The following is a 127,820-nucleotide window of genomic DNA, read 5'->3' as shown; positions in this document are numbered from 1 at the left end:
CTAAAAGGAGTTGTAGAGAAGGTTGAGGAATCACTTGATACCCAAAGTTTTACCGAAATGAAAAATGAAAATTCAACTCAAGAAGTTGTGACACACCAAGAGCTATCTAAGAAACTCAATGTCATTCCAAGAAACTCAGAAAATGAAAGTGATCAAGACAGTCGTGCAAAACAAATGACTAAAGAGGAAGCCAATCTTGAAAACAATGAAAATAAGTTTGAAAAGCCCAACTCAACAAATGAGCAAGAAAATGATGACAGTCAGAAGAAGGTTGTTGCAAGAACGAATTCTTTCAAAGGTTTTGTAAAACAGGTTGACAAGCCAAAGGCTAGACTGGGATCCTGGTCCAAAGGAAAGAGTCCTTTGTCAAAGCTCTTCACATCGAGTGGAAATGAAAAAACAAACAAGGCTGAACCAAAAGATACCAAAAAACCTGAAGTAAAACCTAGTGGTGGACTCCTAGGAAGACTGTTTCAGTCATCCCCAGAGAAGACTGAGGACACCATGCAATCAACAGCACATGTTGAAAGAAATGACAAAGTACATGGTGGTGACAAGAGCACGGAGGAGGCAAAGGAAGCCTTTACAAAAGAGAAGCAAATGGAATATGACATGCCTGAAGTCCCACCTCTGGAACAAGAAGCTTGGGACCATATGAAGGACAAGTTAAACTCTTCTGAACCCAATACATTGGAAAGTAACAAAGATGAGACTATAATCACATCCTCAGGTTCATCTGACCTGCACCACACATCAATTAATGAAACAGGTGATGACCTGATGGCTCCAACGCAAACTAATATGAATCCAACTGATGATCAGAGTATGAAGGCTATAGGCCCGTCTGTCACTGATCCTGGACTAGCTGACCCCAACACATTGGAAAGTAACAAAGATGAGGCTATAAACACATCTGCAGGGCCATCTGACCTGCACCACACATCAATTAATGAAACAGGTGATGACCTGATGGCTCCAACGCAAACTAATATGCATCCAACTGATGATCAGAGTAGGAAGGCTACAGGCCTGTCTGTGACTGATCCTGGACTAGCTGACTCCAACACATTGGAAAGTAACAAAAATGAGGCTATATTCACATCTGCAGGGCAATCTGACCTGCACCAGACATCGACTAATGAAACAGATGATGACCTGACAGCTCCAACGCAAACTGATATAAATCCAACTGATGATCAGAGTAGGAAGGCTATAGGCCTGTCTGTCACTGATCCTGGACTAGCTGACCCCAACATATTGCAAATTAACAAAGATGAGGCTATAAACACATCTGCAGGGCCATCTGACATGCACCACACATCAATTAATGAAACAGGTGATGATGACCTGACGGCTCCAACGCAAACTAATATGAATCCAACTGATGATCAGAGTAGGAAGGCTACAGGCCTGTCTGTGACTGATCCTGGACTAGCTGACTCCAACACATTGGAAAGTAACAAAGATGAGGCTATAATCACATCTGCAGGGCAATCCTACGTGCACCAGACATCAACTAATGAAACAGGTGATGACCTGACAGCTCCAATGCAAACTGATAAAAATCCAACTGATGATCAGAGTAGGAAGACTATAGGCCCGTCTGTCACCGATCCTGGACTAGCTGACTCCAAAGATCTTCCTTCTGCCATGCAGTCAGAGAACCAAGTGTCTGAGGAGTCTGTTAGTCAGTTAATAGCTGAGGAAATTGTTGATGCAAGTTTGAGCAACCCATTTAATGATAGTATTTTAGTAGACAGCATCAGTTCTGTCTCTGTTGACCCACAAGTCATTCAAAGAGATACAGATGAATGCATTCAAAAGTCACAAGAATTGCTTGATGCACCTGACCTAGGAGGAAGAAACCTTAACAATGGAGCACTTTTTGATTTCAGCCAAGAACCTCCACAAGATTCCTCTGATCCTTTTGGTCCATCCGATTCTCAGGAGATTTTTGTGGGTGATTTAGCATTTTCAGCCACTGTTAGTGACACAGCTTTGCCTGCTGATGCCTCTGCTGTAAGTCTTAGCCTGCTTGACTCGCAACCTGAAATAGTCAAAAATGAAGGGATGTTTGGTATGGCAGATCAGCTGATTGACCCCGACTCAGCACTTGTCAACCAAGATGAGATTCAAACCCCAAGTCCATTCAATGCAAATAGCCAGCCAAAAGAGCAGGACACTGATTTTGATATATTCAGCTCAAATGACAATCTGTTCACTCAGACACCTGTTGTTAGCATTTCTGATCAAGGAGGAGCTGATGCTTCCACAAACCAGATGTCCGTCTTTCCCGATGATATCTTTGGGTTTAGCGAAATCTCAAACAGTGCAGATGCCTTTACAGGGATGCCGTGCACTCCAGCCACTCCTAATTCACTGAATGATTTTCTTGGTTCAGATACAATTTCTACTGCTGCTCCTTCAGCTCAGGTAGATCTTTTTGCTGCGGATATCTTTGCATCGGAACCACAATTGCTGCCACTGTCCGAGCCAAGTGACGCAAATCCCTTTGTAGGCAATCTATTAGTGTCTGGAGACAACAATACTCAGCAGGCAGCAGAAAATACTGTCACAGACAGTAGCTGGATGGATGATTTGCTTGGGTGAAAGCAGCACTGTGTTTTCATGACTTAATACACAATATTGGACTGTACAAAACAATAGAGAAAGACGTCCATGAGTAAATGAGTAAACAAAAACACAGCTAATGCTTTAATTTACCATTAAATTTAGAAAACTGAAAAGGATCAAACTCAACAAATGTTTGCAGTTAAGATGTGACTTTACATACAAGCTGCAAAATCAATGTATTTTATGACACAAACATGATTTTCTTTCAAAGTTAACAGAACAAGCAGTCAGTGTAACTTGTTAAATAACTGCATATTTTAAAGAGATTTTGCACAAATAGGTAATAAATAAAAAGATAAGAGTAAGACTAGCTGTAATTTGCAAATGAAATTTCTGTATTCAAATACATTTGTAAATATGATGATTTAAAAATAAATTCTTTCTCATGAATGTACTGACTAATATCTGTTATGAAATTAAAACTTTATCCATTACACATTTGAAATTTCCTTCTGTAATTGAGACTTTTTTTTACTGACACATTGAGGTTTTGGCTCATAAAACATTGTAAATGCCAGGTAGCATTTTGGTAACTGTACTGTAGTTCAGACCTGGGTCCTCGGTAACCCGTTATTTTACAGTTCCCTTACAGCAAGAGTTAGAAAATGTGAGCAATACACTTGTTTGTTGTCTTGTCGAGAGTGAGATGAGACAATCAATAACACTCTCTCACACTCACAGTCTTTGCGCCAAACTGATTTGTGGCTGTACAGTAGCTTGATATTCACTGAATCAGTGTATTTCTCTATAAATGTCAAACTCTTTCTTTAATCTCCTGGAAATCTTCCAAATAATTTTCTGGTGTGTAACTGCACATTCCTGGAAAAATTGTATTCATGTATATTGGTACTATAAAGGAGAAATTGTTCACTTGGTAAAGTTGAAAAGTAGCCTACTTGCTCATCGTGCCATACTCAGAATACAATGCCCTAAAAAACAAGTCTAAAAACCATATTGTTTATTATTGACAACATCATGGCCACTTCAGCAACATAAGAAGGTAAAAAGCACATTATAAAAATTGTGTATACTCTACTCTATATTCTGAATTTCTACAGCCAATTTTGGTCTATCATTGTGTTGTTGTCTTGCATTTGATCACATCTCAGAAACATGTCTATAACTTGGATTTGTGGAGGTCCCGTTTCTGAGAGACAAAGGACAGATCAGAGATATTTACAAGAAATAAGGACATCTAAGAGATATAACCTTGTCTAATGACACATGTATAATGATGAACATATTGGCCATAGGTACCTTTTATTCTCAGTCTCATCAGTAAGTCAGGAAGCTCTTTTCTGTTCGTCTCAGGAAGCAGGAAACCAAACCTCCGACCAGTGTAAGGCTGCTGGACAATGTGATTTCTAGCATGCAAGGACATTCTGCTGAGAAATGTTAATTAATGCTGCTGCCAAGTTGTTAAATGGTATATTGAAATTAAAGCTCTAGCTGAAAAGCAATCATTTTTATGTTAATGTAGGTGAAATAACTCCTTGAAGGGTAACGTAAAAGGGTTTCTAATATGACTGATCCAACTGACAATCTACACATAGATTTTTGTGGATAAACAATAATGCAAACAATTTAAGTTTCACGTTCTGCTTTATAAATTGTCTGCCCTATATAATATGCTCATATACTGTAAATGACTTTGTAACATAATGAAAATGCCATGAGAGCTATAATGTTAGATAGATAGATAGATAGATAGATAGATAGATAGATAGATAGATAGATAGATAGATAGATAGATAGATAGATAGATAGATAGATAGATAGATAGATAGATAGATAGATAGATAGATAGATAGATAGAAAAACAGCAAGGTCTGAGGCTGAGGCTGTGTGACAAAAAAAAAAAAAAAAATAGTGCAATATACAATTTAAAGTGAATTTAGTGAATTTAGTCCAGGCTGTGGATGTGGGGGGGTCATTTTATATCCAGATTGTAAAGTTGTACGGCCCTGGGGACAAATGAATTACTCAGTCTGTCAGTTATGCGTGACAGCTGATCATGCTCTTCTGCTGGATGAAGAAGAGCATGTTTATGAATGTCCCCTGACGGCTCTGAAGTATAATCCTGAATGAGGCCAGTCAGAGGCTAAATGTAATTAGTTTGGAAATCATTTAAAAACTCAAGCTTTATTACGTTATTTTGCTGAATTGCACTTGCAAGCGTACAACATGTACCTCATAAACTCAGCTTGGTTTTAAGTATTTTATGCAGAGTTATCAGAGTAGAGTGCATGCTGTTCAAGAATATATACATTCATCAGAAAGCTCACCTTTTTTTAAGTTTACTTTTAGTTTTTAACATTATTGTTTTGACCTTTTAAAAAAAAAATCAGTAATAAGGAGGAGATGATTGTTTTATAATCTCTTTTTTTATATTTTATTTGTTTATTTGTCAGGGACAGTGCATATTAATAAACATTTCTGTAAATATGCCAGAATTAGCCCAAAGGCTAGTTGGCAGCCTAAAATCATGCATCAAGTCTGCTGGTAAAGATTCTTATAGACTGGAAGTCCTCGTGGTTCATTGTGCAGCTAAAATTTTTGTAGGATAAAGGCTTAAATCAACATTTTGTTGAGTTGTGCAGATACAAAATAGTGGACAGCAGAGCAACAGCTTACAATGTATCACCACTACATCTCAAAACATGAGGCAATCTCTCATCCATCCTCCAGAAGTGGTTATTAATACAGATTAGATGGAATGCAGTCAATGTATGCTGAATGTCCACACAAAATTCACACTAATATAAATTTCCTGACGTTTCTGTCCACAAGTAAACTGATTTTTTTAAAGAAAAAAAATCTTCTTTTTGTTGCCTGTACAAAATTAGAATAATTTTTGCATTGCAGGATGAGTATGATGATTAAAAATCTATACTGGGTTTGTGAGGTACACTTAGTTCAATCTATTGCAGTAATAAATCCTACTTTAATGAAGCATATAATTATAGTTGTGTTACGCTGTGAGTATGAAACATACATTTCAAATAATGCTGGCCACAAACTGTTGGGAGGGGATTCATTCCAGGTTTTCATTGTATCCATGTCATCTTTTAGCTTTACCTTGTGCCTGTCATGCAATAATCATTTAAAAAGTAAATATCACCATCATCACAAGCACATTTGAAATGATACTTTCTGTTTAATTTGCTTCTGCCACCAGCCCTACACAATGGAGGTAACAGCATTTGGTTTGTGTTTTTTAATAATCAAACACAGTATGTTTTTCAAGAGACAATGTCCATGTCTGTCATGATATTTCAGTTAAAAGTTCATCTCAGATAACTATTAACAGTTCATAATTTATGTATCACACTACTGTGTTAGTTCAAGGTAAAACAAAAAAATAAGCATGACATAACATAACTACTTGAAACAATAAAAACTGTTCTATGTCAGTACATTACATGGTATAAATAAGAAAATGAGGAGGTCATTCATGTGAGATGTCCCAGCCATTTCTCACCAATAAAATGTTATTTAAAAAAACAAAAACAAACAGTGCACATGTTGAATGTACGTCAGCCAAGAGCGCCACTGCATAATGACTGTGGAAGCAATACAATCAGTACAAGATTAGTCAATTAGTCAATCGTTTAAACAAATTAACAATTTTGACAAAATTATCATTGGACAAACAAAAACATAATATATAGAAGTATAGAAGAACTGGTTTTACTAATAACATTAACAATGGCTCTGCTCTATTCAAGTGACCATATGAGTCATGCTAATGTGACAGTGAGCCAGCATGCAACAGGGTGTTTCAACTATTTGCTGTGTTTAACATGCTCTCTTCCCATGTGAATACACAATGGCAATAATAATGATACTGGTTACTGTTTGTCAGTCACAGTGACAGCATATGCATACCCATCAACAGGCTGATTATGACTGCTATTCTTAACATTTTCCTGATGGTGGCAGAAGAGTCATGGAGGGTTTGTCCTCATGAGAACACAGATGAGGTCAGTAATTTTAACGGCTGTACTCATTAGATCTTGAAATAGATGTCGAGCTATTTTGTCGCTTTGGTATGAGGGCTGTAGTACAATAAAACTCACTGATTGTCTAAAGTGGTTATTTGAATTTACTTAGTAAGTTTTATGGTAGTCTTCCAATTACAATGTTAAATATTTTAAGCATGTGGAAATTTCAGCCTAAAGCTAGAGGAGAGCTCACGGGGAGTGTCCAAATTATTCTCAGCAAATTTCAAATATGGATAGTAGTTTTTTAGTATCTTTTCCTGGAAAGTGGGCACACAGACCAACTGATCAATCTACAATACCATCCTGAATCACTGCTGATAGTGGAGCAGAAAAATCAGTAATAGGATTAGTCGGACTACAGTTTGGTTGATTTGCTGTGTGGATGGAGTTTTGATCCTCTTTGTTTCTTCATGGTGCTCTTATTTCTGTAGGATAAAGGAAATACAAAAAAAGCATACATTAGTTAAATTGGTTAGGGACAGTGAGTGTGTCACAGTGTTGGACAAATTGTCCAATGGTACATTGTGGTATATTTCATTTATATATCAACCCCAAAACTACAGAAACAAATTTAGTTCTGGTTGGGCAGCCCTATAAAAATACTCAATTTCTAAAGAAAGAAGCTGTGATTATGGATGATGCACACAAATTAGTAAAGAGCACTGAACACATGAAGTAATACATCTTTAGTAGCTGTTACTATACACTTAACTGATAAGGATGTATTGATTGGTCAAGGTTGTGGTCTTGATGAAGGTGCTATCAGGAGAAGCCCCCGAGTTGCAGCTTGCTTACCTGATGCTCTCGGCCTCATCGGTTGAATCAGGGAGCTCTCTTCTCCTGGTTTCGGGAAGCAGGAAGCCAAGACCTCCACTAATCAGTGTAAGGCTGCTGAAGACTACGACGGGTATGGACCAGTGGTACACGGCCAACATGTTGAGCAGTGGAGACAGCAACCCACCAGCTCTGCTCGCAATGGAGCCCAAACCAGAGGCAGTTTGTCTGAAACAAAAAAGTATATAACTCATATGAGCACAGTTTGCAAACTCTAACTATTTCTAAGTATGGTCTTAGCAACCACTGTATGAAGTCAGAGAATAGACCATTCTTTCAAAATGTATAATCTCTGTTAAAAAGTTACAATTATGAAGCAAATGTGTATTCAGTGCTTTCAGCTTCCATGAAGTGATGGAATATTGAATAAGAAAACATTAATCCTTCTAAATTTAGTGAAATCTCACAAAGCTTTCTCAGTTGTAAAATAAGTTGCAGCAAAATTAGTACAACAGAACAAGAGTGATTTAATTACCCTTGATTAGAATTGATTTGAATTAATATTTAAATGAACATGTCAGATAACACTGGTGCCGATGTCAGGTATGATCTGGTCAAAAAAGAATGTCTGACCCACATATCATGACATTTGGCTTCTCCTCACACTAAACCAGTTCAAAGTGGTTACCAAGTCTAATATTTAACCTTGGACTGAATAGTTTATCCTTTAAGATGACAAAATGAACATAAAGCAGACCAGCAGCAGACAGGCTGATGTCATAACAAATCAAAAACAAGTACTACATTACTATGTACTGACTTGCAGTTTTTCACCTGTAATTGTAAATGTTAAGACTTCTCAGACCTAAACTAACATTATAGTTAGTGTAACTTGAGGTGAAGTATATCGTTCATTTCACTGAGACTCAGCTTACCGGAAAGATGTCGGGAACAGCTCCTGAATATACACACTACATATGGATCCTGCCCAGTTAGCGAAAAAACGTCCTGAGGTTGCCAGTACGGTAATAGCAACAGCATTATCTTAAAAAGAATAACACAATGTCAGTCGAAGGAAAGACCACAGACTGTAGAAAATGATTGCTGTTATTGCTGCCAATAATAAGATTTGAAGATGTATAGTAGATTTGATGTCTGCTGTGTGGTTGGTGTTTGACAACTGTGATTGACAGTTGGCTCACTTCCTGCCTGGGCTCACTGAGTTGGACTATTGTGGCAGTACTTTGGTAAGTTTAATGTTACTTGATAACAACACTGTCGTGTTAGTTAGCTAGTGTTAGCCCGGGTGTGCAGTGCCCAGTGTTAGGGGTAAACTAGCTTTCAACACCTCACACTCCTAATCTGGAATGTCCTGGCTCCAAATGGAAAGGTAGTGCTGACTGCAGCTGTCTGGGCTTCAAGCTGGCTCCACTGGTTACACCTTGCTATGTCCATCCATATTCAATGCATACAACTTAAAAGACATGGGCAGACAGTTTATTGTTAGCATTCGTATTGAAGAGAATGGACCACACTAGCATCTAAACAGACTGAAATAAAGTCTGCAAAGTGATGTCAACAGTGCACTTTTCTTCCGTGAATATTCAAAATGATCACAAAACTAAGGTACAGGACAAGATGCGTTGTATCTAACTTATAAGGAGGAGCAGGAGGGGTTTTGTTCAGATTCAGTGGGTCTTGAGGTGTGTAGCAGGATGCTATCAGGCTCAGTGTGACCATCTACTCTGTCCATGATAGAATGGTGACATTACAGCTTTATGGAAATATGGTTTAAAATGAAGAACACAGGACACGTGAGCAGATATGTATCCTGTAGCAGAGAAAACAAACACAATTTCATTTCAATGAGACATCTGCTTTACCTTGAGGAAAAGCTAGGATTAAGATGCACAAGAATCCTCCACTTAGAAGTGTTGCCATGAGGGATATTTTTCTCCCTACTGCTTCTAACAACCAGATGCAAAGTATATGAGCTGGTAGTTCAGTCAGACCAAACATGAGCTGTGTCAGGAAGATGTCCAAGCCAAAATTTCCCACATTGAATGAAAGGCAGTAGTAGGTAACATTCAGTGAGAACCTGAAGAAAAAGAAGGTATTACTTTAGTATCTCATTTAGATAGTGATTCATGGGTTTACAGAAATATTATTTACATATGTTGTAAAATGTAACTTACCATGCGAATATTATGGTAAAGAAATACTTCCTAAGCAGAGGTGATTGGATAAGAATTATTATGCCTCCCTTTTTCTCAGTTTCTTTGACAACGATCTGTAATGCACAGGGATTGGACACAACATCATGCTAACTTTGCTAATGTTAGCAAGTCATAATCCAATACAACAGCCTTGAAAAAAATACTCAATGTTTGTTTACTGTGTCAGAGAGGTGATAAGCTCTGTCTGTTATATTATTAACTCTTCAGTAAGGTGTTCTGACAATTTTTCCTAAATAATTTGTGCATTTTACAGTTCATGTTTGCAATGGATTGTACTGTTTCCAAATATACAGCCAATTCAGTTAAATCAACATCACTCTGACACAAACTAAATAGTTGCAGTTGAACAGTTATGTTCAGTGTTTTCTTATGTAATAGTTTTTTCCCCTCTAGAAATACACAACAAGTATTTGCTATCACTGGTAAAACAGTCCAATTAAATGTTGATACATTGGTAAAATGGTTATTTATTGTAAGGTATCTGTACCTCTTCCAGCAGGTGGTCTGGAACAGTACGTTTGTTAATGGCTGCCACCTTTACAAGCAGCTGTTTAGCCTCTTCTGTCCTCCCTCTGTCCAATAACCACCTGGCCGACTCTGGAATAAACCTGATGGAAACAAGAACAGTGAAATGTAATAATAATACCTCGTAATTTCCCATTAAAGTACAAGAGGACAATAAAAAGATTTCATACAAACCATATGTAAATAGCAATCACTGCAATTGGAGCTGCTGTGATTAGCTGAGCCAGTCTCCAGTCCCTGACAAAGTAAATCATACCAGCAAGGATGCACTGTCCAACTGCACCAAACATGTGAGTCACACATGCTCCCCATGATCTTTTGGACACCCCAATCCATTCAGTGGCTACAAACAGAAAATCAATATCAGTTAATTCTAAATGTATTACTGATGAGATGTAGTGAAAGGTTTTCAAACATGTCAAAAATTAAAACTTGAAGCATTAATGATAATATATTTTTTAATGAATTGAAGTGTAAAAAGAAATACTGTTAAAAGCCTTTCCCTTTTAGTCTGCAATACCATTTGGGGGACAGCAGAAACATTGACACAACCTTTTAATCTGATATAGCAAACGTGCTCACTAACAGTTACTTTTTTACACATCCAGAAGTTGTGGAACAACATTATCGCTCATTTGGAGTCTGGCCAACCTATCAATGCAAAGACATATGACAATATAAAGGAAAATTCGGTACAGGACTGAAATCTTGACCCCTACAGTGACAGGGTCCAGTGGCTCTGCTATGCTGTGGGGAGCACATTGCTGCCATGGTCTGGGTCCACTTTTTCCCCTTAGAGGGAATGTATCCTATGATGAAACATTTCTATCCTGATGGGAGTGGTATTTCCCAGGATGACAATGTCCCCATCCATAGGGCACGAGGGGTCACTGAGTGGTTTGATGAATATGAAAATGATGTAAATCATAAGTTATGGCCTTTGCAGTCATCACTCCATTTAATTACAATAAAATGTATTGATGTATTGAGTTACCTTTTGGACTTGTCTGATAACAGTTTACTACATTTTGTCAGTTTCAGGGCTCCATAAAGAATGTCTCTGTTGCAGGTATAAAAGTTAATTACTAAATGATCCTCCAGTCCTGGCATGTATGAATGAAAACCACAGCTTGCAAATTTACATCATAAATAAATAGCAAAATTTACCAAGGTTTTTTTGTGTTTTTTTGTTTGTTTTGTTTTTAACTTTGGCAAATGTTTCTTGCGTTAAAATGCAATTTAATACAATATACTTTACCTAATATAACGCTATTAAGTCGATAACCTCCATAGCCAATGCCCAATATAAACTGGGATACCAAGTACAAGGGGAAGTTTGGACATATTCCAGTTGTTACAGTAAATATGAGCATTACAATGACTGGCATCTGAGTTGCCCGTTTACGACCAAACCTGGAGAAGGTAAAACATCTCTGATCAGAATACATACAACATACATCACAATATAACACTCTTTTAATGTTTGTGTGATGTATTTTAACTGAAAAAGATAATATAGTGTAGTTCATATATTCTTTACAATTTCAAGTACACTTACGATTCAGCAAAAGGTCCAAATACGAGACACCCAACAAGAATGCCAGCCATCAACACTGCTTGCGCCACTTCTACCATATTAGCCTGGTCACAAACTAGATCAAACTTTAGACAAATTAAACCAAATTGTAAGTGAAGACAAATTTTGTCAAAAAATGTTGTAATATTTGTATCACATATGTCTAAAAATCACTTACATCAGTTACTACAGTGGCCTCATATATCATGTTGCCGTACACCCATCCATTCTGGCACCCTGTGGTTTCATTGAGTCCATACTCCCTGATGTCACTGATGTTCCAATCCACAGGCACAAACATCCGACACCTGCTGAAGGTCCCATCCTCCTCCCGAGGCAGAGTCAGGTTCAGCTGCTCATGTGAGGTTAGGTTAGGATCAGCCTTGAGGACCCAGTTTGTGTTACAGTGCCGTTCAGGATCTGACTGGATGAAAAATAGGTTGGCAAAGTGAAAAGGCAGAATGAGATTTGGGAAGCAAAGAGCAAAAAGGGTGATTTTCTGAAATTTTCCAAATTCTCCGATGTTACGCAGGATCTCTCCAAATTCAGCCATGTTGAGGGAGCTAGCTGTCAGTGTAGAGATGCTGCCAGAAGGTGACCTTTAAACGCTACCTATTAATGTTTAAACCGTAGACAGTATATTTTAGGACAGATGATACTGCATTAAAATGGCTCTATTGTTTTGCAGAAAGAGTTCCACTCATGATTATCTAACCAGATATTTCACTCTTGTACCTTTTGTCATCATGACATGCTGTGCTTTGGTCTGAGTTAAATTTACATCAGCATTCGTTGATCGATATCTTTCAAAGACCTTTCTTTCAAATTGCACATACCAAAACATTGTGGTAATCTTCCAAAATACAAATAAAATATTTTTATGTTAGGATTTCACACCTTAGAGGAATCTTTAAGAGCACAACTACTAATAAAAGTACAACAAGACTGTGTTACTTAACCGATTATTATTATTGACAGTGTGCTATAACTTTTGCTTATCTCTCACAGGAAGTGCGGTTGATCTTTCACTTACTTTTGTAATCTTCTCTACCACCATTCTTATAGTATATGAAAGGTAAAACTGATTGCATAATAGATTCATTGCAACATTAGTGAAGCAGTTACTTAAAGGGTCTTACTACAGTATATGCTGCAACACCAAAGTAATCTTATCATGCTTACTGCAGGTCTGCAGAAAACAGGATCATCTTAAAGGAAAATGCAACCAGCTTTTTGAGTTCTGCAAGATGATTACCACCATGGTAAAAAACAAAATACCCAAATTCGGCTGAACAAACTTAATTTACTTTTTTCTAATCTTAATATAGTTTTGGGGTTTTTTGTTTTAAAAAAAAAAACTCTTTTCAATTTAAACTGGGTGATAAAGTGTGCAAAGTATAAACTGCTTTGCGTTATGGGATCATAAGCAGAGAAGTAGTCAGTCCATCATAAAGCAAACTGATAAAAAAGTAGTCAAAGAGCAGCTACAGGTCACAACTCATATTTTTGAACACTATAACTTTTATTATGTGCATGACTGCATTTTTTATTATTTCCTTGCAAACTTCCTTGTCACACATTTGAATCAAGAAGAAGGTGAAAACTCAACTGAATGTGCAACTAAACCAAAATAAGACACATTAGAACTGCTTGCATTTGATCAAGCTGATTGCTATGTATATTGTGTCTCATTCCTTCTTAGGAGCAGTTATTGTTATTAGATGCTGGATTTTGTTTAGCTCTGGATAATGGTTCTACACTCACCTGGGTGTTTCATCATCTCAGGTCAACGAAGGCGTGCCGGCCTGACGAGACTACATCACTGGCAGGGCTTATCAATTCAAGAGGTTTATTGCAGGAAATCAATCTGTCTCAGTGTTTTATTCTGTTGTTCTGACAGTGGTAATTACAGCAATACAAAGAGACAACTCAGTCAGACACACTGGATGACACAGCAATATAACAACGTAAAACACAACAATATAAGGTACAAGACAAGCTAAAAATATTCTACTCAGGAATGTACAGATATTGTACTGTAACACACAACAAAAACATCTGTAAAAAAGAAAATAAAAAGAAATACAATTCTAACTACAGTTTAGTTGAATTTGAAAATGTGCTTAACTTACCAGGCAAAACATAGGATGAATAAATATTTCATCAGGACTACTGAGGAAAAAAACTTCCCCCACTCTGGACAGAACTTTCCTCAGTTACCTGAAGGTGAAATGTTACACAGGGGAAAACAATTACCCAAATATAGCTGCTGGCAGAGATTTTTCAATTAATACTGTGGTAATAGGGATGTGACGTGAGATTAAAATGTGACAAAATATGTCTCGCCAAGGTGAATGCTGTGTCGCGAAGCAGTATTCAGGGGGCGCCACGCCAAATAAACAACAACAACAAAAAGACGACCGGTTTTCTGTTTTTTTTATAATGTAACCGTGTGGATCATTAAACCTGTTAGAGTGGCAGCTTCTACCTGCTGAGAAGATCTCACAGTCAGCAGTAGGAAATGGGGAGAGGTGCAGGGGTAGGTTGACCTCAGGTCTCTACACTGAAAGCATGATGGAGAAGGAGCTGGGAAATCTAGCACGGCTATGGTAGCCTAATGATGCAAAAAGTAAAATCAGTCACACTACCAAATTAAAACCTAATTTATAAGTATGTTGTTGTTGTATTTGTGTGACATGGGATTTGTGTAATTTACTTTAATTTCTGTGTTTTTTAAATTGGCAATATGTTATAATTTGATTCTTTATTTAATCTATATTTATATACTAGAATTGTATCTATTCTTCATACTTCATTTTAGGTATTTGTGATTGTATATCATTTTGGTATTTATGGTTGTTATTTCCATAAATACCAAAATTATCTACCTATAAAATATCTATCTAACCTTTTACAGTGCTTGCATATGATGATTCATACATTCCAAAATGGACTTACATTGTTTTGCATTTTGTGACTTTCAGTTAAATAAAGGACTATTATTCTAGTCATATATTTAGTCATTGAAGTTTTCTTAAAAATAGTGTTAAAATCGAATCTCGTCTCGTTCTCATGAACCCAATGTTGTGTATCGTCTCGTGAGCTGAGTGTATCGTCACACCCCTATGTAGTAAGGAACTATTCTATGAATGAAACAGGAAACTCTAAAAAAGTACAGATAAGAGCTAAAAGATTAAGGTCAATATCAGAATTTCTCTTGAATCATAAACAGTCAACTCAATAAAACACTTACCAGCAGGACCAGAATTGATTTGTAAAACCTCATATAATCTCAAATAGTTTACATATTATATGGTGACGTTAAGGCCACATCACCTCAGTAGCAGCACTGACTTTAGATGCTGAGAAAGCCAATGATCAAGAGTTACCTCTTCTATGCTTTGAATACACTTGGAGTCGGGTCCTGCTTTCAAAACAGGATCATGATAATAATAAAAAAGCAATTTATATCAGTGGTGATGACTATTAACACAAGATCAACGTCATCTCAAAAAGGTAGAGGCATAAAACAAGGGTGGCCTATATTACAGCAACTCTTACTTCATGTGTACATTTTTGCACTTGCAGTTTTAACACTCTTTCACAGTTTTCAGCATGAATTGGAAAAGTATAAGCATGATAATGAAAGTCTCATATGATATAATCAAATTAAATTGAATCCGATTTACCTTGTTAAGCATATTCTCTTGGATTTTCTGTTTATTGATTGCTGCGACTTTACGTATCAACTTGTTTGCTTCTTCTATTCTTCCTTGCCCCAGCAACCACCTCGCAGATTCAGGGATGAATCACAATCCAAATGTCGCAGTAACCCACAAACTGTCAGTGTGTCCTAGTTTTAATTAGAAACTGAGCTACCACCAAGGATTAAGTGGAGAACACACTGTAAGCAAAAACCAGCGGGTAGGTGGGTTTCTTGTTATGTGAGGTAACACGATAGCTATACACCACTAAACTGGATTTGGTTGGAAAGGTATAGCCACAAAGTGTGTTAATAACACAAAATTGTTAATAGGGCTGGGTGTCATTAAAAGAAATATGATACCATTACCAATCCAAGTAGGGGAGAACAGGGTTGGTAGTCACACTTCTTACTTTCCTTTGAGTTCCTCATAAACCATAAACTGAATAAATTCCCTTTTAATTTGTAATGAAAGCCTAAAGTGTCAGGTAGCAATAGAGTGGTCTTACTCTCCTTCAGCTGATTCTGTTCAAAATATATGGGCCGTCAAATATGTCTTGTGCACTTGTGACAACCAACCCCACGATGGGGATGGTTGTCACACACTATGGGGTTGGTTGTCCCTGTGTTGTTTTAATGGGGGAAAATAAAAAATGTATACAGTCTTAAAAAAAATTTAAAATGTTTAGTTTAATTAAAATACAACAACCGAATACATCCCCTGCACCAAGAGAACATAAACAGAAATAATCATTCTGTTAAGTGCCTTTTTTTTCCTTATATGACAATATTGTTCATTTTCACCTCTCTGACTGCTCTGAGCTTTACATCTGGAGGAGTCCGACCCTTGTATGTCTTCCTGACAAAGTTCCGGGTCATTTTGTTATCTTAAAAGAAAGAAAGAACTAGATATATCACACTTTATATGTATATACCAACATGTGACAACCAACCCCGAAGAGAATGTGACAAGCATCCCAAACTGGTATTTTTTGCTACCAGTAAAGCTACCAACCACATGTTTTGGCGTACCTAAGAAAAAAACCTACCTAACTATCGCTCTATCTTCATACTTTTTAATGGTAATAATTGTTTTATTATAAACTCATTTTGTAAAAGCCCAGAAGAGAAACAATGAAGAGTTGGATATTTACATTTTCACATGAAAAACACTAAACGTCCTCTCACCTCAATGTCAGTTTACTCCAGAAATGACCTCTGAAGTAACATCTCACCTAAATTCTGAAATGTTCAGTACCAAAACTTTTTAACAGCGCCCTCTAGGGCCCGAGATCTGATGAATGTGACAACCAATCCGTGTGACAACCAACCCCGTTCTCCCTTACCCTTAAAGTGATACTGATAACAATTGGGTACTTCATTGGATACCCATCAGGTGAATAGAAGCATTAAATCGCGACTTCACCACCACAGATGGGTTGTAGCTACTGTGGCATTGGGCCAATCACAGGTTGCATTAAATTGAAGAATGGTTGTGTTGATTGGCTGTGAGCATGTCCATACAAATAGTCATATTTTCTATCTCTGGGTACAAAAAAGATCGATTGCAGTTATCGTGTGGGAGACATTTAGAAACAACTTGTTATCAATTTATTTCGGTTGATACCTTATTATAGCCCTAATTGTCAATACTTTATCATGCAAAGAAAGGCAGTTTCATTTACATTACATACCATATGTATATGCATACAACCGCCTGTAATCCTGCCATGACAAACTGTGCTATTCTCCAGTCACGAATAAGATATACCAGACCAGCCATGGCAGTCTGTCCAAGACCTCCAACCATCTGGCCCATGCAAGTGGCAAAGGACCTTTTAGTGACCCCAATCCATTCAGTAGCTAAGAGAATTTTAAATACCAAAATTACTGCAGAACAAGAACACAAAAAGTTGTGTCTTTCTTTCAATAGAGCATACAGATAAATGCAGGTTATGAACAGGACAATCATTGCTTGTGGTAATGCCCTTAAAGATCAAATAAAGTAAATGTAGATAGGAATCATACCAAATACAACGGAATTCATCCTATATCCAGCAAGCGCAGATCCAACTATGAACTGTGACACTATGTACACATAGAAATTTTGAGACACACCAGCAACTATAGTGAATATTAGGGGGAGGACAGCTGGTATCTGAGTGGTTCTCTTGCGGCCGAACCTAAAGTTTAGAGAGTAGGTGACAGTCAGATGAAGGCTTTAAAAGTTTATAGTACCCAATATTTCACATTTTACACTCACGATTCAGCTGTAGGTCCAAAGAAGACTGAGCCAGCAAGTAAAAAAGTCATGAAAGCTGTCTGTGCAACTCCAGCCATGTTTGACTTGTCACAGACGAGATCAAACTGCAAAATAAGAACTCACAAGATTAGTCAGGATGTCAAAGAAAGAAGAAAGAAATCATACATTATACTTAACCTACATCAGTGACTATGGTGGACTCATACATGGTGTTGCCATACACCCATCCGTTCTGGCACCCTGTGGTCTCATTGAGTCCATATTTCCTGATGTCACTGATGTTCCAAACAACAGGCACAAACATCCGACACCTGCTGAAGGTCCCATCCTCCTCCCGAGGCAGAGTCAGGTTCAGCTGCTCATGTGAGGTTAGGTTAGGATCAACCTTGAGGACCCAGTTTGTGTTACAGTGCCGCTCAGGATATGACTGGATAAAAAGAAAACTACAGAAAAAAACAGGCAGTAAAAAATGTGGAACAGTTAACTCAATGAGGAGAAGCTTCTGGAACAATCCGAAGTCTCCGATAGTCCTCAAAATCGTTCCAAAATCCATTTCCACACAGCTCGTGTGTGAAACAAACACTCAGACAGACTGATTTATTAAGCTTCAAGTGATAGAGTATATAAATGTTTAACATTAATAATGTTACCAGGTCAGCCTACTTCCATCTTCGCAATATCAACCGCCTCCGTCCGTCCCTCACTTCCAGCAGCGCTGCCATCCTGGTCCACACTCTAGTTACATCCCGCCTAGACTATTGCAACTCCCTCCTCTTCGGTCTCCCCCACAAGTCCCTCCGTAAGCTCCAACTGGTCCAGAATTCAGCTGCTCGTATTGTCTCCAGAACTCCATCCATACATCATATCACTCCTATTCTTCAACAACTTCACTGGCTTCCTGTCAAATTTCGCATAGACTTCAAAATCCTGCTTCACACTTTGAAGGCCATCCACAACCTCGCCCCCCCATACCTCTCAGACTTCCTCCACATCAACACTTCCTCCCTGGCACTCAGATCAGCCTCCTCCATCAGCCTCACTGTTCCCTCTGCCCGTCTGTCCACCATGGGGTCCAGAGCCTTCAGCTGCTCTGCCCCCCGCCTCTGGAACTCCCTCCCCCCCGACATCAGGAACATTCACTCTCTATCCATCTTCAAATCCTGTCTAAAAACCCACCTCTTCAAACTTTCATACTCACTTTAATTTGTCATCCACCCTGCAGTTTTCTGATTTTATTTGTTTTTATTGCACTTACATGTGTCCCTTTTTGCTCTTTTAATTGTTGTTTATGTGTATTGTAAGGCGACCTTGAGTGCCCTGAAAGGCGTCTTAAATAAAATGTATTATTATTATTATTATGATTATTATTAAGTCAGTAACCAAATGTCATTTCAGGGCCACATATAAACCTTGGTTGACCTGGTTGTAATGGTTGACCTGCAAAAGAAAACAAATGTGGAAAATGGTATTAAAGGGTGCAGTGGGTGGGATTTAGTGCCATCTAGTGGTGATAATTTAGATTGTAACCAAATGAGAAAAAAAGTGCAGCGATTCCTCCAAATGCAAAACAAAGCAATCAGTTTCCTACAGTTAAACTACAAGAAAACACAACACATGGCAAAATCAATAAAGACACCTCACCTCATACAACATATCACCAAAAATGTTCCAGTGAAGCTGTGCAAGACTCAAATCAAACAAATGAATGTCTAACACTAGCCTCAAAGCCTCATGAAATTAAGAAAAAGAACACAGCACCACCTACAGGAAACAAATCAAACAGCCAAGTAATGACATCAAACAATACTGAATTGGAAATGGAGAGAAATGTAATACAGAAAATCAATGCAGCTTAGGAGATACAGATGTGTATGAAGAATTATGCAGAAGACCCTAAATATGAAATAAACATGAGCTTACAAGCTGCCCTTTAAAAGAAAGGACAGTGAGCCTCTGGATAAAATAGTTCCTTTGTTGTCCAAGAAGGTTAAAAGTAACAAATGATAACACTGGAGACAAAAAACAGACTGACAAAACCGAAAAACAACACAGCAAGATTGATGAGCAAATGTCAGAGACCAACAATACAGTTGAAGCATGCCATGTACGGCAAAATGACCTCAATGGAAACAATGGAAAGCAACAAAAATATGAGGATAAAGTTGTTTTAAGAGAGAAGAAAGTAAAGGAGACAGAGGATGAGCGACGACAGAGGCTCTCTGTCCACAAAGAGGAGATCATGAAAGGAAATGTGAAGGCAGCCATGGAAATCTTTGAAAATTTAAGGAAACGAGAGGAACTTAAGGGAATCCTGTCTCAGGTGCAAGAGATGGAGGGAGAAACCAGTGATGTAGATGTAAGCTCCTTGAAGACATTATATGAGAATGTCCCTGCTTGGATAGCTACACCAAGTAGAAATGCAAAGCAAAGTAAAACGGAGGAAAAGAAAGTTGAAGTAGAGACACAGGATGATGATCTAGAAAGCATATCCTCGGTTGAGACTGCGTTTGAGTCTTGATATTGAAGAGGCAATTAAAAAAGCTCTGTACTCTGTCTCCAATCTGAAATCTGAGGCTGACATCGCAGGCTTGTCAGGACTATTTAATGAGTTATAAATGAGCTTAAAAGAAATGGTTTCTATTCTCAAAGTCTTGTTCCTCACAATTATTTCACAGTTTGTAAAACATAAAAGGAATTTTACCATTGATGTTACCTGTAATTTAGCCTAGATTCAAAACCTTAAATCACATCTTAGATGTCATCAATATAAATGTCAATGCATTCTGAGCACTACAGTGATTGATTCAGGATGTGTTTAGCCTAGCTTAGCTCAAAGACCTAAGGAAGGATGGTAAAACAATTACTCTTTGTCAAAAAAGAAAAAACAATGTCTTAGTTTTTTTTAGTGAGCAAGCTAGCCACCAGCCCAGCACTCACCAGTCAAACATAAATCAAAACAGAACAGGGATTCTGAGGTACAGCAAGCAGTCACCGGGCTAAGCTGTTGGTCAGGATTCAGGAAATGTGCAGGTAAATTACTCCTAAAAAACCACTGCAATGTCTGCATTTCTACTTTTAGACAATGAATGGGCAAATTACATAATACATAAGCTTTTGAGTAACTTGAAGGAACCTTAGCAGGAACTAAGCTGATTGTTTCCCCAGTCTTTGCTCTAAGCTAGGTTTAAGATGTTCTGGATCACAGAAGTGGGCTTCCCAAAAGATGGGGTACCCGAAAAGTTGTACGGCCCACGATTTTAACTGGAGACTGAAATGGAATAACACACATGCCTCAAACATTTCCACATTTCTTTATTTTCGTTGTACTTTTGGTCACATCCTCTCTTGTTTCCCAGCTTCAATGTAGCTAACATTATTTGAAAAATCCTTTCTTTTCTACTCACATTAATTTGAATGTCGAGATTCATGCATATATCAAGTACATTTATAATAACATTTGCCTGGTTTTTACTGGAAACCAAAGTCTCACTATTAACAGCCTACAGGTGCAAATGCTGACATCATAGGTGTATGGTTATATTGTATGGTTTCTAAAAGTTAATCCACATCTTTCTAAAAGTTCATCGACATCTGCCAGCCAATCAGACTCAAAGAATTCTAATAAGGCACACAGTATGATGGTAAAGATAGCAGTGAAAATTTAGTTGCTGTAATGTCTCAGAAGTGATATTTAAAGCATTTTATTGCTGATATTAGTATGTATATCAAATATTGTATTGCAAAAAACTAAAGGCTTAAATTATTAAAATACACACATATGGTTGGAGAAATACAAAGATGGCAGATAGGTCTTGTCGAATCAAACTGTTGCTATGTCAAGCTGTGTCAAACATACTGTAAAATCCCAGGTACCTTAAATGTATTTAATATTTGCTTTCATCATCATAGTTCCTGTCACCTGCCAAGGAAATGTGTTCTGCCTGTTTGACACCTGTGTATCCAATGGAAAAAATGGTGGCAAACTTATCCTGCACAACAACTGTATCTGCTGTTAAAACTGTAAGAAGAAGCTCAGGTGAGATATTTTGACAGCTTAATAAGACTGATTCAAATCAACCATTGCAAAGGAAAAAATTGCACCCTATATACCACACTATAATTGATGAGAATGAAAATTGTTTGAATGAAATCATTGTTAGGGCGAATTTAGAAATAAGTTTTAGAATGAAGTCATGATTATTTACTATGTCCGATGCACTGAAATCATTCAAAGAAACTTATCTTGTACAAATAACAAATTATTCAACAAATTACACAATATTTGATTTAAAATGTTGTTTATATCATAAAAGACTTTGCTTTGTTTTATTGCAGCATTCACAACTATTCATCTCTTTATGGAGAGTTCTACTGCATTTCTCACTACCAACAGCTTTTTAAAAGAAAAGGAAATTATGATGAGGGATTTGGGCACCAGCAACATAAAGACCGTTGGCTTCAGAAAAGTAAAGCAATAGATGAGCCAGAAGCCATGGGCACACCCAGAATAACAAAAAGCAACATAAACACTTCTGGTGGCTCCAGCGAGTCATCTGTTGGTGTGTTTGTTACAAAGTCATCTGCAAGAGAGATGGGACACGACAGTAGTGCTGATGTTAGGGGCAAACTGAAAATGAGTTGGCCACCAGAGAAGAAGAGTACAGGGGTTAATCCGACACAGCAGACATACACACCTGCTCCAAAAAATAAGATACCTGATTTTGGCAAAGCAGCTACAATTAGTATGAGCTCCTCAGAGCATCAGAAAATTACCAAACCCCAGTTAAAGATCAGTCACAGAGAGGAAATGAAAAATAAAGTGAAAACACCATCAAACACCTTCAATTCAGGGGTTAAGGAACAATATATGACAACTTTCCCGCCAGAAATGTCTTTAGAACAAACATAAGATATGAAACATTTCTAAATTCGCCCTTTTCTGTTGGTGTGGAAAATGAATGTCCGCCATGTTTTCACGTTGTTATACGTCTAGGGTGCAAATAGACACTCCGCATTTTTTATTCAAGATAGTCATGTATCTGTGTCTGCAAATTGTTTGCTCAGTAATGGTCTTCCTTGAAATTTAAAATATTTGTTTCTAAGTTGTGGTGCGTGCATATCAGTAGGTTAGGTTAGGTAGTAAGTTAAGTTTACTGGTTCGGATGACCAGTTAAAATTCATAGAACATGTGGGCTATTCTGTGACAGAAGCGCCATCTCCTTGTCATACCCTATATTACAATGAATAGGTGGGTTTACAGGAAAAGATAGACACGCCCAGGAGAAGGAGGGGGTTGCTGAGTCGGCTGGCAGTCGGCTGGGAGTCGGCTGCCATTCAGCTGGCTTTCAGCTTGAATGGGAACTTTCAAGTGGCTTCATCTGTAAACACTTCTGGTGGCTCCAGCGAGTCATCTGTTGGTGTGTTTGTTACAAAGTCATCTGCAAGAGAGATGGGACACAACAGTAGTGCTGATGTTAGGGGCAAACTGAAAATGAGTTGGCCACCAGAGAAGAAGAGTACAGGGGTTAATCCGACACAGCAGACATACACACCTGCTCCAAAAAATAAGATACCTGATTTTGGCAAAGCAGCTACAATTAGTATGAGCTCCTCAGAGCATCAGAAAAATTACCAAACCCCAGTTAAATATCAGTCACAGAGAGGAAATGAAAAATAAAGTGAAAACACCATCAAACACCTTCAATTCAGGGGTTAAGGAACAATATATGACAACAGGTTATAAAGTAGTTCAGAAATTGAACTCAGAGGAACCAAAACCAAGGAGTGATCCAATCAAAGGTGGACATTTCCAAGGCAGCATCTCTCACAGAGTGTCTCATTTTTCTTCCCCCCTCTCAGAAAAGGGTAACACTGTCACAAGCCAAAAAACAGAGCAGATTAATGTGGCACCTGCCATAAAAACAAGTAACAATCCAACAATCAACAGACGGGATTCTTTTTCAAATAAAGGTAGGAAGTCTGTACGATTTGCTCCTGATGTTGATGTTGCTCCGTATGACAAGACCTCTCAACTGACCCCAAAAACCAAACTTGAGGAGCTTGGTAAAAAGTTTTCAGACCAAACTGAACTTAACCAAGTTGATGAATCAAAAGAGTTCAAAGATGAAAAAAATGACATTGATCATTTGTCATCTGAGATCAGCAAAGAACAGCACACAAGTAAGGTGAACCTTGAACCCCTTGAACATAAATGCCACGGAGAAACAGCCATTACATTGAACACAGAGAACAGTGTTAATACTGAGAGTAGTCAAGAGATCCCACAAACCGGTGATGAAGATAGTTTTACAGATCTAAAAGGAGTTGTAGAGAAGGTTGAGGAATCACTTGATACCCAAAGTTTTACCGAAATGAAAAATGAAAATTCAACTCAAGAAGTTGTGACACACCAAGAGCTGTCTAAGAAACTGGATGTCATTCCAATAAACTCAGAAAATGAAAGGATCAAGACAGTCCTGCAAAACAAATGACTAAAGAGGAAGCCAATCTTGAAAACAATGAAAATAAGTTTGAAAAGCCCAACTCAACAAATGAGCAAGAAAATGATGACAGTCAGAAGAAGGTTGTTGCAAGAACGAATTCTTTCAAAGGTTTTGTAAAACAGGTTGACAAGCCAAAGGCTAGACTGGGATCCTGTTTCAAAGGAAAGATTCCTTTGTCAAAGCTCTTCACATCGAGTGGAAATGAAAAAACAAACAAGGCTGAACCAAAAGATACCAAAGAATCTGAAGTAAAACCTAGTGGTGGACTCATAGGAAGACTGTTTCAGTCATCCCCAGAGAAGACTGAGGACACCATGCAATCAACAGCACATGTTGAAAGAAATGACAAAATACATGGTGGTGACAAGAGCACAGAGGAGGCAAAGGAAGCCTTTACAAAAGAGAAGCAAAAGGAAGATGACATGCCTGAAGTCCCACCTCTGGAACAAGAAGCGTGGGACCATATGAAGGACAAGTTAAACTCTTCTGAACCCAATACATTGGAAAGTAACAAAAATGAGACTATAATCACATCCTCAGGTTCATCTGAATCTGCACCACACATCAATTAATGAAACAGGTGATGACCTGATGGCTCCAACGCAAAATGATATAAATCCAACTGATGATCAGAGTAGGAAGACTATAGGCCCGTCTGTCACCGATCCTGGACTAGCTGACTCCAAAGATCTTCCTTCTGCCATGCAGTCAGAGAACCAAGTGTCTGAGGAGTCTGTTAGTCAGTTAATAGCTGAGAAAAGTGTTGATGCAAGTTTGAGCGACCCATTTAATGATAGTATTTTAGTAGACAGCATCAGTTATGTCTCTGTTGAAATAGATACAGATGAATGCATTCAAAAGTCACATGAATTGCTTGATGCAAATGACCTAGGAGGAAGAAACCTTAACAATGGAGCACTTTTCGATTTCAGCCAAGAACCTCCACAAGATTCCTCTGATCCTTTTGGTCCAACCGATTCTCAGGAGATTTTTGTGGGTGATTTAGCATTTTCAGCCACTGTTAGTGACACAGCTTTGCCTGCTGATGCCTCTGCTGTAGGTCTTAGCCTGCTTGACTCGCAACCTGAATCAGTCAAAAATGAAGGGATGCTTGGTATGGCAGATCAGCTGATTGACCCCGACTCAGCACTTGTCAACCAAGATGAGATTCAAACCCCAAGTCCATTCAGTGCAAATAGCCAGCCAAAAGAGCAGGACACTGATTTTGATATATTCAGCTCAAATGACAATCTGTTCACTCAGACACCTGTTGTTAGCATGTCTGATCAAGGAGGAGCTGATGCTTCCACAAACCAGATGTCCGTCTTTCCCGATGATATCTTTGGGTTCAGCGAAATCTCAAACAGTGCAGATGCCTTTACAGGGATGCCGTGCACTCCAGCCACTCCTAATTCAGTGAATGATTTGCTTGGTTCAGATACAATTTCTACTGCTGCTCCTTCAGCTCAAGTAGATCTTTTTGCTGCGGATATCTTTGCATCAGAACCAAAATTGCTGCCACTGTCCGAGCCAAGTGACGCAAATCCCTTTGTAGGCAATCTATTAGTGTCTGGAGACAACAATACTCAGCAGGCAGCAGAAAATACTGTCACAGACAGTAGCTGGATGGATGATTTGCTTGGGTGAAAGCAGCACTGTGTTTTCATGACTTAATACACAATATTGGACTGTACAAAACAATAGAGAAAGACGTCCATGAGTAAATGAGTAAACAAAAACACAGCTAATGCTTTGATTTACCATTAAATTTAGAAAACTGAAAAGGATCAAACTCAACAAATGTTTGCAGTTAAGATGTGACTTTACATACAAGCTGCAAAATCAATGTATTTTATGACACAAACATGATTTTCTTTCAAAGTTAACAGAACAAGCAGTCAGTGTAACTTGTTAAATAACTGCATATTTTAAAGAGATTTTGCACAAATAGGTAATAAATAAAAAGATAAGAGTAAGACTAGCTGTAATTTGCAAATGAAATTTCTGTATTTAAATACATTTGTAAATATGATGATTTAAAAATAAATTCTTTCTCATGAATGTACTGACTAATATCTGTTATGAAATTAAAACTTTATCCATTACACATTTGAAATTTCCTTCTGTAATTGAGACTTTTTTTTACTGACACATTGAGGTTTTGGCTCATAAAACATTGTAAATGCCAGGTAGCATTTTGGTAACTGTACTGTAGTTCAGACCTGGGTCCTCGGTAACCCGTTATTTTACAGTTCCCTTACAGCAAGAGTTAAAAAATGTGAGCAATACACTTGTTTGTTGTCTTGTCGAGAGTGAGATGAGACAATCAATAACACTCTCTCACACTCACAGTCTTTGCGCCAAACTGATTTGTGGCTGTACAGTAGCTTGATATTCACTGAATCAGTGTATTTCTCTATAAATGTCAAACTCTTTCTTTAATCTCCTGGAAATCTTCCAAATAATTTTCTGGTGTGTAACTGCACATTCCTGGAAAAATTGTATTCATGTATATTGGTACTATAAAGGAGAAATTGTTCACTTGGTAAAGTTGAAAAGTAGCCTACTTGCTCATCGTGCCATACTCAGAATACAATGCTCTAAAAAACAAGTCTAAAAACCATATTGTTTATTATTGACAACATCATGGCCACTTCAGCAACATAAGAAGGTAAAAAGCACATGATAAAAATTGTGTGTACTCTACTCTATATTCTGAATTTCTACAGCCAATTTTGGTCTATCATTGTGTTGTTGTCTTGCATTTGATCACATCTCAGAAACATGTCTACAACTTGGATTTGTGGAGGTCCCGTTTCTGAGAGACAAAGGACAGATCAGAGATATTTGCAAGAAATACGGAAATCTAAGAGATATAACCTTGTCTAATGACACATGTATAATGATGAACATATTGGCCATAGGTACCTGTTATTCTCACTCTCATCAATAAGTCAGGAAGCTCTTTTCTGTTCGTCTCAGAAAGCAGGAAACCAAACCTCCGACCAGTGTAAGGCTGCTGGACAATGTGATTTCTAGCATGCAAGGACATTCTGCTGAGAAATGTTAATTAATGCTGCTGCCAAGTTGTTAAATGGTATATTGAAATTAAAGCTCTAGCTGAAAAGCAATCATTTTTATGTTAATGTAGGTGAAATAACTCCTTGAAGGGTAACGTAAAAGGGTTTCTAATATGACTGATCCAACTGACAATCTACACATAGATTTTTGTGGATAAACAATAATGCAAACAATTTAAGTTTCACGTTCTGCTTTATAAATTGTCTGCCCTATATAATATGCTCATATACTGTAAATGACTTTGTAACATAATGAAAATGCCATGAGAGCAATAATGTTAGATAGATAGATAGATGGATGTAAACTTTATTGATCCCCTTGGGGAAATTTAGGGTCCAGCAGCTTAATACACAAAGACATCAAAGAACAATATACGCTGTGTGTATGAAACATACATTTCAAATAATGCTGGCCACAAACTGTTGGGAGGGGATCCATTCCAGGTTTTCATTGTATCCATGTCATCTTTTAGCTTTACCTTGTGCCTGTCATGCAATAATCATTTAAAAAGTAAATATCACCATCATCACAAGCACATTTGAAATGATACTTTCTGTTTAATTTGCTTCTGCTACCAGCCCTACACAATGGAGGTAACAGCATTTGGTTTGTTTTTTAATAATCAAACACAGTATGTTTTTCAAGAGACAATGTCCATGTCTGTCATCTATTTATTGAGAACTAGATCATATTTCAGTTGAAAGTTGATCTCAGATAACTATTAACAGTTCATAATTTATGTATCACACTACTGTGTTAGTTCAAGGTAAAACAAAAAAATAAGCATGACATAACATAACTACTTAGAGTGAAACAATAAAAACTGTTCTATGTCAGTACATTACATGGTGTAAATAAGAAAATGAGGAGGTCATTCATGTGAGATGTCCAGGCCATTTCTCACCAATAAAATGTTATTTAAAAAAACAAAAACAAACAGTGCACAGGTTGAATGTACGTCAGCCAAGAGCGCCACTGCATAATGACTGTGGAAGCAATACAATCAGTACAAGATTAGTCAATTAATCAATTGTTTAAACAAATTAAACATTTTGATTACTGATTGCTTGTCATTGGACAAACAAAAACAACATATATAGAAGTATAGAAGAACTGGTTTTACTAATAAAATTAACAATGGCTCTGCTCTATTCAAGTGACCATATGAGTCATGCTAATGTGACAGTGAGACAGCATGCAACAGGGTGTTTCAACTATTTGCTGTGTTTAACATGCTCTCTTCCCATGTGAATACACAATGGCAATAATAATGATACTGGTTACTGTTTGTCAGTCACAGTGACAGCATATGCATACCCTCAACAGGCTGATTATGACTGCTATTCTTAACATTTTCCTGAGGGTGGCAGAAGCGTCATGGAGGGTTTGTCCTCATGAGAACACAGATGAAGTCAGTAATTTTAACAACTGTACTCATTAGATCTTGAAAGTTATCTTGTCGCTTTGGTATTAGGGCTGTAGTACAATAAAACTCACTGATTGTCTAAAGTGGTTATTTGAATTTACTTAGTAAGTTTTATGGTAGTCTTCCAATTACAATGTTAAATATTTTAAGCATGTGGAAATTTCAGCCTAAAGCTAGAGGAGAGCTCACGGGGAGTGTCCAAATTATTCTCAGCAAATTTCAAATATGGATAGTAGTTTTTTAGTATCTTTTCCTGGAAAGTGGGCACACAGACCAACTGATCAATCTACAATACCATCCTGAATCACTGCTGATAGTGGAGCAGAAAAATCAATAATAGGATTAGTCAGACTACAGTTTGGTTGATTTGCTGTGTGGATGGAGTTTTGATCCTCTTTGTTTCTTCATGGTGCTCTTATTTCTGTAGGATAAAGGAAATACAAAAAAGTATACATTAGTTAAATTGGACAGGGACAGTGAGTGTGTCACAATGTTGGACAAATTGTTCAATGGTACATTGTAGTATATTTCATTTATATATCAACCCCAAAACTACAGAAACAAATTTAGTTCTGGTTGGGCAGCCCTATAAAAATACTCAATTTCTAAAGAAAGAAGCTGTGATTATGGATGATGCACACAAATTAGTAAAGAGCACTGAACACATGAAGTAATACATCTTTAGGAGCTGTTACTATACACTTAACTGATAAGGATGTATTGATTGGTCAAGGTTGTGGTCTTGATGAAGGTGCTATCAGGAGAAGCCCCCGAGTTGCAGCTTGCTTACCTGATGCTCTCGGCCTCATCGGTTGAATCAGGGAGCTCTCTTCTCCTGGTTTCGGGAAGCAGGAAGCCAAGACCTCCACTAATCAGTGTAAGGCTGCTGAAGACTACGATGGGTATGGACCAGTGGTACACGGCCAACATGTTGAGCAGTGGAGACAGCAACCCACCAGCTCTGCTCGCAATGGAGCCCAAACCAGAGGCAGTTTGTCTGAAACAAGAAAGTATATAACTCATATGAGCATAGTTTGCAAACTCTAACTATTTCTAAGTATGGTCTTAGCAACCACTGTATGAAGTCAGAAAATAGACCATTCTTTCAAAATGTATAATCTCTGTTAAAAAGTTACAATTATGAAGCAAATGTGTATTCAGTGCTTTCAGCTTCCATGAAGTGATGGAATATTGAATAAGAAAACATGAATCCTTCTAAATTTAGTGAAATCTCACAAAGCTTTCTCACTTGTTAAATAAGTTGCAGCAAAATTAGTACAACAGAACAAGAGTGATTTAATTGCCCTTGATTAGAATTGATTTAAATTAATATTTAAATGAACATGTCAGATAACACTGGTGCCGATGTCAGGTATGATCTGGTCAAAAAAGAATGTCTGACCCATATATCATGACATTTGGCTTCTCCTCACACTAAACCAGTTCAAAGTGGTTACCAAGTCTAATATTTAACCTTGGACTGAATAGTTTATCCTTTAAGATGACAAAATGAACATAAAGCAAACCAGCAGCAGACAGGCTGATGTCATAACAAATCAAAAACAAGTACTACATTACTATGTACTGACTTGCAGTTTTTCACCTGTAATTGTAAATGTTAAGACTTCTCAGACCTAAACTAACATTATAGTTAGTGTAACTTGAGGTGAAGTATATCGTTCATTTCACTGAGACGCAGCTTACCGGAAAGATGTCGGGAACAGCTCCTGAACATAAACACTACATATGGATCCGGCCCAGTTAATGAAAAAACGTCCTGAGGTTGCCAGTACGGTAATAGCAACAGCATTATCTTAAAAAGAAAAACACAATGTCAGTCGAAGGAAAAACCACAGACTGTAGAAAATGATTGCTGTTATTGCTGCCAATAATAAGATTTGAAGATATATAGTAGATTTGATGTCTGCTGTGTGGTTGGTGTTTGACAACTGTGATTGACAGTTGGCTCACTTCCTGCCTGGGCTCACTGAGTTGGACTATTGTGGCAGTACTTTGGTAAGTTTAATGTTACTTGATAACAACACTGTCGTGTTAGTTAGCTAGTGTTAGCCCGGGTGTGCAGTGCCCGGTGTTAGGGGTAAACTAGCTTTCAACACCTCACACTCCTAATCTGGAATGTCCTGGCTCCAAATGGAAAGGTAGTGCTGAATGCAGCAACTTTGGGCTTCAAACTGGCTCCACTGGTTACACCTTGCTATGTCCACCCATAGTCAATGCATACAACTTAAAATACATGGGCAGACAGTCTATTGTTAGCATTCATATTGAAGAGAATGGACCACACTAGCACCTAAACAGACTGAAATAAAGTCTGCAAAGTGATGTCAACAGTGCACTTTTCTTCCGTGAATATTCAAAATGATCACAAAACTAAGGTACAGGACAAGATGTGTTGTATCTAACTTATAAGGAGGAGCAGGGAAGCTAATGTGGGGTTTTGTTCATATTCAGTGGGTCTTGAGGTGTGTAGCAGGATGCTATCAGGCTCAGTGTGACCATCTACTCTGTCCATGATAGAATGGTGACATTACAGCTTTATGGAAATATGGTTTAAAATGAAGAACATAGGACACGTGAGCAGATATGTATCCTGTAGCAGAGAAAACAAACACAATTTCATTTCGGTGAGACATTTGTTTTACCTTGAGGAAAAGCTAGGATTAAGATGCACAAGAATCCTCCACTTAGAAGTGTTGCCATGAGGGATATTTTTCTCCCTACTGCTTCTAACAACCAGATGCAAAGTATATGAGCTGGTAGTTCAGTCAGACCAAACATGAGCTGTGTCAGGAAGATGTCCAAGCCAAAATTTCCCACATTGAATGAAAGGCAGTAGTAGGTAACATTCAGTGAGAACCTGAAGAAAAAGAAGGTATTACTTTAGTATCTCATTTAGATAGTTATTCATGGGTTTACAGGAGTATTATTTACATATGTTGTAAAATGTAACTTACCATGCGAATATTATGGTAAAGAAATACTTCCTAAGCAGAGGTGATTGGATAAGAATTATTATGCCTCCCTTTTTCTCAGTTTCTTTGACAACAATCTGTAATGCACAGGGATTGGACACAACATCATGCTAACTTTGCTAATGTTAGCAAGTCATAATCCAATACAACAGCCTTGAAAAAAATACTCAATGTTTGTTTACTGTGTCAGAGAGGTGATAAGCTCTGTCTGTTATATTATTAACTCTTCAGTAAGGTGTTCTGACATTTTTTCCTAAATAATTTGTGCATTTTACAGTTCATGCTTGCAATGGATTGTACTGTTTCCAAATATACAGCCAATTCAGTTAAATCAACATCACTCTGACACAAACTACATAGTTGCAGTTGAACAGTTATGTTCAATGTTTTCTTATGTTATAGTTTTTCCCCTCTAGAAATACACACCAAGTATTTGCTATCACTGGTAAAACAGTCCAAATAAATGTTGATACATTGGTAAAATGGTTATTTATTGTAAGGTATCTGTACCTTTTCCAGCAGATGGTCTGGAACAGTACGTTTGTTAATGGCTGCCACCTTTACAAGCAGCTGTTTAGCCTCTTCTGTCCTCCCTCTGTCCAATAACCACCTGGCCGACTCTGGAATAAACCTGATGGAAACAATAACAGTGAAATGTAATAATAATACCTTGAAATTTCCCATTAAAGTACAAGAGGACAATAAAAAGAGTTCATACAAACCATATGTAAATAGCAATCACTGCAATTGGAGCTGCTGTGATTAGCTGAGCCAGTCTCCAGTCTCTGACGAAGTACATCAAACCAGCAAGGATGCACTGTCCAACTGCACCAAACAGTTGAGTCACACATGATCCCCATGATCTTTTGGACACCCCAATCCATTCAGTGGCTACAAACAGAAAATCAATAACAGTTAAATCTAAATGTATTACTCATAACATCCCTGCTCCTGCCAGAAAATATGGCGCCTGGGAACTGATGAAATGTAGTGAAAGGTTTTCAGACATGACAAAAATTAAAACTTGAAGCATTAATAATAATATTTTTTTTAAATGAAGTGTAAAAAGAAATACTGTTAAAAGCTTTTCCCTTTTAATCAGCAATACCAGTTTTTTTGCCACTTGGGGGGCAGCAGAAACATTGACACAACCTTTTAAGCTGATATAGCAAACGTGTTCGCTAACAGTTACTTTTTTACACATCCAGAAGTTGTGGAACAACATTATCGCTCATTTGGAGTCTGGCCAACCTATCAATGCAAAGACATATGACAATATAAAGGAAAAACCGGTACAGGACTGAAATCTTGACCCCTACAGTGACAGGGTCCAGTGGCTCTGCTATGCTGTGGGGAGCACATTGCTGCCATGGTCTGGGTCCACTTTTTCCCCTTAGAGGGAATGTATCCTATGATGAAACATTTCTATCCTGATGGGAGTGGTATTTCCCAAGATGACAATGTCCCCATCCATAGGGCACGAGGGGTCACTGAGTGGTTTGATGAGTATGAAAATGATGTAAATCATAAGTTATGGCCTTTGCAGTCACCACTCCATTACAATAAAATGTATTGATGTATTGAGTTAACTTTTGGACTTGTCTGATAACAGTTTACTACATTTTGTCAGTTTCAGGGCTCCATAAAGAATGTCTCTTTTGCAGGTATAAAAGTTCATTACTAAATGATCCACCAGTCCTGGCATGTATGAATGAAAACCACAGCTTGCAAATTTACATCATAAATAGTTAAATACATGCCTTGAGCAAAATTTACCAAGGTTTTTTTTGTGTTTTTTTGTTTGTTTTGTTTTTAACTTTGGCAAATGTTTCTTACGTTAAAATACAATCTAATGCAATATACTTTACCTAATATGACGCCATTAAGTCGATAACCTCCATAGCCAATGCCCAATATAAACTGGGATACCAAATACAAGGGGAAGTTTGGACATATTCCAGTTGTTACAGTAAATATGAGCATCACAATGACTGGCATCTGAGCTGCCCGTTTACGACCAAACCTGGAGAAGGTAAAACATCTCTGATCAGAATACATACAACATAAAGTACATCACACTATAACACTCTTTTAATGTTTGTTTGATTAATTTAACTGAAAAAGATAATATAGTGGAGTTCATATATTCTTTACAATTTCAAGTACACTTACGATTCAGCAAAAGGTCCAAATACGAGACACCCAACAAGAATGCCAGCCATCAACACTGCTTGCGCCACTTCTACCATATTAGCCTGGTCACAAACTAGATCAAACTTTAGACAAATTAAACCAAATTGTAAGTGAAGACAAATTTTGTCAAAAAATGTTGTAATATTTGTATCACATATGTCTAAAAATCACTTACATCAGTTACTACAGTGGCCTCATATATCATGTTGCCGTACACCCATCCATTCTGGCACCCTGTGGTTTCATTGAGTCCATACTCCCTGATGTCACTGATGTCCCAATCCACAGGCACAAACATCCGACACCTGCTGAAGGTCCCATCCTCCTCCCGAGGCAGAGTCAGGTTCAACTGCTCATGTGTGGTCAGGTTAGGATCAGCCTTGAGGATCCAGTCTGTGTTACAGTGCCGCTCTGGATCTGACTGGATGAAAAATAGGTTGGCAAAGTGAAAAGGCAGAATGAGATTTGGGAAGCAAAGAGCAAAAAGGGTGATCTTCTGAAATTTTCCAAATTCTCCGATGTTACGCAGGATCTCTCCAAATTCAGCCATGTTGAGGGAGCTAGCTGTCAGTGTAGAGATGCTGCCAGAAGATGACCTTTAAACACTACCTATTAATGTTTAAACCGTAGACAGTATATTTTAGGACAGATGAGACAGCATTAAAATGGCTCTTTTGTTTTGCAGAAAGAGTTCCACTCATGATTATCTAACCAGATATTTCACTCTTGTACCTTTTGTCATCATGACATGCTGTGCTTTGGTCTGAGTTAAATTTACATCAGCATTCGTTGATCGATATCTTTCAAAGACCTTTCTTTCAAATTGCACATACCAAAACAGTGTGGTAATCTTCCAAAATACAACAAGTACAACAAGACTGTGTTACTTAACCGATTATTATTATTGACAGTGTGCTATAACTTTTGCTTATCTCTCACAGGACGTGTGGTTGATCTTTCACTTACTTTTATAATATCCTACCTTATGTAATCTTCTCTACCACCATTCTTATAGTATATGAAAGGTAAAACTGATTGCATAATAGATTCATTGCAACATTAGTGAAGCAGTTACCTAAAGGGTCTTACTATATGCTGTAACACCAAAGTAATCTTATCATGCTTACTGCAGGTCTGCAGAAAACAGGATCATCTTAAAGGAAAATGCAACCAGCTTTTTGAGTTCTGCCTGTTTTGACTCTGACAAAGTGTAGCTTGTCAGTCTGATGAGGATGAAAACAACTGTGCAAACACCTCCATTGATAACATGAACTATAAGATTACAAGCTCATTTGAATCTCTAATTTTCACCACATATTTTTTGTAGTAAAATGTGAAAATAATAACCTCTACAGCTTTCTGCACATTTGATAAATCATTATCACAATTGCTCAGTGAGTCAACAATTATTTTCACAACCCCACAAGGTGTTACAAGATGATTACCACCATGGTAAAAACAAAAGACCCAAATTCGGCTGAACAAACTTAATTTACTTTATTTATCTTAATATAATTTTTGGCTTTTTTGTTTAAAAAAAAAAACTCTTTTCAATTTAAACTGGGTGATAAAGTGTGCAAAGTATAAACTGCTTTGCGTTATGGGATCATAAGCAGAGAAGTAGTCAGTCCATCATAAAGCAGACTGATAAAAAAGTAGTCAAAGAGCAGCTACAGGTCACAACTCATATTTTTGAACACTATATTATGTGCATGACTGCATTTTTTATTATTTCATTGCGAACTTTTGACGTCACACATTTGTATCAAGAAGTAGATGAAAATTCAACTGAAGGTGCAACTAAACCTTAATAAGACTCATTAGGACTGCATGCATTTGATCAAGCTGATTGCTATGTATATTGTGTCTCATTCCTTCTTAGGACCAGTTATTATTACTAGATGCTGGATTTTGTTTAGTTCTGGATAATGGTTCTACACTCAGCTGGGTGTTTCATCATCTCAGGTCAACGAAGGCGTGCTGGCCTGACGAGACTACATCACTGGCAGGGCTTATCAATTCAAGAGGTTTATTGCAGGAAAACAATCTGTCTCAGTGTTTTATTCTGTTGTTCTGACAGTGGTAATTACAGCAATACAAAGAGACAACTGAGTCAGACACACTGGATGACACAGCAATATTGAAGGTACAAGACAAGCTAAAAATATTCTACTCAGAAATGTACAGATATTGTACTGTAACACACAACAAAAACATCTGTAAAAAAAAAAAGAAAAAAAAGAAAACAAATTCTAACTAGAGTTTGGTTGAATTTCTGCTGATTTCAGCCATGTTGGAGTCACTCCCAGTCTTCTTTGTAGTTGCATTTCTATAATGAAAAGGAACACAGAACAATAATAATAATAATAATAATGCATTTGTTTACATGAAAAAGCCAAAAATGTGATAATATATTTTCTATTTCACTCATAAAAGCAAATATCGCAACAATTCCTCAGTAAATCATTCTCAATGAAGATTGCTTACTTCTGCCCCTCAGCCTCCATGGCTGAATCAGGGAGTTCTCTTCTCCTGGTTTCAGGAAGTAGGAAGCAGAGAGCTCCACTGATTAGTGTAAGGCTGCTGAAGACTATGATGGGTATGGACCAGTGATATATGGCCAACATGTTGAGCAGTGGAGACAGCAACCCTGCCACTCTGAAAGATATGGAGCCTAAACCAACAGCTGTTTGCCTGAAAGAGTGGAGAGTTCACTTTAAAATATATACAGCATACATAAAGTACCACTCAATAGTTGGGATACACCTACTCATTCAAGGATTTTTCTTAATTTTTTAGAACAATACTGAGGACATCAAAACTATAAAAAAAAACAAATTTGAAATTATGTAGTAATAAAAAAAGTATGGAGCCCCCGAGGGGACAAGGAGGTCAAGAAAAAAAATCTGTACTTATCTCAGGATCCCGATTTAGCTATCTCGGGATCCCGAGATAACTAAGTCGGGATCCTGATCCCGAGATAAGTACAGATTTTTTCCCCCTGCTCTCCATGTCCCCTCAGGTGCTCCGTAGTGACGTCAATGTTCCTCCGGGTCAGTTTGGTATCATGGAAGACAAGAACAACAACAATGGAGCAGTTCATAGAGTTTTATTTCGAACTTGGCCTTAAATATAAAGATATTAAATCAGTACTTGACAGAAGGCACGGGTTTCTTATCAGTGATGGTGTTATCCCGATGGCTGCTGAACTGATCCGGAAGTACATTGACCTCGAAAAGTTATCTCAGGATCCCGAGATAGGTAAGTCGGGATCCCGAGATAACTTTTTGTTATCTCGGGATCCTGACTTAGTTATCTCAGGATCCTGAGATAACTGGCCTCTTTTTTTTCCCACCTTGTTTTTTTTTTTGTCCCCTCAGGGGCTCTGTAAAAAGGTGCCAAACCAAAAATAAACTTTTAAATAAAATTCCTCAAAGTAGTTACTGTTTGCCTTGATGACAGCTTTGCACACCGTTGGTAATATCTAAACCAGCTTCATGAGGCTGTCACATATAATAGGTTTAAATGAACAGGTGTGCTTTGTCAAAAGCTAATCAGTGGAACCTATTGCAGTCTTTATGTGTTTGAGAGGATCAGTTGTGTTGTCCCCAGGTAGTGCGGATCTACAGCAAACAGCCCTATTCAATTACTGTAGTAATCCATACTATGGCAAGAACTACTAGTCCATCATTACTTCAAGACATAAAGGTCAGTCTGTCTGGAAAATGTCAAGAACTTTTAAAGTTTCTTCAAGTGCATTCACAAGAACTATCAAATGCTATGATAAAAACGGGCCCTCATGAGGACTGCCCCAGGAAACCAGGAGTTATCTCTGCTGCAGAAGTTCATTCAAGTTACCAGCTTCAGAAATTGCCAATTAACAGCAATTCAGATTAGAGCCCACATCTGCCATAAGTGGGCTATTTGACCAAGAAGGAGAATGATGGAATGCTGCCCTCCACAATCACCTGACCTTAACCCAACTGAGATGGTTCAGGATGAGTTGGGCTGCAGAATGAAGGAAAAACAGCCACCAGGTGCTCAGCATATGTGGGAACTCTTTTAAGACTGTTGAAAAAGCTAGTTGATGACCTCATAAAGCTGAAGCTGCAAAGCTATCATAAAGCGAAAGGTGACTACTTTGAGGCATGTAAAATATATATCTATATCTAAAAGATAGGAAGGTTTAATACATAACTACATGTTTTATTTTACAGTTTTGATTATTTTCAGTTTTACAATGTTTAAAATAGTAAAAATAAAGAAAAATCCTTCAGTGAGTGGATGTATCCAAACTTTTGACCGGTAGGATATATAAAATACTTATAATAATGTATTTTGTATACATAAATACCAGTACCAGTCAAACTTGTAACTGGTACTTTATATAGAATACTTATAATTATGTATTTTGTATACCTAACAGAAGTGGGAAACAACTCCTGAATGTAGACCATAGATACGGAACCAGCCCAGTTCAAAAAGAACTTTCCTGTGGTTACCAGGGCCGTGATAACAACAGCGTTGTCTGGAATTAAATTCAAGCACAGTATATTAAACACCTGCCAGTCAAACGGACGTATCCTTGTGTACTGAATGTGAAGGACAGGTAATTCACCTTGAGGGAAAGCCAGGCTTAACAGGCAAACGAACCCGGCTGTGAGGAGGGTTGATATCAGTGATTTTTTTCTCCCCAATAACTCCAGGACCCAGATACAGAGGAGATGTGCTGGCAACTCTGTGATTCCAAACAGGAACTGAACCAGGAAGATGTTCAGACCAAACTTCCCCACATTCAGAACAAGGCAGAAGTAACCTAGATTTAATGAAGACCTTTATACCACAAAAACACAATTAGCAAAAAAATTGAATTCAATTCAAAATGACATTCCAAAATGTGCTTAACTTACCAGGCAAAACATATGATGAATAAATATTTCATCAGGACTACTGAGGAAAAAAACTCTTTGATTCCCCCACTCTGGACAGAACTTTCCTCAGTTACCTGAAGTAGAAATGTTACACAGGGGAAAACAATTATCCAAATATAGCTGCTGGCAGAGATTTTTCAATTAATACTGTGGTAATAGGGATGTGACGTGAGATTAAAATGTGACAAAATATGTCTCGCCAAGGTGAATGCTGTGTCGCGAAGCAGTATTCAGGGGGCGCCACGCCAAATAAACAACAACAACAAAAAGACGACCGGTTTTCTGTTTTTTTATAATGTAACCGTGTGGATCATTAACCCTGTTAGAGTGGCAGCTTGTACCTGCTGAGAAGATCTCACAGTCAGCAGTAAGAAATGGGGAGAGGTGCAGGGGTAGGTTGACCTCAGGTCTCTACACTGAAAGCATGATGGAGAAGGAGCTGGGAAATCTAGCACGGCTATGGTAGCCTAATGATGCAAAATGTAAAATCAGTCACACTACTAAATTAAAACCTAATTTATAATTATGTTGTTGTTGTATTTGTGTGACATGGGATTTGTGTAATTTACTTTAATTTCTGTGTTTTTTAAATTGGCAATATGTTATAATTTGATTCTTTATTTAATCTATATTTATATACTAGAATTGTATCTATTCTTCATACTTCATTTTAGGTATTTGTGATTGTATATAATTTTGGAATTTATGGTTGTTATTTCCATAAATACCAAAATTATCTACCTATAAAATATCTATCTAACCTTTTACAGTGCTTGCATATGATGATTCATACATTCCAAAATGGACTTACATTGTTTTGCATTTTGTGACTTTCAGTTAAATAAAGGACTATTATTCCAGTCATATATTTAGTCATTGAAGTGTTCTTAAAAATAGTGTTAAAATCGAATCTCGTCTCGTTCTCATGAACCCAATGTTGTGTATCGTTTCGTCTCGTGAGCTGAGTGTATCGTCACACCCCTATGTAGTAAGCAACTATTCTATGAATGAAACAGCAAACTCTAAAAAAGTACAGTCTGAGGTCAATCTCAGAATTTCTCTTAAATCATAATCAACTCAATAAAACACTTACCAGCAGGACTATAATTGATTTGTAAAACCTCATATAATCTCAAATAGTTTACATATTATATGTAAACTATAATATAGTTTACATATTATATGGCGACGTTAAGGCCACATCACCTCAGTAGCAGCACTGACTTTATATGCTGAGAAAGCCAATGATCAAGAGTTACCTTTTCTATGCTTTGAATACACTTGGAGTTGGGTCCTGCTTTCAAAACAGGATCATGATAATAATAAAAAAGCAACTTATATCAGTGGTGATCACTATTAACACAAGATCAACGTCATCTCAAAAAGGTAGAGGTATAAAACAAGGGTGGCCTATATTACAGCAACTCTTACTTCATGTGTACATTTTTGCACTTGCAGTTTTAACACTCTTTCACAGTTTTCAGCATGAATTGGAAAAGTATAAGCAACGGCTCTATCAAGACCAGGCTATCGAAAGCTGGTTTGTTTCTCAGTGATGCAGGGTTTAACTATTTAAACTGTAATTACTTTACATCATTGTGTTTCCCTTACATTTTTTAACAAGTATTTTCAAAACCATTGATATTATTTTTAAGGGCAAGAATTAAGCAGTTAACAACAAAAATGCGCTTGTGCAAAAGTCCACTTAGATTTATGGTAGGCAGATGCCTTCTACAGTATCCATTTACAGGGAGAGTAAATTCCTCTTATCACCTGCACTGGGCCTCTGGAAGATCCCTCAGCCTGGAATCTAGCACAAAGGCCTGTAACATCAAATCCTGCTTACATACTGATTAAAGAATAATTTGCTACGTTAGACAACAGACAGATAATGAAAGTCTCACCTGATCTAATCAAATTAAATTGAATCCGATTTACCTTGTTAAGCATATTCTCTTGGATTTTCTGTTTATTGATTGCTGCGACTTTACGTATCAACTTGTTTGCTTCTTCTATTCTTCCTTGCCCCAGCAACCACCTCGCAGATTCAGGAATCCACCTTCAGAGATGAATCACAATCCAAATGTCACAGTAACCCACAAACTGTCAGTGTGTCCTAGTTTTAATTAGAAACTGAGCTACCACCAAGGATTAAGTGGAGAACACACTGTAAGCAAACTGATGCAAAACCAGCGGGTAGGTGGGTTTCTTGTTATGTGAGGTAACACAATAGCTACATACCACTAAACTGGATTTGGTTGGAAAGGTATAGCCACAAAGTGTGTTAATAATACAAAATTGTTAATAGGGCTGGGTGTCATTTAAAAAAATATGATACCATTACCAATCCAAGTAGGGGAGAACAGGGTTGGTAGTCACACTTCTTACTTTCCTTTGAATTCCTCATAAACCATAAACTGAATAAATTCCCTTTTTTTTATTCTTTATTTTTTATTTCTTTATTTTCTGATTCTGTTCAAAAGATATGGGCCGTCAAATATGTCTTGTGCACTTGTGACAACCAACCCCACGATGGGGTTGGTAGTCACACACTATGGGGTTGGTTGTCCCTGTGTTATTTTAATGGGGAAAAATAAAATATGTATACAGTCTTAAAAAAAATTTAAAATGTTTAGTTTAATTAAAATACAACAACCGAATACATCCCCTGCACCAAGAGAACATAAACAGAAATAATCATTCTGTTAAGTGCCTTTTTTTTCCTTATATGACAATATTGTTCATTTTCACCTCTCTGACTGCTCTGAGCTTTACATCTGGAGGAGTCCGACCCTTGTATGTCTTCCTGACAAAGTTCCGGGTCATTTTGTTATCTTAAAAGAAAGAAAGAACTAGATATATCACACTTTATATGTATATACCAACATGTGACAACCAACCCCGAAGAGAATGTGACAAGCATCCCAAACTGGTATTTTTTGCTACCAGTAAAGCTACCAACCACATGTTTTGGCGTACCTAAGAAAAAAACCTACCTAACTATCGCTCTATCTTCATACTTTTTAATGGTAATAATTGTTTTATTATAAACTCATTTTGTAAAAGCCCAGAAGAGAAACAATGAAGAGTTGGATATTTACATTTTCACATGAAAAACACTAAACGTCCTCTCACCTCAATGTCAGTTTACTCCAGAAATGACCTCTGAAGTAACATCTCACCTAAATTCTGAAATGTTCAGTACCAAAACTTTTTAACAGCGCCCTCTAGGGCCCGAGATCTGATGAATGTGACAACCAACCCGTGTGACAACCAACCCCGTTCTCCCCTACCCTTAAAGTGATACTGATAACAATTGGGTACTTCATTGGATACCCATCAGGTGAATAGAAGCATTAAATTGCGACTTCACCACCACAGATGGGTTGTAGCTACTGTGGCATTGGGCCAATCACAGGTTGCATTAAATTGAAGAATGGTTGTGTTGATTGGCTGTGAGCATGTCCATACAAATAGTCATATTTTCTATCTCTGGGTACAAAAAAGATTGATTGCAGTTATCGTGTGGGAGACATTTAGAAACGACTTGTTATCAATTTATTTCGGTTGATACCTTAAAGGTATTGGGTACCGATACCAAGCCCTAATTGTCAATACTTTATCATGCAAAGAAAGGCAGTTTCATTTACATTACATACCATATGTATATGCATACAACCGCCTGTAATCCTGCCATGACAAACTGTGCTATTCTCCAGTCACGAATAAGATAGACCAGACCAGCCATGGCAGTCTGTCCAAGACCTCCAAACATCTGGCCCATGCAGGTGGCAAAGGACCTTTTAGTGACCCCAATCCATTCAGTAGCTACAAAGAGAATTTTAAATACCAAAATTACTGCAGAACAAGAACACAAAAAGTGTTTTCTTTCTTTCAATAGAGCATACAGATAAATGCAGGTTATGAACAGGACAATCCTTGCTTGTGGTAATGCCCTCAAAGATCAAATAAAGTAAATGTAGATAGGAATCATACCTAATACAACGGAATTCATCCTATATCCAGCAAGCGCAGATCCAACTATGAACTGTGACACTATGTACACATAGAAATTTGGAGACACACCAGCAACTACAGTGAATATTAGGAGGAGGACAGCTGGTATCTGAGTGGTTCTCTTTCGGCCGAACCTAAAGTTTAGAGAGTAGGTGACAGTCAGATGAAGGCTTTAAAGGTTTATAGTCCCTAATATTTCACATTTTACACTCACGATTCAGCTGTAGGTCCAAAGAAGACTGAACCAGCAAGTAAACCAGTCATGAAAGCTGTCTGTGCAACTCCAGCCATGTTTGACTTGTCACAGACGAGATCAAACTGCAAAACAAGAACTCACAAGATTAGTCGGGACGTCAAAGAAAGAAGAAAAAAATCATACATTATACTTAACCTACATCAGTGACTATGGTGGCCTCATACATCGTGTTGCCATACACCCATCCGTTCTGGCACCCTGTGGTCTCATTGAGTCCATATTCCCTGATGTCACTGATGTTCCAATCCACAGGCGCAAACATCCGACACCTGCTGAAGGTCCCATCCTCCTCCCGAGGCAGAGTCAGGTTCAGCTGCTCATGTGAGGTTAGGTTAGGATCAGCCTTGAGGACCCAGTTTGTGTTACAGTGCCGCTCAGGATCTGACTGGATAAAAAGAAAACTGCAGAAAAAAACAGGCAGTAAAAAATGTGGAACAGTTAACCCAACGAGGAGAAGCTTCTGGAACAATCCGAAGTCTCCGATAGTCCTCAAAATCGTTCCAAAATCCATTTTCACACAGCTCGTGTGTGAAACAAACACTCAGGCAGACTGATTTATTAAGCTTCAGGTGATAGAGTATATAAATGTTTGACCATCTGACTTAAGTCAGTAACCAAATGTCATTTCAGGGCCAAATATAAACCTTGGTTGACCTGGTTGTAATGGTTGACCTGCAAAAGAAAACAAATGTAGAAAATGGTATTAAAGGGTGCAGTGGGTGGGATTTAGAGCCATCTAGTGGTGATAATTTAGATTGTAACCAACTGAGAACTACTCCCCCCACCCTCCCTCCCCCCTTCCAAGTGTGTAGGAGAAACTAAGGGGGCTGTGAGAAACACAAAAGGCCCTCTCTAGACCCAGTGTTTGGTTTGTCCATTCTGGGCTACTGTAGAAAATTGACTATGAAACATGGCACTCCCAATGTAGATATATGGCTCATTCTAATGACAACATGATCCATATTTCCAGGTGATCATACACTAATGAAAACATGCTTGAATGAATATTATATTCCATTTCTGCCAAGTCCGTTTAGTGAGATCCCGCTAAATTCTACACACTGCACCTTTAAGACATTACATTTCAATGAAACATTGTCCTCACTGTTTAACTCCACCATGTGACTTTATTCAGCTACTAAAAATTATTTTGCATGTGTTGACATTTTCCAACAATGTATATAATTTGTAAAGGAATATCTTTTCACAAACTTTCCACTTCAAATTATGCATTTGTTGATGTATACATTTTTTGATTAAGCATATTTTAAAAATATATGTAATGATTTGTAAAAAAAAAAAAAAAAAAAAAAAAAATTAAACGAGAAATTTACTTGCCAATCATCTGATTAAATTAATGCTAATCAGTGGTGCCATAAAGAGGCAGAATGATGTGGTGTTCTAATGAGTAAACAATTAATGGAAAATAAATTTCAAAAATCTAGGTGACTCAGCACAAAACCTTTGATGATTAATCATTTACCACCAAAATCACACGCACACACACACACACACACAGTGAGAGATGTAACCTGTGCTGTCCGACTTTGCGAAATAATAAAAAGCTTTTTTTTCAATTCAAATAAACCTTGGGCAAGTTTCAGTGAGAAAAAAAACTGCATATCATGACATCAAAGCACAGAGTGTGTGATTGTGTAATTCCAAAATACGCACGTTAACACATCAATAAGGTGCCAATCGAATAAATCATTTGTGCATGATTAGTGATGCTCTGACAAAAGGCCAACAGTGGAAAAGTCTACGAAACAAATTAAATTCTGTGTACTTAAGAAGATGAGTCACCGATCAGGTTCGCCATCCATTTGCCTTAATCGCTATTTACAAGTAAAATGTTCCTTTTATCCAACATGTATACTTAAACAGTCAATGCATCTACATCATTACTTACAAACCTCATGATGTTTGTGTGACAGTGCATGGAGTTGCCATCATACGTACATTTACAACATCTTTTACATACACCATTTACATCAGTACCTGAACTAGGAGCTATATCGCAGCCCTTGCATGTGGTACAAAACAACCATACAGCTACACTGGGAGTGACGACAGTGACTTGTGGGTGAGTGTTTATAAAGCACAGAAACTACAGTAATGTCAAAACAACTTGCCTAGTCACAAAAAAATAAACTAAAGTAATAGCTGGCCTCTGGAAAATTCTAAAGGGTCAGTTCACCCAAAATACAAAAAAATAAACCCCAACTTAACTCTTGTAGTATTCAGCCATGCAGATAGTTTTGGTTTTATGTGTTGAAAATTTGAGATATCTGCTGCAATATAAGCTATCTGCAATATAAAGTGGTGAAATGAATTTCCTTTGTGCTCATAATGGCAATAAAAATTACATTTAACACGAGTACAGCAATGCTTCTTCATGCTCTTCTGCATCTTAGTAGCACAAAATACAGCTGAGGTTGATGGGAATGTTTTTGCAGGTGCGGACAAATTATATATGCATTTTTGTATTTAATTATTTTTTGAATAGTTCGGGATACCCAAATTGATTACAATTAAATCTGAGGGGAATTTGTGCATTAAATTCCACAGCAAAATTACCAAAAATGGCAACCTAATGGTGGCGCTAGAAAAAAAGTATAGAAGCATATCGAGCCACAGAATTAACGTGGCTTAAGTTTAGCAGTAATATTTCCTTCAAAACATATCGTCTCCTTTACTTTGAATATTCACAACACAGAATTTTGTGGACACAGGTTTGTAGATTATCCAGAGTAACAGAGCATCAATGCTAAAAGGAAATGTTAAGACTTCACAAATTTAATTTTCAATTAATCTGGGACCACTAAAAACAAAATTCCATTCACCTCAATTATACTAGTTTGGTTGCATGAATCTCTGACAGATGGGAATATAAAAAGCAAACCTATCAGCAACAGATTTCCTGCAATTTGGATGAACTGCCCCATTAAAGCAAATTTCACTTTGGTGGAATACTTTCAGATTTTGAGCATGCACATCTCCACAGAAGTTCATTAGCAGTCAGCCTGTGGCACGAGCTTCCCACGGGGCTCAAAACACTTCACCAGCATTAATGATAAATAGGTCTGATTACCTCTTAGAAGGTTCATCAGGACTAATTAAAAAAAAAAAAAAAGGTAATAACCAATTACCCATGTCTGTCTGTAGGTGTGTAAAGCATCACAAAGTCAACATGCTTGTGAGGAACAGTAAATTTTGAAGCTGCCTGTTTTGCTGGTCGACTCTTTATGAACTTCTTTTGAGGTACAAGCACAAAATGTAGTTTTATTCAACCCAAGAGAAATATTATAAAAACCAGAGGTCACATGCGGTCAACGGAAAAAACAACTATTGCATAGTATAAGAATATCAGGCAGGTCTCAATCTGTGAAAATAATCCTGTCTTTAAATACCTCTGACAAAGTGTCGCAACTGCAGTACTGGGACAGAGCAGTTACAGCTGATTTATGTGTATTTCTATGATTTCAGCAGTGCAATCAGAGCCTGAACTCTTTGGTTAAGTTTGGACAAAACCACCAGACACTGATACTATGGAGAAAAGAAGTCAGCGCACTGCCTCATACAAGAATCGGATAGTAAAAACCCATCTGAATTTACAAAGTTAACTAAACTATAACTATGGTTCAACTCTCTCTTGAGAGGGATTTTTCATAGATATGCGTACATAGAATATACCCAATAATCACAGATAGACTTAATTTTTCATCAATCGCACTGGTAAAATCTATAGTTAACTAACTATATAACTAAGGCTGAATTTTACACTTTTTTATTTCAGTGTAGAATAAAGTGCCATGTAAAGGTGGCACGACACTCTCGTGAGTTTTGTGGCACAGTTAATTAAAAAAAACAAGAAGAAAAAAAAGAAAAAAAAGGCAATCACTTCCAGTACTGGCAGGAGATGGTTTGGATTGTGCTTATGTATGAAGAGGAAGAAAACAATGAAGAAATAAAAGAAAAGAAAAATCAGGAGTTGATATAGTTGATTGCATCTCTTCTCCCATTTATAAGCGCACTGTAAACGTTTCAAGTGGGATTCCTGTGATGAACTGAGCCGCTTCTCGTTGTGGTCCTCGTGTGTCCTGCAGTAGTGTAGCACTCCTGCCAGCTTCCTGTGTCAGCTCCACCTCGTTCTCCTCTCGCACCTCCTCCTCCTCTCTTTGGCAGTAGTGGTTTCTTGGAATTGACTACAATGCAGCTGTGCAATACCTTTAGTTGCTGTCTATTGCTGCAAGCTCTGTTTGACTTAACTGATGCTGAGCTGCGCGAATCCAATGAGTTTAATGTCGTCAGGAATTTCAGACTCTTCCACGCCAGATGCCTAAACAAGAAAAGAAAAGACAAGAGAACAACATCATGATATGTACCATTTTATTCCAAATCTACTACAATTTTATTGTTTATTGTTTCATTTAATAAATGGTCTGTGTACTCACCAGTTTAAAGGTCACATTTTTGTTACTGTGAGGATCATCAACAATCTTTTGCAAATTGGCAGCAACTACAAAGCAGATTAAAAAAAGGAACAATGTCAGATGACAAGCTGATGTAAAAACAGATGACAAGACTTTTCCATGCTGGTGAAAACAGGAAATAACCTTAATGTATTCAGACAATGCTGCACCAGTAGTTTGTCACTATTTAGCACATTTACTACAGATCACATGTTAGGGCTGCACCCGCATCGAAATTTTCAAAGTTGGGTCGGAGTCGCCAGTTTTGGCTGAATATTCAACAATTAGGAGAAATGTGTTATTCTATCCTCTTCCCAGTTGAACATATGGTTCCAAACAAGTTTAGCCAAGCAGTCAGTTTATAGACTGTCATGATGTTATCCTGTATTGCTCTGTATACAATAACACAAAAAAAGAAACTTCTTGATTTTTGGTCATTAAACTCAAATACACATGTATAAATAAAGTAAATAATCATATGTCCTTGTTTTCTTTATCTCCCTTAGACACAGTGACAAACCAAAAATAAGTAGTTTCTGACCAAAAAGGTGTACGCTTATAACATCAACCATTTTTACAATAGTTTCAAATCATAGTTGTTTAAGGAAAAACTCTGTCAAATACAGTACCAGTCAACAGACACACGCTCCATTCACATGAATGAGAAAGTGTGTACAAACCTTTGACTGGTAATCTAAACGTAACATTTTTTTTTTAAACATTAACAGTTGTTCTATCCATTTTGTTCTGTTCCTGCTGATTTCACTGTAGAGAGGCTACAGACTCATTAGAGATGAGTAATCTATCACAGTGAACATGCAGAACTGTGTGTTTGTGAATGTTTTCACATCACAGTGAGATAAATGTAAACCAAATCAAATGATCTCAACAGCTGTGAATATCTCCTAATTCAGCGCTACAACTCTTACTTACCGATGACCAGGTCCCTCCCATCAACCAGACCAGCTGAGACCAGCTCCTGAGAAACTCCGTCAGCGGAGTCTGAGTGGGACACGTGGAGAGGAGAACATGAGATCGGCGTCTTTTTTTGCACATGAGAGAAGAGAAGGAAGCAGCTGACAGGTCTTACCTCTGCCGGGCATGAACTCAAATCTGATGTCATTGAGCTCTTTCTTGAGATTCCTCAGTCTCAGGACGAGACTGATGGGGATGCTGGCGTTGGCTGCGGCCGGATCCTGCAACAGCACAGCGTTGAAAACACCTTTTTCTCTGGTTTGCAATTTTATTTTACTGTCTTTCATATGTTGCTAACATGTTTTTTTTGTTTTTCTTACCTGAGCAGTGGGTGCATTTGAGGGGCTCACTGTCTGAGCCTGTGATGGAATGTCTTCTCCTGTTTGTCCCACATTGGCAGGGCTCTCCTGCGCCGGACCGGGTGGCTGCAGTTGACCTGATGCACCATCTGTTGGCTGGAAAATCTAAGAGGCGCGACATGCAAGTAAGTCAGCGGGTGTTTTCGTTTTTTCACGCGAATGGGTGAGAAGCAAAATACAAAGAGGACACACATAAGACAGTCATGCAGATTGCTCTGTAAGGGTATTATGATAAATCAAGATTTTCAGGTCATGTCCACCACAAATTGACTCACCTCCAGATTCTGGGACCCGTCCTTCACTCTGGGTGACTGCAGAATGGACATGACAGATTGTCAGGATTAAAAAACATGCAATTGTCCCTTTATTCCTCCCCACAATGTATGAGCTAAGACAGGAGTATGATAAGATTGAAGGAATTAGACACAAGGTAGGTACTTTAAAACACAGGACTTAACTGAAATTACAGTTAAGATGATAGGAGAGTAAAAACCGCACACCCAGACATGACGTGTAACATTAGCGTGAACACACACACTGGGAAATAATTCAAACAGGTGATCTTAGCAGATGTCCGGCTTAGGTCGGTTTTTTTTACGTCTTCTCTAAAAAGGCCAAATCAGTATCACATGTGTAGGTACCACTCTTCCTCAAACTGAGAGTGTATATTTAGACACACTGAGTCACTGTCATTTCACAATCACCTCTCATGTTTAGACACTTATTTTCTATGATAAATTGTGTGTAACACTCAAATTTACACTATTCTTGCTTAGATACTACAATATTTTTCACTATTTTTCATATTTATTTTTACTTAAGCAGCAATTTAAGATTTAATTACAACAAAGGCTATTTTTCTGAGCCAAACTGATCAAATGACTAAGAATAAGGTACTCTTTAGGAACCTGTTGTATCTGAGGTGAATCACCTTGACTAAGCTGAGTTGAAACTACACCAACACTGACTATGTTCACATGCACACTAATATTCCTCTGTTATTCTGAATATGATTCGGTAGTTATGTTAGCAGCATATTATGTTTGGATACTCTGCATTAGGCTTCATTCTGAAGGCGGTATTTTCTGATTAAGACATATTCTTCGGACGTATATACAGCGAATTCCGACTACAAGTTTCATTTTGGGGTTTTTACCTCAGTTTGTGACACACAGCTTCCTGCCTGTTTACAGTCAGCTCTACTGTGTTGTAAACAAACCAACTAGTTAACAGTCTGTAAGGCTGCGGTAGAGAAAAGCAAACATTTCTGAAGGAGGAACATAACTACTTTTAAACATTTTGTAAGACTGTGACAAACATATTTTGACGTGATTAACGAATTAGGCACAGCTGCATGTAAGCAGGAATATTAGTGGAATATGTATTTTGATTAGCCATGGAAACAGCTTAGTATAAATATTTTCTTTTTCAGAATTAAGGCAAAAGTCTGAATATTTTGTGCATATAAACATAAGTCACTAAATCAGAAGGCTTCAACAAAACCAAACTCCAGCACTGCTACAAAATGTTCAGATCAGAAATCCAACAGCACCATCTGCTGGCCGCAAGAATGCTTGAGCGTAACAATCGGCACAGAATAACGGTCTATAAACCAAACCCGATTGATAGTTCTTTGGGAGACACAGTCATGCAGAGTCTCACCCGCAGAGCTGCCACAGCGGCTCTGCCCTCCTCGCTCTCTTCATCCAGCTCATCATCGCTCCACTCCCAACCGCCGTCTTCCGTCTTGTGGAGGCGACCGCTGGAGCCCGGAACACGCCGCACCTACGAAGACAAAAAAAACCCCAACATGTTTCTTGGTTAATCCTCAGGGTTGCAGGGGGATATACTAATGTACATTCACATTGATTAATAAAGGGTGTCAAACCTTTTTTGATCGCTCTGTTATTGTTGGACCTTTCTGTAGGAGCCTCTCCTGCAAGTACTCGTTGTTCTGTAAGAGAAAGAGACAATCATTTCTTACATTACAGGGTCAACAAAAATCCTCTTTAAAACGTGTTAAATATTTTTAATATTTAATCTTTTTAATAATAGCAACAATGGCTTACCTTGGCTTTTGTGAAGAATTTGTGCTTAAGCAACTCAGCCGCAGTTGGCCTAAAAAGGAAAAAAAAAGACACAATGCTCTTCACTGTATTCATAAAAAAATCAAATCTAATGAAAAGCAAAAGCAAAAGCAATAAAAAAAAGAACACAACCTAAATCTGGCTTAAAGTAATCACGCCACCATTACAAAGAGGCTATAGGAGCTGACCTTTTTTCTGGATCTTTCTGTAAACACAGGGTGATCATCTTCCTGAAGGACTTGCCATATTTCTTCACCATTTCTTTGTCCGTGATGCCCGTCTCCAGACAGGGAGGGTCGTTCTGCAATGTCAGCATCAGCACCTAGAAAACACACGCAGATCGGCTTCAGTCAGTAAAATAACAGGAGATAGATACCTAGAAAAACCACAACTTTCAGAGAATCTGTTCCAATTACATACAGATACCGTTAAGCGCACACATAGCTACCTTCATGGGTGGGTATTTGTGATATGGTGCAGCTCCGGTGGCCAGTTCGATGGCTGTTATCCCAAAACTCCAGATGTCGGCTTTGAAGTCATAGCCGCGGACCTGCGGATTAAAAAAAAACAACACAACCAAGTGAGCAAAGTGCTAACAGAGGGAGGGAAAAGACACCATGTCTATCTCCACTGTCTACAAAACAAGCCACAAGCCTCCCACCTGCTCCATGACCTCTGGGGCCATCCAGCACGGTGTCCCCACAAACGTCTTCCGAACCTTGTTCCTCGTCATGTCTCCTCCTGCTGCTAGGAAGGCACTCACACCAAAATCTAGAGGAGCAGCGCGCGTGTGTGTGTGTGTGTGTGTGTAAGTGCAATTGTGTAAGACAGAGTGAGAGAAAACAAAGAAAAGATGATTCAATTAGCTTAAAAAAATAAATCTTCAAGCAATATCCAACTTCTGTTTTACATCTTTTGGGAATTAAAACCATCACAAGATGTTAAACCCTTCCCGTCATGTCAGAGATGTTAGAAGATGAAGAGGAAACAAAAACACTGTACCAGCAATCTGCACGGAGCCATCGTCTCCGAGAAGAATATTTCCAGCCTTTAGATCCCTGCGCGTGAAGAGAAGACCGATTAAAAAACGAGACGTAGAATTAAAACACAACAAGTCTGTGACTGCACCAACAAGAGGAGGAGTGTCTAATCTGAATGCTGGCTCTGCAAATGAACAAAACACACAAGAAACAAGTTAAGGCTGCACCTTTGATCTGCTTCATCTTAATCCGCCTGATTTCTTATTGGAGTACGAGAAAGGGAGTGATCTGCTCTCAAAATGCCCTCCTTTCGCTTTCTGATTAGGTTTAAGTGAGTTAGCCGCAGCATCTGAGTTCAATCAGCCACCGCTCTCCCCACTCACTGAAACGGTAACCCCTGATAGGATCTATTCACTCTCAAATCATGATTATTCTGTTGGACTTAAATCCTGATCATCAAAAATCAATCCATCTTTCAACCTTTTTTTTTTTTTTAAGTCAGTCATGCAACTAAAGAAACCCCTGTTTGTAAGAGATGGGCATGAATGGGAGTCTGTTAATTCTTGTCATACAACAAGGCGGAGAGGGTATAGAGAGGCCTTTCAGTGGTGGTTCACAGTGTTCTAAGGAGGGACTTTTATGTAAAACAAACCTCCTCAATTATGCATTTTCAGTGTATTAAATATTAAAGGAGCCAGGTTTGGTTCAAACTGCACGCTCATGTACAGAGATGAAAGGCTCAGTGTCAGAGTGAGCTAACACAGGAGCGGATGACGAGGCGTACTGGCGACCAGGTCTCATGCCCGGCGTGCAGTGATAACACTCGTCACAGTTACTCTATCGCCGAGTCTCACCGATGAATCTGTCCGTTTTTGTGAAGGTACTCCAGCCCCTCCAACACTTCCTTCAGGATGGAGGCGATGCTGGCCTCGTCCAACACGCCGCTCTTGTGCTCGCCGCGAGAGATGGTATGCTTGATGATGTCCAACACTGAGCCTGATAGAGAGAGAGAGAGAGAGAGAGACAGAGAGAGAGGCTTGTCACAAGACATGTTGACTACACATAGCGGGAAAGTAATTATAGGCACACATTGAGTGACATTTGGTAAAGGTTTTGTATTGTAAACAAAAGACAGCAGAGTTGTGTCCACCTCCATAAATAAACAAAACCCAGTTTGCCAGAAGTGAGCAGAGCGCAGCAGCACCAGTCCTCCCAAACCTCTGGAAGAGTGCATGAATGATATCTGGCTATATTTATACATTATGTTTTTATGTTGTTGTTTTCTGTTTGTCTATGAATGAATTCGTAGCTGTTAGTGAAAAAAAAATCCTGCCTTACCAAGTTGAGCTGACACAATAATAAAAAGTAAGAAATAAGCTTTATCAAACTGTTTTAAATCCTTCAGGAACAACTTTTCAGGGCTTCACTTTGCCTGCACTGAGGAAATGCTTCTAGACAGAGAAGGCCGGCTTTACACTCAGATTTTAAGGGATTAGTTTGAAAGTTTTTGGGAGTCCTGTTTTCCACTGTGAGGCTGCCAGGCAACCAGTGGAAACTTCAGGACGTTGCTGGGTACGGAAAAAGAAACCCATTTGTTTTCTTTTGCAGAATAAACAAAGTAGGTAATAGCGTGTTAATTAATGAGTTTTAGAGGTGGCTGGCAGCCTGATATCTTTACCGTTGGGAAGGAGCCAGGCTAGCTGGTTCCTACTGTTTCCAGTCTTCATGCTAAGTTAAACTAACCCTCTGTTGGCTGGAGTTTAAGATTAATGTAGAGACATGAGAGTGGTATGAATCATTACATTAGCACTAATTATAAACAGGTCTAATGATATAGTTCAAACTGATGCATACTGTGTAGTCAGTTCCTGTTTTTTAACCTTCTTTTTTTTAAGTGTTTGAGGGGGAACAATGCACAACCTAATATTGTGCCAGCACATGTCAGCTGGCCTCCTGAGGACTTAATCCAAACATTCAGTCAAAGTGCAAACCTGAGCTTATTTGAGATAAAAATAGAGAGCTATGAAAAAGAAAGTCAAAGTCAAAGTCGTGGTATAGATAAGCTAACCAGGAAAAAGTCGAGTCAGAAGCTAAGTTTTTTGCAGCACTTACCACCACTGAGCAGCTTCATCACCAGCCACAGTTCATCCTTCACCACAAAGGAAGTGTAATAAGACACAATGTTGGGATGGTGGCACTGGCTCATAGCTTGGATCTCTTTCTGCAAAGAAAAAAAGTTTGGAATAAAAAGGTCACAAAAGGAGCAGACACTCTGAAGCTGAGACAGTTCATGCTTTATCTTAACTGGGATTAATTATTCTTCATCTTTTGTTTTGAACTTCGTTCAATTAAATTTTGAAAGTTGGCTTGAATAACACACCCTGACATCTCTCTTCCTGCAATGTAAAAACACATCCTGTTAAAATGGCTCAATCTTAACTGAGAAGTACACAGGGCCTCTGACTAGAGACAGTGGAGTAACCTGGGTTACATCACTACTGAGCTACCAAGCCAAGACATTTTTAACTTACAAGACAGACAGGTGAATTCAGGGCACTGATGCATTACATAAGCCCTGGATAGGTGGAATCCTGGAAGATTAGGGCAATGAAGTTATATATTCACAACAATTGGCCTCCGATTGTTGATATTTGACAGCGCTTGAAAAGTAAAATAACTATCCTAGATCAGTGTCCAGCTGGTGTTTATCAAATGTGACCTGCAGTGTAGCAGTGAGTTTCATTCCTCACATAATCTGATTGTGACTAATTGAACTGTTGGTACTTTTCGTAACCTGTAAAAAAATAAATGTTTTTTTCCTCCTGGCGTTGCAAAGTGTTGCTGCAAAGTTTGCACGCCCACTGAAGAAACAGCCGGCAAAACTTTACTGGGACTTTCTGTTGCATTTGCATTTCAATGTGACTCAGAGATGAAGGGTGTGTGTGTAGGAGGCAGATTTTACACTTATCTCAACTGAGTGTGTTGCAGTTGTGTCACATTCATTCATTAACCTTAAGATATTGTGAAATATTGTTACTATATCACCTGTTCACATTTCATTTATCTTCAAGATTTGACTCAACTCTCATGGTTGTTGCAGCATCAAGATTCTGATCTTACCCGATTGATCTGACACGACCAGCCCACTCCCATCAGACACACACACACACACATACACACTAACCAAGAAAATCTGAACTGCAGATGTTGTCCAACACATTGCTACAGTCTCTTACCAGCAGCTCATCCATGCTTGTTTGACATTTTTCCAGGTTGATGCGTTTTATGGCCACCTTCTCCTTTCTGGGGTTGCAATACGCTGCCTGGACCACTGCAGTGGCTCCGCTCCCTGAGAAGAATATGACAACAAGATATATAAAGTGAAACAATTCAAGAGGTTGTATTGACACATGCACAAGACAGCAAGACAGCAGATGGCAACATTGAAGGTTGTGAAATCTGGCTTCTTCGTGCCAGAATTCAAATGAGAGTGTATGATAAAATTAGTGAGAAGAGGAAGATAGAGAGAGATGAATGAAAGTATATACAAATATACATTATAATGCACATTGGTGCACAGGTGCGGTATTGCATATACATAGCAAACAGATAAATAAGTGTATTGCACATAAGTGATGGTTGATAAATACTGATAAAAATAGAAATATTAGGTAATGGGGAAGTGTGTGTCTGTGTGTTTAATGCCAATATAAGAGAAGAGGAAGACAGCTATGACATTAGATATGACAGCTCCACTACATTACATAGACTACAATGTGAAATTGAGTAACTTGGAATAAAAACTAGTGGGTAAGACAGAGGACAGTGTTTACAATACAGTTACACACAGCATCCATTCAAAATCTCACTGAATCATAAAAAACTGCATTGAGGTGCCACAACAGACCACCTCTCCTGCTCATAATCATCTGTCACGTTATCTGGACTGGTGTGAGCAGTGTATGCAACACTACAGGCCCTATACATCCAGATAAAGAGCACCACCCACTCCAAGCATCTGACTGCTCTTCACTGCACTGTCGGCGAACTTGTGAACTAGCCGCTTAGCTTCACGCTGACTTGCTAAGAAACTGCCTCTCACTTTAGCTCACCGGCTAGCAGAAACGGTTAACTCATTTGGCCTCGTCACAAGAAACACTCCGCTGAGCTGTTCACCTTCCTGCAGTGAAGCCAATGGGTTAAAACTGGCCTTCTGCTACGCTGGTTGACTGGTGGCGGTTGGCAGCCAGGATGCTAACATTAGCACGCTAAGCTAAAGACTCACCGATCACCTCATGGAGAACATAATCGTCCCTGTCGATTGACCAAGGTAGAGAGGACTGCTCGTCTGCCATGGCGTCGTCGTTTTGAGCGTTGTTAAAACACTGCGTCTAAATAATAACAAAGACGTTGTCTGGGGATAATATCTTTGGGGTTACTCCATTCGGCTCCTGCTGCTGCTGTTCCGCTGACAACTTCTGCCGCTCCTGTCAACACACAACTTTACGCGCGACTGACGCGTCGTGTTACGTACGACCTCAGGAGGTGGAACTAACATCTCGCCATCTTGAGTGTGGCAAAGTCTGCTGAACGTCTGTGAATCAGAAACACTGGAAAACAGACAGCATACTGCGGTAGTCCATAATTATTAGTAATATATTGCCGGCCATGTCATTTAAAAAAAAAAGTATTTTAGTCTTTACAAAATGTGTATTTAATATGTTATTCTGGAAATAATAATAAAATGGTGTTCAGTATACCCAGTAGAGGGCGCTAATGTATCTACTAAGCGTTAGCTCTATGGGGGTTGTTTTTTTTTTGGTTACACACCTTTTTGCTTTCGTGTTGAATGAAAAACCTGTTCTGGAGACAACACAAGAACAGCAGCAACGCGGAAGAGACAGATCATTCCCTCAAGCCAAAGTAACAATACTATACTACACTATAAAACTAATAATAAAAGTACAATAGCAATACAAGTGAAACTACTCATGCAAAATGACCTCTGTCAGTGTTATAATAATAATAAGAGTAGTGATAATAATAATAACAACAACAATAATAATAATACATTTTATATGTACCACACTTTTCATTCATTGCGAAACTCAAAGTTCTACAGTATAAATAACAATGAATACACAACATAAAGAAAATAATAAGATGAGAAAGATGTTAAAGCCTGTCTGAACAGAAAGGTTTATTTTATGCCTTTTGAAAAGAGCCTAAGGTCTATACTGCCCTTGGATAGTTAATTATGGTTAGGCTATTGAATCATTCATATTTGTGCATTAATATGTAAGTAGTGCTTAAATATTGTAGCTGCTTAAGATGAAACTAATTTTGACTGACTTGAATACTGCTGGAGGGGGTTTTGTTTTGTTTTTTTACAGTGCATCATCTATATAAACTCATGCATGTTTTTTATGTACAATCTTAATATGAAAAGTAGTCATTAAGTCTCCAACTATTATATTAATGCACTGGAGTAAAAAGAGCAACAGTTCCCTCTAAGATGTACAAGTATAATTTAGCCTGCAAGTGGAGAACATGAGTAAAATAGCAAAGGTTACAGTATGTGAAGGAGTTTATTTGTGAGCTACTTTGAGATCTCTGGGTTATGACTCATTCTCCATGTTTGAAATGGTGAATGAAAGCCGTAAGACTATTTCACTCTCGCAAAGATGTTTGATGAAAAGCACATGAGTCCACTGTGGTAAAAACAGCAGTATTCTAAACTAAATGTATTTATTTTTTTTTTAAAATCAGCAGATACACACATTAGACAGTTGTTTACATGTTATTTTATTTATTGTACCCTGTCTAAATTCTTCTTTGGGTTATGTCCAGTATTAACTCAGGAAATTGCTAGTCTGTGTCAGTGAAACGGTGCCCTGAGATATGAGGATGTTTTGGGGAAAAGCAGCAAAACTATGGATGGTATCAGTGGTATGTGACGAAACAGCAGGGCCTGTTGTTGCTTGTTCACACAGACTCTAAGGAAAGACACAGACTAGAAAAGTCATTTGCTTTCTCTTGTTCACTGTGTGTTAAAATAAGGACAAGCTTATTTGATAAAGTCCATAACTGTCCACTTTAAACAAGTCACTGATTTAGGTAGAGTTTCTGTTAACTGGTTAATTCTGTGGCACCTTTTCAGACAGGTACAGCCTCTGATACAGATACATCTTTGCTGCAAAAGCACAGATGTATCTGAGTTACTGAAAAAATTGACATGTAACACTGACAAATGTTCAATTTGAAGGGGCAAGAAATGGCCAAAAAAATCTGATCTGATGAAGTGAATATGTGGTGCAACATTCTCGCCTGCTTTCTCAAGTTCTTCAAGATGCCCTGCAGCAAATTTCTACTCCCCAAATGGTTCACATCAAACAGGAAGGCTCCCAGATGAAGGTGTGCAAGTGCATGAAATGTGAAAGTGAAATATAGAGCATATCTTCTCGTATCTGGGAACAATAATGGTCATAAAATATACATGTGCAGTCATAGTTTCTCGTGCATTCAAGAAAACCTACATCTTGTGTTCATAAATATGCATTTGTGGTACTGCTACAAACATAAAGGCCATACTGCACTTTGTTTTCCTGCTTGTTTCCCTTGAACCTCGTGGATTTTTGGAAATGGTCAGCCCTGGCCCGGAAGCTCTCCCCTGATGCTGCATTAAAGCTCACTCATCCTGATGCTGACAGCGCGCTGAGGGTAAGCCAGGCCTGAAAGGGAAGTGCTGAGAGCCACAAGAGCCCCAACGCACCAGTGATTGCGGTGCTATTATCCTGCCAGGGCTAAGCTGCACATGAAAAGGGGAGCAAAGACTTCATCTCTTCCATTCAGTGTAACCAATATGCTCAAACTGACCGTGAACTATACAGATGGGCAGCAAGCCAACTCTGCTATTCAGCCTCCTTGGTCATGTTTACTTTTTGTTCAAAAGAGGAACAGGTGTCCACATGAAAATGCAATTACCAAAAGCTTTTCCAGTATACATATGTAGCAATAGGAAATTTCCACACAATGTAAATAAGACTTATAAAACCTGATTACAATATCTTGAGGCATGTGAGTGTTTTCCCCTGTGACAGTCTCCTCCCTGTTTATTCACATCTAGTATTTCCTCTGGATGATGAATTGGACCTCAGGAATTCAAAATGCCTTAGAGTGTTTGCAGAAAACAGGATTATAAAATGTTTCACTTTGGTTGCAGGTTTAAAAACCAACTAATAATATGCATGTCTTAAAAACACTTAAAAACACTGGAGACACTGTGATGCAGTTTATGTTAACCAGTCCCATACGCCTGATGGCAAAAGCTGGTGTTAAGGTGTAACCTGCCCTGTTGTGACATCAGCAGTGCAGTTTACATGGTAGGCTCGTCAAACCGGTGTTGGAGCCTGCTGGAGTGCTGACACCATTCAGACTGGCAGGAGAAACCCACCTGTCGCCGCCTTTGGGTGTGTTGCTCTCAAACTCGGTTGAAACAATCTCAAACGCCAGTCTTCTTATTTAGAATTGCGCACATGGAAAGAAAGAGCAACCGCAGATGAAAAGGTGCACACAGTGAAACGAAGAGAGACCAGACTGCGAAAAAAAGGAGAAAGAGAAAACTATCAAAGACGATGGGAACGAACGGGCTGGAGAAGAAACACGGTAGGACAATTAATAGTTTGAATCTCTTTTAAAATAAACTGCATGTCTTGTTTCCCCCCCCAAATTGTCCCAATTATTTTCAGGCAAAAATTAAACCAATTTATACAACATTGTAATTGTTTACGCACACCATTTAATCTCTAACTGCTATTTGCTATCTATATTGGGTTATAATCACCGGCAGGATTTAAAATACCGATTTATAATCTGCCGAAAGGTGTGGCTCCTTTCATTCAGGTGATGCAGTTTCACCTTGCTGTAAATAGAAACAAGTGTTTTCTAACCACAACACAGCCCTCATACAAACCAGAGCGAAATAGCCTATCTTTATATTGCCAACGCTGTAAAATAAACTCACTGTTATATTCCTCTGTCTTTTATAGGTTGTAATGTGTTTGTTGACTTGTAGGTTGTTTTTAATCAGTTAGTATTGTCGCTTAGTGACGAAATCACAGCACTTGACAGTACAACCATTTCACCACTAGGTGGAGCCCGTAAACAAATTAATGGACTCCAAATACAGTCACACTGTGTTCCGTTTAAACTTAATACTTTGCAAAGCTTATCATTATATTAAAAGAAACACAATCACCTGTTTACATTTTCAATTTATGTTGAATTTCCGTGTTGCAAGTCAAACTTTAGAGTCATTAAAATGTGTTGCTTTGGCTTGTTTATAATGTAAACAACACGGTACAAGAAAACTATGGTCCTTTTTCCACTTAAAATAAACTGAATACACCAACATTTAAACCGTACAGAGGGTTTAAAACATCCCCCTAGCGTTACGCACGCTTGTCAAACCGTAGTAGGTCCAATTTATTATAGTCCGTCTGATATGGATGAGAAGTGAACTTTGAGTGGGGCTGGTCCACGCCCTTCCACACACTGGTCTCTCCCGACGCCTTGTGAACACTTACACAGTTTGGTAGTGCTTCAGTACCCGAAGGCACCATGAAATGCCTACAAAGACAACCAGAAATGAGCAGATCACAGGAATTACAGCGCAATGCCCAAAGCCAGAAGGTGGTAAACATGAACGTAAAGCTTCTAGGTAGGCTGCACACTTACTTGGATTATCTTGTTGCAGATGTGACCATATGGTTGTTGGGTTGGGTTAGGTCACACTGGATGCTATGTTGTCACAGTGTAGACCTGTTTTAAGTTTAAGGCTTTGAGACTTTGCATGTTGGCTTTTAATCAGCCTGCCACTGTTGCAGTTGGCTTACAAAATCACAGTGGTTTGACATCCACTCTGAGCTAAATGCAAGTCAAAGAGGAAGCAAGAGAGTCATGTTTATGGTTTGAGCTAACTGTCATGGATTGTGTAAAATTGGTTGCAGCTGAGCAGTTTTGTAGAAGTCTAGTGTATATCCTGTTGAACTTTGCCCTCTGCTCCCATGTTTCTCAGGTATGGAGGGTGACCCGGACCTCCAGTTCCTCCTGCAGGGGGGAGACCTCCTCAAGGTCCGCTCCTCGTCCTGGAAGAAGACTCGCTATTACAGACTCCAGGAGGACTGCAAGACCATGTGGCATGAATCGAAGAAAACCTTCAGGACAAAGCAGACCTGTGAGTGCTGTCCCAGCACCCCAGCTGCATGTGTGTGAGACCCGCCAGCACCTCTGGCACACATCTGTCTGGTGTTGTGGTGGATACATGTCTCCTACCTATAACGCAACACTAATTTGCATTCTGATTCAATTAAAACCATCTGTTGGTGTTCTCAGATCTGTTCTCTCAGGCAACTTGGATTTTGCCTTCACGGATTATAAAAGTGGCGACTGATCATAGAGCTATAAAAGATTATTTGTGTATGAAAGTCCTCGGTATTATCACACATAACTGGGTTGCCCATGACAGCACTGATATGTTTTGTGGGTGTGTTTATAGAGATAGTGAATTTTTTTATAGTGCATAGAGGAGTGGTTTAAAATAGCCCTGGCCATGATTTCTGCTTGGATTACATCCATAAACTGTTCTCATGCAGTCTGATAAATGATAGTCTGATATTGCAGTCACCATGTGTGATATTAATGCACCAACAACTCATTACACAAGTGACTCAAAACTTAAACAGCTGCTGTTTGAAAATGTTAGAATTCTTAGAAACTTGTAAAGTGACGTCATTAAACTGCAAACAGCAGGCATATGTTTGCCAAGCAGGCTGGTCTGTAATGGTTCATACCTGAAAATACCAAAAGTACAACAGCACAGCTCTTGTCTTGGGTGTAACTGCAGGATATTCCTTTACCAAATAACCACAAATATGATGAACCACCTTTCCTCTGTCCTCAGTTTCCCTTGACGACATCTCTGCGCTTCGAATGGGCCGTCAGTCGGAGGGCTTGAGGAAGAACACGGAGGAGCAGGTGGATGGCCGCTGCTTCTCCATCATCTTCAAGAGCCGCCGCAAGAACCTGGACCTAATTGCCAGCTCAGAAGAGGAGGCCAAGCAGTGGGTCAACAGCTTGCAAAAAATGGTTTCCAGCATAAACAACCTCAGCAGTCAGCAGAAGGCAGAGCAGTATCCTTATCATGACAGTTGAGGTTTTTTTGTGAACCTGACTGATTTACTAAATTGGTATCAGTTCTCAGCTACCAAAAGTGCACATGTCAGGTGAATGACAAACAATTTTTACATGTATGTATCCACTCCTTAAATTAAAAACTTTTCAGCTGGATCATCAGCTGCCTGGCAAAGGCAGACAAGAACAAAGATGAAAAGCTGAGTCTGTCGGAGATGAAGAACTTCCTGCGTCTGATCAATATCGAAGTGGATGACGAATATGCAGAAATAGTCTTCAAGGTGAAGTCCTCAGAGCTTTTTGATGGTTCCTAATTATCAAAATCACTTGTAGATATCCCAAAGAGCCAGTCAAAGTCATTGCTACTGAGTCAATGAAGGGATGCCTAAACTGAAATAATCTAATCTGTGTCAAAGTGGCTTGGCAGAGCTCTCACTGAAACTAACTAGTGTTAAGTTGATATTTTAGGCCAAATGTAGTGATTATCAAGAGGTCTCTGCCAAAATAAATTGTGTGTGCGTGTGCAAGCCTTTTGCCAAGATGTATTTGCAGATAAATGTAGAGAAAAAATGACTTTAACACTTTAATTAGAAAGTAGTCACCCTAAACCCTACCCTCTTAATTCGAACAAAACAGACAATTTTATTGTAAAGTTTATGCCAAATTTAAAGTGTGGAATGACCTTCGTATTCCATTTCCATCATACAGAAATGTGACACATCAAACTCCGGATACCTGTCAGGAAAAGAGATTGAACACTTCTATGACCTGTTGACCCATCGGGAGGAAATTGACGTGATCTATGGAGAGTACGCTAAAACCACAGGCTTCATGAGCCCTGATAACCTGGTGGAGTTCCTGATGAAAGAACAGAGAGAGAAAACAACGCTGGCTGACGCACACAAGATTATTGAGAAGCATGAGCCGGATGAAAAAGGTCAGAAACGTATTTCGAAATCACGTTTGTTTTCTAGTTAGGAAGTAACGCAGGCTTTGTTTCCTTTGCATTTTGTACACATCATCCATCCATCCATTCATTTTCTGCCACTAATACTGGGTATTAGGACTGGCATTAGGCTGAGCAGGGAAACCCAGATATCCTCTTCCCTGGCAATGCCCTTAAGCTCCTCCTGGGGAATCCCAGGAGAGACATGTAATCCCTCCAGTGTGTTCTGGGTCTACCCCAATTCTCAATTCTTATACATTTAGAATCATTTGTCTCTGTGATATTTAAAAACTTTAAAATCTTCCTATTTGCATCTATAATGTGAGCTTTGCAGCATCAATCTGGTGTCCAAAATATCAAAAATATGTGATGCTCTGGTGAATAATTCTTCATTAAACATAGGTTTCTTTGACAGTAGATGGATGCTAATGTGCTGCTACAAGTTAGAAATTGACTGATGTATAATATTAGCAGTTTTCCAAGTCAAATATCATGCTGGGGAGCCAGCTAACCAGTTAGACAAGCCTTTCGGTTGGCAGCTAGAGGCTATTAATTTTAACCTTCAAGATAAACACTCTATTGAGTGATATCAGGAATAAGTAATGTATTAACTTATCTGTTTTACATTCTGGGGACATGTTAAGTCATGTTTACAGAGCCTCTTTTACTATTTCACTTTTTAATGCATACTGTCTCTTAAACAAGGATCTGTTATCTTAGACTCCAGTATGAAATAAGCACAGGGGGAAATCAGATGGCGACAGTGTTTGACATACTTTGATTCTTTGATGAACGCCTGTTTTGCCTCATTGCTATTGTTACTCCTTGTCTTCTTTCAGCCAAGGAGAAGAAGCTGCTGACCAAAGATGGCTTGCTCATGTACCTGCACCATCAAGACACCTTGGTCCTCAATCCAGACCACAAGGACGTGTACCAGGACATGAGTCATCCCCTCAACCACTACTTCATCTCATCCTCGCACAATACCTACCTCATGGAGGATCAGCTCAAAGGGCCCAGCAGCACAGAGGCTTACGTCAGGTGACAGCTTTCATCGCATCTTTTTAAGAGTCTGTCCTTGAAGTCCCCCTGGTTCTTTCAGCTGTTGTAGCTGTTATATACAGATAAAGTCACTGCAGTCTGCAGATTTTTATCAAACATTTGGGCTCTGGTTTATCACTCTATGAGAGGAGGGTGAGAGCTGCAGCATCTCATATTGAGCACAGCAACTGTCTCGAGGCAGTTTGAGGATGCTGTTTAGTTCATGCAAACAAATGTCTTTTAATGATTAGGAGTGCTCTGTTTGCTGCATTTCAGCCTGTTCACATCAAAACAGAAAATGTCAGAAACAATAACTGCGTCACCAAAGAAATTAAAGTAACCTGCACAACAGATGTGTGTTAGATAGACATGATAGAGTTGTAGAGAAACCTCTTTCTATATTTCCACCATTAGGAGCCAAGGATGAGTTGTTTTTTTAGCATTTGTATGCAGTGTTTATGTGATGTGGTAGTTAGATGAACATCTTAACATCAAGTCATTAGATTAAAAATGGTGACCGCTACATAGAACCATTTTTAATCCAGATGTTCAGTCACTAATGCTGGTTATGACTCTCTCAGGGCTCTGCTGAAGAGCTGCCGCTGTGTGGAGCTGGACTGCTGGGACGGATCAGATGACGAGCCGGTGATCTACCACGGCTACACACTCACCTCCAAGATCCTCTTCAAAGATGTGATCAAAGCCATCAAGGAGTATGCATTTAAGGTGGGTTTATGTCTATTGTGTCCTAGAGTATTCAGTATATTATCATTAAGTTTTCAGTAAATACTCTCTCTTTCTGTCCCAGACATCGGATTACCCAGTGATCCTCTCCCTGGAGAACCATTGCAGCGTGGAGCAGCAGGAAGTCATGGCCCGCCATATGAGCTCCATCCTGGGCAGTGCGCTCGTCACCTCTCCCTTAGGGGAAGGAATGCCCACAGACTTCCCGTCTCCTGAGGTTTTTATTTTTCATTTTGTTTTGTTCTTCAGTACTTGTCAAGACGGAAATATGATTGAGATGACAGCAGTTACTCACAGAGCTGCAATGTTTCTATGTGTTTGCGTACCTCCAGGACCTAAAGGGGAAGATCCTTATCAAAGGAAAAAGGTTAAACAAACTGGAGGCCAGTTTTGCTGCTGAGGCTGCCGCTGCCGATGCCACTGACGTGACGGAGGAGGAGGAGTCCAACGATGAGGATGAACAGAAGGAGGAAGAAAAGGTAGGTGTGACATCAAGGCAAAGTAAAAGTGGCTCACTTGAAACTATCAGATATTAATTTTTGTAACACCTTTATCTTCCTTCTAATGTGTCAGAAGAAGAAGCTGAAACTAGCGAAAGAGCTGTCCGACATGGTGATCTACTGTAAGAGCGTCCACTTCCACAGCTTTGAGGACGCCAGAAAGAACCAGAGCTTCTACGAGATGTCGTCCTTCAAGGAAGGAAAGGCTGAAAATCTGGCAGAAGAGTCGGGTGAGAAAAACACTGTGCTGAATTCAGTCAGGGGTTTTAGTGTCATGATTTATTTTAAGAAGATACCAGTGAGGATATTTTATAGATTTCTTTATTGGTGCTTTGTAAAATTCCTGTCTTTGTCTTTGTCTTTTGAAAGCCTCCTTTATGAAGCTCGGAGCTGGAAACAACCTTAAACACAGTTTCTTCTAACAATATCATTTTAGTCAAGAAATTGGCCTAATCCCCTAATAAACAAAATCTACAGCAAGGAAAATCAACATTTTTAAAGCCCGCCTAAATGTCTAAGAGTTTTAAGACTTTTAAATGTTTTATTTTCATTAAAAGATCTGCAGGACTATTTCGATAAATATTAAGTGTTGTTGTCAAAAAATAGATGGAATTTAACATCTACCTTTATTTGTGAAATCAAGCCATGTTTTTGTGCTTTTCTTGCAAATTTACTTCAACTCCTCGTACTCCCACTCACGTCATTAACTCTAAATATACTTAAGAAAGACACACTGATAAACCGTTTATCAATGGGATCTTTCTCAGGATCAAGTGTGGATAATCTGTATCTTGCAGAGAGACTTAGTTTCAGTTGAGTAGATAACTCTGTTCTTTGGTTCTGTTTTCTACAGCTAATGCCTACATCCATCATAATGTGGACAAACTGAGCCGCATCTACCCAGCAGGCACCAGGACTGACTCATCCAACTACAACCCAGTGCCGCTGTGGAACGCTGGCTGCCAAATCGGTACATAACACTAACACATTGAAGGGTTTACAAACTGTCACTTATCCTGTCACAGTCCTGTCTGATAATACAACAGTCAGCAGTGGAAAATGAGACAGTTCTGTGTTTCTCACTGTCGCTGCATCATCTTATGTATTCGTTTCCAGTGGCCTTAAACTTCCAGACGAGCTGCATGGACATGGATGTGAACCAGGGCAGATTCCTCATCAACGGGAAGAGCGGCTACATCCTGAAACCGGCCTACATGAGGGACACGGCCACGGAGTTCGACCCCATCACCCTGACCCGAGGAGACTGGCTGAAGCACAAGACGCTCCATGTCATGGTGAGGCTTTCACTGTGAAGAGATACACAGGCCTGATTCCCAAGCATTTGTTTCCTATTGAGTCAACTTTTCATATCCAAAAAGATCTGCATGATCTAACATGATGCATCTCCACCTGTCACCAGGTTATATCGGCCCAGCAGCTCCCCAAAGTGAACAACAAGAAATCCTCCATTGTTGACCCGGTGGTTAAGGTGGAGGTCTACGGAGTGCCGGCTGATGTCGCTGAGAAAGAGACCAAAAATATTGAAAACAATGGTGCTTACTTTTAAAACATTCTTTTTAAATGCAGCTTAGACAAGATCATTGTCAGACATGCATCTTCTGTTTCTGCATCTATTTTATATTTTTAGTGTCAGATTCTCCTAATTCTAGCTGATTATTAGCTGAAGATAACCAATGCCACATTCATTTTTAATACAGCTACAGTGAAGCTTCAATAGAACAGGATATAATGGCACACACATAACAGATGTTGCATTTTGAGTCAGGTATGTGACTGTTGCTCGCCCTCTCTAGTTGAAAGGCATTCTTGGAGATATGGGAAGCCTTCGAAGTAGTGAAGTCAGGTTAAAGGATAACAAAATAACTACTGGAATGCGCTGAACATGAAAAATTTATGACGCTTAACATCCGCTAGAGTTTATTTCTCCTTCTTTCTGTCGCAGGTTTTAACCCGACGTGGAACGAAAGCTTCCAGTTTGACGTGTACGTGCCGGAGCTGGCACTGGTGCGCTTCGTCGTGGAGGACTACGACTCCACGTCGGATAATGAGTTCGTTGGGCAGTACACGCTTCCATTCAACAGCTTAAAACTGGGTGAGTTCACGGACATTCGCAACCTTTTTCACACTGTAAAAGCATTGACAGCTCCACGTTTTCTCACTTCATATACAAACAGAGACGGGAACTATCTCCTCTATGCTCGAGCACAGAGAGCTCAGTTCACACTCTGCACAAAGAGCTCTTCATATTCTCCTCTTTCTGACGGCATCCGCTTTGTGTTCCCACACAGGATACAGACATGTGCCTCTGTTGAATAAGAACGGAGACCTTCTCCCCTCTGCTGGACTCTTCGTACACATCATGGTCGTCGATGCTGAATAAGATGTCACCGCCTGGCTCTGTCTCTCTGCGGCATCACACAACCATGTTTTAGCTGTTTTTAACTGGATTTATATCCCTTTTTTTTGTTTTTTGGAAGCACTCTTTAGCTGTAGTTCATGATTAACTTATTGGCTTAATTCCAGCAGTTTAAGCAGATAAAGATCACATTCTTCTCATGGGACTGTGTTGTCAGTTTAAACTAAAGCTCTCCACCTACAGCTGGAAATTAGTAGTGATGGTAGGCAAAAACTGTACATACACACACTCAATATTGCTGCATATGAATCACATTACAGGGACTATTATACAGACTGTTTTTAATTGGTTTGTATGAGTTGCACTAGTGTTGTACCATGTTCAGATGGTGATGGCATTGGATTTTTCATTTTTTTTGTAGACAGCACGTGTCCCTCATTTCTGGTCAGTTAATGTATTGTGTATTTAAATCTTTTTATTCATATGACCAGTTCCTGAATTCTGGATAAACATAAGCCAACGTAAAAAAACAAAACTATGTGCTTTGTTATCATCAGTTCTTTTAGTCAAGTATGATTCATCTTCCATGTAACACAATGACTTCTTGATCTTTTTTGTGAATCAAGATAAAATTTTTCAACAGGAAAGCCTGTGTGTTTATTATTATTTACTGAATCCCAGTGTTGCCAAGTAATTACATCTGAATAGTAATATATCATGTGATATGTCATATCAATAATATGACAATTCAACCTTGTTATGTCAATACAATGTCATAACAAGGTTGGATTGTCTCCAGTGCATACAATAGGATACTTAACCACTTTAAAACCACCCACACAGGCTGAGCCACTTCACTGACCAGTAGTTACTTATTAAACTTTGGATGGACACACCCTTTGTACACAGTGTCAAGTCCAACAATCAAAAAGGAGGTCAGGAAGGTGATGCACATAGATGGGTTAGTTTATGGTTAAATTGCATGATAACCCATCATATTTACCTAAAGTCAAATATGGGTTTTCCTTCTTGTTCCCTCTGCTGTTTGAGCTTCACTGTGCAGTCGGTTTATTTTGCCTTCTGCTAAAGGGGGAACATTTGAAGACGGATTTCAAGACGTGTACCTGCAAGCATGATCTATGACATCATAGCTAATTTTGTGAGCCAATGACTGTTCAATATTCAATTTAAACAAGTGTGACGTGGAAGTTTGAAGCCTCTAGTGCACAAACACGGAGAAGGGACTTTTATAGTGAAGAAGGAGATACCTTGTGTTCGCCAGTTAACATTTTTGACAATTAAAATATTTACCTATTCATAGATTGTGGATTTTTAATGAGAGAAGGAGTAGGTGCCATTTTCATGATTTTAATGTCTTTTTTATTGTGGAAAACCATGTCAGACTTTATGGTTATATTGACTATAGATTATATGTTTGCATGCTTTAAAGCAGCTATAATCAAATATATTAACAATCACATGACTGTATGTTAAAGGGTCGCTTGGCTCATTGTTTTTGTTTTACAGCCACTTTATTACATTATATTACTTTATAAGTATTTTCAGTGTAACCCAGCTATTTATGTCTCTCAAAATTTAGTGAAAACTAAGAGCAAATATTTGACAACAGGAGAGCAAATATTGGGCTTCCTTTCGGCAGCCACAAACACAACTCCAAATAAATGTTTCTCCATGTCTGCTGTAAGTGTAAATAATTAACTATTTGCCAACACGTTCACCATACTGGCTGATAATGTAAGTGTTGAGTTTACAAGTTGAGCTCACTGTGACAAAAAAAAAAAAATTAGTTACTGCATGTTTAAAGTCTCCCTCCTCTAAAAAATGTGTTTTTCCTCTTGTTTCTACACTGTGCAGAATGATGTACATGCAGAGTTCAACACTAGGAGGCTGTTTTCACATACATCTGTTGAAGAGGAAACATTTCTCTGTGCTGACCTTAAAGTTGAGTTTAAGGCATCTACATATGATCATTTGTGACACCACAACTAGTTTAGGAATAAAATAATATGTATTTTTAAGTGTTTTTAGCAAAGTAGTTAGACTTGTTGGTGGAAACATGTGATCTTTAAGTTTGTCGTATTAAGTGCAATTTTTGAAATAGCATGATACACTGTTATGAGTTGGTTGAAGTACTCTGCTAACAGAAGACAGCAACATTTTTCCATAAAAAATGTGCTTTATTGTAACATGTTTGAAGGAACTGTGGCAAAAAATAAATGATGAAGTTCACTGTAACATAGTATTAAAAGACACATGCTTCATTCATGAGCTCTGGGGTTAAGTTACCAGGTACAGACATAGTGGAAACCTCAATCACACCAGGTTAAAGTGATCATCTTTGGCCTTAATAAATGAACCACATCAGACACTAATCAGAAAAACAAACAAAACAGACGTGACAAATAGTTTTAATGAAGCTTTTTATTATGGAAAGAAAGAAAAAAACCTGATGCTCAGGATGACAACACGCTGCCAACACTCAAAGTAAGCCAACAAGAATCGACAAGTGTTTAAAAAAAAAAGTGAAGAACCTGACCCCTCATAGAACTAACCAAAGAAAAAGCACAGTGACTAAACTCAAGTGTTTTAGAACTTTGGTGTTAAATCAATACAAAAATGATGAATGTGTGATTATGAGTGAGGTGATACACAAAGAAAACCTGTAAAGGAAGCACAAACAAGACGCCTGCGCGCACACACATACACATATACACACACACACGTCCCCTGATAGGAAAAGACAAGACCTGACTGAGAATTCTTACCCGAGGCAAGGAAAGAGGGACATTACAGATCTAAAAGGAAAAGGATACAATGGGAGGGGGAAAGGGGGTAATATGCAACTTTTTCAAACCAAATACTGACAATAAAGGTAGGTAGAAAAATATCACAATGATACAAACATCTTCAGAGAAAGGTAATCATTGAGAGGTCGAGAAGAGTCGATCAAACGCTTCTTTATAAAAAGGACATTGCACTGAAACCATCATCATGAGCGGAACACTCACTACCGACACAAACGTTTTCAAAAAATGCTGATGCTAAAGAAAGAAAATATTTTAATACGCTTGAAGCAGCAGCAGCAGCAGCAACAACTGGAGAAAAAAAAATGGTGGAAATTATGAAGTAGTGTAGGTCTTTTTAATATAACATCATGACCCATAAAGTGAGCGTCAAAGCTAATGAGGTTTGTTGTACAATCCCTAGATGGCACCGCAGATTTTTTCATGCTTCATTGCTTTATTTTATTGTTTCACGATGTTAACGCACCTGACAGCGTACGCTCGACGTGAATATGGCCGAGCCGCTTTTACACTCTGTAAAAAGAAAATACTAATGAGACAATGCTAAAAAACCTGGAGTCTGTAACCTTGGAATTAATGGAGAAACATTGCTTTGTGCCCGTGCAGGCAGTAAGGCATCGATGCCATGATGAGGTTCTACATAGTCCTTTATACAGTGTCCCAGTAGTGTTTTTTTATATTTAGAGCTGGCCCCGAACGATTGGGAAGGGCCAGGGGGACTGAGCACCCATCTGTAGGTTTGGAAGGCGTCATCTTTTTTTTTCTTTTTTCTCTTATACTGTTCTCCACAACACGGGCTGAAAACTAGCAGTTATCTACACAAGGACATTTTGGCTGCTGTTGCCACAATTGAGCAACATTCAAGTTGTTTCAGTATTGTAACTTTAAAAAAAAAAAAAAATTAGTTTGACATTCTAATAATTTATATTTTACTCTATTTACTAAATTATCCAGTTTTTGTAGCAAACAATTTGAAAAATGTATGTGAAGGTTCATACACCAACACTGAAAATCACTGTGATAACTGGGCCAGCCCTACTGTGGACCACACTACTACTATACTGGCTATCCTCGTGAAGTGTTCTAGACACCAAAACCAAACACTAAGGATGGAAATCTCTCCCCAAAAAAGGTTATTGCCATGGTAGCAAAGGTTGCAGCATTCGGTTTGCGTGGCTCCTCTCGAACGTAGGCACTGAGGTGAAGAGCAGTTAAAAAGAGTCTGGGAAGGTAAACACCACACGCACGTCGTCTCCGCTGCTTTTACACCAGTGCTGGATCAGGTCGGACCACCACTGGATATAAATCAGGAGGAGCGTGGTGTGATTTTTAGACTCCATCCGACACTATTCTATGTTCTCTGAAGACACTAACCTCATGAAAAAAACAACAACAAAAAACTAAAAGCGTGGCACTCGACCCATTAACTGTGAGAACCCAGACCATCTGAAACAACAAAAGGGTAAACCTTTACAACTGTGCACAATTCTGGAGAACGATCCCCTGTGTGGGTGAAGCTGCACCACATACGTTTGCCGAACAAAACAACAAAAACTTTAAACGCAGGCTAAAAGCTTAGCCGTCTGATAAGCATGACGTGACAAAGAACCTCAAAACATTAAAAACATACACATGAATTTGACGTCTACTTGTCAAATTAATAAAAACCTATAATGCTATACTCAATATTTATGGTTTAACAGTTATAGCTGAAACCCCTGTTAAAGATATGAAGCCTGTTAAAAAATAATATCCTTATTTGGCAAATAATAAAATGAGAAAATAAAGGGGGAGTAAAGTGGGAGAGACAGAAAAATAAATGGCACATTTTATCTGAGCTTTCAGATCAAATCCATCAAATGTAAAGAATGACTTTCAGGTGGGGTGTAAGGTTCACAATTGCCAACATACTCCTGTGCCTAAAACAAATGAACTAATTCTATGTATAATGAAAGCAGAAAGAAACAAAGTCACATCTATATAATGGCACAAGCATACTGGGAAAAGAATATTATGGAGAAATTTACCCAGCGTTGGATGATCCGAAATAATAAACAAAAGTAAAATTTTTATGCAAAGATACTTCTGTGTCCACTTTAAAGCATACTGTGTGTGAAAAGACTGAAGTACTATGCCATGTACAAAATATCTCCCCATATAAACAACATTCACACAAGGCACTTCATTCAGTAAGAAAAGAGAGTCACAGTCCTTTCTACTACCAGAAACTGCCTGCATAGCAACAATACAAGGACAAAATCTTTTCAGACTTTTGTGTGGTACCCACAAAAGAACTTTCAGACGAAAAGTTGTTTGTTTTTTTTGTTGTTTTTTTGGTTTTAAAATAAGCACTTCACCAAATAGTAAAACTTTGTTGGTTTGAAAATAAAGACCAGAGTTCATTCCTCTTAGCATTTTTTGTCCCCGATACTATCAACTTAGGATGCTCTGTACACTTTCTGGTGTGATTTTTGTGAAAACACAGTGCTCCTGGGATATTAAGTGTTTGTTTTTGTTTTTTTCTGATGGCACTCAGAAGGCAGCCAGTCACCAGGAGATGAGAGCGGAGATGGTGGGGCAGTGGAGGGGGGGACAGAATGTTTCCACAGTGAGACTCCGAGGCGTCCCCTTGGGGCAGAGACAAGAGGGGCGCGCGTGGGAGGATCTGCCTGAGTCTGAGAGACGTGGTGTGGAGAAGGGGGTGGGGGTGAGGTGGGGGCAGAGATGGACAGAGAGGAGTAGTGTGGAGAGCGCAGGTGACGCCATGGTGTTGTCCTGCTACCTGCTTCTCAGATTCTGAAGTACTCCGTAAACCTCCTCTTCTTTGCTGAGTCCCTCAAAGAAAGGCAGCAGGTCCAGGAGCTCTGTGTCATTCATATCGTCAAACCAGGACTGGACTGGGACCTGAGGGCACGAGAGAACCGCCTCAAGTTAAATGTTTATTTACTAGCAAGTAAGACTGTCCCTAAAATTACTATAACCCAACATATACACATATTGCCTTGCTAGATTTTTGCAGTACTTCCTAACATGTTATTATTCAGCCAATAAAAAAATCAGGAAGAGAGAGAGAGAGAGGCTGTTGCCATGCAGATACCCTTCACTTTCAGTTCTCATAGGACTATGTTCAACTGCGTTTGTTAGTTGCATTATAAAGTAATGTTGGTAAAAGTATAGTACACATATTATTTAAGATAATGGCCTAGAGTTAAATAGCAAACTGTGGAAATATGTGACTCCTTTTATTATGGTCATGCTACTAAAGCCTCGGTTTTTTCCCCAGAGACACTCACAGCGTTTTCTGGGTGGAAAATGTAAGAGGCGGGCGAGTTGTCGACGATGATGACGTTGCTGAGCTCTCGTCCCAGCCGGCTGAGGTCTTTAACGTAGTTCCCTCTGTGAAAAACGCAGGATTCTCTGAAGAGCCGCTCTCGAAACACGCCCCACTGGTCCAGCAGGTCTGCCACGGGGTCTGCGTACTGTCCGAGCCAAACACAAACAGAAAGGTGTTAGCGAGCTGCGAAGACAAATATTAGATTTCACTGCCGCATGACTACAAACACATTGATAGGTAGAGCTGGATATCTCAATCCTACGCCTAAACTACAGTGCTAATAAAACAACCTGCAGAGACTAAATGCTGGAAGCAGAGCAGGTTATCCTTCACGGTTGTGTTTACCTGATGAGGAAAGTGCCTCAGGAAAAACTACTTGCACAACAAGCACCACTGACATCTAGCTTTTAATTCAGCAGGAAGTGTTTGACACTACGCAGACATCAGGCCTTTAACACGGTTATTTCCGTCTCGTTCTTCAAACTTACCCACTTTTTTTTTTTTTTTTTGGCAAAGATGTGAGAGACAGATGGACAGAGGAGCAGAGGAAGTGTGAGAAGTTTAGACAGCGGGAGCAGATAAAAATGACAGACCAGTACTTCAGCAGTCACTGGCTTGTGACCAAAACACGTGTCAGAGCTGGAAGTGTGTATGAGTCCTTCACGAACCTTGGCGAGACTGGCTGTAAACAGCACACATTCAAACAGCTCTCCCATCTTCTGAAGGAACTCGTCCACGTGGGGTCGTTTCAGCACATACACCTGCAGGACACATCACGGGTTAGAGAAATACAGGATATATGATGCAACGTGAGCATCACACAGATAGACTCATTCGGAGAGGAGTGAGAATTACAACCTTCATCAAGTGACTTATTGATATATAAAGACAGGGTGCTGTTCTGTGCAAGTCTTTTGAGGACTGCCACTGACAGGTTCCTGTTATTTCCTTTTTAAAAGACCACCAACTCTAAAAATCATCATTCTCACCCACAATTTAGATGTCCTCCACTCTTTTGTCCCCTCACCAGCTCAGTAGCTGCAGCCCAGTGCAAGTAATCATGAATAGGCCAACCAGGATACACACAGCCTATCCTGGATTACTTGAACTGGATCACAGCCATACTCTTCAGGATCTTCTCACAGGAAACAAAGTGGCACTATGATAAAAAGGTGAGCTTAAATGAAAAGGTTTTGTGCGTGTGTGTGCAATACCTGATGAACGGTACCATCGATCTCCACTGGAACAATAAAATCAGCATTGCTGATTGGCTGTGAGAAGAAACACATGCGTGTCATTCAAACTGTCGGTGCAGTACCACAGCTGACCAGCAGAGGTCCTGCTAGGAACACTAAAACTCAGACTGTGAAATCTCTGGCACTGTGAAGAAAATTATCAGTCCTCTTCTTTTTGCCAAAACAAATCCCTCCTCATTGCTTTCCTTTCCCTCTGAAAACTCTCTAGTAATCTAACTCAACAGACAATGAAGTGGTCGGCCTCAAAACAGGAAGTGAACAGCGGGAGGATGAGTTAAGGATAAAAAAGAAAAGAAAAGGAGAAGGATAAACAGGAAGAGGAGTGGAATGAGGTCCACACATAGATATTCTGTGGTGTAACACAAAAGCCACACGTTACTACTACTACTGTTTATAAAGCCTTTTACAGGTTATAACACTGGTTAAAGTTAAACACACTAAACTGTATTAACTGCAGTCTGCCTTCACACTTTTCTATTATCATCCTGCTCTAAAGGAACAATCAATGCTGTTTTATCGCCGTTGATCTTACTAGAGCACATTTTCCGCCACCTGCTCCCCTCCTGGCTTTATTTACACACTGATATGATGGATTTAAACAGCTTTTAAGTGCTGCAGGTTACCAACTGAGCTTTACATATAAAATAAATGATAAAGACAGATATACAGTATCTATAGGGTAGTTGAAAGTTATGATTTTTTCCAATTCACAACTGTTTTTAAGCAAAAACTTACATAGTAAGACCATATACAGACTGTATCGAGGTTTTATCCAGCTCACAACTCACTGACTGCTGACAACTGTGCAGAACATCAATAGTAATCCTCAGTTTGAGCTTTAGCCTCTGCTTACCTTGAACGAGCTGTGGACGAGCGTTTCATCCAAGTCAATCACAACACACTTTTTGCCATAGTCAGATATTTTCATCTCTGGTAGGAGGTATTTGGCTGGTGGCTGTGAAAGGGGGAAAGACGAGGCAGATAATGTCAGATATGGAGAGAAAGAGAGGGTGAGAGTGTCAGCAAAAGACAGAGAAGGAGAGAAAGACAGGCAGAGACAGCAAAAAAAGAGAGATAGAGGCTGATACAAGACATGTACTGCGCATAAATTAGTTTGTGAGGCTGAGCTGAAAAAGCCAACACCACGTCAGAAAGGAGGATTTTCTTCATGAGAAACAATGCAGCTGAGATAAAGCCATGTCTGAAATGATGCGTTTAATGGGCCCAGAGCTTCAAAACGACACCTTCTGGGAATATTGGGAGATTCCTCTGCTGCAGCCACGTACTCAGAGCAAAGTAATGCTGCCTTAAATCCCCTCAGATTTGTGGTGATTGAATAAAACTTTTCATACATTCTTGCACACATGAGGCCATGCAGAGGTTAGCAGCTGCTGTAGAGCAGTCCCAATGTCGTTGAAATCAATTCAAACAGAACCACTTAAAAAAAAAAAAGCTGATATTAGCTTTTTTTTTATAGCTGATACATTAAGTGTGAACATGATGTGATGGTGGTCTTGTGGGGAACTACGGCATCAGTGCAGGAATGGTGCTGTATTAAAAATTAATTGATGTTTGATGGATGGGGGAGTCACTTTTCTATTGCGATTTGGCTGGTTTGTTGTTCAGACCACCAGATTATAAGATCACATCGACCTCCTTCATTGCATGATGGGATCAATTAGTTGCACCCCTTCTTTACAGGAGCAAACCTAAAGACCAGTAGCTTCTGTGGAGCTTAACTCTCACTGATATTATTCACTTAACAGCAGATAAGCAGCATGAGAAGTGGATTTACTTCTCGCGTGGAAGCACCTGAGGCGATTAATCCAAACGGTTTTAGCTTTGAACTTGTTAGACGGTTAGTGTCGCAGTATTTCTGGAAGCATACAAACCACCAAAGTGTCACTCATGCAGATCAGGCATTGAGGCACCGTTTCGACCCCGCAGGTGCGTGAACACCTCCCGTACAGCTGATGCTACCATAGGCTGAAAAAAAATGAACCGCGGTACGGCAGCAGAGCTTTAAAGCTCTCTGAGGAGCGCTGGAGCCCACACAAGACAGGATGTGCCAGTGCCAGCGCCAGCCCACTCAGCCTGCATGCAGAGGAAAACAAAAACAAAAAAGGAGGCGATACATACACTAGGGACAGGGATGACCTCGACCTGGTCACACTACAACACAGGAGAGATAGACACGCACACACACACACAAAAAAAAAAACAGGGTGAGGGGCAGGAAGGAGAACCAATACAAAAAGGATCCACGAAGATAAAAAGAAAAGAAAAGATATTCACACAAAGAGACTTTACGACAGATAAAAAACCCCCACTTCCAAACATGTGCAGACTGTATATTTCCACTTTTTAAACATGATGGTGTTTGGTGCAGTGGCGGCTCACCTTGGGAGGGGATCCATTCTCCTCAACAGGTGGAGGCAGAGAGCTGGTGTTGGTGTTGGCGGGCGGCTGCTCCACATTGTAGTTGCGGAAGCAGCAGAAGAACGAGCTGAAGATGCTGCGGCTCCTCTGCTTCTTTAGGCTGCTGTTTGACTGGGACGCTGTCAAAACAACAGAGGGGAGGGAGGGGAGAGAGAAGGGAGGGGGGTGTGAATAAGTGAAGATGCATATTGAAACTGTTTTTTATATTTTCATTGTTTGCACGCTGAGCTGTGAGCGCTGCTTCGAGGACTAAACTGTGACGTGTTCGTTACATTTCTCCTGCGTGACAGCGAAGCTGCGAGCCACGCCGAAATCACCTTGAAACGTTGACGTTGTGATCGAGAGGCGTTAAAAGTGCGGGTTTGGGTTGAGAGGGCCCGGCAGAACCACTGATCAGAAAATAACTTGGCTCTTTGGGGTGACTTCATCGGTCACACATAGAGGCGGCTTCGGAGCGCACTCTGCTCTGATTGCTCATTCCAGGACTACGGAGTGGAGGGGGTGGAGGTGGAGGAGGTCTACATGAGACGCTGAGTTTTTATTAATAGTGACAAGTTGGAAGCCGTGCACTCCGCCCCTCTTCCTTTCTGCCCCCCTGCCGTGGTTGCTGTCCCTGATTGGCCTGCGAGGCTCCATTCGGAAAGCTTGCTTATGTTTCCCTCCCATGTTTCGGCTGGCAGGTGAGTGACTGAAGCAGCCCTGGACATGCACAAGAGAGGAGGGGAAGGAGGGAGGGGGAAGAGGTGGGAGGCCCCTCCAACCCCGCGGAGCCTATACAAGGCTGCATTCCTCTCCACCCATTAGTCCCCCCACCAGTCCTCCTCCCTGCTCAGCCCCCCCTTGGCTCACACAACCAGAATGCTTTTGCAACTGAAGACCAGTGAAGAGCAAATAGCATTATGTCATGTCTTTTGGCATCTTGGTATCGTGCCACTTTGTACTCCTGACCTTAAAACAAACACCCATCACACATTTCTTCAAAGGAAATACTCTGCAAGCCACTTCTCGTAAAAGGCGAGCTGCTACCACCCTCTATCAGTAAACAACTAAACTTTGACCGCTTACAAATATGAGAATTTATTTTTTTAATTTGATCCAGCTGCGTCGAGCATTTTTCCTGCAAAAAAGCGGCGTGTCTGGAGGCAGCCTGAGCTTCATATCGTGCAGCGGCCACGTTATTTTGTTTTCAGAAGACTGCTTTAATACTTAACTCTAAAAAGCTGTAAATACTAGGTATCAGACGCTGAGACACTGTGTGTGCTCCCCCCAATCTCTCTGTGGTTTCCCCTCCGTTGCTGGATTCCAGTCAAATTAATTGCGGCCTCCAGTCAAAGCAAACTGTGCCGGGTATTTAGAAAATGTCTCATCGGTGACACAAGCTCCTTCACCCCCGAGACACACGGTGGACAATATGCATCTATCAAGGAGGAAATAATATTAACAAAAAACCTAAATTATTCTTATTGACACCATTGTTACTGGTTATCTAACATTGAATGTTTTTTGCAGGGCTGATCTTTTATTTGTTGGTTATCAATTTTTACCTGCCCCTATAGAAATGTCATGTTTAATCTTAATTTAAGTAAATGAAACAGAACACAATACATAGACAATCCTCTATATTTCACTCAACACTGTCTTCTTTTCTTCAGCCCAGTTTCTTTCAGAGTCTTTAACCCAACATTTTTTTACAGTCCTGACTTCCCTCTTTAATGTTTCTCGTATTTATTTTGGTGTAAAAATTAAACACTCCGCTGATTCCTCTATTCGACAGAACTCTCATAATCCTGAGGGACGTCAGTTTCACACATCGCACTGTTAGACTGCTCAGCTTTTAGTTGGCCGAAGACGTGTGCCAATATCCTCCGTCCAATGCGTGCAGGGGGAGGAAAGGGGGGCTGTGCTGTGTGTGTCGAAACAATATGAAACTTTTTTTTTTTTTTTTAATGTATCTATTTTTTTTTTTAAATCACTCGCCTGATCAGGGAAAGTGAGTTGCTAGATTTACTACCCTAATATGAGTTTACTTGCCCCGGGAAACCAGGCAAACCTGTTGAACAGTGGGTGTATCATAGAGCTGAATGATCTACAAAATTTAGATTATTTGTGACAGATATTATCATTGTAATATGAGTCATGACGGTAGTGGGAATGTTAATTTAAGTATTTTCATTTTCACTGGAAAAATATATAACTATATAAAAATTATTGCTGTGGTCTGTATCAAACAAACAAGTTGCCTAAAATCTGGAGATTATGATTTGTAGGTCGGACATCTATGTAGCACCACAATGCGTCATTTATAATGACGTGTTGTGACACATTTACAGCTCCTGTGATTTGTATATTGCACTTGGCTTTATTTTGATCATATTCTAATTAAGTGTTCAGCCCTTGTGTATTTTACTTATTTATATTATTTAATCTTTGAATATGTGCATACATTTCAGAATATCTTTGCTTTGATGACAGCGTGCATTCGCCATGTTATCCCAGCAGGATCTGACAATGTTGCACAGAGCTTCTTGTGGTGTCACACGATGCTACATGTCCAGTGGGGTCGAAGTCTGGTGAGTATGGAGGAAAGTCCGAGACAGTCAGGACTCCTTGGTCTTCTTTGGTCTTCAAGCACTTCTTGCAGAGCTTGGAGGTGTTTGGGATCCTGATCCTGCTGCAGTATGAATCCCTCTCAATAAAGAACCAGAGAGTCCAGCAAGTCTCTGAAGAACAGAGTGCTACTTCTCCTTTTGGTCAGGGTGGAGTCAAATCCAGAGTAAACCAAACACTCTGAGACTTGATTACTGACTGACTGACTGACTGATTCACTGTCAGTCTGACACGCTGCAGTATCGTTCATTCACCCTTCTGTCACTGCTATCGATCTCAAACTTGGATTCATCGGTGAAGAAGTCTCTTCTTCAGTCATCCTCTGTGAAATGTTAATATTTCTTAGTCCGCCCTAAGAATTTGACTTTGTTTCACCTCCTGAGAAGTGGTTTAGTAACTGCTACTCATCCTCTGAGACTACCACCAGACAGACCGTACTTTTCCTGGTTTGAGTCTTGCGTTCTTTATTTAGAAAAGTCTGTATCTGAGATGAAGTTTCTTTGCTATCTCTGAGGGAACTAAACTTAATGTATTGATCTTCTGATGGTCACTTGCAATCTGCCTGAATGTGCTCTAGATAAAATTGATCCGGTTTCCCTGCAAACCCTCTTTAGAAACGTTTACTCCCGCCATGATATGACGCTGAGCTCTTAACTTAAAATAACAGTTTGACTTCAACACTTTCACTTAAATCTGAAGCCATGTTTCCAGCAATTACGATTCTTCTTAGCGAGCAATAAACTGCTGGAAACGTGAGGCACGGTCATATTTATAACAGGTGAACACCGGCTGCATGTCAAGTTACTTGACTGAGCCTCTGACGAGTCGATCTAATCCATCCGAGTATCATCTGACCACACACTTCAATAGAAGAGAACAACTCGAGAAAATCTGACCTTTTGAAAGTTGGTCAATGTTAAATTATTATTATTATTTTATTAGAAATAAGGTACACCTGTGCAATCTAATACAACACTTCTGCTATAAATTCTACATTTATGAAGCTTATACATTTTTAGCTTTTGGTGACAAGGTGATAATTCTACTTTAGGTTTATTATTGAGATCATAGTTGGTGGTGCTGGTGGTGTATCGGAGCACATTGTATTGAAAGGTGTTCCTATTATTTTGCCCCCCACATGTACGTTAATGGAGCGGAAAATTGTAACAAAAACTTTTCAATATAACTGCATTACATTACACAGGTGTAGCTAATGAAGCACACACACACACACACACACACACACACACACACACACACACACACACACACACACACACACACACACAATACCAAAGCAATAAACTGCTGTAGAGCTTTGTATTGAGATATCAGCAGAGCATTAAATTATAAAAAGCTTTTCCTCTAGTAATGCTCAAATAACCTCAGAGGAATATTAACCAAATTGCTCTCAGTGATGAACTTGCTTTAGTTAGATGATCATATCTGCCACAGTACGCCCGGTGCGGATCTAAAAATAACCCGATCAGCAGCGCCGCACAAATTCTTTTCATGAAAATGGACTTCATCTTGTCATTTCGGCTCTGTATTACAGTAAAACTAGGACAGTGAGGCAGTTGTAGACGGCTTCCTGTGACTCATCATCGCTGCGACTGACCGCAGTATTGATTCCTCGCACAAAGACCCCCTCAGAAGGCACTCAGGACTACTGAGTCACTGGGCACAGCTGGGCCTAAAACCCCTGGGGGGGCAGAGGAGGAGGATAGTAATTAATTAATGAGAGGGTAAAAAATGTATAAAGTTACAAATCAGAGTTCATCTTCCCCACAATATGTTCCACAGCTTAATCAACAAATAACATTAATCATTTGTGACACAGCAAAACAGCCCCTGCTATGATTCGCCTTATGCCTTTCAGCTACGCTCATCAGCACTACGGCGGAACACACGCGCGCGCACACACACACACACACACACACACACACACACACACACACACACACACACACACACACACACACACACACACACACACACACACACACACAGAGTAAATCATTAAATCGGTAGGTGTGACGACCACTTTCAGCAGGGGTCTGACTCTCTCTGCTGCTGAGGACTGTATGTTGTGGTTGTTGACACGTTGTGTAGCTCTAGCTGTGGGTTAGCTCCGCACAGCGAGGAGCTTCATCGCCCCCACGCCGCCCGCTGTGCAGTCTTAACACTTTCTATTTGGGCCAGGTGGTGCGACGAATGCTTATCTAAACAAAACCACAAAATCTTGAGTGGACTTGTTCTCCACATGTCGATATGTGGAGTAAATACACACAGTCAGTGGAGTAGAGCGACTTCCTTTAAACATCTCACGGGCATCACAGCGACTTCAGAAGAGCGTGTTTCATCTTTAATGTAAATAGTTTGCTTTTTAAAAGTCTGATATGGAGCAGAATACATTTACCTGCAGTCTATACAGAGTGACTGCTGTTTCCAGTATGAACAATACTAGCAAAGTCTTATTTCACCTCAAAACAAAACATGTCCGCAAGTATGAGGAGTGTTTGAGAATGAGGTCGGGCTACGACTCAAGCAGCTACCAGAGCGGGCCTCGAAGCTCTTCAAAAGACACGAATGGAGCATGTCACCATTCCCTAATTCATTGAAAGGTGTTTTATTAACCCTACACAACATCTGATTAGGGCTGGCCAATATTACCAAACTCTCCTATCCCGATAACGATGCTTATCTCGATATGCCACATGTACACCCAGAACATAAATACAAACTTTTCCGTTCCCACCTACGGGAAACTTAGAGTCACTATTTTACTTAACCTGCATGTGTTTGGGCTGCTGGAGGAAAAAAAAAACCTGAGCACCCCGAGGAAACCAACACAGTCGCATGAAGAACATGTAAACTCCACATGGGGATGCTCCTGCTGGTCTGTGAGTTTAAAACCAAAAGACTTCTTGCTGTGACATGACCATGCTAACCTGACTTTTCCTATTTAAAATAATTGTTTAAAATCATAGGTGAACATGTTATTTATGTAATTCTCTCATTTAACCCTGTTAATTTTAGTAAATCAGTGTTTTAACAGAAGTGTCACATCTTCATATTCTGACAGACGAATGTTTGAGAAATTATATAAACTGCGGTTAAAATCAGCGAACATTCTCCTTTGAATCAACCTCCACCAACTTCCAGGATTTCATGAGCGTGGAGGAGCATTAATCATGAGGGTGAAGGGATCAGTTCACCTCACAGATGCGTTGAAGTCCAAGTGAACCACTCTGAGTCGAGTGACAACTTTAAATAGTTGACTCCCTCCCAACCCCCAACCCCTAACCCTCCACCCACCCATCATCCATCTCCAAAATCCCAACAAGAAAAACAGACCCATAGCCCCCCCCTACTATCTCGCTCTGTAAAATTTGAGTTGTTTTTCCAAACTAAAGCCCGGTATATCTATGAGCATGAAGAAACTGATCATTGTCATCTTTGCGAGCGGTTATACTTGGCCTCGAGGTCAGTGGTGCCCTGGCCAGCGGGGCAGAGAGTCTATATTTAGGCCGCCGCTTGGCAGCCGGCGTGGTGCAAAAGGCAGGCACATGTCGTAAGACTTCTAGTGGAGGAACACTGAGAGCAAAGGTGGTCAATTTTTGTCCAGACAGTTTGGAGCCTGTCCAAGCTGAGGAAGACTACCTGTTAAATTCCTCTGGGACAGCTGCTGGGACGAGCTACGTGACAGGAGATTTATAACAGATAAGGACGGTCAAACTACCGGCTCCCTGTATGTTATTAAATTTAGGGAATAAAGCTGAGGATCCTGTTGTTAACCCGGGTTGTGACGAGGTTGATAGAAATATTGCACCTGTTTTAAAAATAAAATAAAATTCCTGTTCTTATCACAGCCCCTCAGAATCAAATCACTTTCATTATGTCCAGAATAAGAAAAATGGAGATGGCCACACAACCCCTGTAATGATGGTGATATCTGCCTTCGCCGTGAGGGAAGACTTCTGACTCATTCTTTAGAGAAAATGGAAGAAACAAACAGTGCACATCGCTGCCCTACTTTGTCCTCAAACTCCACAGTGTCCCCCGTAACGGAGCGCTCTCACTGGAGGCCAACATCAGGTGTCCCGCCATGAATCTGCGCTATGTGTGTGTGGTGCCACTCAAACCTCTGTTTGTAAACAATTAGAGCCGTTACTAAACACAGAGACAGGTTTGTTATTAACGTGACCTTAATGTAGAGCCATTATCTGTAGCGTGACGTGATTAAACTGTCATTACAGAATAAAAACCATTAGAAAGACTTTACTGAGCTAAAGTGCGTTCTTAACTAGCACGACTCTCATCAATTCACAACACAAAAGACTTGCTGGCCACATCAAACTATTAATCTTTGTTTTTATTTAGTCTATACACAGAAATGAAGCATATTTTACTGCCTTTGCAATTGTATTCTCCCACAAACCTGCACTGATTGTCTCTCGTGATGCCTGAATATGTTCCGGTCACACAAAATCCATACAGTTTACTTTGACCCTCGGAGGGGAAACGCTTTGTTGTGCTTGAAAGACTCAACTTCTCACATTACAAGTGGGGTTTGAGATGTGATACTGATACACATCCCGTGGGTATGTGCGACCCAGAAACTGTCACAGTAGCCCAGAGAGAGAGAGGGGTGATGGCGGGGGGTAATGAATGGACATTAGCAGCTAGTTTCTTGAAGGAGAGTTTTGACCTCCACTGTAATTTATGCTCGAGTGTGGCTGGAGACATAAAGAGCACTGACAGATGTACTCAGAGTGAAAATGAAGCCACGACGGTTTTAGATCCTGAGATCTGATGCGTGTGAAAGATTATGACTCTTAAAATCAAATGCTGATTCTCTCTGGGATAGGAGGCAAGTTATGCTGGTGCTTAAAAAAAAAAAAAAAGTAAACATAAGCCATGTAAGAATATGGCAATGTAAAGCTATGCATCCAAAAAGTCTGATCACAGTCCTGGTGCCTTTTAGCTAAACAAAGTTACAGGCCTGGAGGAGGATGCTGTGATAATCCACTTGACATTTGACACACTAGCAGCAGACACTCTTCTCCACTCGTACTTGCTTTGCCCCAAAGACATTTTTTAGTTCCTCTCAGACCAAACCACAAAGAACTTTTGCTAGCTCCTTGTGGTCATGAGTCATGAAGGCGATTGCCTGTCAAATCACATTGTCCACTTATGTAGTAAGCGCAAACAGAAAAGTGTAAAACACAATTACATCAGAGGCAAAAACTTGGTATTACTGGGTTTAAGCTCAGTGTGGACAACAAGTGTTACTGTTTGACAACAAATGTGTTGGCTGCCGTTAATTCAGCCAAGGTTAATGGGATAAAAACTTGGAGACACTTGACACCACTGTATCCACGTTTAAAACAACATTTAAACCTTTCTGTTAACTCAGGCTCATGAATAGCCTCAACGTGTGTGGTTTTAAAGCTCTATATCGTTATTATTTTTTAAATGATTATTACAATTTGTGACAAAGTATGTGTTCGATTTAGTAATTCATTTTTAGTTGTTGTGTTTCTGTATTGTTTAAACTGAGCTTTAAAACGACTTTATCGTGTTGGTCCATTGCTTTTATGCTGACGTGAAGCACCTTGAACTGCCATTGTGTATGAAAAGTGCTACACAAATACTATTGACTTGACACTGAAGCACTATTCATACCGAGCAATACACAACATGTTAAACTACTCCCGATAATTTATCGGCACAGGCCCCCTCTGATAAACGTATTGCTTATTAAAGAGCTGAACTACCGCTGGTTAGGTTTTCATCGTCTTTAAATGTGAACATCACACGCAGGCAACCAGTGTCCACAACTACCACAGCAGCGAGCTAACGGCTAACGTCAGCCGAGGAAAGTAGCTTGACTCTCCCTTACCTTTCTCCTGGTTGTAGGATATTATTTCCTCCTCCTTGGGGTTGGAAACTTGGGTTATTATGGACATGTGGTCCATTTAGACGGGTGGTTATTCCTCTTTTGTTTTGCTGGCTTGCTTCGCTTGCTAGCTACAGTTAGCTAGCGGTTTAAGATGACCAGCTAGCCCACAAAGCCCGGCAACCGTCCGAGGCGAGGCGCTGTGGCAGCGGGGGCAGCCAGCCAGCTAGCACGGGGGTGAATGGACGCCAATGAGCGGCTGTCATTTATGGCTCTCCGCAAAAAAATACCATCGCTGCAAACGAGTATTTTTTTGTGGGTAACAAAGACAAAAAAACAAAAACCAAGTGCCGTAGAGTCGCACACTAGCTGAAGTTAGCAGGTAGCCTAGGTTAGCGAGTTAGCCGTGAAGCTCCGTGAGGCCGCGTCTGGAACAACGGTGCAAACACCAGGCAGCCCCGTCGGTCGGAGGGTTGGTCCGCTTGTCCCAAAAAAAACATGAATCAGACGCAAGTGGTACAGCGGTAAAGTTAGCGTACACTTTCAGGCAAACAGTTCACATCAGCTGGCCCTACATTCCCTGTGCAACATGGAGGCTTCATGTATTTAGAGTTGCATCTGAAGCGGGGGCACCAGAGTGGGAGGGGGCGGTTTGTTTCTGTGATGGATTCTCACTACATTGCTCAACCCATGCAGCTGGCTGGACTCCGGCTCTTTCAAGCTTCCTCTCTATAATTACTCTGGGGCGCACGCAACAAATTATAGTTCTTTATTATTAACATTTTAAAAAAGCATATGTTTAAAGACAATGTACTTTATATTCATGTGGGACCAAGTAACCGTGTGTGTGCCCGGGTATTTTACAATCCAAGCAAATAGTTGACGTTAATCCAAAACACCCTTGTGTATGTGTTCTCTACTTGTGAGTGATTTTAAAGGTCGAGAGCGCCACCTAGTGTTTACATTACGAAACAAGGCTCCAATGATACCCTGCACTCATGATTAAAAAACAAACACACATGTATTTACAATGGTATGGAATTTTCTATAAATACTCTGAACAAAATCACATAACTGCTTTAAATTAAGTACTTTAAAACTATTCAGTATCTTTATAATAGGAAACATGCCTGACAACTGTGAAAAATCACCAAATTCCTCAATACTTTCATGACTTCAAAACATGGTCTCCTATTCTGGTGAGTATTAGAATAGAAGAGAATAGAACTTTATTGTCCAGCATGGTGGAAAATTGTCTTTGGCTCACCAATAACAGACATACAATAGACACAAATTACATAAAATCAATAGAATCCATAAACTCCATAAAACCATTCTTAAAATACATAAAATATGTAAGTTATAAAAATATAAGTGCATATCAGTTTCTGTGTGCGTATTGTGTATTGGTCATTTGGAAGTGTTTAAAATATTAATTGCACTTGGGATAAAATACTTCTTCCTGGTTGCCAAAGGAACTCAAAAACAAAAACCCACATTTTTAAAATGTTATTCTATTTTCTATCCATTATATGTTGGTTTTTATTGCTTGTTTTTTTCTAAATGTTGTTCAAATACATTTAAGGTACAGCGGATAATGTTCTAAAGCTGCTATAGGCCTATAGATAATAAGTAAATAACTTTAAGTAGTTGTTTTTGTCGTTGTCAAGAACACAGCAAACATATTTTTATACATATTTTTAATAATTCGAGAAGTAAAGTCATATTTCACTTGGTAAATTCTATGATATTCTTCTCAAGACTAATCCATGATGATATTTTTGACTAGAGAGGCATGCTGTCCAGGTGCAGTGTAGATGCTGCTGGATGCACCTGCTTTCCTCCTTATTTCAACCATTGTCACATAGTGTTTTTGCGCTCCAGTAAGGTCCCCACAGTGTGGACCACCCCTCACTGCGGTGCAGTAGTGGAAGGATAAATATATCCCCCCTCCTCCTCTTCCTCCTCCTCCTCCTCCTCCTCCTCCCTTCGTTGAGTCCGCAACATCCTGACTTGCCGAGGCTGGTGATCGCAGGCGGCGGCAGCGGCAAGCCCTTACAAGACGGATGAATTAGAAAAAAAACAGCTGTAACCACCGCCACCCCCCCTTCTTATTTATTTTATTTTCTATTCTGAAGAGACGGGCTGCACACACTGTTGCCCTCATCTTGACAGTTTGAGGCGGATACAAGGTTAGTAAAAAAAAACAAGTCTATTTAAATTTGTGCATAGGGTTAAATAGAAGAGTAACCATCAGATCAATGCAGGAGGCCTGTGTGTTTTTCGGCTCTGTATGCATGGAGCAGTGAAACAGTGACATTTGTATGCAGGACGCTTTGCTGGGGTCCTGCTCAGCCATGGTTACATCTTGGCATGACAGACCACAAAACTAATTAGTTCAACTCCTTTAACTTCAACTCAAAGTGCGTGACATGAGCCTCACACACACACACATACACACACGCGCAAACTCAACCAAGTGAGTCCCCGGAAAGTATCTATCATGCGACGAAATCTGCTCTCTCACTCTTTCTCTGCACCATTCTTGGTCATTCCAGCCAGTGCTAATTATTCTGTGAAGTGAGTCCCCGGCGCCCCTCAGATCACATAGCACTGCAGCTGCCCGGCTGTGCAGCAGACCAACTGCAAGAGCTATAATAGGAAGGAGAGGTAGAGTTGCGCAGCTGACGATGCTGATTCCGAGGAGCCAGGGCTCTGCAGTCCTATTTAAATCACTGTCGATCCTAAAGGCTTATTAGAAAAATGTCGCCTTGTTAAAACACCATATTTAACATGAGGAACATGTGCCGATAGATGCTGGCACAAATAAACTGTACATATAAACACCATCATGTGTTTTTATATTCATATAGCATTTCAAGCCTAGAGGAGTTAATGTGTTTTCCATTGGGTTACCTTTATTGTAAAATCAGTGTTGCCAAGGAAACTACATGAGTGATACTGATTATTAAATTGAACAATGATATACTTACATACCTTTTCAATTCCTGTTTTATTTCCATGATAGTCACATTTCCATGACAGAGCTCACACAGTATCTCAAAGTGCATGCTTACATCATACAGATGTCACAGGCCTAACTATAACTTCTGCATAATGACTGGTGGTAATTATTCCAAAAACATTGGTTCAATAAACCTCAGCAAACCCTTTAACGATATTACTCACATTTACATAACTGTCTGTATCTGCTTTCAGGCATGTTTTGTTCTCATACTTTTTGCCTTCAGTAAGGTCTAATGTTATGTGGCAGATCTCTTTTCAACCCCTTAGGCTTCCTGCGCATAGATTCACCATGGGGATCAAAGCTGCCCTCCCCAGATATGAGCTGTATCTCTACACAGCTGTACTCTCTGTGGCCTTGATATGGACAGGCAGTTGGATATTTGATGCTTCAAGTGGTGAGTGACTGTTTATCTAGTAGTGCAATCTGCTGCCAAAAAACAAGATCCCTACCTACAACACTGTTCTATCAAACCCTAAAACTGTGTAGAAAGCTAATTTAGCAGATTAAACGGATCCCCTTTTCTCTTGAGGAATTCTGCATGTTCCTATTAATATGAGGACACTTTAAAGATGGTCTAATTACTTGCTAATTATTTTCCTGATGGAGGCATGTCGGACTGAGATCCCTGCTGTACAACAGTAACACTCATCTAACTAATTTCACGCCTTTCATCTTGATGTTTGCATGTATTCAGACTGTAAAATAAAAAAACATAACAACCCTCTTCATACACTCTACTGAATGGCTTGAGTGTAAACTGGTGGATGGCACTGTCTGTCACAGTCAGTGCTGTCAGATTAGCAAAGGCAGAGTTGTCAGTCATCATTTTGTCTTACTTCTTTAGTTTCCTTTTCTTTAATACTATCTGTCTCTAGAAATTGTCATTTTGGCTGCTCAGTCTGGGGGCATTTGTCATGCTCAGGTCTGCATGCTACAGTAACACTGTATCCTGGTAGTAGAAATCTGGCTGTGTTCCCAGAAGTAAGAGGCTTTCCCTCAATGACCCTCACATTTTGATATCCTTTTTCATAGCCATTAGTGTAATCAGGTAACACTGCTGGAACTACTGTGATGCTGCATGCCAATCGCATTTGTTGCCATATACTCAAAATCTCAACATCATTGTTATGTGACTCTTCTTATTCTTATTGTTATTTTTATTTTGTGTAGTAGCATTTCATTCCGGTTATGCATTGAACTACAATAATCTCCTACATACAGATTATGATGCATGAGTGTAGCTGTTAGCCTCAAAAATAGAAAGCTTCGCAATGAGTGTATTATGTAATATATGATGTTATCAAATGAGCTTAATGTGCTCTCACACCCTCAATTCACCAAATAATCCAACATTTGTACCAAAGCTGGTTAAAATTTGCCTCCTACAGGACGTTTTTTCACAGTAAGATTATGTCAAAAATGTTCAGTGTTCACATAGAAGCTCAAAAATAAAGCCACCTAAATCCTGGACAGATTTACCACTTACTGCCATGTTGCCATGAGTTGAAATCTTAATACTTCATTTATTAATTATATTATTTATTTATAGGTGCACATTTTCTAACATAATGTTTGGTGATTTCCTTTTTTTTCCTTTTTTCTTTGTTCAGAGAATGTAGACAGAAAGGTCTTCAAAGAAAGTGTGAAACCAGGATGGCATTACTTTGGCAGGAAAATGGTGAGCCGCTCACATATAATCTCATATATGTACCTTTGTATTCCATAAGTAGACTTTATGAAGCAAGATATTGACAGAGAGAGCTTGTCAACCTGTTATTAATGCATCTTCTTTTGCCACAGGATGTCGCAGACTTCGAGTGGATGATGTGGTTCTCTACATTCCGCAATCATATCCTTTTTGCTCTCGCCGGTCACGTGATCTTTGCCAAGATATTCACCCTGGTCTCTCCAAAGGTGCGTGCATGTGTGTCCTAGAGAGGGTGTGAGTGTCCATGAGATACCACTGCATTGTGATTGTAAACAGGTATAATTGCTTGTCTCTTTTCTGTATATGCGTATGTATTGAACTTGTATGTGTGTGTGTATGTGTGTGTTTGCTCCAATCAAGGCAATACATCAGATGAATATGTGATTTAAACATGTTTAATGTAAAGCTAAATTGCACTGATCACTGACAGTAGTGCTATACAAATAATTCAACTCAATTTCAATCTATTTAATTCTTAACCAAGCAACAAACAACAAACCAAACACATGATTGACTTGATGCATGGGCATGAGTTGAATGCTGTTGGATTGGGATGGTATTGGTGTTGGGTTCTTGTCTGAATGCACAAGTAATTGTTGTGATTCTGTGAATATTTTTGACATATTTAAAACAGTTCAATATGTTTTAAACATGTTTCTATCTTGTTTCATGCTTACAATGAAGATTGGTATAGATGGATGTAAGGTAACATTAATAAACTCGTCATGTTTCATTTAAATCATTGATACCTGGACGTTTGATGTGTTTTTTTCCACACAATCTAATCTTTTTTCAATTCTAATATAAATCCATTGTTGTACATACACACGTTATTATACTTACACCACTCCCTTCATGTGTGTTGAATTTAATCATAAATAGTACAAAGATACTGACATTGCATCACGCTGAAGCTGGCTCCTCTTTACTCACAGCACAGATCCTTGATCTTTGGTGTGTACGGTGGTTTAGCAGTCCTGGTCACAATGGGCTGGACCTTCATGGCTCTGGTTCTGTCTCACTGCATCATGCTCTACAGTGTCGCCATGGTCAAGAAGAAATGGTTGTGCTTTGCAGCGGGCCTGGCCACACTGGCCTCAATCAAGCTGGAGCCCTATAACTCCTGGCAGGTGAGTAGCTCTCTTACTGCAACCTTTCAGGAATAACTTTTGGTAAACTAATTCAGGCGACAATGTTTGACGCTCAGAATAACTCTGACTCTTGCAGGAAGCCTTGGTGAGTGGTTCATTTGAACTACAAGACATCCTGTTCTACGGAGGCTGCGGCTTCAGCATCATGCGCTGTATGAGCTTTGCTTTGGAGAACTGTGAGAAGAATGATGGCAACTACTCATTCTCTGACCTGCTGAAATACAACTTCTACCTCCCCTTCTTCTTCTTTGGACCTATCATGACTTTCGACATGTATCATGCCCAGGTAAGGGTTAAAGGTCAAACTGAATGTGAAGACAAATGAGTAAAATTTAACAGCCCTCTGAGATCTGGCAGAATTTGATGGTCACTCATGATGGTTTATTGTAAAAGGCTGTAAAGGCTGTATGTAATAACCACATATAATCCCATTTTAGGAAGCCGATTCATGTATATAAGATACTGATATGTTTATATATAATGCAATTTGAAATTCATGGGCATACTATTAATCCTTAATAAGAACAATTGTCGGACATCTGAATTAATAGAGAGTGGTTGGTATGGTTTGACATGCTCAAATGGCATATCAAACCATATCAACCATGACCAATTTAATAAAACAACAAAGGCTTGCTCATAAAACTGGTTAATTTCCATAGGCCAACAACACCAAGCTGACCCGCAAGGAAAGGGAGATGTGGAACATCACCACCAAAGCCGTGTTGCACCTGGGAGTTATTCTGGTGGTGGACGTCTTCTTCCACTATCTTTACATCTTGACAATCCCCAATGACATGAAGCTGGCCACCAAGCTGTCTGACTGGTGTTTGGGTGAGCGAGATACTGTATATGTAATAATAATGTGTCATGTGCATCTGGTATTAATGCTTGTATTTTTGTTTTTTAAATTGGGACAGCTGACATCGATAACAGGCATTATTCAGCATCTTTTAGTACCAGTTCAATTTTCATACAATAAAAAACACAAATCATCATTGTTTATGGCCGATTTCTTTTCAATGTCTTTGCTGATGTGGAAATTAGTAATAAAGCATTGGGACCACAATGGGAACCTACAATTCTCCATTCTCACCCTAGAGCAATGAATTTGTTCAGCATCTTGGTTTAAAACCTCCATGTAAATAAATACATAAAATTGCAAAGAAAATAGAATGGTCTGTATTAGTCATTATGACTGACTGACATCCAATATTTACTGAAGGGCTAAAATCCAGTCTTAGCTCCATGCATCAGTTTCTATTTTCTGTGTTGCCAATTTTCACGCTTTATGTAGTTTATCAAACATTAAACTTGCTTTGTTCCCATGTATACCTGTGTAGGTGGTCTAGCTTATTCCAACCTGGTGTATGACTGGGTGAAAGCCGCTGTGATGTTTGGCGTCATCAACACTGTGGCTACACTGGATCACCTGGACCCTCCTCAGCCACCCAAGTGTATCACCATGCTCTACGTCTTTTCTGAGACGTAAGTGTGACTTGCACTTTTAAGAAATCACTGTACTGTGTAATTTCTATTCATTGGCCTCACTAAACCTTGAACTTGTGTAAAAAGACTTACATGGGACATTTCTCTCTTGTTTAGGCACTTTGATAGAGGCATCAATGACTGGCTGTGCAAGTGAGTGTTTGATTTTAAATTCACTGGTTTAACTAACAGAAGCATCAGTATAGAAAGACTTTGATTCATTGAGTTAAATCTGAGTTAATATTTTGCAGGTATGTTTATGACTACATTGGTGGCGATCACGACAAAATCTTCAAGGAGCTCCTGGCAACTATCTGCACCTTCGCCATCACCACTCTGTGGCTGGGCCCATGTGAGCTGGTTTACATCTGGTCCTTTTTCAACTGCTTCGGCCTGAACTTTGAGCTGTGGGTGGCCAAGCTCTTCTCTTTTCCGCCATTTTCTACCATAGAGGTGAGAAACATTAAGATAAAAAGCACTTTATTTCAAGTCTTTTAACCTTTTAACATATGTAATTATTCTAAGTATAATTTGTGCCACATACCTTATGTGTACCTGTGTCCTCTGTTTTTAGTATGCTATGGGTGAAGCCATGTCACGCAGGATCCGTGGTGTGTTCAATGCCGCCAACTTCTGGCTTATCATCCTCTACAACGTTCTCGCTCTCAACAGTTTGGAGTTTGCCAAACTGGTGGGAAGAAGATTGATTTACAAAGGTACTCAACAACAATGGTGTGGAGTATATAAAAACAGGCTTCTCTGTCAGTTCTAGTGGAAGCAGGCACAGACATAAAAAGAAACTGGATCCCAAAGGGCTCCATCCTCAAGAGATCACATTTTCTTCACATGAAACAAATCTTAACAACAGAGCATTTGCAAACTGAGAAGTTGTTGACAGAATTATGGTATCTGTCAAACATGTGCTTAGATCACAGTACAAAGAAACCTGCATTCCTGTAAAGTCATACTTTTTTTCTTTCTTCTTCTCCCCCTACACTTCCTCCTCCTTTACCTCTTTTCGTCTTTTTCCCTCCAGGATTTCCTCTGTCCACCCTCTCAGTGTTACTGGTGACCTACTGTGGCGTGCAGCTGGTGAAGGAAAGGGAGCGAAAACAGGCCCTGCTGGATGAACCTGAACTGGTGAAGCCAGTAGATGGTGGCAAAGAAAAAGCAGAATAAGCAACCAGTACAAAAACTCAGTTTCACAGACTTCCTGGTCAACACACTCACTTTGCTCCATCGTCGGCCCAAACCGCCTGGACTGTAAGAGCCAGTCACCACTTACATTGTTCACACGCCTGTTTGTCAGAAGCAAGGCAATGTTTTGAACTGTGAATGATCCTCAAGTGCACTTGCTGTAGATAATCGTCACGTCCTTTGGCACAAACCCACCGATGATGCATTTTGTATTTGTATATCATCTGAACAAGAGATTGTTTAGCAAATGAAGGGCCTGCCAAATATTTTATGATGTTATACCTAATAGTACATTCAATAGCATACAGTATTGTAAAGGAACAACTACTTTGCTCTGTGTGGTTGTTCCCTGTGTTCATTTTTGATTTTCCTCAAATTTGGACATTCTTCCTTTCTTTTTAAACATCATGATTTTTATCATTTTTAGTCAGGCGGTGTCTTAATTTTGCCTTAGACACCTTGGAACCTACTTGTCATAATATCTGAAAGGGTTAAAACTTGAAGTAACTTGAATCAGGGTGCAAATAATGGAGTGAGATGAAGAAAAACGAAACAAAGGGTGCTGTGGAGACTTCAGTCTACCACATTGCTTGCAGCTGATTGTGACTTGTTGTGGATTTGCTCTACTGTCACTGAGGAAAAACACAACTCACAATATATTGGATAGTCTTTTTAAGTGTTGATTAAGAATGTATTTGATCTATGATAATGTTAAAGAAAATCGAATGTAGTTCAGACAGAGAGCTGTCCACACTTGAAAAACGGAGAATGACTGCTTTACTCCACTACTACACTGTCCACAGGAGATTGCTGTAGGTGTGACATTTCAGCATATCTTTCCTCCGCCCTCTCTCACATGATCCAGACTGTGAACGTACCAAGATCAGAATGAGGCCCACAGTTGGCTATGAAAGGCAATAGGCCCAGCAGGGAATATGGGTCAATCTTATCCAGCCTGTCACCGAAACCTGCTGTGTGTCTTCGGCGCTGCAGGCATTCGGAGGATGTTTGTGCGGATTGTAATGCCTCTTCTCTCAATGTAGGGTTTTTAATCGAAAGTGTTTATTGACTTGAAATAAAGTTTTGTTTCATCCAGAAGTGAGTTTTTTTTTTTTGTTGCTGTGCGAAGAAGAGGTTAACATGGATAAGCACTCTCTACATCAAAACATTTTAATCATTTCATTGTGTTTAAATAGATTGAAATGCTTTAATAAAGTTAAATATGACCATGTTGCTTTTGCCTGATAGTGGGACAATGTCATCTATCACCACAAGATGTCCCAGTTAGACCAAAGTTCGTTGTTCAACACTATTAACATCTGCATGATTTCATTAAATGCCCAACAAGTCCATGGTTAAATCACACAGTTTTTCAGCCATTTTGCCTGCTAAATTTCCTCACTTTGTGGGAGTGTGTGGTCTGAACTTGATTGACTTCTACCCTGCTCTCTAATTAGTTTTGTTTCATCTGTTACAACCTACACCTTTACCTTTGACAGTTCCTATTTAAACATGTTGTTGGGGGACATCAAGTCATTTCCACACATAATTCCCCCAACTTCAACTTGAGCAGAGATCTCATCAGCCTGCGTGATAGGCCTTTAATGTATTCTATACTGTAATTATTTACCTGTGTCCAAATTAAACTCAATACATTTAAATACCTGTTTAAAATATTGATATATTTTTTCCTGAACTTTAACAGTTATAGTGACAAATCACAATTTAAGGTGCTGCCCCATGGAAGATATTCCCCAAACACCTCCGCTGTTAAATAACCAACTATTCGATCATGGGAACAACAATGGGATCGAAGCCTCTTGTACTTTACATTGACAGGTTTTACAGGCACAGTAAAATGTAACTTAGCTTTCATCATTGTCATTAGTTTAACCTGTAATTCTCCTTCTGCGTCAACACAAAATGCTTACTGTGAAAAACTGTTTTGGTCTGTGTTCATAACATGTAACCTGACACAGGTGTTCCTAATTACTAATCAACAGGTGACACACACTTTATACCATTATTGTTCCTTTTATATTAGGTTACCGCAGAGGTTCTATTTACAAAAGTATCTTGAAGTAGTATATTGAATAAAAGCAAAAATTGAAATATACAAAGGCAAAAAAGAAGAAATACATATTAACACATTATTATTTCACATTCATTATTTTCATATGATCTCCCTGAAGGCAAATTTTGGATTCCAGTGTATTTTCTTCACTCACAAGATGAACATGAAAGACTCATAAACCTCTATATAGAAATCATTCACTTAACTTCTAGACAGATTATTGCTACATATGAGGTCATTTCTCCTCATTTGATGGCTTAATCTGTGTACCAAATCCATATTCATACAGTAATTCTACGCAGGTTTTAAGTATGTAATGTGTTCACAATATAAAGTATGCACAAAACAGCCAGTATGGATACTAAAATGAAAAACTTGATTATTGAGGGTGTTGTTGATGGACAGTCCCAGAATGCAATTCTCAAAGGAATCAGGGGAGGTGCTCACAGCTGCAAGACATAAACCTAGTCATTTAGCTCTTTATTTATGAAGTGTAATTGATAGAAGCCTTAAGTCTTAAATCCGAGTTTGATTACATACGTCAAGTGTTTAATCATTTTCAGTTAGTATTTTAAGTTAAAATTAATCAAGGCATAAGATTTAATCCTCCACAAATTCTGATCAGGTGTTAACCCATACTTTATTAGCAAACCAAGACCTTGCTTTTATTTTAATGTCTGATGTAAACAAATTAAAATGCTTTTTTCTATGGTATGTTTCTTACTTAGACCACAGTTGCTCTTTTGAGCCAGAAGGTGGCAGTGTTGTTTATCAGTCACACTCAGGGTGTATGTCTGGATCTATAAAAGTGGTTACACATCATAATCTTCATTAATTCCATGTATAATGATAGATTACAAAAATGTAGCCTGTTTTCCTAGATAATTTGTTTGATAATTAACTGTTTTGTATGACTTGGATGGACCGAATAAAGAGTGTAAACTTATTTTCTAACTTTTTTGCCTTTAGAATTTTGTACTAATGTGTCATGATATTTGACTGCTCTCAAAAAAGTGTTTTGATGCTATTTAAACAATTATATATACACACACACACACACAATGATGGACAATAAAGGTGTATAATGTGTCACTTGAATAGTGAAGTGTGTCTCTTGCGTCAGGGGATGTTTATTATGCAACATGTTAGTCTTCCAGGAACCACTGTTGCCTATACACTGTATATACAGTATATGCTTCATTAATGTCAATGTAGCCTGGTACTCACTTCCACTATTCAAACAGTATCGGATTACATCGAGGAAAACAACTTGGTAAAAGTGAGAGAACATCAAAGTAACACAATCTTGCCAAGCTGCCTGGTGAGATGTTCTGCTGTATTTAACATGCCGTCACTGCTGTGTCACTCAGCTGTTTGTGGGGTCAGTGTGGTGCAGCAGTGCTTTCCTGTCCACCAAAATGCATTCCTCCGATTTGTGAGGGACTTGTCTATAAATACGCCTGACTTACAGAGTGACTGACAGCCACAGACAGCTGCAGCGACCAGCCAACCCGTAGAGACTATCCACAGCAATCTGAGCAGCACTGTGAATGCTGACAGTCCCTTTCTGTTGTGGAGAGTAACTAGTGTGCTCCTCTTCTACGTCTCTCCCTCCCACAAAACCCAACCAGGACAAGGGGGACAGAACAAAATGGCTGCCATGACTATAGACCCCGCGGAGCAGCCTCGCATGTACCAGCAGACCCTTCTTCAGGATGGACTGTGTGACCTTTTGGAGAATGACAAGTTTGTGGACTGTGTCCTCAAAATCCAAGACCAGGAGTTCCCTTGCCACCGCTTGGTTCTGGCAGCCAGTAGTCCCTTCTTCAAGGCCATGTTCCTGTCTAACCTGGAAGAGAGCAAGAAGCGTGAGATAGTCCTCAAAGATGTGGAGCCTGGTGTTATGGGAATGATCCTGCGCTACTTGTACACCTCTGAAATTAATTTAACAGAGCAGAACGTCCAGGATATCTTCATGGTAGCTAACATGTACCAGATCCCCTCCATCTTCTCTGTTTGTGTGTCCTACCTCCAAGAAAAGCTGGTGCTGGGAAACTGCTTGGCTATCTTCAGGCTTGGGCTGCTCCTGGATTGTCCCAGGCTCACTCTGGCTGCTCAGGAGTTCATCTGTGAACGTTTCCAGGTTGTTGTCAGGGACCAGGACTTCTTGCTGCTGGCCCCGAGCGAGCTGGGCATCATCATTACTTCAGATGCCCTCAACGTTGAAAGGGAAGAGCTGGTGTTTGAAGCCCTGATGGACTGGGTCAAACATGATGAGAAAGACCGTGTTAAGGACTTGCCAGACCTGTTGCACTGCATCCGTTTCAGGCTGATGCCTTTGGATTATTTGAAAGAAAAAGTGGAGCGTAACCAGTACATTAGGTTAAACCAGGAGATCAAGAAGGATCTGGATATGGTCAAGGATGCTCACAAAGGTCGTCTCCCAAAGCCCAGAAAGCTCAGCAGTGAAGGGGCAAAGGGGGGAGAAGGTGATGAGGAGGAGGAGGAGGATGAGGAGGGATATCTGCCGGGTATACTCAACAACAACCCTCGCTTTGGGATGTTTGAGATGGAACTGTTACTTATGATCAGTGAAACAGGGACTGTGGCATATGACCCGGTAGGAAATGAATGCTTTGTGGTCTCAGAATCCACAGAAATTCCCAAGAACCATTGCAGTCTGGTGACCAAGCAAAACCAGGTGTTTGTTGTCGGGGGGCTTCTCTACAACGAGGAGAATAAAGACGAACCATTCAGCTCTTACTTCCTACAGGTAGAGAATCAGTCATGAAGGCCATCAATAGCTCTTTATTTTGTGAAACTCAAAGAATGCTTTAATCCTGCTCCTATGAAATGCAGAATGTTTTGTGTATCTCATTCCTCACTGACCTATCATTCCTTTCATCTCCAGTTTGACCCAGTAAGTTCAGAATGGTTAGGGATGCCCTCACAACCCAACCCTCGCTGCCTGTTTGGGCTGACTGAAGCTGAGAACTCCATTTTTGTTGTTGGAGGCAAGCAACTGAAGGAGGGAGAGCATGCGCTGGCCTCAGTCATGATCTATGACAGACAGTAAGTACAAATACCGCATTTAACATGGAGCTGTACCAATGATGGTCCACACTGTCAAAATAATAATAAGAAATTAGAAAGAAGTAGCGGAGCATATTAAAAGCTAAGAGAAAATCACATAGTTCATCTCTCCTGTCTTTCGTGATGCATTAATGTAAATGCTCATTAGGCTTCACTTTATTAAGAACACTTTCTTTTTTTTAAATGCATTTTTTTTATCAATGTTTGGATATTACAATGATTAACTTTGTGATCTTGTAACTCATTATACTGTAGTACCTATAACAGATAAAACGTGATTCCTTTGGGCTACAAACACAGTACAGATGCTGTCGATGAATTTAATTATTGTTCAATAAAGTATATTTTAAAAAAAACAACTATGCTGTATCCATTATCTGAATGAAAATGCTCTCAAACTAAACAAGGGAAGTCTTTTTGGGAAATGTATTCCATTGATTATTAATTAAGCTTGCTTTTACTACATTCGAATTGCCAGTAAAGAAAATTGAAAACAGCAAAGTGTACAACGATCTCTCTCATAGTCCCATTAAAGGAATTACATAATATTTTTATGGCTCTAGTAAGATGCCATATGAGAGGCATATTTGTGTCTTTTGGCGCCTTCCAATTATTTCTTGATCAGAGTTATTGCAGCATGTATCTGTAGAATCACCTCTACCATCTATAGAGTCATTACTCATGATGTTTTTCTTTTTGTGTACACAGGTCATTTAAATGGGGAGAGTCGGACCCTCTGCCTTATGAAGTGTATGGCCATGGAGCTGTGTCACACAAAGGTCTTGTCTACGTTATTGGAGGGAAGTCTGAGAGCAAGTAAGTGTGATACCAGATGATATAACTCAAACTATAATCTGATATTGTATCATTGTATGATTACACCTCAGGAGTGTGTCTGAACACTGTGGACCCAGATGGAAAAAGATCATTATTTGACATTCCTTACTCAATACCACAGTATACATTTTACAGTTTGTGATGGTGCCATCATTTTCCCAACTTAAAGTATCAATCTTTGTTCTTTTACTCATTTTGTAACAGCAGGTATCACTTCCAATCAGTATTATAGTATTATTGTCTTATAAAGGGCTGTTCAAGCTATTTATTATTGCACTTTCACTAAGTCAGAGAACTCACAAATTACAGATTTTTAAAAAGGAATGTTCAAAATCAAAGCAGCAGAGACTGAGATATCCTGACCTTTTAGTCTCTAGTAAATGTTAAGTTCAAAAAACACTTGATCCTACATTTTTCATTTGACTGTCCTTGCCTCCTGAATACCTACTTCTTTAAAACCCCACACAGGCAGTTTGTGACGCAGGCTTTCTGCTAAAACAGTCTCGATCCCAACCGAGATAACCCTGATTACATCATCAGGGTTATTTATTAAACTTCAACAGCAGACAAACATGTGAAAACATGGCACATGTTGCCATATACCATGTTTTCACGGGCTGAGTAGCACTCCTTGTCATTAGTAAACAAAACTTCATATACCAAACCTGTGGAGAGCCCCTTTAACACACTGTATTAAATGTTTATGTGCAGGAAATGCATGAGGAGAGTCTGTGTCTACAACCCCACTAAGTTTGAATGGAAGGACTTGGCTCCTTTGAAGAAGGCCCGCTCCCTGTTTGGAATCACTGTCCACAATGACCAGATCTATGTGATTACGGGGGTCACAGATGAAGGCCTCACCAGCTCTTCGGAGGTTTACGACATTGCCAGCAACAAGTGAGACATCAATTGTTTTATATGACCACTTTATCTCATCATTATGAGGTGAAGCATCTGTCCACAGTAGTGAAATGACTCACAGGAGCGTGAACAGCAGATCATTAGGTCATAAAATAGCACTGGTGGTACTGCTCTGTGTATCGTACAGTAATATAGATGCTTGTTTTACACCATCATCACTTCATTTTGTGTGTGTACGTGTGTGTGTGGGGGATTATTCTCCTGTTATGCTCCAGGTGGTCTGAGTTCACAGAGTTCCCTCAGGAGCGCAGTTCCCTTAATCTGTTGTCGATGGGAGGTTTCCTATATGCTGTGGGGGGCTTTGCCATGATGCCCAGTGAGACCAGTGAGGAGAAGGTCCCAACAGAGATGACTGACATCTGGAGGTAAGAGCCCACTACATTATCTCAATATGCCTAAAGAGTGATTATAATGTCTTCATAATGGCTAAAGTAAAAAGAACACGCCCAATAATTTCCCCTTTTTATTTACTGTTATATTGTTTATAATAGTAAGGACCTGAAGAAGTGGTGTTTTGGTGGTTTCTGAGTTTGTCCTACAGTTAAAATTACACCAACCCTGCCCCCACCTACTTTGGCCAATTATAATTTTTGACATAGAAAAGTGTGAAAACCTCTACCTTGAATTTAAATGTTCACATCATAATCAGAAAATGACAGGAGAGATGTAACTGTAAAAAATCTAACTTAATTTGGCTGTTTGAGCATCTCTGTGCAAAGTTTGACACTAGAAGACACAGCTTTCACATCCATCTGCTGACCGTGTTCCCCTTATATCTGAGTGTATGGCATTATTTGTGACATCATCCTACAACTTATTTTGGAGCCAATTGTGGTCCAATATGCAAATTACACAAGGGTGATGTAGAAGCTCCAGTCAACATAGAATGAGAATGGACTTTTCAGAGAAGTAGGAGGCATCTTGTGTCCAGCTATTAAACTTTTGAAATCAAAAAATATTCAAAACATCTGGATTTTTCAATGGAGGAGAAGAAATATTTTGAGAATTTGAATACCTTAATCAAACATTGGGAGGAAAATTCATATCAGACATAAATTATGATTTAAAACAAAGTACATTTTAGTTTAAATCTTAAAACATTTCTGGAGATGATCTTTAACAACCCTACAGTATAAATCTAGTCAAATTCTGTGTTTTTCTAATTGCTATCAGATTTCATGAGCAAGTATTATAATATGTGTAGCCTGTTGGCCAAAGCTTGATAGCTAAGTTTATTTTGAGGCAATCCCACGTACCCCATACTTGTTAGTTTAATACCCAATGAATCATCAAATGTGGACTAAGAGCTGAAAATACTTCCCAGAAAATACGGTAATACCTTCTGTTGAGTAATATTTGCTAAAAACAACAGTGACCAGCGGTTTTATGTAATTCATAAACCTCTTCTTTTTTTCTTAAAAAAAAAAAGAAAAGAAACTACATATATATGACCTCTTTTTAAAGATTAACATCTTCTGTTTGAACAAAAGACATTTATGCTAAGTGTTGACAATGACAAAAATATAGAATAACACTTTACAATCTGTACAGCAATACAAAATCCTCTGTCCTTAGGCCTTTACATTGAATAAGCAAAACAACCCAAAACCCTTTAACGGGAAAAGAAATATGGTGGGACCTCAGGAAGAGCAACAGAGGAGGGATCGCTCACTCAGGACAGACAGATGTGCAGTTGATGTTGTGTGACATAATTACAGCGATACAACACAGAAAACAGGATGATTATAATGGATTTATAACATAGAATGTGATCTGGAGGATGTCATACAACTTCCAGGTACTATCAAAAAACAGAACTAAGCCATGTGACCTCCGTCACCACAGAGACCTGGGAAGAGGACAGACTACACATTCACACAGGGGAAACTCCCATCACACAATTCTCACTCACATACACACACACACAAACACACACACACACACACACACACACACACACACACACACACACACACACACACACACACACACACACACACACACACACACACACAAACACACACACACACACACACACAGATGAACGAGAGACGAGAAACCACACACACAGGGAAGAGAGAGAGAGATAGAGATAAGGACAATAAGATTGTGCATGTTGTCATATCATAATGGCACACCCAAATGAAACCATCATTATATAACCATCTCTTCTGCTATGACATCATTTCTCAACATTTTTGCTGTGAAACAATTACTTTTAATTTCCTACACATAAATATTAATACATGAAGATAATGAGGGTCTAAAGTTGAAAATAAAAAATAATGTTTGACTCAATAAATTCAACTGATATTGTATTTCTTATTTGAGGTTGGAGACACCCAACACTAACAATGTATTTTTCCTACAGATATGATGAGTCCGAGAAGGGCTGGAATGGGATTCTACGAGAGATCAGCTATGCGGAGGGATCCACTGTTCTCCCAGTGTGTCTCAACACTCTGCGTCTCACCAAGTTATAACTGAATTCAGCTGTGGCTTCGACAAGTTTAATGATGTATCATTATTATATAAGAGTACTCATTATGGACATTGGCCTGAAATTAGCTTATGTTTTATGGTAACAACTGAACTTGGTAATTAAATCAGCATCAAGTTGTTTTATCTCATATTTTACAGCAGGGGGAGACAGATACATGTTTAGTCGGAAATAGGAATAGCAATAAAGGACACAAGTTCAAATGTGAAATTTCTTTTATAAAAACCAAAATGTTGATTTGTACATCTGTTTGTTGTTGTTATATTATTTCATACATTTTCATTATCCAACAACTGCTTTATTTCAAGCAGAAATAAAGATAATGGCTGATTGTGTTGCTTGAAGTGATGAGTTTCACGTTCCTTCAAAAAACAGAGGGCCTGTGCAAAGTGCAAATGTCTTTATTCATGGTCATCTGATAATTTGTTCAATAACATCTTTACATCTGATTCCGCATACTGTACAGTGCACAATATTTAAATAGCATTTACATGGCAACAAATAGGAGACACATTATTGACATTATGCAAATACCATGAGTGAGGAACATAGTTTTAAATGTAAACATCAATTTCCAGTTGACACCTGAGCACTATAAATCATCACCATAAAACACATCATAAACCAATCCTTTAACCTTATTTACATGTTCAAATTATGTACAATAGCTGTGTGTGACATTAAGTCTGAGGTACTTTCAGTTAGTTTCAGTTTTACACACACACACAAACACACAGACACACACACACACACACACACACACACACACACACACACACACACACACACACACACACACACACACACACACACACTTTGACAACAAGAAGAGGAAATTAAGTAAACATCATACTCCAACATCACTCCCACACACATGAAACTGGACACCGTCAATGTCTGTACATATAAACATCTGAAAATGTATTTTTCTGAGGAGGATGTGGTTTCTAATAAACATAACAGAATAGACAGACAGAGAGAGTAAGCGTGATAATATTACATCTAATAACTTTGAACTCTGTAAGCTTGCACTTAATGGTGTATGATCCTTTGAGTTAAATGCTAACGTCAGCATGCTCGCGTTAAACTGCTAACATGCTGATGTTTTTCAGATATAATGTTTACCGTCTTAACCATCAGCATTTATAATGTGTAAACATGCAAACTAATTAGCACTAAACACACAGTACAGCTGAGGCTGATGGCAATGTCATGAGTTTGTTAGGTATTTGGTTATTGAGCAGTATTTAAAGAAGTGAAACTTTGAGCTGATGATGGAACTGGATGGAAAGTGTAATTCCTCCTGAGGGGGAATGAATGGGGGTACTAAAGTTCACAACAATCCTTACTAACCTAACTTAAGACATCTCACTCAGAATCACAAAGGTCAAGTTCATAGTGGCATTAGAAAGAAAGAAAAGTCACATGATCACCAAAGTCATCCAGAGTCATCCTCTGGGGACCATGAGGATACCAATCCATTTTGTAGATGTTGAGATATTTCATAAGACAAGTGAAAACTTTTACCTGTTGGTGGTGTGAGATGAAAAGTAAGGGGTTAACCAAAGTCATTAAGTTTCATCTTCTGGGTAACATGAATGTCTGTACAAATTTGTATCCAATAGTTGCAGATATATTTAATTCTGGCCATTAAGTGCACCGACAGACCGACCAACTGACAATATAAAACATAGAGTCCCGCCACTGGCATGTCTATAAAACAGCTTGGTACAATAACATATATATTATATTTCAAGTGCAGAATTAAATAGAATAGAAAACAAACATTAGATGCAATTAAATGAATTGTCCATGCAATCCAGTTAATGGAAGTTGCATCATAATAATTCACTATGTTGTGTATTGTGGGCTAATAATGAAATACATCTGGTCCATGCGTTGCAGAAGCAGTCCAAATGAACGTCTGTGCACTCAAAAAAAACTAAAAGCTTCTGTAATCTGTGATGAATTTCACAAGCGGGAGCTTCAGTCTCTCCTCTGGAATGTTATCCGTCAGTAATTCAGCAGAGTGTACGCTCCGTATAAAACTGTCATACACAAGACAGGGACGTCCAGCACATTGGTTATGCTATAGATTCCTCCTCTGTGACTACTGGTGACGGTCTGGTACTGTCATTAACGTTGCTACCACTGGTCCCCTAAGCAACACGGGCCATTAGGTTAAGTGCTTGGAGGCATCTTGTGTAACACACCCTTTTAATAAACATCTTCTCTCCCGTAGGACTCAGCTGATCTCTGCTTCTATCCACCTATTGCTTAACATCGGATGGAAAATGCTTGCCAAATATCCCTTTTCCTTTTAATTCACATGGTGGCCATGGAGATCTCCCTCCCTGCAGCATTCTGAGGTGTGTTAATTACAAAACACTTAGTTATTCTGAGAACTGATACTCACCAGCTTGTCACTGGTTAGTTCTGTTTGACTCATCCTGTGATCTCAGAACGGAGTCACACTGTAGAGAAAACTAATGTGTTTGCCCAAATATCGGTGTGATACTGGCCTTTATGTTTATATCAGATACGTCTCAGTGCTAACCTCCAGTACAATGGAAGTTCCTCCCTGATTAAAGCTACTGTATCCAAGAACAGTGTGACAATAATCCTTTTTCTACTCTTATCAATTTAATTGTTCAAAAACATTTTTGTAAATTAAGTAAAAATTACTGTTTAAACAATTCTTTGAATAGGTGGAGTGTTCGCATAATGGTTTTACCCTGCACGGCAAGAAAATCACTGAGCACTTGTCATTTTTGAGAGGTAATAGATAAAATTAGAACACACACATATTAGCTTCAGTTCTAAAATGTCATCTTGATCTCCAGTGTGCCACGCATTAAGTACGTAATGATAAAAACAGAGAGTGGAGTTCACTTGATGGGTATGTATCAGATGGCAGAGAGGTGCTCTTGACAAGCAGATGCCCGTCGTGTAGAAGGACTGTATTTGGTTAACATGGTGATCTGGGTGCTGAAGTTGTTGCCGTTGCTGCCTATGGAGGGTTGCTGGTACTTAGTGTCAGCACCCAGGAACCGCTGCAGCATCCATCTGCGCCACTTACGCTTAATCTCCGCCTGTACCTGCAGGTGGGATGAGGAGGTAGACAAACAGAGGCAGAGAAGGAGGGCATTAAGAGGGCATGACACACAAGAAGTGACATAAAAAGACAGTAAACATCTTAGAGAGCTTTGGATTTACTTACCTCTCCATTCAGAAAACAGTACAAGACAGCAACAACGAAACCCTGAAGAAGAGAGAAGCAGAAGCAGATAAAACGTATTGCCCAATAAGAGCTGTTGTTGAAAAGACATACCGATATGATAGTGCAGCTGGGGGAAACACTCAAAATGTTTGCGCATGAATAATGATCGTAAGATTACGTCTGACTACATGCTCAGACAGGAGGTTTATCATTTGGAATCGCTGGGAAATTTTCCCAGGAGATATCATTCTGAGCTAAAACGATAATAAATTAGGAATACTTTCCATTTCTAGGTTTCCATCACCGCACTTGGCTCGCAGCGTTTACACTCAATTGAATCCTCAGTAAATCACCAACCTCATTATTCAAGCATGCAAAATTAAACATGTCAACTTAACAAACCAGTCGCTGGCTCAGTGGTACAAAATGTCTTCATGCTTCAAACTGCTTTCGTGCAACTTATAAAATGTAGTATGGATCTTTACCTGAAATGATCCCAGGATGAGATCAAACACCATTCTCACTTGTGAGTGGATGCCGTCAGGGATGAAGGCAAAAATGATGTAGTTTATCCCAAAGAGAGGTATCAAGAGCAGTGTGGATTTAGCCAGTCTCCTGTTAAAGAAAATGTTGTTAAAACCTACAATAGGTAGAGTCTAGGTAATACTGGTCATTTTTGCACTATGATTGTCCACCACCAACAACATAATGGCAGCAGCAAAATAGTTTTTTTCCATGTCACCTGGTAAGAAATGACTGTTGACATCCTGTGATACACATGTTGAAATTTCACACTTAAAAACCTACGAGTACTGATTGGATTCCTTTCTTCCGATGTCCGGGCAGTTCATCTTCTGTCGCAAAATCCGGATTATACAGATGAAGAGGAAAAAGTTCACCTGTAGAGAAAGTAACAGCCTGCTTAATGTCATTGCATCATGCGGAGCTTTATATATGAAATGCTGCTCACGAAAAGGTGACATGACTCACAAGTATGGTTACTAAAATAGGTGTTTTGATGATCCACCACGGACTGTCATCAATTATCTCCCAGCATCTGTCACAAGAGACGAGAGAGTCAGAACAAACAACTTTGACAGCATGTCAACATCAATGTTAGTGGCCATAATTACACAATTCCTCATTCATATTCTTTTTTTTTTTTTTTTTAAATTGGAACGTCAAAGAGCCAGATTCAAAGTCGGGATTTTGGCTGTAGGGTGTAGCCATGAAACATAGCTCTTGTTTTAGATCATGTGTTGTAGATTAAAAGTTTATCACAGACCACTGATGAGACAATTACTCACCACACCAGCCCAAAAAGTTGCTTATTTACATCTACAAATATTTCTTTTTCTGGTATTGTAGCGTGTAGCTGATTTATGATATTAAAACAAATACGAATGATTAACTCACCCAGGATCATTTAAATAAGCCTTAGTAATCACCCACGCTGAGATAAAGATGGTTGGAGCCACTATAAACAAAACAAAAAACATAAACAGAATTACTTGTAAGTTATTCCAACATTATAATAATCTAGAGAGAAACTATCAGTTACATCCACTGTGTCCAAATAAGCACAGCACTGACTCCATACAACCAAATAGTTGTTGAGCTTGTGTACACTGTTAATCTTTTGGAGCATTTTATAGTTCGGAAAGAACTAAAGTAATATTGCATTTTGGGTACGCTTATCATTTTTAACAGGACTCATATGTGCTCTGTGCCAATATTGGTTCATCCTGGGTATCTGCAGGAAAGTCACAGGCCTATATCCATTTTCCTGCTGGCAGACACAACATTTCAGATCTATTTATAGAGTTACTTTATTGCTGTGGCGGAAGAAAAAAGAACTTTGGAGAATGCTTATTAAATATACATTTCAAAGCCAAGTAACAGTGGAATTTTTGGAGCTAAAGGCCAATAATAAGTAGTTGAAAGATGAAAATGTACAGCCAAAAAAAAGATGAAAGTAGTGAGTGCTCAGCTTATATTTCTGTGTGACTATACATCTATCCTGATGAAGCTGTCAAAAGAGCATCTTTTGCAGCCAAATGGAAAGCATCTATTCATTAGAAAACATCAAAAGTGAATGTCTACAGTGTCTGATCCCTTAGTTCGGTAATTATTGTCTGCCATGGATGCATGAATTCGTTAAATGAGCTGTTTTCCCATCAAAAAGCAGCAACAACATGGCAGGAGTCAAACTGAATAATAACAACAAGAGCAGAGTGGTAGCTGAGGCAAGACTCATTCATATGCAGATGGAAAGGCACACCAGTTTCCTGTGGCAACTGCACTTATAAATTCATTTACATATGATCCCATTTGTTGTGTCTGTTGTAGATAAGACGAAAAAGCTCAGGCTCTGGTGGGCATTTGATCATTTGCTGGATAAGCGGACATGTCAAATCTCCTTGAAAACGAGTCGCTGTGAGCTAATGTGTATTCATCTACGTAAGGTATAAACGCGAGCACGCACCCCAACCAATCAGGATGTACCACCAGAAGTACTTCCTCTCAGAGAAGAAGGAGACGGCCAACAGAGCGTGGAGATAGAGGCCTTCCACCAGCAGCCAGAAGTAACTCGCCATGATCCCGTACTGGAAGAACACCACCACAGCCTTACAGCTCACCTACAAAACAACCGCCATGTTAGTGGTTTCTTGCATTGCCAGTGAATGTAAAAAACAAAATTCCATTACAACTCAAATGATAAAGAGATATTTTATTTATTTATTTTAATGACTCACAAATCAGTTGTGGTGGCCCACTTACTGTAAAAGGAAATAATCGAGCTAGACTAGTGTTGTGTTTGTTGGCATGCCACCCATCAAAATCAACAGTTGATGAAACAGTCATTATCAAAATGAATAGGAGCATTATATCATTAGGGAAAATTCTACAGGGGTTAGCTTACAGTGGTAATTATACTAAATATGGTTGCCAGAATAATTACACTAGCAATTAAAGTGTGTATGAGATTCAGGTTAATGTTTACATCTAAATGGTCTCACAGTATCAAGGGAAGTGGTGTAAAATGACAGATACATGGTGATCCTCTGCAATAAATACTGTATTACTGAAAAAAGTAACGCAAACTATAGCCACTGTGAAAATTGTGTGGTTAGGGTAAACTTTATAAACTATCAATGCAGTGTGACAGTAGCACAAGTAGCCGCAAACTGACTGAGCAGTTAGACCAACATTAGCTACCATAACCAGCAGGTCATACCAGACTATGTAAGGCTCTGAAAGTACTGGATTGACCAACTATATTGTTAGTTTATAAAATAAACTTTTGAAAGGGAAAGTTGTTTAACTTTCTTCTACTTTAGAAAATGTTATTGTGCATCCATAGCTGGGGGACGAAAAAGACAGCTGTTGTTTAAAAGAATGGTTAAAATCAGCAGAGGGGTTGAGATTTCTTGACTTTTCGTCACTAATATGGCTCAAGCTCTAAAAGGATTTGATATCATACTTCATATAACGCAACTCGACAGCATCTTTCATTAGACGTCTAGTAAATTCCAGATGTCTTTCAAACTCCACAGCCCCGGTTTGTTATACAAATGTTCTCCTTCAGAGTTGTAGACACCCAGCCTAAGCCAAGTGAACCCTGATGACATCTCCAGGGTTATTTTCATAGACATTAAAAATCTCTCTCCAAAGAATCATCACAAAGACAGCCAAAGTCCAGACGTATTGTGTCGCTAGCAGCTGGAACTCAATTCAAACTCTCACTGAAGCTTTCTTTCGTAATTCTTTCTGTGTGAAATGTGAAACTTCTTCTTTTTATTTACTAATAAGCCGAAACCTTTGTGATCCTAATAAAGTTAACGATGACTAATATATGGGCACACAAAAGGACTACGGTTCCTAAGAAAGTATTTACCGGCATCACAGCATGTGTACTTGCATTATCATAACCTAGTTTTTCATCATATCTGTGATATGAATCAATCCTTTTTTCTTGTATTAGTTATTAATCATTTGTATATCTACAGATGTCAATGTGACTTTGAATTAACCTTTTTAGTTTCACTTTGGCTCTCTATCCAACAGTTTTAACAAGCTGAGTACCGTTCATGAGAAGTAAACTGATCTCTGTGTTTAAAATTGGTGAAGTTCCCTTTTAATGTTGTTTTTGCCAACTTTTTTTTTTTTTTTTTTTAATGTGGAGTTTAAATAGAGTCAAGAGGGTTAGCAGCTGTGTTCGGCTCGGGACGATCTGTGTACCCTTGAAGAGGAAACATCTAAACTCGGCCATTAACAGTCAGCACTTAGAGACAGTAAAGCAGGTGATTTACTCTCTGCTGATCTAATCGTCACTGGTAATAAAACAGTGGATTCAGCTGGAGCGAGATCAGGCGACACCACTAACATTGTTGACTTGATCAATCAAATAAAAATAAAATAATAGCCTTACTTTATGAAATTGTTGTAGCTTATCTAAACGCCTTATCTTAGCACTTAAGTTTCGTTTTGATATTGTCACCATGATCATTTTGGCAAGAAGAAACGATTCAAACAAGATATCCATGCTGCTCTGAATGTGATTTATTGACAAAGCTCTCTGTAGTTCAGGCTAAATGTTCAGCAAACAGGAACTCTCACAACATCCTGCTGTACAGATGAATAGGGTAACAACGTTTCAGGAGTGGAAGGGACTTGGCAAACACTGCTACGCCCAGAAGCACTTGAGCGCTTGCACATTAAGTAAACTCCGACAAAAGCTTTAAAGTCAGTATAGTCTGAGTGAGTAATTAAAATAGATGCAGTATGCCTTAGCCAGGATCAGAAACTAACAATCGGCTGCTGCTCATGCATCAGGCGGACGAGTTAACTTGATCTACGATGCAAGACTTTTGATTATGCAAGGAAGAAAATCAATAAAATGCGCAGCTTCTCTAATAAATTGGATGTGTCTGTGGGAGGTGGGAGAAAACGGAGAAGAGACAGCGTTGTACTTACAGGTGACTGGCAATTGACCGTCTCCCCGACATCATACAGGACCACATCCTTGATGAAAACTGCTACAGCTTTCAGTATGAAAGACACAAACAGATGCATGTGGATGTAGTTTCTTGTGCAGTGCAGCTTCCTGTAAAAGAACACAAATGAACTGAGAGATGATTTAAACTGAGGGTAAAATCAAGAAAGGAGGGCAGTGGACAGAAAGCACCTGATGAATTCCTACAGATTAAAGACTTCAAAAGAACTGTTTACATGACCAGTCCCAACAATCATCTGATAAAGTGTGTGTTTATGGCACCAAAGCTTGCAATCAGAATAAATAGCAAAAAATATTTTGGACTTCGCCCGGACACTCACTGACTTTATTTATAAGAGGAAACATGCACAGAAAAAATGTGTGTTTTAACTGAGTGGAGAAGACATTATAAGCACTAACTATTGTGCTGTGCTGTTATCTAAATGTCCAGCTACATATAAACCAGCATTTGTCAAGAAAAGCTATCTATATCTATTTTACAGTATATAGATGTGCTTTTCCCCTGAAACACAGATTAATGAGTCAGAAACAAATGTGAAAAAACTTCTGACTTTAAACTCAGAGTTCAAATTTGAGAACAAATCTGGAGTTTTTCCAGGGAAAATGTAAATTCTATCTTCTGGGTGTTTCCAAACATATGCTTTCCCATTCAGCTTATAATTGGGGGTGAATTGTGCAAACCCATCAGGCGAGTCATCCCAGCAGGGCTGGTGCGGTGACACACAGCATCAACCAGCTGCCTGGACATTGAGTCTGCAGCCGAACATAAACAGCAATTGCTATTCACATCCTGTGTCTCTGCTCAAGAGTCCAAACCATTGGCATTTCTTATTTGCCAGGAGTAAACACATGTCTTATTGTTTAGCCTGTAACACACAAACAGTCTGACTGCAAACACACCCAACTAAAGAGATCTGATCATTTACACTTATTCTAATGATTAGTGCTTTGTCATGCCAATACACACACACACACACACACACACACACACATGCACACATGCACACACGCACATGCACACACGCACACACACACACGCATATACACACACGCACACACTTTGTCTCTACAACCCCAGGACTGAAGGTGAAATGCAAACATGCTGTGAACAACAGCAGCTTGTCTAAGTGGTTTGACTTTATGGCTGCTCGCAGTTGACTGCTTTGTTTGAGAAATGTTGCAACAGCTGATAATGTCAAATTTGGACAACTCGTCCTACAAAATGTGCTCTGGAGGCACATTACTGTATGAAAAACACTGTAAAACCTCTATAAAATGCAGGAAGTATGGTGCAAAATGAGAAATTGACAGGGTTTTATCGCCATACATGCTGGAAAAAGGTGTTTGATTGCCATTATGCAGGAGCATTAAGTAGCATTTTGATGGATCTCCTTACCGAAAAAAACACAGTATGATGATGGCGATCGTCAGAGAAATGAGAGACACGCTGTGACCGATGGTGTAACCCACTTTGATAGCGTCAAAGAATTCTCCCTGCAAAAACACATTCAGTTATACTCACTGAAAACACTCCATGTTTACATGAGTTTCACATTTAGCACGATGCCCCAGCAGCAGTAGCAACATGGGGCTCGAAGAGTTTCAAACTTTGGTTGCCATACCGACGTATTATCATCTATGGTGTTGTTTGGATTGTATCCACAGTCCATTATGTAGGAGTCTATGCTGATCGAGGTCCAGCCATCCTCGGTGCAAGTCTTTGACAGGTTACCTAATGAGCAGAGGGATAGAGAGAATATTAAACATTACTTATACAAGATGCCTTATGATCCATTGCTTTGGCAGCTTCACTGTGTTTCATTTACCATACTGCTCACATTAAAAGTAATGTATCATAATGTTGTGTAAGCCGCAAGGCAAAACTTCCCCTACATCTACTCGCACTTAATTATGTCACAATGAGATGTATGTGTCTCGCTGGATGTATGTGTCTCGCTGGAATACTCCCAAAGACTAAAAGGAAATGGAAGGAATGACTGAAGGGGATCAGTCGTCCCACCGGCTCAGAGAGTTCCCATGTGTATTTGCCTCCATCTGTTTCTTAATTACTCTCAGGCTGCACACACACCAAGAGGCCAACAGTCAAGCATTGAGATATTTTTTACTCTGCCCTGCTCATGGGGGCAGAAGTGAAAGGTCCAAGTGCATTCAACTGCCCATAAAAAGAGGAGAGGGTCCTCTGAGAGAAGACTAAAGGAGCTGATTAGAATACAGTACAGTAGACTAGAGCTTAGTAAAGGAGACATATAAAATATACTAGAGCAGTATAGAGCTCTGTAATTTGAAGAGGACTTGAGCTCAGCATAGCACAGTAGAGCAAAGGACAGTTACGTTCTATAAAGCAGAGTAGAGGACAGTAGACTAGAGCTCAGTAGAGTATATTAGAAAAGAGTAAACTAGAGTAGATCTCTATCAAGACGAGAGCTTGGTTAAGTAAAGTAGAGCTCTGTGGAACAGCTGAGTCTCCACCGAGCTTCCTGTGGAGACTCAAGCTCAATAGAACAGAGCTCAGTAGATTACATTACTAGAGCTCAGTTAAGGATAACAGAGCTCTGTAGAGTATAGTAGACCAGAGCTCAGTAAAGTAAGACATGTCATCAGTAGAATAGAGCTCTGTAGAGTACAGTAAGCTAGTAGAGTAGAGTAGAGTAGAGTAGAGTAGAGTAGAGTAGAGTAGAGTAGAGTAGAGTGGAATAGAGCTCAGTAGAGAGGAGTAGAGCTCTGTATAATATAGTAGAGTTCTATAGCGTAGACGAGTTCTTCAAAAAGTACATTGGTGTATGTTAGACTTGAACTGTAAAGTAAAAATTGACAGTACACAGTACACAGTTCACTAAAGTAGAGCTCTGTAGAGTACATAGGGCTAGAGCTCAGTAATGTAGAGTGAGGTAAACAGTGGTTCCCAACCTCGGGGTCAGGACTGACCAAGGGGTCATTGGACTAATGTAAGAGTTGCAAATTAAGTGGATGGGATAGGACAACAGAAAAAATATATATATTTCTGACACTTAAAAAAAAAATGTCCTAAAAAATGTTTGCTTTATTTTTTTATGATTAACTTATTATTATCTTAACTTATTATTTTACTACTGTTATTTTATCTGCTCATGTCTCTGAAACTTATTGAAATAAAACAATATAAGATTAAAAATTTAGCTGGTAGACAATGCAATGTGTGACAAGGTGTCCCAGGTAGAATTAGCTCTATTTTTCAGGGGTCACAAGACAAAAAGGGTGAGATCCACTGGAATAGAGAACAGTAGAGCTCAGTAGAGTACAATAGAGTGCAGTAGACTTAAGCTCAGGAAAGTGGCGTGTAGTAGAGTACAGTAGAGTACAGTAGAGTAGTATAGAGGTGAGTACAGAACAAGATGAGGTCAAAACGTAGTATATAGCTGGACCGTGTATGACGGATACAGGAAGTGGCAACACAAAGCCGGCCGACACACGGTGTAACTTCATCAGTCAGTCAGTCAGTCAGTCAGTCAGTCAGTCAGTCAGTCAGTCTTGGACTTTTGTTTGTGGCCCCTGCGGTCCAGCAAAAAGTGAGCAAAGAGAATCGATTTTATGTCTTATGTTACTTGCAATATATGAACTGAGCTACTTCTCAATAAAATAGCTGCACAATAATTGCCTTTTACAAAAACTAAATACTTGTATTATTTACTTACATTATACATTACTTAAGTATTATTTAGTATTTATATCTATATCGGATTAATGCTCTTTTTTTGTACTTTTTGTGCTTTTAAAGAAATTAAAAGTAGATTCATTTATGTTCAAAGAGCTTTTGCAGAAAATGTGCATCACTTAACCAATTTAAATATATTGGGAGGAGGCTTCCTGGTAGTCTATTGGTTTAGATGCATACTATTTAATCGGGCAGTCCCCGGTTTGATTCCTCATAGTTACTGTCTCTGCTGTCAATAGAGGCTGTAAAAAAGACAGAATGAAGGACCCAGGTGAAAAATCTGACATGAGTGCACACAAGTTCTTCATGAATGTCATACACATTATTTTAATGAAATCCTTTGAAAAAGCATTTAATCTTTAGATCCTACTAACTTACTTTTAGACAGTATGATTTTTTTCAAGAATGAAGTATAAATGTGTCAGTCCTCAGATGAGGCACTAATCATTAATTAGACTGAGAACGCTTCTTACAACCTTCATGAGGCAGATCTAATCCTGTAACCAGCAGTGAGAGGCACAGATTGACATCCATGTGATTTTATTCAGTTTCTTGTTGTGTAATATTTATTTGTAGCATTTCCTCATCTCCTTTCCTGTCAATAAAGAAAGAAAGCTGCGCGTGCTGGCAACAAATTAATCCGTGTGCTGAATGCTGCTGTTGAAATCTAAATGTAGGACATTCCACACATTTCCCAACCGTATCGCTCTGCAGCCACTATCAAATCAAGACCGAGTTGGGAAATGACCAACAATGCAAAGTCTTAGAATGTATTTGGCATTAAAATATGGTCAGCTCACAAATACCTGAGTGGCGTATTGCAGAGAAGACGGAGGCTTAGTCTCCTCAAACAACATGACAAGACACAAAGGCGATGATAAGCCCCTGCTGTTTCAGCCCATGCCACCACTGGATTTGGCTTGTTTGAGGGATTGCCAGAAGAATGCTTTCATCATCCCCCAAAACATGACTGCAAGGATTTTCAGTGTCATGCACGGCAACAAGGAGAGCTCAAACGAGTTAATCACCCCATCATCTTTTGATTTCGAGGTTTTTTTAATCTCTTTATCTTTTCTGTCAGTCTTGCACACTATTATGCTTTATCCTGCCTAATTATATCTTGGAGAAAGATTCTTATTAGCATGCAACGATTAGCTCCATCTCAGCAGTACATTATGGCACGTATGACAACGCTACAGCACAGGCACTCTGTCATTCAGAGCTTAAAGAAAGGGTGAGTGGCCATGTTATTAAAAGAGATGAATGACTGTGTTTGTGTAAGACCAACTACTGTAGGTAAAGAGTTCATGAGAATGGCAACCTCTATCTCAACTAAATTTATGACTTGGCTTCTGAATCTCTTTGGCGCCATGTTTCGTAATACTTGTTTTTGTGTGTGTGAGACTTAAAAAATGAATGGCTCAGGATGTGTCAATAACTTGAGCCTTTCGCAACGGTTACTGACAGTGAATACATTTGAAAAGAAGCTAAAATGACTTTTCTGACACTGTAATGCATCTACAAAAAGGGCAACTTCTTAAAGATTATACATCATAACTTGTTTTTTTTTTCTTATTTCTCTAACCTCTTAAGGTTATGAAACCATTTCAAAAATAAAGTGAATAAGCTGAAAAATGCACAGCGGTCAAGTCACACAAACAAGGCTGTTTTTCTTACTTCCTCTAATATACACATTTGGAGATACAAGGTTCTCACCCAACTGACACAGTAATTTACTGTGTACAGAGTCCAAGACAGTAGATCATCCCTTAATGAAGTCCTCCTTACATGACATGAGAGCAGAGTAGGTTTAACCAGCAGAGGCCTGCACTGATTTGTTAATTTACTGCATAATTGATATCATCCACATCAGTGCAGCACAGGTCACTTATAATCCCCTGACCTTCTTTTAGGCCCCTTCGCTTAATCCTGGTCCCTGCACGGTGGGTGCTGCGAACATTTCTCATGTCAGTGAAATATACCTCCACTGTCTTCAACCCTACATATCTGGTGATTCTTTATGTGTTCTCTCACTCTTTCCACGTTTCCCCCCCTGTAGTGCTTTCCTTTTTCGGTCACACAAGACGGGAGCATCTGGGTCACATCACAGCTTCCCAGAAAACCCTTCTTCGCTACAATGAGCCTTTCACATGCGGATGATAAATCTTTTGGTTGGAATTCCTCTCATGTTCTGAATGTAACGGGGAAATACTGGATGGATTACCGGAGCAGGGACCCCTTCCTTCACCATCCCTGCTGAGGCGCTCAGGGTAAATGTAAAAACTGAAACCTGTGACCGCTGCTGCGAATGCGGTGGAACGTCTGGGGCTGAGTTTGTGAAGTTTTGTGCGTGCAACGTCGTAGTTGATATGCAGTAAAAATGTTGTCTACCGATCATACAAAAGACCAAAGACAGATACAACCTGACAGATCTGAGTAAGAGTTCTAAATGCAATACGAAAGTGATGGATTTGAATTTCTGTCAACAAAATAGATGCATATGAAATTACAAGTGACATGATAATTTGAGCTTTAAAGCAGCACTAATTGACTTTTTAGCAAGGCAATAAGAAAACCAAAGCAAAATAAAACTGTAGATCTGAGGGAAGCTGCCAAGTTGATGTAATTCTCTGTTGGTTCATCACTATGACCAGTAGTACACAAAGTTGTTCCATGATTAATGTAGAAATATTGATAGATGCAGCTTTAAAATGTGTTTTTAAAGGTTCGTTTCAAGCTGCTTCAAACCAATATAAAAACATTTCTCAAGGCTCCAAGTTATAATTGAATCCTCTCTGCCAAATGAATCCAAATAAACAACTCCAGCAACCCTTAGTGCATAATTACACTCAGGATTCGGTGTGGTAATTAACGACAAATTGAGATACACATGAAACTCAGAGGGGAATCATCTCAGGGACTACTTTACAAACACACTACAGTTCAGCCTGTTAAATCTCAAGACAATGGTTTCCTTTATACATAATTAACAAGACTTCCCTGCGAGGCTTCTCGTAGATTAAACAAGGACAAACAGAGCGTATCTTCCATCATTGGATGGTGCAGGGAAGTGAGACGAGAAAGTGTTTATCTTTCTTTAACTCAGCCGCACCATGTGTTTTGAGTTTTACTGTATTTTTTGTGATGTATGAAACGAGGCGGTTTTTATAAAACATCTTAATATGCTTAGCTGTATTATAATTAGGTAGTTCAAATTTGACAAAGAAGATAAAAGTTCCAGTTTTAGATAAATTAGAGGATATTACAGGACTGGAGCCAAAGCTTTTACATTTTGAAATTCGGCATTTTTTTGTGGCTTTTTGTGGCAGCACAACAAGCTGTAAACACAACATTGGAATATTATCATTTCATAAAGTCAATATGGGAAACTCAGAGTAAGTCAGTACTAAGTAAGCACAAATATCTGACTCTTTGGTGGCGAAATGCTCCACTATGTTCACAAGCAAGGTGCAAACCAGTCTGTATGCCATTTAGTGTTGGGAAGGCAGCACACAGTAAAAAAGTAAAGTTAGGGTTAGGGTAAGGGTTAGGGTCAGGGTTAGGGTCAGGGTCAGGGTCAAGGTCAGGGTCAGGGTGAAAAACAAAACAATGCGCTTGACAATGCTAAAATGCTAAATAAGTCACAAAAAATATGGATTAGAGCAACTTTAATCAATCTTTTTTAAGTTTTTAATACATTTTTTTAAATATAAATGGACACCTTTAAGAAGTTATTGAGCATTTAAGGGAATATGCTCTATTTTTATGTTAACCATTTATTATTATTTTAATATTTTAATTATTTGTCAAGTTTTTGAGTCAAGCTCCTGAGCAAGAAGTGTCATTCTTCATTTACTTTGTTTCATCTTTGTTTCAGATGTGTAATTAAGTCCATTTATCTCCTTGAGACATTGCCACACCAATGTGTGTGACTTTGACTGTCATCAAAACAAACACATCTACTGTGTATAGACGCTTCCCTCCCCTTTCTTCCACAGTCACACATACACAGTTACACACGCACACTGCCTGTTTTGTAAGCTTGACTCTTACGTGTGGTAGTGTCCCTGGAGAAGTAGAAGAGATATTTCGGGCACGGGATGGTGACCACCTCTCCAATGTCGGCACTGGGCCAACATGTGATCTTGTCCCACGTCCCACTACAACCTGAAATTAACAGAGAGGGAGAGAGTGAGGGGGTGTGCAAAAAAGTTGTGTTCCACTTGTTAAACATGGAAAGCTCACATATATGAAGAGGAGCAACGCAGACTCTTAAACAGAAGATGTTTGCTGTGGCGTGAATCCCCTCCAGTGACAAACAGCAACTGGTGAAGGTGGAGCATCCGAGTAACCATGGCAGCCAAAACATATGAGCTTGGGTCAGCTGTTGTTACAGCCCTGGGTCTATAACAGCAGATGACCTTAGTCAACACGCTGCCACTATGACTAATAAAACAGCTCCCCATCCTTCGTTACACACTGTTATTTGAATTCAACAGATCACCATGACTTTCCACAGTGTGTTTGGTCTCTGGATGCAGAAATCTGGTCACGGCACTTCTAAATCCACACCTGCCTGCCAATTTATTGCTATGAAAAAAGTTCAGTTGGCAAGGTGAATTTACAACATCTCCTTATAGATTTAACATGTTTTACATTTGATGGAATTTACATAGGGTCAGGGTAATAAAACTAAAAGGGTCAAGTTAATAAAAAGATAATGAGTGTTTAATGACCTTTGCACTGCATGACAGTGAGGAGGGTTTCAGTGAAACACAGAGGTAGCACAGCTTCCATGCAGCCCAATTTTCTCCCAGGAGAATATAATTGTGTGCTAAATGCTGTGAGTGCGCAACACCCCTCTTAGCCATGTGCAATTCAAACCTCATCAACAATATATTGAAACAGTCAATCAGCTAAGTGGGTTTCATCATTGCACGCTCCCTGTTGTGTTTTTAGCGCTTAATGAAAACAAAGGGTAAAATTGGATCAATTAGAGGCTTTCCTTTCAATCTGAACCAAAGCATATGTGACAAGGAGCTGGCATTAGTTGGAAAACAGTGTTCATCCATGCAAGGTGTAATCTAAAGCCAGAGGGGAGGCTTGAACAGCTTTTGTTGTCTTTAGAGCTCGTTGTGTCACTTCGATCACAGCCCAGTTGAGGATTTAGCATGTAAGGATGAGACAGAGTAAGTGCAGCCAGCGCAATGAGGGCGTGTTGGAGACGGAGGATACATACCTGTCGTTCTGTTCTCAATCTGAGCCTGGCACATGTCCCTCTCCTTGTCTATTTCCTTCATCATGTCACACATATGGTTCTGCATCGAACACACCTGTGGAGAGAACAGTTTGTACATGGTTTCTGAAATACAGCTTCAAACAGCATCAGTCAGAGGTCACCTGCCTATTAGTCAAATGCGCGTCAAGACTTATACTGCGTGCGCCTTCTAAGCAGCGCTTCGCATATCAAAGTTGCCGCATCTAGCATCTCCACCTTCCTGTGATGAACCTGACCCCGGCTGCTGTTAGTCTCTTCATCTGACATCAAATCAGTCTTTTGGCTGTGATTCAACCATCACATTGCTTACAGTCGCATGTCTTGGACACATGGAGGGAATTTCTCAGCCATGAACTGGTTCAACATGATGCTGAATCCATGGAGGTTTAGTGCCAGAGACCACACAGACCCATTTGCAGGACCAGAAGATTTATGGCTGTTACTTAGGTGGATGAGTCTTCTCTCTGTGGGTATTAATCAGACTGGTAGCATGTTGCTATTGTTAGCCACAAAATGAGCCCACATGACTCCAGTCTCTCCCCCAACAAGGTGACTCCCCCATTTAGGTTATGATTTATCTGGCTCCTCAGGCTACGCAGCACGTCCTCCCTGCGTTACTTCACCCACAGTGCACCTCTGGACTATGACGTGAGAACATGTTGTCAGTGATGGATCAGCGCTGCTTTCTGCAGTGCAAGTTGGAGTATCAGGAGGGAACTTCCCGCACTCCATCATCATGATCATGATCATCACTTTTATCTCCCCAGTGATAATAGCAAAGCTGAACCATCTTTTTCTTTGATGCAATTTTCATCACTGAGGCGCTGAAGCAGTCTTTGAGTGTGTACAAATGCAGACACTATGCTATTGTAAATGCTCTGACCTCCAACAAGAATTCCAGCATGAATCATACATGCTTCTCTACAGGAGACAGTAGTGGATAAAGATGCTGGAGACCAGAGAGATACAGACAAAGGAGGCTGTTGCCATGGTGTCCTGCAGGGAAGACCAAGGTACACCCCTTGGCTTTTCTGGTACTTTACCTTAACCTCCGTCATGAAAAGAGATCAGAGAGGACATAAAAACACATGAATGGCACTAAAAAACAATCTGGGACACAGTGTCAGTGAGAGGCTGCAGGTTTTAACTGTGGTGTCAGAGGAATTGAGGAGATTGAGACAGGGAGGCTGAACCTTTGTCTGGGGGTAGAGAGCAGAGGTCATCAGGATTATTGATTTTAAAGGTTTTAAATACAATTTGAAGTTTAAAATGTATATATTATACTTAATCATTCATATGTTATTGTCTGACAGGTGATGCACAGGCTTTTGCATTAGGCCAAGGTGCTGATCAATCAGTCTCTCCAGTCCTCCCATCGGATGATTGAGCAGCTTCTGCGTATTGTGATTATATGTTGATGTTATATGTCTGATGAAATTCGGACATATAGCAGTGAGCAAGAAAGTATAGGGAGCTTTTTTCCCTTTTTTCCATTTTATTGATTGCATTTTCCTCTTACGCACCTGTCACTACTCATGTGTGCAGAGATTTATGTCACTGACTTTAAAAAGTTTCTTAAAAAGTGATTACAACACGAAACAAAACAGAAAATTAGCTCAGTTTGGATTTGTATTTAATCTCAAATGTCTTCAATAAAAAACATATTAACCCTAACCAAGCTACACTAACATTTTTAATGAGCATCTGGCATTATTAAAACAATGACATTCTTGTCCTCCACAGCTTTTACACACATGTTGGTCAGTGTCTGGACGAAGCAGCTCTTTGGCCCACTTTGGCGCGCCCTACATCCAATACTGACTTCAGACATCACCCGTGTGCGCATCAACTTATATGCGGGCACCTCACTATTAGAAAGATCCAGGTGGTCAACAACTCTTACAATGCAAATTAAGGAATAGAGCATCTGTTGCATAATTGAAAACGAGCTGAAGTTCAAGTCATGAGGAAAAAAAAAAGTCAGAGTGTTTAAAATGTATACTCACGGGTTCCAGCAACATGCAGCAGAGAAGGATAAACAATCTCTTTGAAACTTCCACCAACATATCCTTTACAGTAGACGGTTCGTTATAAATAGTAGGAAATGAAGTGAAAGAGTTGGAAACGGGCTGATAATCGGCCGCAGGTTGGTACGGCTCGACTCTGTGCCTCTGTGCGTTCTTGCGCTCTGAGCGCAGAGTGAATCGCTCCGGTCCTGAAATCCTCCTCCTCCCCCTCCTCCTCCTCCCACTCCGGTTTACCTTGAACAACTAACAAGTAACCAATCAAACATCATCTATGAACGTCAGCACGAGGGCGTAAACAAGTACAAAGGAAAGAGGAACTATTGTGTATAAATTCAAGACATGACTGACCCTTTGTGTGCGATAAAACAACTATTAAAATACAAAAAACTATATGTATATTTATTTGTGTGTATAAAACCACAACTTATTATATACTGACTTTTTGCTGTCATTAAGTTTGACCTGTAAGCGTTTAATCAATGTATTAATATAAGGAATCAAATAAGCAAATAAGGTCATCATAAACTAATATCTATTACTGCACACTGGTGGAAGTAAAATTCAGACTAAAGGAACAGCACTGTTACTCCATAACGGGTTAAACACCTGCATTGAAGATGTCATGTAATAATATCTTATGTACTGTAAGTATAATCAAAAAAATGTACATCAATTGTTGATGCAGTTCTGTGTAAGTAGCATTTGAATGTTGTCGCAGGTCAAGGTGCAGCTAATTTGAATTATTTTACATACAGTTTGTTTTAGGTTAATCAGTTACAGTTGTAATAAATAATGAGTAGAAGTAAGTGTAAACAGGAGTAGTGGGCTAGTGGTGTAGCATGAAATGGAGTTGATGAAATACATCAAATGTCTGTGTACAGTATGTACACTGCTTGAGTAAACACACTGACTTATATCCCACCACTGGAACCACACACATGCCTCTTCAGTACATACAGATGGGTGGAAATGCAGTTGTTTCATACAGTGCACTGAGTGGGGTTTTTTTGGAGTATGAAATTGACATGAATCCCATTCATATTCAACAGATCTCAACTTTATTGAACACCTGTAGGAGATCTTTGAGCGTTGTGTCAGACACCACCACCATCATCGTCATCGTCGTCAGAACACCAAATGAGGGAATGTCTTTCAGAAGAATGCTGTTCATCCCGCAGTAGAGCTCTAAAGACATGGTGGATTTATGACAAGGAGCACTTAAACTGTTCTGGGTGCTTGTGGTGGCCCAGCATGATCTGCATCATATTATATTTTAATCAAATCCCCTAAAAGTGCCAGAAAGTTGAAGAAACACCTCTATTACGCAATAACGACTGTATCTTTAAATCATACTGGAAAGAAACAGTGGCTGTTTAGATTTTGACTGTTTATTTTACCATTTTCTAAACAAAGAACTGTGAGGACATAAAAAAAAATGTATTGCTTCAGACCATATAGACATTCATATAGACGACTGTGTAGTTACGTGCAATAAAATTCTGGCTCCCAGACATATGGAGCAAACACATTGCTCCCAGATAAGATAATGCTATATGCTTAGAGACTGATGAATAGTGCGCATATGAATGTGAAGTAACAAATAGTGAAAAGTAAAGCTCATAAAACATAATAAATCAAAAAGGGTGAAGGAAGATTGCCAAATGTTTCTACTCCCCCTGGAATTTCTTCACAATACGAGTGAAAAAAACATTAATCTGTGTGTCACCGGTCAGACAATTACTCCGTCATCATGCGCCAATGTGCATACAACGGTAAAGAGTTGAGGATTGTGTCAGCGACTGTAAACAATGCACAGAATCGGTCTTTGTTTTTAAACATGCACTGACTCCTCTCCTGTGGCACAGCGCATATGCTTCAACATGCGCTTTACTGCTCTGGTTTTTACTATCAGCGGGTGACTCACCGAGGCTTATGAGAGCTTTGATGGATGTCAGAATAACCTTCCTCTGGGAGGAAAGTCAAATGTTTGGTCTATTGAGTTCAGCTGGATAAATCTTGTGGAATTTCAGGAGAGACAGAAAGCTTTTTTTCCACCACATTCTCTCTTTTTTGTTCTGGTTCATCTATAAAGACATTTGCTACTCTCTGAGGCCTTTTTTTGACAATGTTTTCAAAGGTTACTTAGGTCATTTTTATAACACTGCCTGTGATAGCAAACAATCACATAGAGTTCATTTTTGGAGATTAATAGCGTCTCTGTCATTTAGGTGTAATTCCTGCAAACATTTCACACCATGTGCTTGCCACTCTTTCATGCCCATTGGAACAGTACTTTTTTGTCAATGTGTCTCAAAATCAAGAACACATTTCTCATAAAACCTGTTAGTGGATCAGAGCAAATGGACCCAAATGCAGAAGACTGCTGCAAAGCAAGGCTGAAAAATAACTTATCTACTCTAGGCTCGCATAAGCAGAAAAGAACAAAGCACTGATAAACAAACAGAATTGAAAACTGGAACCTATAAACCACCTGAACTAATGAAACAACAAGGAACAAGGTGGCAAGAAACAAGGGCAGGCTGGGAGCTGATTGGCTGGACAGAGCAGGGCTAATAAGACTGAATGCAGTGCAGGTGTGGAGGGAAGCGCAAGCTGAGGAAAACAAGACTAAACACAAAAGGCAATAGCTGCTATGAGCTGAGGACACATTAAAAAAATAGAACTTCATCCATTAGTGAACTAACAGTTTACCATATAATCATGTACGATTCTTCTAATATATAAACCGTCATTCATTAAACTGTCACACTGTGCAAACACAACAAATAATTTCAGCATTATTACTCTTGACAAAAACATGAATTAATCAGTCTTTGAAGCAGAGTGTCTTCCATATTAAGGCAGCATGTAATAACATAAGTCAAACAAAGACAACTGCAACTATGAATAACATAACTAGAGTTTCAGTACACTTTGAGCACTTTGTTCCAATGAGAGTCAATGTAGAAAGCAACATTATCTCAAGTGGTCCCTAAATATAACTTGAAACCTCTTCTCGGTCCTTCTCCGCCTCACTCCAGTCTTAACAAACGGGGAAAAGTCTGAGGGCATCTGGTGGACTGGTTGAGGCACATAGAGCCATACTAGGACACAACCATACTGAAGACGATCTTTGGTTCTATCGTCAAAGGTTTTCTTTTTTTTGCGATGTAAGATCAGTGACGTCGTCCTGTTTTGTGCCATCAAGCATCATCCGCAAAATCTAAACCGTTCAGAGGTTCAGATGCTCTCATTTACTGTAATCAAAACATTCATTTGTCTACATCCTCAACCTTTGGGTTCACAGAGCTGCACGAGCTCTGAGATGATGGTAAGAGTTGAAGAATCGAGCTATGGGCTGTCAGTCATGCAAAAAACAGTCCAGATATCATATATAGATACAATGAAGCTAATTATGAAGGTGCATCAAATGGAAATGAATATCAGAGAAAGAAATGATCTTCCCAGCAGGGAAACTCAGAGCAGTATTAATCTATTTGTGTGTGCACTGATGAGACTGTCCATAAATACTACTAAAACAGTGAGATGAGCCATATAACATTAGTTTGTTTTTTAGTGCTATCTTGTGGGTGTTGGAACCATTTGAAAGTGTTTTCTCAACCATGTCATCAATCAATTAAAATGGAATTGCAAAAGTAAAAAAAAAAAGAAGGAAAGTAGCTCGCAGCCAGCAGTGACGATATGTTTTAGTGTTGTAGCAGCAGCTCCCTGCATGCACACACATATAACTGGATTTACCACCTGCACTCAGAGGGCTTTTGAGTGATTTGAGTCATCCAGCTCATTTTTAGTCGTTGCTAGAGGCGCGGCTCCAGGGATCGCTTTGTCTTCTCTGTCATCTGGTCGGTCTACAACTTTAGGTCAGACTGAAATATGTCAACAACTATTGGATTGATTGCCATGAAAGCAATTCATGTCCCCCAGGGAGAGAATCCTGTTGACTTTGGTGACCCCCTCAACTTTTCCTCATGCACCTCTGTGAGATTGACATTTGTGATTTTGAGTGAAATGTCTCCACAACTATTGAATGGAAATTTGGTTCAAACATTCTTGTCTCCTCAGGATGAATGGTAATCACTTTGGTTAGCCCTGACCTTTCATCTAGTGCTACATTTACATTTAAAAACAGTGGTTGAAGAAATACTCTTTACTTAAGTACAAGTAGCCTATCAATACAACAATGAAAAAATACTTAATAACAAATAGGGCTGGGTATTGTTGAAGAAATGACGATATCAGTACCAATCAGAAGCACCCTTATAGTGATACTGATACCAACTGAGTACTTAATTCAATACCCATTACTCATTTTGTGCTTTTATCCAGCATAACAGACGTGTAGTGAAGCCACACTTCAGATGGTTTAGGTGGCATCTTGGCTCCTGAACTGCTAAGCA

General features: G+C 39.3%; 10 protein-coding genes across 12 annotated transcripts; 3 read left to right on the top strand and 7 right to left on the bottom strand.

The window, feature by feature from the left end:
- Positions 1-6,993: 6,993 nt before the first annotated feature.
- On the bottom strand, positions 6,994-12,303 carry LOC133990700 (solute carrier family 22 member 13-like). Its single transcript, XM_062429100.1, has 10 exons — positions 11,929-12,303; positions 11,733-11,836; positions 11,433-11,587; positions 10,349-10,517; positions 10,137-10,257; positions 9,608-9,702; positions 9,296-9,510; positions 8,348-8,456; positions 7,434-7,640; positions 6,994-7,063 (listed from the first exon to the last, which is right to left on the bottom strand). The coding sequence occupies exons 1-10, from the start codon at positions 12,301-12,303 to the stop codon at positions 6,994-6,996; spliced, it is 1,620 nt and encodes a 539-aa protein (XP_062285084.1).
- Positions 12,304-13,878: 1,575 nt separating this feature from the next.
- On the bottom strand, positions 13,879-18,269 carry LOC133991266 (solute carrier family 22 member 13-like). Its single transcript, XM_062429788.1, is given in 7 exon segments — positions 13,879-13,937; positions 13,940-13,970; positions 15,440-15,557; positions 17,145-17,316; positions 17,482-17,636; positions 17,717-17,820; positions 17,898-18,269. Coding segments are annotated over 7 exon segments (1,011 nt in total).
- Positions 18,270-27,613: 9,344 nt separating this feature from the next.
- On the bottom strand, positions 27,614-34,462 carry LOC133990889 (solute carrier family 22 member 13-like). The gene is made up of 10 exons (XM_062429306.1): positions 34,088-34,462; positions 33,892-33,995; positions 33,588-33,742; positions 32,442-32,610; positions 32,230-32,350; positions 31,702-31,796; positions 31,390-31,604; positions 30,431-30,539; positions 29,517-29,723; positions 27,614-29,147 (listed from the first exon to the last, which is right to left on the bottom strand). Exons 1-10 carry the CDS (start codon positions 34,460-34,462, stop codon positions 29,078-29,080), a joined length of 1,620 nt encoding a protein of 539 aa, XP_062285290.1. The 3' UTR covers positions 27,614-29,077.
- A 1,554-nt stretch (positions 34,463-36,016) lies between these two features.
- Positions 36,017-43,627, bottom strand: LOC133990890 (solute carrier family 22 member 13-like). Its single transcript, XM_062429308.1, has 10 exons — positions 43,256-43,627; positions 43,075-43,178; positions 42,840-42,994; positions 42,503-42,671; positions 40,782-40,902; positions 38,823-38,917; positions 38,531-38,745; positions 38,332-38,440; positions 36,400-36,606; positions 36,017-36,241 (listed from the first exon to the last, which is right to left on the bottom strand). The coding sequence occupies exons 1-10, from the start codon at positions 43,625-43,627 to the stop codon at positions 36,169-36,171; spliced, it is 1,620 nt and encodes a 539-aa protein (XP_062285292.1). The 3' UTR covers positions 36,017-36,168.
- A 782-nt stretch (positions 43,628-44,409) lies between these two features.
- LOC133990624 (serine/threonine-protein kinase OSR1-like) lies at positions 44,410-56,461 on the bottom strand. Of its 2 annotated transcripts, XM_062428992.1 has the most exons (17): positions 56,275-56,461; positions 55,226-55,338; positions 54,102-54,210; positions 52,844-52,985; positions 52,012-52,067; positions 51,671-51,780; positions 51,458-51,559; positions 51,198-51,331; positions 50,992-51,040; positions 50,811-50,876; positions 50,585-50,707; positions 49,198-49,233; positions 48,884-49,027; positions 48,679-48,784; positions 48,522-48,590; positions 47,571-47,635; positions 44,410-47,455 (listed from the first exon to the last, which is right to left on the bottom strand). In XM_062428992.1, the coding sequence occupies exons 1-17, from the start codon at positions 56,342-56,344 to the stop codon at positions 47,381-47,383; spliced, it is 1,569 nt and encodes a 522-aa protein (XP_062284976.1). In that variant the 5' UTR covers positions 56,345-56,461; the 3' UTR covers positions 44,410-47,380. The 2 variants fall into 2 exon arrangements, with proteins under 2 accessions (XP_062284976.1, XP_062284978.1); XM_062428994.1 differs by lacking the exon at positions 49,198-49,233.
- A 4,147-nt stretch (positions 56,462-60,608) lies between these two features.
- Positions 60,609-68,333, top strand: plcd1b (phospholipase C, delta 1b). Its single transcript, XM_062428603.1, has 15 exons — positions 60,609-60,708; positions 61,066-61,224; positions 61,951-62,179; positions 62,332-62,461; positions 62,889-63,117; positions 63,966-64,167; positions 64,749-64,893; positions 64,976-65,128; positions 65,244-65,390; positions 65,485-65,641; positions 66,265-66,381; positions 66,528-66,706; positions 66,832-66,964; positions 67,375-67,524; positions 67,721-68,333. Exons 1-15 carry the CDS (start codon positions 60,609-60,611, stop codon positions 67,810-67,812), a joined length of 2,322 nt encoding a protein of 773 aa, XP_062284587.1. The 3' UTR covers positions 67,813-68,333.
- Positions 68,334-69,990: 1,657 nt separating this feature from the next.
- On the bottom strand, positions 69,991-86,771 carry LOC133990395 (CTD small phosphatase-like protein). Of its 2 annotated transcripts, XM_062428695.1 has the most exons (8): positions 86,155-86,771; positions 77,604-77,761; positions 77,343-77,375; positions 76,057-76,158; positions 75,162-75,218; positions 74,616-74,708; positions 73,907-74,092; positions 69,991-73,517 (listed from the first exon to the last, which is right to left on the bottom strand). In XM_062428695.1, exons 1-8 carry the CDS (start codon positions 86,228-86,230, stop codon positions 73,392-73,394), a joined length of 831 nt encoding a protein of 276 aa, XP_062284679.1. In that variant the 5' UTR covers positions 86,231-86,771; the 3' UTR covers positions 69,991-73,391. The 2 variants fall into 2 exon arrangements, with proteins under 2 accessions (XP_062284679.1, XP_062284680.1); XM_062428696.1 differs by lacking the exon at positions 77,343-77,375.
- Positions 86,772-89,451: 2,680 nt separating this feature from the next.
- On the top strand, positions 89,452-95,815 carry hhatla (hedgehog acyltransferase like, a). The gene is made up of 11 exons (XM_062429128.1): positions 89,452-89,573; positions 90,790-90,857; positions 90,980-91,093; positions 91,823-92,017; positions 92,115-92,324; positions 92,701-92,872; positions 93,382-93,526; positions 93,644-93,679; positions 93,778-93,979; positions 94,101-94,242; positions 94,563-95,815. Exons 1-11 carry the CDS (start codon positions 89,468-89,470, stop codon positions 94,703-94,705), a joined length of 1,533 nt encoding a protein of 510 aa, XP_062285112.1. The 5' UTR covers positions 89,452-89,467; the 3' UTR covers positions 94,706-95,815.
- Positions 95,816-98,448: 2,633 nt separating this feature from the next.
- Positions 98,449-104,475, top strand: LOC133990504 (kelch-like protein 40a). Its single transcript, XM_062428839.1, has 6 exons — positions 98,449-99,570; positions 99,709-99,869; positions 100,599-100,706; positions 101,439-101,624; positions 101,864-102,013; positions 104,020-104,475. Exons 1-6 carry the CDS (start codon positions 98,449-98,451, stop codon positions 104,129-104,131), a joined length of 1,839 nt encoding a protein of 612 aa, XP_062284823.1. The 3' UTR covers positions 104,132-104,475.
- Positions 104,476-107,054: 2,579 nt separating this feature from the next.
- Positions 107,055-121,430, bottom strand: LOC133990408 (vasoactive intestinal polypeptide receptor-like). Its single transcript, XM_062428713.1, has 12 exons — positions 121,337-121,430; positions 120,151-120,264; positions 114,008-114,117; positions 113,782-113,879; positions 112,346-112,475; positions 109,854-110,007; positions 108,785-108,845; positions 108,359-108,425; positions 108,176-108,267; positions 107,854-107,983; positions 107,369-107,410; positions 107,055-107,246 (listed from the first exon to the last, which is right to left on the bottom strand). Exons 1-12 carry the CDS (start codon positions 121,419-121,421, stop codon positions 107,055-107,057), a joined length of 1,275 nt encoding a protein of 424 aa, XP_062284697.1. The 5' UTR covers positions 121,422-121,430.
- Between the last annotated feature and the right edge of the window lie 6,390 nt (positions 121,431-127,820).

This window comes from Scomber scombrus, chromosome 11, assembly GCF_963691925.1.
Source record: "Scomber scombrus chromosome 11, fScoSco1.1, whole genome shotgun sequence".
Taxonomy (NCBI): Eukaryota; Metazoa; Chordata; class Actinopteri; order Scombriformes; family Scombridae; genus Scomber; species Scomber scombrus.
Note: the sequence above shows the minus strand (reverse complement) of the source record. Positions and strands in the feature narration are given on the sequence as shown.

Bases quoted from the DNA above. Each gene is read 5' to 3' on its own strand.
- LOC133990700 (XM_062429100.1), bottom strand. From the start codon at position 12,303: ATGGCTGAATTTGGAGAGATCCTGCGTAACATCGGAGAATTTGGAAAA. The intron at 9,703-10,136 runs GTACAGATACCT...TGTGCATTACAG, and splicing joins CAGACCACCTGCTGGAAGAG to ATCGTTGTCAAAGAAACTGA. The intron at 9,511-9,607 runs GTAAGTTACATT...CTTTTTCTTCAG, and splicing joins TTTACCATAATATTCGCATG to GTTCTCACTGAATGTTACCT.
- LOC133990889 (XM_062429306.1), bottom strand. From the start codon at position 34,462: ATGGCTGAATTTGGAGAGATCCTGCGTAACATCGGAGAATTTGGAAAA. The intron at 31,605-31,701 runs GTAAGTTACATT...CTTTTTCTTCAG, and splicing joins TTTACCATAATATTCGCATG to GTTCTCACTGAATGTTACCT. The intron at 30,540-31,389 runs GTAAAACAAATG...TTTCTTTTTAAG, and splicing joins AATCCTAGCTTTTCCTCAAG to ATAATGCTGTTGCTATTACC.
- LOC133990890 (XM_062429308.1), bottom strand. From the start codon at position 43,627: ATGGATTTTGGAACGATTTTGAGGACTATCGGAGACTTCGGATTGTTC. The intron at 38,441-38,530 runs GTGAATTACCTG...ATTTAATTCCAG, and splicing joins AAGCCTGGCTTTCCCTCAAG to ACAACGCTGTTGTTATCACG. The intron at 36,242-36,399 runs GTAAGCAATCTT...TTTTCATTATAG, and splicing joins ATGGAGGCTGAGGGGCAGAA to AAATGCAACTACAAAGAAGA.
- LOC133990624 (XM_062428992.1), bottom strand. From the start codon at position 56,344: ATGGCAGACGAGCAGTCCTCTCTACCTTGGTCAATCGACAGGGACGAT. The intron at 47,636-48,521 runs GTAAGTAAGAGT...TCTGCTTTGTAG, and splicing joins TGGGAGGGACCTGGTCATCG to TTGCTGCCAATTTGCAAAAG. The intron at 47,456-47,570 runs GTGAGTACACAG...TTTCTTGTTTAG, and splicing joins AAAATGTGACCTTTAAACTG to GCATCTGGCGTGGAAGAGTC.
- plcd1b (XM_062428603.1), top strand. From the start codon at position 60,609: ATGAAATGCCTACAAAGACAACCAGAAATGAGCAGATCACAGGAATTA. The intron at 61,225-61,950 runs GTGAGTGCTGTC...CTCTGTCCTCAG, and splicing joins CTTCAGGACAAAGCAGACCT to TTTCCCTTGACGACATCTCT. The intron at 65,642-66,264 runs GTGAGAAAAACA...TGTTTTCTACAG, and splicing joins AAATCTGGCAGAAGAGTCGG to CTAATGCCTACATCCATCAT.
- LOC133990395 (XM_062428695.1), bottom strand. From the start codon at position 86,230: ATGGACCACATGTCCATAATAACCCAAGTTTCCAACCCCAAGGAGGAG. The intron at 75,219-76,056 runs GTAAGCAGAGGC...TTCTTCTCACAG, and splicing joins TCGTCCACAGCTCGTTCAAG to CCAATCAGCAATGCTGATTT. The intron at 74,709-75,161 runs GTATTGCACACA...TGTGTCCTGCAG, and splicing joins TCGATGGTACCGTTCATCAG to GTGTATGTGCTGAAACGACC.
- hhatla (XM_062429128.1), top strand. From the start codon at position 89,468: ATGGGGATCAAAGCTGCCCTCCCCAGATATGAGCTGTATCTCTACACA. The intron at 91,094-91,822 runs GTGCGTGCATGT...CTTTACTCACAG, and splicing joins TCACCCTGGTCTCTCCAAAG to CACAGATCCTTGATCTTTGG. The intron at 93,527-93,643 runs GTAAGTGTGACT...TCTCTTGTTTAG, and splicing joins CTCTACGTCTTTTCTGAGAC to GCACTTTGATAGAGGCATCA.
- LOC133990504 (XM_062428839.1), top strand. From the start codon at position 98,449: ATGGCTGCCATGACTATAGACCCCGCGGAGCAGCCTCGCATGTACCAG. The intron at 99,870-100,598 runs GTAAGTACAAAT...TTGTGTACACAG, and splicing joins GTCATGATCTATGACAGACA to GTCATTTAAATGGGGAGAGT. The intron at 101,625-101,863 runs GTGAGACATCAA...GTTATGCTCCAG, and splicing joins TACGACATTGCCAGCAACAA to GTGGTCTGAGTTCACAGAGT.
- LOC133990408 (XM_062428713.1), bottom strand. From the start codon at position 121,421: ATGCAGAACCATATGTGTGACATGATGAAGGAAATAGACAAGGAGAGG. The intron at 110,008-112,345 runs GTAAGTACAACG...GTTGTTTTGTAG, and splicing joins CGGTCAATTGCCAGTCACCT to GTGAGCTGTAAGGCTGTGGT. The intron at 107,411-107,853 runs GTAAAGATCCAT...TCTCTTCTTCAG, and splicing joins TCATCCTGGGATCATTTCAG to GGTTTCGTTGTTGCTGTCTT.